Raw genomic sequence first — 121,896 nt, forward strand, 5'->3', positions numbered from 1 at the left:
GTATCACATGGCCACTCAATAATCCCCTTGCAATAAATTTGTGGTTCAGCAGCTGTTGGGAACCACACTATGCTGCCTCAAATAGGAAAAAAAAACATTTAAAAAACCAAATAAGAAGAAGTCAGCTTCAATTAAGGCATGAGATTTTTAGATAAATACAAGAGAGAGCATCTTGATCATCAGGTTAATATAATCCTAAAACAGACTGTCAGTAGAACTTGGGGAGGGGGGATCTCTCTCCTTGAAAAGCTTCAAGAAAATAGACAGCCTTCTGCTTGGAGGTTTTAGACATTAATCTACCTAAATACACTAAACTGGATCTGGTGAGTTGTCAGGTACCTTCCAATTTGTTTATTCTTTGAATCTATGTCAAACTATCCTAGATACTTTATTAAAGTTTTATAATTTATACTTTGTCACTCTTTCTAGCATTTTCCTGCAGTAACCAGAAAAGTGCAACATTTTTAAAGGCCTGGCACCAATAATTAATGTTAATCGTATACCTGAACTATTGTCTTAAAAAAAAAAAAAAAGAAACTCTATCTCAGTGTCAAAGTAGCTCTGGACACTGAAGTGTGTATCCTTGACGTTGAACAAAGTATTGGGATAGAAAATTTGCAATCTTTCTTTTGAGTTGGAAAGAAGAAGGAATCTTCTGACCTCTTGGTATTAGGGCTTAGCGTATTATGAGAGAAGGCAGAAGAGAATGAGATCTATCATAATAGCTAGGCACCTTGCAATGATCATGGTCCAGTTGTACATCACAGGCAAAGTAATACAAAACAGCCAGTTGTAATATGTGTTTCCCGCTGGATCAATAACCATAATTTCCTTCTTCTCACTAAATGATAATGAAAAATAAAGGGAATGTTAGTGAGAAACAAATATAAATTTATTTTACAAATGAAAAACAATTATGTCCATTGTTCATAATTAATTAAAATGAATAGTCAAGATTTAAGTAGTTCAGCTGAGAATTTTTGCGACAGGTAAGTTAATTGTGTAATGGCAATAGCCACAAGTGTCACTCTTAATGTAGACATTCAAAATGCAACAGATATCCCCCTCACTTGGGGTATGTCAGCAGCAACTAACTCTGAGTGGGTTTGCTTTTTCCTAACCTCACTCTGGCAGGTCTGGATTCCATTCACTACAAAGCAAACTCCCCAGCGATCCTAGAGGTAAACATGTTGAGGGAACATTCTGCTGTCACCCATGAGCCTCTAACAATGTGCTTTTTTTTACACAAACCAGATTCAATACAATACATTCAGATGTATAACCAAACACAATAATTAAATTTAAACCTTAAATACTTTATGTAGAAGTAAGATAAGAGAAATGTAATAGATACATGTTAAAGCAAATATATCAATAACACCATACAACACAATCCACATGTAAACCTAGGTCACAATCTCCCACTGATGTATTTGGTCTCTGTGGGAGCAAGTGAGCACTCACTGAAACCTACCAGGGAAACACGAAGGAAGAAAACCCATATGTTTTTGTCAAGTAACTCACAATTCTTTGATTCCATTGGTCCATTTAGGAACATCTGCCCCACCGGAAACTAGCTTTCTGTTTACTGCTCTTCTCTTGGTTCTACCACTTTTTGGCTGGGCAAATTCTCTTTTCTTCTATGCTCAAACATAACTTTTCTTTTAACTTTATAATCACCCTTAGGAAGACATTTAGAAAATGTTACTTCTTAATATGAACAGAATTTCCCTTTCAAGTCAGAGAACTTCAAAACTTGTCAGACTGGTTATCTCTGTCTATACAAACCAACTCCACCAGTCATTCACTGACCCAGGTGCTTCCTTGTCCAGTCAGAATAGAGCTCACGGAAACAGCACAAGATGATTCTTTAAATAAGGCAAACAAAAAACGCTAAAAAGCCAACCATTCCTGCTGCTTGTCTTTCTCAACTATAGGTGGCAGCAGAGAACAAAGGGCACTTTATGAAATGCTTTACTTCTGCCCAGGGCTAGATGGTGCTGCCAGGTAATAATTTATTGGAACTCTTGGCTAATACAATCAGTTCTCTCCCATCAATCAGAAATCACTTAGCTGAAGGATTCCGGCCATGGAATCTGATAGAGCAACTTTTTAGCCCCTTGAAGTATTTCAATTTTTTCCCTTAGATTTTTACATCAGGTTCCTCCCTTAGGTTTGTCTCCTTTCAGTGACTTAAATGAGAATCTCTTAACAGTGATTTACTTTTCATTTAAAAGGTAACAACACCCCAAATTTCCCCTGTGAGATTAATAGTCTTTTAAAAATCATACTTGTCTCCCAAGAGTTATATATGGTCTCTCTCTCCCTCCCCATTCCCCCTACCCCCAGATTTTCCCTCTAGTCGTCAGTTATGAGCAAATGAGCCAAAGTACCATAATCCCCTGCAGGTATAACTCCTCGATATAATCCAACATCTCATGTTGTAGCCTCTTAAATAAACTATTCACATATAAGCAATGCATCATTCTACATCATTCATTTCAGTCTTTATATTTATACTATACTTCATTTTTTTTGTCCTAAACTGCTCAAATTTCCGAAAACTGTGCTTTTATTAAAACATTCTTTTCCTACTCCTTTTTGGAATCAAAATGGTCCTCTGTAATACCAAGAATATCTTAATAGTTGGTATAACCCTTTTCTTGCCCATGGAATACTTTTTTCTGCATTTTAATCATTAAACTGTTCCTTCTGAATGGAGCAGTATTTTATAGGGACAATGTACCTTTACACTTAGGCAGCTGGGTAGTTTAGTGGGTAGAGTGCTGGGCTGGCAGTCAGGAAGAGATGAGTTCAAATCCAGCCTCAGACACTTACTAGCTCGGTAACTCTGGGTAAGTCACTTGACCTCTGCCTTACTCCACTAGAGAAGGAAACAGCAAACTACTCCAGCATCTTTGCCAAGAAAACCTCATGGAGAGTATTAGCATGCTATGATCCATGGGATCACGAAGACTTGGACATAACTGAATATCAACAACACCATCTTATACTTACCTAAAGGAAAAGAAGATAAACAGATGGAAGGAAGGAAAGGGAAAGGGAAAGGAAGAAAGAGAAAGGGAAAGGAAGAAAAAAAGAAAGAAATAGAAAGGGTAAAGGAGAAAGAAATAAAGAGAAAGGGAAAGGAAGGAAGAAAGAAAGAGAAAGGGAAAGAAAGAAAGGGAAAGGAAGAAAGAAAGAGAAAGGGAAAGGGAAAGAAAGAAAGAGAAAGGGGAAAAAGGGAAAGGAAGGAAGAAAGAAAGAGAAAGGGAAAGAAAGAAAGAGTAAGGGAAAGGAAGAAAGAAAGAGAAAGGGAAAGAAAGAGAAAGGGGAAGGGAGAAAGGGAAAGAGAAAGAGAAAGGGAAAAGGAAAAGAAGAAAGAAAGGGAAAGGAAGAAAGAAAGAGAAAGGGAAAAGGAAAGGAGGAAGGAAGGAAGAAAAAAGAAGGGGAAAGAAGGAGAGGAAGAAGGAAAAGAAGGAGGGAGGGAAAAAGAAAAGAAAAGGTGCTTTTGGAAAGGAAAACTTAGTATTGTGTGATTTAGTCCAAATTACAGCTTTCAAGTACACAGAAGAAGAAGGAAGGAAATAAGCATTTATATAATGCCTACTATATGCTAGGTGTTTTTAATAATTATTATCTCATTTAATACTCATAACAACCCTGTAAGGTAGGTACTATTTTCTCCCCATTTTACAGCTGAGGAAACTGAAGCAGAGGTAAATTCTTGGCCCAATGCTCTAACCACTGTACCATACCAGCTGCCTCTTTGGAAATGGGTACTTCTGGAGGTTGTATGATGTCACTTGTTCTGATATCCAACATTAGGAAAACTATATTCAACTAGCTGTTTTTATTTCAAATATTTTCCATAAAGTACCTAGAACCTTATGGACTCTCAAGAAAAATTAATGAAATAAATGAATAATTGTGTCATATAAAAGAAACTATAGTAGGAGGCTATAATTTGACTCTTCTCAGGACCAAGATCTCTTCTAGTAAGAAAATGGGTTGGAACATTATCTCCACTCAAAAACTGTTAACGCTTAGAGAAAATAAATCTGTAAAACAACTGAGGCTGCTTGTTTCAAAGACAGAAAAACAAGAGTAAAAATATTTAAAATATTGTAGCTGAGCTTAACTTCAATTAACATTTATTTAACCTTTTTACTAAGGTAGGATTCTTTAATCTATTGCATTGGCCTATTTGTATCTGAAAAGAATATTTCATATTTACATAGCCTTTAATCGTTTACAGAAGGGTTTCTCCCAACAACCCTGTAATGTAGATAGTCTAACCAACCGATAATATTTAACATAATTTTTGGACTTTTAATAAGGGTCAAAGCCTGAACTGATCAATCATACTGTTTTGTTTTGCTCTAAAAATGCCCTTTTCTGTGTCAGCAGTTTCAAATTTGCTGTTTATGACAGGATACCTGCAACCAGAGTGGCAGATACCCTGGGATCATGAATTCCAACTGACACTACTTTGTTAAATTGTCTTGTCTCACTGTATTTACAACTTATTCAACTAAGAAAATTCCTTTCTCACAATAAAGTATATTTAAACTTGGTCATTCTTGTACCAGTCAGTCAGAAATTTGCCTCTGGCTCCATGATCATGTAACCACTAGCTTTAAGGGAATAAACAATATTCCCTTAAATATTGTTTGCCTCTTTTAACCAAACTGCCAGTTTGACACAATCAATCCACTAACAAGCAGTTTTTAAGCGCTTACTATGTGCCAAGAATTGGTTAGACCCCAGGGATACAAAAACTATGATAAAATTGTCTTTGTTCAATGCTATTATCCTTATGTTACAGATAAGGAAACTGATGCTCAGGAAATTAGGTGACTAACTAGATCAAAGTCAATAAGTAAGTAAATCCAAATCTAACTTCAAGTCCAGTGTTCTTTGAATTATACCACACTGTCACTTCTAATAGGCATCCATCACATTCTCATGAGAACAGAGTGTCATTGATCTCCATATTAACAACGCATACTCACTTTTCTTTCTTATCTTTATTTTGATCATCTTTCTTTTTCTTCTCATTCTCTTTTTCTTTTTCTTTCTCTTTTTCCTTATTCTTTTTCTTCTCCTTTTTATCACTAGATTTGCTAGAAAATGGATCACATGTAATAGCATTAAAATATAAGAAGCTCTGTCTGCTGGAAAATCTCATATCAAATATTTTGGTCAATGAGAAACTTACTTTTTCTTTTCTTTTTTCTTTTTCTTTTCCTCTTTCACCCCTCTAAGAAAGAAACAATATATGTCACATGTTCAAATCACATTCAGTCCTAAACCATTTTAACTTTCTTCCTTATCAACCCATTCCCATTTCCATAGACTTTGGAAAGGTGTTCTCCCAAAGAAGAATTCAACCAGAAATCAACAAGGGGAGAAAAATAAAAACTATAGTTATAGATGTATGATTAGGAAAAATAAATTAAAAAGGCATAAAAATGTGGGAAAAGTCAAGACAGAATAGTTCCAAACACAGTAAATTTTGTAAATCTAAGTAAAAAAGGACATACTGATTTAAAATATAAACTCAATATAAACTAAACCAATCATTGAAGAAAAAAATAATTACTAGCAAGGCTATCTTTATTATTCAAAGATAGGGAAACCCTACAGATGTTTTCCTCCAATGCTTCATTATAGAGTGGAGATGACCCTGAGTTTTCAAAGGCCATATTAGGTGAGCATAAGGTTTAGCAGGTTGAGGAAAGGCCTATTGCATGAGTAACAGGGTTTACATTCAGTTTTTGATCATAAAGAGAGAGATGAGGATTATACTGCTAATGTATTTTTAATGGAATTAATATATTTTTAATGGAATGGGAACATCTTTCTCACCCATTAATAGTTCCATGTGACCTGCTTAAATCACATGACACAGAGGGAACTTTGCATGAAAACCTACATATTTGTCCTGGACTTCTAGCCTATCTTCATGGCCTTTGTTGGAAAAAGTACACCAAATCAGTCATTCCACTCCACTCCTTCCATAGTACTAGGAGTAGAAAGGCTAGATATCCTGGTTTATACAGTGAAAATTGGAGAAACTGTGAGTCCTGGTGGGGCAAGATGATTCTGTGGCTGCACACCTGCTCCCTTGGCACTGACACTGTAACCAGAGTAGGGCAGAGGGAAGGAAGGACTGACTGATCCTAGAGAAGTGTGGTGGTTTCAGCAGGGATTCAAAGGTGGAAACCAGCAGCAACAGGGGAAATGGAGCTATGACTAGACCAGAGGAAACATGGAATTTCCAAAGAGCAGTGAATTCAGCAGGAGGCAATATGAAATGCTGCCATCTCCTATTTTCATGAAGTGTTTGCTAAGTCAGTCTCAGAGTTTCAAACCTGAAAACCCACTCCTACTACTTTTCACCATGACCCAGGACAAGCATATGGATTAGTCTTAGTTTTATTGTCTGTAAAATGAAGGGTTGAGGTGGGCTTGAAGGCCTCTAAGATCCCTTCCAACTATAAATTTATGGTCCTATGATTCCTGAGGAGGTCTCCACATTCCTACAGGGTTAAAGGAATAATACAAGAAGAGGAAGGTTTCTGAACTTGGGATGCTTCCCAGCAGTGGGGCAACATGAGGGCTCTGGTTACCTAAGATGGGAATGGAAAGGGTCTGAAGGGAGAATTAGGACAGTGTAAAAGATCTGAACAGAATGAAGATAATTTTAACTTACTATAGTTTTTCTTAGTTCTATGTTTCATGCTAAGCAAAGGACCCAAACAAACCCTTCAGGAGATCAAACACAAGCTACCACAGAATGCTCAAGATTCTTAATGGAATCAAGGATATTTTCTACAATCTATTATACACCTAGATAGCTTCATAAGGGCCCCCATTTGCACAGAATCCTCTCCTACTGAGAGAGGGACTTTAAGAGACTTTGTTAAATACAGCAAAACAAATAAACAAACAAGTAAATAATATTTTAAATGACTACAGGTGAACATAAACATAAACAACCACAGGTGAAATCCAACAGCTTAGGTAGTACCTCAGAAGATAAAACAACCCCAGCTTGTTCCCCTCTTCCCACAGCCAGATTACGCTAATCTAAGGACAATCAGCCTCATCCAGACATGTTGATCTGAATCACTTTTAGGGATATTGCCCTCCCAAGCAAAGGACAATTTTATAGCAAATGTAAAAATCATTTGGGTTTTTCCATGGTAGAGCTAAACAAATGACTTTTCTCATGGTTTTTCCCTTTTATTCTGACTCTTCTTTCACAACATGACTAATTGTGGAAATATGTTTAATATGATTGTACATAGATAAACTACATCAGACTGCTTGCCAGCTTGGGGAAAGGAGGAGAAAAAAAATTGGAACTCAAAATCTTAAAAAAGTGAATGTTGAAAACTATCTTTACATATAATTGGAAAAAATAAAATACTATTAAGTGGAAAAATTAAAATAAAAAAAAACAAACAACAAATGATTTACTTATACTGTTCACCAGATCCCACTGTGCACTATAGGAGATAGAAAATAAATCTGCTCCCCTTTATATTCAAAAGATCATGCTTGCTTAAAGGGATCCCCATACATAACTGGTTCAGATGTGTCTTTAACTGATCAATGCATGTCTTCAAGGAACAGCTGTTATTTTCATTCAGTGAAAACAAAGTACTTACTGGTCTTTATTGCTGCTGTTGTTAATGTTGAAGAGTGCAATGGCACCAGAGAGGTACTGACTCCTAGAAACAGGAAAGTATAATGAATATACCATAGTAACCATCTACGTAATTATAAAGACCAATACAGTAGTTTCAGAGAAAAGACCCTGACTTTTATAAATCCTCACTACCAGAATTGTAATTCGTGCAAACTGCACCTGGAACAAGTTCTGTGCAGAAGGGTTGGTGCAGTGTGGGAGACAGCCAGTCATTCAGAGAGTCCCTCACCTTTGCCCCTTGAAAGGTCTGGAGGGAAGGTGGCTCTCTCAGGTGGCCCAGTGAGGGGAGCCAGAACAGTCACTACTGAAAGGAAGTAGCAACTCCTCCCAACCTCTGATGTCCCTCCTGGGCAAAGCCCCTTCCTACTTAAGACTCTGCTTGTTATGTCCATTGAATAAAAATCCTTTTCCCCACACTTATGTGCTGGTGAAACTATGAATTGGTCCATACATTCTGGAAAGAACAACTTGGAACAACTGCATTCCTTTTGGTCCAGTGATTCCCTAAAAGAAATCAATATACCCCAACGAGATAGAAGACCAATGCGTATAAAAATAGTAATAGAAGCAAAGAATGGGAAGCAAAGTGGGTGTCCATCAACTGGGAACTGATGGACTAAATTATGGGCTCTGACACGAATCAAATACTATTATTGTGTAGTAAGAAATGACAAAAGGGACAGATTCAGAGATTCTTGGGAAGACTTGGGTGATCTGATGCGGAGTGAAGCGAGCAGAATGAGGAAAGCAATTTACAGATATTGCAAAGGAAAGCAACTTAGGGAGACTTAACAATTCTGGTTGATACAATGACTCATCCCTGCTCTAGAAGACTGATGATGAAGCATGTTTCCCACCTCTTGGCATCAGAGTAATGAATGTAGAATGAGATTTACATCTTCAGACATCACCAGGGTGTGAACTGGTACTCCTTGACTCATTTGTTACAAGAGACAGTTTTCACTGGTGTGTGTGAGGGTGGAATAGTAGTACATATTGGGGGAGAATCATAAGGTAAGGATGATGTTTTAAAAAAGAAAAGGAAGGAGCACCAGTGGAATATTTAAAAATATACAGAGGAAAACAGAAGGAAGTACAAAATGAGACTCAGTAACATGAGTACTCTCATGCTAAGTATACTATAAACATATATAAAAGTAAGGTTTATATAAGTCATGATTTCATGCAAAATACTCTTTTCTGCTATTTGCATATAGAAATGTTTGAATTTGTTATTATTTATAAAATTCATACTAACTTTTTTAAATTCTGAGCCTCAGATGAGACAGGAGCTGGTAAGAAAAGGGGGGAGCCTGTACAAAAGAAGTAATTAAATATGCCTTGACTGATTAACACATTAGTGCTCAACACCTTTAGAGGTGGATTACATCTAGTTCTGGATAGGTTGACCCCAATGCCACCAGCAAGGAAAAGTCATCTATGAATATCACTGGGTCCTACTGTTAGGCTTGAATAGGCAGGAGAGAGAAAAAAAAAAAGGAAATAAATGGAGAACAAAGGAAGAGAAAAGAGAGAAAGAGAAAAATATATATAAAAATACTTTATATAAATATGTAATATTTATATAATATATAATAATTTATATTATATTTATATTTATATACTTTATATAACATATATAGTATAATAATAAATATAATAAAATAATATTTATAAAATATAATAAATATAAAATATATGAACATAAATATAAAAATACTTATAAAAACCTTTACATATATTATTTAATTTATCCTTACAACAGAAACTCTGGGCATTTTTTAATCCCATTTTACAGATGAGGGAACTGAGGTTCATAGAAGTCCCGAGCGGGCCTAGGTTCAGATCTCAACTTTGTCACTTACTATCTCCATGACTATGGGAAAATCGCAACCTTTCTAGGCCTCAGTTTCCTCATTTATAAAATAGGAAGTTTCTGCCAGATAACTGATTGAGTCCATAGTCACACAACTAATAGTCAGAAGCAGGTTTATCAGTCAATCAATATACATTTTATTAAGTACCTTCTACTCAGCAGACATTGTGCTAAGTGCTGATGATACAAAAAGAGGCAAAAGACATTATCTGCCCTCAAGGAACTTACCATCTCATGGGGGAGACAACACGCAAATAAATACATACAAAGCAAGCTATATACAGGACACATAGGTATTAATTAACAGAGGGAAGGCTTCCTGTAGAAAGGGGGACTTTAATTGGGACTTACAAGAATTCAGAGATATTAGAAGTTGGAGCAGAGGAGGGAGAGAGTTTCAGGCAAGGGGGACAGCGAGGAAGAATGCCTAGAGTGAAAAAATCTCTTTGTTCCTGGAATAACTAGGAGGCCAATGTCACTGGATCAAAGAGTATATCTGGGAGAGTAAGGTAAAGAAACAGAAAAGGTAGGAGGGGACCAGGCTATGAAAGTTTTAAACTTAGGTCTCTCTAGGACTTTATCCCCTATACCACACTATCCTCGTCTTCCTAGTCACATATTTGTATTCTCACAATGTAACAAATTCAATGAAGAGTGCTTTAGTGACCACTCTACCATAGGTAACCTACCCATGGGTCATGCCATCCATCATTCTACATAACCTATTTGCCTCCAGTTCTGTATATTTTCCCTTTACTCACATACAGCTTCCACTACACAACTCCCTTGGACAGTTAGGTGGCCCAGTGGATAGAACACTGGACCCTGGAGTCAGGAAGATTGCAGTTCAAATATGATCTCAGACACTTGGTAGCTGTGTGATTCTGGGCAAGTCATTTAACTTTTACTTGCCTTAGTTTGCTCAGCTATAAAATGGGGATAATAATAGCATCTACCTCACAGGATTGTTGTGAGGATCAAATGAACTAAATTTGTGAAACATTTAGCACAATGCCTGGCACATAGTAGGTACTTAATAAATACTGATTTCCTTCATTCCTTGAAGTATCCCTGGTCATCCTCTACTGCAACACAAATAATTGTAGCTTCCAGCTATCATTACTAACCGGTGCTATTTCCTAGGCAATAAGGTATGTTGGAAAATAGCTAGGATTTAAGGGAAAATAATATTTCCCCTCTCATGCCACAATTCCTTTACGATTTTGAAAGTCAAAAACAAGAAATCTTCAAGGTACAATTCAAGTTCTTGGACTATGTCCAGATTGTACTAAGAAACAATGAGACATTAGCAATTTTCTAGGACCCTCATGGTAGGGAACAGCAAGCAAACAGTCTACCATGGAGACTCTGCACAGTGGCCCATTGTGAGAATTGGTCCAGGCTATGCTGTGTAGGTGGTGAGATTTTGACTTATCCTTTAAGAGATACGTGTAAATTACCTCACTCACCTCTGTGAGGATATTCCTTCCTTTGCATGGGAGTTATTTCGGAAAGCATCCCCACCGTGGAGGTTTCCATGCTCCATGATAGAGGCACTGTCATCATCATTGTCAGAGAGCGAACTACATTCCAACAGCATACAGAGAAGTATTAGTCTAACGCATTAAAAAATTACATATATGGGGTAACTTGACCCTTTGTGGGCTCTCTGATTCTCCCATTCCTATCCTACCAGTTCGTACACACTAACATAACCCAACAATTTCCACTGATATTTAGTGAGACATATATTATACTTGTGTATTATGTACATGTATGTGTATATGTGTGTATAAATATACATATACACATTATGTGTGTGTGTGTGTGTGTGTGTGTGTATATATATATATATATATATATATATATATATATATATATATATATATATATATATATATATATAGGTGAAGAGTTTTTGCTCTATTACATGCCAGTAAAAAAACAAAAGAAGAAGCTATAAGATTAGATCTTCAATAGGTCAGTGTTTTGGATATAATAGTAATGTTTATGATGCAAAATGCCATCCACATCCAGAGAAAGAACTATGGAATCAGAATGCAGAATGCAGCCAACTATTTTCTCTTGTGCTATGTTTTATTTTGGTTTGGTTTTTCTCATGGTTTCTCCCACTGGTTTCAATTCTTCTATACAACATGACTAATGTGAAAATGTGTTTAATAAGAATGTATGTGTAGAATCCATATAGGATTGTATGTCATCTTGGGGAGGGAGGAGGAGAAAACTTAAAACTTATGGAAGTGATTGTTAAAAACTGAAAACAAATAAATTAATTTTAAAAATAACAGATTTGGGGAGGGGGGGGAATAGTAATGTTTACCCATCAAAAAATGTGATATCTGGGCTATTGTGTCTTGACTCATGCTGTTGAGTAGCACAGTCTAACTGGATATAAAACGGAGAGTACCTTCTATCCACTCACTGCTTAATCTAAAAGGGATTTTATACCACATTAAAAAAAATAGATGCCCTATTACTTCACATAATGCTTCTCATTAATGGGGCCCCTTCCATTCAATAATACAGATTACAACCCATCAGACCTCAGCCATCTTAGCTATGTCTTCCCTTAAATCTTCCATGGGGGAATCCATCCAACATACTGGAGGATTTCTTCTACATCTTTTGACATTGCAAAGATGACAACAGAACATATAGGCTGTCCACTGGGTGTCCGGTGTTTTCACACATGCTTAGCTCTCCTTTTTATTTTGAGTCATGTACCTCTCAGATGACATTCTTTCTTCAACCATTTATTGGAGGTATTGCATTTTCAGTGCCCTTGACTGTGTCCTTTCAGAAATATACATACTGTCTGTCTAGGTCACAAATAATCTAGAGGCAATAGACCTTGCCTATTGACTGGAAACCGGCTGACACTGATAGGCTCTTATAAAGTGTAAAAAAGATCTTCCATTTGGAACAGTGATAAAGTACCAAGATTAAATTGAACAAATTTAAGGCAAAGAGCACTGTTAAACATGATTAGCTTGTAGTTACCTGCAACCTCCATTTTCTATCCTTCTTATTTCCTTTTCGGTGTCTTGAGCAATCACCTTGGGGATGTTCACATATGAGTGCTGAGTGCTGACCACATTCCTCTTCATGGTTAACATTTTAGTATCTGATGAAAGAAGTATCATTAGGGACTAGATTATATTTTTATAGCTCTTCATATGGCTGAAGAATAAATAACTAGTTAACTCATACATTTTTGGACATGACCAATATAGAAAATTATTTTGCTTGACTATGCAAATATGTTACATGAGTTTTCTTTTTTCTTTTTTTTTTTAAGTAGATGGGGAGGAGGGAGATGGAGAAAATAAATGCTTGTTAATTTAAAATATATTTTAAAAAGAGGCATCAGTAACAAAGAAGGATATCTATTTTTCATGGACATTATTAATAATCTACCTGTTACTATATCACATCTGAATATTTAATACTCTTAGTTTCTGAATTGTAAATAGTGATTTTTCTGAAAAAAGTATTCCAAAGATGCTAAAATTAACCTTAATTATGGACTTACCCTCACCATAAAAACTTTCATTCTACTATTATAATAAATAAAAGTAGTTACAGTGAACCTTTTCAAACAAATCACTAGCATAGCTTTGCCCAAAGTCCCAAGAACCTTCTTTTATAGATACCAGTGTGGTTGGCCATTCCCAAATGGTTCTCCTAGGAAGATGCTGAAGATAACCTGGTTCTGGGTTTACCCAATAATAATAAGACAGAATAATTCTGTTGTTGCATTTCTAAGATTCCATTTAGCTTTTCATCTCCATCCAAAAAACTTCATAATGATAAGGCACTTATAATTTACAAATAATTTCTAGGTAGCTAATCTTGTTTGATCCTGCTAACATCCCTCTGACATACACAGGGCAAAAATCACTATTCCTATTTAGATTCCTCTAAAGAGAAGTTCAGAAAAGTTTAATGAATTGAAGGATACATAGATTTTCTAAATCTAAATTTAGTTGGCTTTTTTTTTTCACAATTCCACACTGCCTGTCTATGTGATGCTGTATGAAGTAAGCTAATTGGGAAAAGATTCCACTTTCAAAGTCCTTTTGATCGAAAACAGACAATATTCATGCAGCTAACTAAATAATAATATTTCCTGAAGTATTCCTGACAGATGGTCAACCAGCTCCTGCTTGAATATTATTAGTAATGGAGAACTTACTATTTCAAGAAATAATTTCTTTTGTTGGGCAGCTTTAATTGATAGAAATTTCTCCCTCATGTTGAGTTAAAATCTATTTTTTCTGAATTTTCTACCTGTTAAATCTAGTTCTCTAAAGTCCAATTGAATAAATCTTCATTTTCTATAGGCACTGTTTCTTCCAAGTAAGATTGCTCTGTGTGTAGAATGTCCCTCAGATCTCCACTTCCCTCCAAACTGGTTCCAACTTTCTCTTCTAAGAAAATCAGTCACTTAGTCAACAAGCATTTATTCACCACTTACTGTCCCAGACACTGCTGTAAATGCTGGAAGGACAAAAAAAATCACAGAAACATTCCCTACCCTCAGGGAGCTCATGCTCTAATGGGAAGAAAAAGCTACTAGCTACATACAAAGGACATTCAGGATAGATGGAAGATAATTTCAGAAAGGAAGTCACTATCAACGGAGTACAGACAGCCAATGCAAAGACTTCATGAAGACAGGAGATGGAGTATCATGTTTTTGAAGGGAACAGAGCTCTTAATGTAGAGTGTGGATTTAAAATCCAGTGTGAATTTTAACGTGTGTAAAGAACTTGACAGTAGGAAAGGGCCAGGTTATGAAGAGCATTTATTCTTAATCCTTGAGGTAATAGGGAGTTACTGGAGATCACTGAGCAGGGGCAGAACTAAACTTGAGAAAAATAACTTTGGAAGGTAAGTGGATAGTGGATTGTAGTGGGGAGAGATCTGAGGCAAGGTTGGGTTTTCTGCCCCTGCCAAATAACTACTTTGTAGTCACCAAGTACAGGTTGTTTTCTCTCCTGGAGAAAAATGGGAGGGGAGTGGGAGGGGAAGAAGAATGTACCCTTCAGCTTATCAGGGAAGATTTTTTTTTTAATAGAATGGGAGTTTTTCAAAGCAAAAACAAAGAAGAAAAAAATGGAAGTAGAAAGGGGGATTCTAAAGAGTGTTAGGAAGTTCTAGGGTCAAAGAATGTGAAACGAAGGTGAGAAGGTAAAAAGGACCACCATGGACTTGCCCACCCAAACTGAAGGCAGAGGTTGTTTCTAGAAGTTAAGGATGATGTTGCTGTTTGTTCTTCATTCCAGAAGAGGACTGTGACATCAAGAATTCTCTGACTTGCAAGTGAATTGGATTTAAGTGAGGCAGGGCTGCACAAGGACACCAGCCTCACGTTTTCCTACGGAGTCATCTGGGTCCAGTGGCAAGATACAGATAAAGACAACTGGAGATGGCCCCGGATCATAGCAGAGATAACAGATCACAGAGCACCACCCTCAAAGGGATACATGAGATTTTCAATGAGACGATAAGAATAAAATTTCAAAGTGACATACGTTCATACATATAAGCTATTATTACTGCCTGACCCCCCAATAAAAACCTACACAAACAACCCTTCATCATTATGTTTAGAATCGGCTTTACCCAGCCTAAAATCTTCAAGTAGGTATGGATTAAAAACAAGCTACAGTCTGAGACCTGTGGTTGCAAATGTAGATTATTCAGGATATGATTTAATTATGAAGGGTTTTACTTACAAGGGGATTCCTAATGGACATATCACTAAAACAAAGAAGAAATGTGGATTAGCATTTTTTCCTGAACTGATAACTGATTAGTGATCCAAGGGAACAAAGAATATAGACCAGAATGGACTGCCAAAATGATAACTCTGCTTTACATTTTTTCTGAAATCTCAAGGTGTGGGGAGGGAATAGAACAGAAGGCACATTCCTTCAATTCATTCGTGTTTTTTCATTCATTCTTTATTTATTAAAAGTCTACTACTTGTAAGCCACGAGAGAACAAGTCTTTGAAGGAACTGGTGAATGAACAGTCATCCTTCAGATAATCTGAGGAGAGATTTTGAGAGGACTAAGTTTAGATCTTACCTTGTGGAGAAGACATTTTGAAAATTCCTGAAGCAAATCAGCAGTCTTTAATTTATACCCTTAAAAAATTGAATTAACTATGGTTCCAGTATTTTGGAGGAGTCAGAAGTCACTTTTGCACACTGGCTATGATCTTCCTCAGACAATATATTCAGTTTATGTGTCAGTGTCACTGTATTGTCTGTTATATGATCAGTAAAATGAATGTTTGGTTTAAACCTATTATTTTAAGGTCTTGGACTGAAAAAGGAGAGAAACTTTTTTTAAAAAAAAAGTGGTTGCTCTCTAGTTTATAATAGGGAAGGAGAAGCTTGGAGCTAATTAGTTAATGAAAAAGATTTTGCATTTTAAACACATTCTGAAGTAATTCCCATTCATACTAAAAACTGCCTTTTTACCCAGTGAGACAATAAGATAGTGACTCAACCAGCAGGACTGACGTACAGGGTGGGGCTTTGGTCTATTTGTCACTGCCACCACCCAGAGAGGTACTTTCCACACCCTACACCACGTACCTCCACTCTCATCTAGAGGATTGCTACATAGAGATTAGCATAAAGCTATTCTATGAATCAGAGTTTCCATTTGGGATTTTTCATTTCATTTTGTTCATGTTCCTTTTTTTTTTTTATTCCTGAGTTTTTTCTCTCCCATTTCCCCTTTCCTCATTTCTTTTGCTCTATAAGTCTATAAACACAAAGTGTGTGACAGCATTGCTGCAGGGGCAGTAAGATGATGGTCGTGGTAATGGTTGCTGTCTTCATATGACTCTGTGCATGATATTACTTTGAACATCAGTCTTATGTTTTGACATGTTAATTGCATTCAAATATGTTTATTCATTGTTTATTCAGGTGTAAATTAGATGTTTAGTTCATAGATTAGCACATTGGTATGCTGAAAACATTGTCATGTGGAGGAGGCGGTGTGATGTGGTAGACAGCAAACCAGCCTTGAAGTCAAGGTCCTGCCTCTCTCACATCCTGTCTGTAGCAATCTGGGCAAGGCCCTCAATCTCTCAGGGTCCTAGGCAACTCCCTAGGACTGTAAGATGCAAAAATGGTGGAAGAAGTTCTATAGGAGCAGGAAGGAACCTTAGAGGTTATCTCATCCCACTGGCTCATTTACAGAAGTAGAAAGTAAGGCTCAGAGAGATTTAGTGATTTACCTAGGATCACACAACTAACAAGTATCAGCAGCTGGATTTAAACCTTTATCTTCCATGTTTCAAGTCTAGCATTCTATTTACGTGTATGCACATGTGTGCGCGTGTATTTTTTCCTCCTCAGAGAGTTCCTTATATCAATGAAATCACAAGCCCAGCTTCTATTTCTATCCCTAATAGGCAGGTAGGCAGAGAAGTGCTGGACCCAGAGTTAGGAAGAGCTCAATTCAAATTTGGCCTCAGACACTTCCTGTCTGTGTGACCCTGAGTATGTCATTTAACCTCTGTTTGCCTCAGTTTCCTTAACTGTAAAATGAGGATAACAATAATACCTACCTCCCAGGGTTGTTGTGAGGATCAAAGAGATAATATTTCTACAATGCTTAGCACAGTGTTTGGCACATAATAGGGACTATATAAATGCTTATTCTTTCATCATAGCTTAATTTTCATGTTATGATTTAGTCAGTCATTGTTTTCAATCATGTCCCATTCTTCATGACCCCATTTGGGATTTTCTTAGCAAAGATCCTGGAGTGATTTGCCATATCGTTCTCCAGATCATTTTGCAGATGAGGAAACTGAGGCTAACAGGGCTAAGTGTCTCGTCCAGGGTCACACAGCTAGTAAGTATTTGATGCCAGATTTGAACTCAAGAAGATGAGTTTTCCTGACCCTAGCACTCTATCCACTGCACCACCTTACTGCCCTCATGTTATGATTACTGGGTAATTAAGCTAAAAGACCTCCAAAATTGATATGAGCCTTCAGTTGAAGATACAGGGATTTGATCACAAAGAGGAAATGCAAGATATTTTTACCTCTGCCCCTTTTGTCAACATAAAACACATTTTCACATCTCCCAGTCCCATCTTCTTGTATTTAACAACATAGGTGCATCAAAATTGCAGTTATAAATTAAGTAACTTGTCATTGTCATTAGATATCAATTCACCTGACAATGGACATTTATCAAGTAAAGTAAGAATAACTCCAGTTTCTAAAATCTTAAAGTTTATGGAGTCTCCTTTACTCCTCCAGCAGCAACATTCATCCCTCTCTTTTCTGTCTTGCCCCACCCCTTCCACTAATGCTGTTTGTGGCCCTTTCTGACCTCTGGGCTCTCCTGATTCTATTTCAGCTCTCTCTTGCAGTTTTAAATACTAAGCATTATTTTAATCCCACCTAGTTCTGCCCTCCTGCCACCTTAATTTCTGTGAGTGGCACAGGGAAGAACAAAATGGGAAGGCATTTCAATTCCTGAAATTCAGAAAAAGTAGTAGCAGAGCTGGCATGCAAAGTTCTCCTTCCCCTGTACCACACTGTCTCTCAGATATAAATTAGTACTTTGCATATGACACTGTCCCTCTCCTAAAAAATGGCACACATTTATACAGTAGGAAAAAGCACTTCCCTCAAGACAACTTTATGAAATAGCTAAGCTTTTTGTTTATTTTGCCAGACTGGTGATGTCATTGACATGGGGAGATCCTCATAGAAGAAACTTCTTCTTCCACCACAGATTGGCAACTGCCCTGCAGTTTATAATCTTAGAAAGAGTGGCCTAGATTACCTAGAGTCTAAATGACTTGGCCAGGATCACAAAGGCAATATGTGTCAGACTTGTTGTACGTAGGTCTTTCTGACTCAGAGGCTGACTCCCTATCCATTATGCCCACTACTTCTCTTAGTGAAGCTATTATTCCCCCATCTTAGAGATAGGGAAACTGAGACTCAGGGCAATTCAATGATTTACTTTAAAAGTTAGAGTGACACTTGCAATAAAAGTTAAGAGCTGGTACTCAGACCCAGATCTTCTGATTCAGATCATAGCCCTTTCCACTACAAACATTGCTTCTTATAAACCATATAGTTGTAAATACGTCATTTAGTTGGGTCAGATGAAATATACACACGTGAAAGAGGGTAATCAATAGAAGATGGGCTAGTAAATGATATGGCAAATAAATGTTGCAGGAGTTCAGAAAAGAGAGACGGAGTCAGAGATTGGGAGCCAATGACACAGAGAAAGACTGAGAAAGAGACAGAGTACTTCCAGCTATGGTAATCCGAAAAAGCCTCACAATGAGAAGAGATTAGAGCTATGCCTTAAAAGATAAATAGATTACAACAGATGAATAGGAGAAATAAAGGCTTTTTGAGGAGAACAAGTGAACAAAGACACAGAGGTAGGAAAGTTCAAGGTTTTTTCCCCCTGAAGGAAGCAAATAGAATGATGAGGGTGAGAGGGGAGGCTTCATGTAGGGTTGGTTTACCTGGATACACTACATATCTGGGAAGTTTCACTGGGGATATATTGTAGAGAGCTTTCAGTGCCAGAAAGGAGTTAGAACTTTGTCCCATAAAGAACAGAGAACAAATGATGTTTTTTGTAAAGAAGGGGAATAATGAACCTATCTCTCTATTATTTTAGGGAAACTCATTGCCAAAGCCAAATGCTGAAAGCTTAAATATTTAATTGATAAATGAACAAATTAAAATTATGTTTTTCCCTATAGAATGACCAACATAACCCTTTTGCTTCCTTTCATGCATGTCACTTATAGTCTCAGAAAGTTACTTGAGCCATTGAGAGGTTAAGTGGCTTACGCATGGTCCTCCAGCCACTGTGTCAGGAGGCAAAATCTGAACCCAGATCTTCCTGAAACCAGGACGAGCTCTTTAGCCAGGCTAAATTCACATTACTTCATAATTAATTCATTATCCATTAATTCATATTAATTCTTCTCACAAGAATTCTGTGCAGTAGCAGAACATTCATTCTCTTTGACAGGGAAGTAATAAGAGGTCTGTGCCACATTGCCATGTGCATAGCAATCATGAATTGAAGCTTTTATATTCTGTGCAAAACACAAGCAGGAGCTTGTCTGTTTATGTCTAAAATCCTGTCGGTTCCCACATGCTCTGATGACATATTTTTCATTCTCTTCTGCACCCTCCCATCACCCTCCTCCATGTGCTAATTTCCTTTTGAAATTTAGCTCCCTGCACGTGAAAGAGATTGAGCCAGAAAAAGAATTGATATCTATTTGCCCTGAATGAAAGCTTAATGAATATAACATCTGTCTAAGTTAGGAACCATTTCTCATCAGGATCACATCAACCCACTGTCCTGCTTACTGCTACAGTTCCCTGGAACTGGAGCCACTTCAAGTCTCTGAGGTTTGGGGTCAGTCTTTGAATAGGATCTGATTTTACTCTACTCTGTGTCTGATAATATTTCTTTAACAAAAAAACCAGACACATGTTGTTGGCCCTTTGTTTCCATTAGTACGTCCTCTGACTCATTTCTTTGCTGGATTTGGCATGCCTGCCAGCCAGAGTTCATCACAATACTGAAACATTCAGGATTTGCAGATGTTGATTTTAGGTAATCCAAGTAGCTCTTCAAGACACCACATCAAAGGGTCCCAGGTGTGATTTGTAGATTTCCTTCCCTTTCAGGGGATTGTCTCTCCTATTTGCTGAGTAGCTGCATCAGTTTTAAACCCTGGTTCAACATTCCAACTTCTTGCTCAGCTCATGGTTGGTCTGTGGTATGTTACCTCTTCTGAGTTTGACAGAAATATCCTGGAATTTTGGAAGTGCTTCTGACTCATAGGTATGTCTGTTTTTTTTCCACAGTCCAGAGAAGTTATGTTATTAGTGAGGGTGATGGTGGGAGCAGTAGAGCAGAAGGACCCCATGACTGTACTTTCTTTTACCCTGAGAGGAGATTAACAATATGATGGCAGTCATCGGTCTGGGAAAATTCTCCTGGAAATGAAATAGATGAGGGAAATCTACTGGGAAAGTTTCTTGGGTGTTAGAAGTAGATTCTGATCCTGATACTCTTTGTTGGTGTGAGGGTGTATGGAGTTTATGGGTCAATGTGGATAAGAAGTTCTCCAACACTATCTGCATTCTATCCTACTTTTGACATGTGCAGACATTTGGCTCAAGACTTTAGGGAATCTACCAGCTCCTGGTTGGTTATAAGTCCAAATTCTTTGATCTGGCATTCAAAATATTTTGGCTCCATTTAACCTTTTTTTCCACTATCCCCTCACTGAGAAATCCATCTCTCTAGTCAAGATTAATTCCTCACTGATCTGCCAAACACTTCAGGATTACTGCAGACTTCATGACTTTTTGCCATACCACTCTCCCATGCAGAATACCTTTCTTCTTTCTCTTTCCCCATCCAAAAATTAACTGTCCTTCAAGATCAGCTCGGTTTCTACCTCTTCATGAGATTTTCATGGGACTTATTTCAGCCCCTGTGGATGCTGCCATGTCCGAACCCCTGCAGCACATACCATTTAGAGATGTCAGGTCTTCCTGACTCAAAGGCTAGATCTTTATCCACTATGCCTGGCTACTTCTCCTAGTATAGCTATTATTGCTACCATCTTAGAGACAGGGAAACTGAGACTCAGAGCAATTAAATGATTTGCTTTCAAACTTAGAGTGACACTTTCAATAAAGATGAAGAGCTGGCACTCAGACTCATATACCACCTTGTCACTGAATTCTTTTACATGTGTTTGACTTATCTGTCAAATACAAACAGATGATACCTTCCAGACAAGACACTTTGTGTGAATGACACAAGAGACCACTTCCAGTGTTTTGAAGCTTTTGGATTATTGTGTGTTTTGCTTTATTGTATCCTCATGACTGTTTATACCCCATAGGGGTAATTTTATTTGATTCCCTTGGTTTGCATGGTTAAACATTCACATTCACTTACAGTGTAATGTTCCATCTCTATTATATTCTTGTATTTACTTTGCCTAACAATGGAATTACTAAAATAATAAAGCAGTACTTTCTTGCTGATATGTTCTTTGACTGAGCCATACCTAGGGAAGAGCAAATAGAGCTTTTTCCTGTAGCATAAACCCTTTCTTCTCCCCCAAATAATATCAATTAAAAGGATGAGGTTTTTACTCTGGTTTGGACATAACCATTCTTTGAAATCATTATTACTTCCGTGATGGGAGTATGAATGAGTACCCTTATCTGGCTCACTCACTGAATTGTGCGGGTTTGTCCTTCATTCTCCAAGAGGACCAGGACATCAGGAAGGTGATGCCATGACTTGTAAGTGAAATGGTTTTAAGTGAGAGAGGGCTGTGCAAAGTGATCAGCCTTACTTTCTCCTCTGTAGCCAACTGGGTCCAGTGGTCGGATATAGATCAGGACAACTAGAGAGAGCTCAGCACTGAAGGATATACAACACTGAGAATGATTGATTAAATCGCAGCTAATGTAGATATGAGCCACAACCTTGGACTTAACCTGTAAAAAGATGCCTAGCAAGGAGACCAAAATCCAGGGACAGCAATACTGAGAATAATGAGAGAAGAACTAGATACAAAAAGTAGATTCAGGTCCTTTCAAAGCAGAACATCAGCAAAACCCCAAAGGGAACCTCTCAGCTCCAGAGATGGCAGCTGGGGAGAGGCACTGGAAGAGGAGCAAAAGAGGGTTGTCCTCAGAATCCTACTCCAACTATAGAGCTACAAAATTGTAGACAAAGAACTACCAAGCAAAGGAGTTCCTAGACTCAGCCCTCTGCAGAGAAGAGGAAATCCAATCAAATGCCTGAATCAAGTCTTTTAGATAGAATGAAATCCACCACATGGTCCAAGAGTTAGGAGAGCAACAAGAAGGAGAGCCATGATGAGGAGGTTCACTCTCCAGGAGCACCAAAGACATCACACTGTAAGTATGGAATATAGTAGAGATCCATGGGAAAATGGAGTTTACTAGGAAGGAAGGAGAATTGGCTTGATTCTTTATAGGCTCACAAGTTGTTTTTTATTTTCTGTGCATTTAAAAAAACTGCATTTAAATAGATCTGTATTGTATAAACATTTTAAACCTGAATGACTGCATGGGGGGCAGGCCACAGAGAACTCTTTTTATCTTTTCTGTCTAGGTCTAAACAAGAATCAAAAGCTGAGGTTTCTAGTAGAAACCCTGAGTGAGACTACAAGCCAAACTGATTTGGAAAAAAAAAAAAACCCACCAGGATTGACCCTGATTTGTGGAAACCAAGAGTTTGGTTTCTGGACAATGGATTATAATTCTAAAATTGTAATGACACTTATATCACATCTGAAGGTTGACAAAGTGCTTTACAAACCATCTTATCCTCACAACACAACTGTGGTATACAGATGCTACAGGTTTATATTGCCTCCACTTTTAAAATGAAGAAACTATAGGTGTTGAGCTGCTGTCAATGAATTTAATTATTGTGATTTATTCTTGATAACCTCATATTTTGACATATTGTTATACTATTGTTTATGCTACATCTACATTATATCGTGTGTTTTTTATGTGATTTAAGGACTTGAATACCAATAAAGTCCATGGTTTTTTATTTGTCCTTTCTCTTGAGAGAATAAAAATATTGTTAATGGCAGTGTTTGTCACACTCTCTAATCACCCTTATTTGTGATTAACGACAGTGTTAGTCAATATGTTGTCTGAAATTTGAACAGGGTAAAGAAATTCTTAAACAGGGGTTTGTGGATGGGGTTGTGGATAAAATTTCATGAACTTGAAAGGAAAAATATATATTTTCACTAACATTTGGTTTCTTTGGTAATCCTATATATTTTATTTTATGTTTTTGAATATATTATTTTGGAAAAAGGACAATGGGCTTCACCTTTTGGATTAGTGTTCATGACAAAAGAAAAAATTAAGAGCCCCTGAGGTAGAGAAATAGTAGTTTCAGTTGGGTGACACTTTGCAGAAGTGTCATAAGATTGGGCCTAGTGGTCCTGAGATCACCATGACAGTCTCCCCTTAAGGGAAAACTGAATCTTATAGAATCTTTGCATAGAAACCATTATTACAAGATTAGGCCTGATGGTTTCCTTTCCCTTATGGGAGGCTATAAACTTATAGAACATACTCATGGAAATATTTAAAACAATATTTTTGAAGGTTAGTATAGCTATGTCCCCAAAATAATGCTTTTTTGTCTACCTCCAGCTTATTTTTCTCCCTGATATGCAAACCCCCAAAATGATATTTTGTCTACCTCCAAATTATTTTCCCCCCATAACAAACCCCCAAAATAACATTTTCCCCTGACCCTTAATATGGAAATCAGCCAGCTCCAGAGGGGCCACCCAAAATCAAAGTATAGGAACCCCCTTCTCAGAAGGGTCCTTTAAGCAGGAACATAATTTCCCACTGGAGCACCCTTTCCTACTGAATGAATTCCTTTCTCTGTCCTTCCCAATGCAGTCAGCCCTTATGTGAGTTATACTCCATGTTGGTGTGGATGCTTGAGTTGGTTGTCAAGTCCCCCTTTTCTCTCTCATTTTCTCCCTCTTCCCCATTGTTTGCATTAAGGCTTTGCACTGAAGTGATTCCCATTGTTTGCCATGTTATTTTCAACATCTGAAATCATTAAGGTGTAATTACTCCTGACCTCTCTGGATGGCCCACAGACCTTTCCTTAGATATAAACTGGGTACCTAGACAAGGGTTTAACCTCTTGACAGCAACAACTGCATTGGGGCAGTATGGCACTGTGAGCACAGCAACAGAAAGCAAAGATCCATAGGGGAACCCTACCTCATCCCAAGAGGAACTCCCTTGTACCAGAAGGCTGTCACAAAACAAGGAGGTAGCAACTAAAGTAGATCATAACAAATCAGTGGGACGCCAACAAGCAGAGATAAAGGAGGGAAGGAGAGGAAATCTTTTCTGAAGCCATAGAAATGGGAAAGAATACAATGAGAAAGAGGGACAGAGTAAAATCCAACTTGGCTAGAATATTTGAAGGTATAAGACTAGAAAGAGTAGACTGGAATCTGATTGTGGATGTCCTTGAATTCTAGAAGTTTATATTGTATTTAATAGGAAATAGGAAGGATATTGACAGTTTTTGAATAGGAGAATGATATGATCAAAATAGTACATTAGGAATATTATCTTTTACAAAGAATAAATTAGTCAGGGAACTAGTTGGAGGCAAGAAAACTAATAAGAAAGTTATTATAATGCTCATAGAAGGAAGAGCCTAACTTAAGATGGTTATGATAGGAAGTGAAGTAAGAGGATGTATTAGAGAGATATTGCAGAGATAGGATTGACAGAACTTAGAAACTGATTGAATGTAGGAGGGGTGAGGGAGAAGGAACAGTCAAATATGACTCCAAGATTATGAAGGTGGATAAATGGAAAGTTGGTGGCATCATCAATAGGAAAAAAGAAGATAGGGGTAGGAGCAGCTTTAAGAAGAAGATGGGATTTCGTTTTCTGTTCATTATGTTTAAGGTCCTGGCAGAATGTCCCAATGGAGATATCCAGCCAACAGTTAGATAGATAGGACTGAAGTTCTGAGGATAATGGAAGTAAGAGTGGAAGATTTTGGAGTCATTTGCAATCATTGTGGTAGAATGGAAAGAGATTAGAATTTGAAGTCACAGAACCTGGGTTCAAGTACTATCCTTGACACTCAATACCTGCTTCCTTGGGTAAAACATTTAACCTTTCTGGGCCTCAGTTTCCTCATCTGAAAAATGAGGAGACTGGATTAGATGACCTTCCAGCTCTAAATCTGTGAAATTTGGCAATTAAAGCCAACAGAGTATATGAAATCACCCAAAGAAAGCACATCTACAAAAGGGAAAATGAACCAGGATAGAATCTTAGTTTTTACTCACATTTAAGGGTTGCTAAGAAGATGAGAAGCCAACAAAAGAGACAGAGAAGGAGCAGTCAGAGTAAGGAAAACTGAAGTCAAGGGAAGAAAGAGAGAAAATGTAGAGGACACGCTCAGAGTCAAATGCTAAAGGGAAATCAGTGAAGATAAAGACAGGAAAAAAGCCACTGGATTTAACAATAAGATCTTGGAAATAAAACTATTCCAATAGAGTGACGGACAAAAAAACTATACTGAAGGGGTTGAGAGGTAAGTGAGTGGTGATATTAGATGCAGAAGTAGAGAGTGTAGACCACTCTAGACATTTAGTAAGGTGATAATAGTTATATCAAAATAACTTGACTTGTTCTGTATGTAATAAAATTTTGGTTTCTTATACAATCCCTTTCTTGTCCTTCTTTGCATGTTGAAATGTTCTTGTGTGCTGATTATTATTAAGTTCAAAATAAAGAAGACTTTTTAAAAGAGAAAAAATAACAACTTTTATCATCACTATCATCAAGTAATATTGCCTGCTTGTCCAATGGAGCCATGAAATTGCACGAGAAGATGAACAAAACATCTACATAAATAATCTGAGTCAATATCATAGGAATGGTAAAGAAAGTGATTGGAATTATATATCAATAACGATTCTACAGTGGTGAACATTAATCTGTGAATATCTGTCTATGAATCCATACATTAAAGACAGGTTCTTCTCCTGTTAGGTGAGCCATTAACCTCCTTGAGTCTCGGTTTCCTCATCTGTAAAAGGGGGATAATAAAAATCTGTAGTACCTACTAGGACTATATTCCTCCACTGCGGAGGAGGTCCAGGGTAGAATTCTGGTCAAGAAGGGATTTCTTTTGCAGTTGGCAGGACACAGATGAGAGTCAAACAAACTTAGAGATCATCCAGTTTAGCCTCCTATTCAGTATAGGAATCTCTTCTATGATCCAATTCAACAAACATTATAATTTATAGGATACTGTAGGTCAATTTGATAAAGTTCCATCCATTGGTCCTAGTTATGCTAAAAGATAATGAATCTGTTTCCTCTTGTAGATGACACTCTCCTTTAAATGACCATGTTATTTAATTTAAATTTTAAATTTAAATTTAAAATAACAATATATGGAGAAATGTGTAAAATATATTCTTTTTCATACTACAACACTCAAACCTCAGAGTCAAATGGTAGTACATTTGACTCGCTATTTAAAGCATCAGATATTCAACTCAAGACAAAACTGTAATTCTTTCACTTCATTTGAAAAAAAAAGACTCTTCTCCTACATTATTCAATCAACTACTTCAAAGCAACCATCAGCATAATTAAAAAAAAAAAACTAAAGTAGCCATGAGTAATTATTAAGTAGTAAATATTTAGGTAATTTTTACATTTATAAGTGACAATATGTATTACTAATTTCAGTATAATTTAGAAATATGTACTAAGAAAAGCAATCTGCAGAAATTTACTGAAAAAATCTTCAACTAAATCTATTTCAGGGTTATAGAATACAAAGTATAACCCAGTATATCTATTTGCATGTGGAATTCTCATTAACATAAATAGATGTCCCCAGTAAGAGTGACTTCATTTCCTAAGAATAGTGAAGGAAGAATAAACTGAGATTCATAGGTAAAAAGCCTAATACAATATTTAGAAAAAATAACATAATCAAATGACTAAAATTTGGGTAGATATTTTTTATTTTAATAGAAGGTCATAGCCCATTAGAGAAAAAAAATCAATTGAGGACCACATGTAATTAAAAAAGTAATTTAATATAGATTTCTCCCTCCTTTGTGAATTATAAAACACTCAACTATTGTTGGTACTACCATATTAACTCTGATATACTTTTTTTTTTTAAAAAAAGCTATACTAGAAATTTATGGCTTCATAAACAATCCTTTTTTTAATCTTTGTATATAAAAATGATTATGGTTGTTAATGTTCATCAAATTAATGTTCAAAAATATTTTTAAAGAATATGAGACAAAGAATAGTCAATATTTCAAAAATGATATCTAATAGTAAACCACATATTTCAAGTCACAGTGCTGACTGAAGAATGCAGAGAATATAAGATACTACTACATTTATTGTTTATTGACAATAGGAATTTGAGAGTACAAAATTGAGTCTTAAGTACTTTTTCCCAATGATTCCCATATAAGCCTGAAAATCATACAAGATCCTTTAATAGATGCAAAAACAGAAACAACTTTGTTTGAAAAGCTACAATGCTATCAAACGACAGAAAATGAGAAGATGCCCCATGTAAATAATAGGGAACTTCTCCACAGAATTGTCACTGTCATGAAATGTAACAGTGATTTCCTATAGATGGTAAGTAACCCTATGTGCTCTTTGTTGCAGGTGACGTTGTGCTGATTGGATCATATTTCTCAATATTATAGAGGTTCCTAAATGTAGTTTCACTGCCACTCAAAAGAATTCAGCCTAAATGTTTACAAAGTAAAAAAAAACATTAAAACAATTTAAATGCCTATTATGTCATAGGACATTCTCACCACTGGAACCATTCAGAGGAATATCTTACAGGCCCAATTTACACACCCATATACTGCGTGCTTTCCTGAATGGGGCTAAGATCATCCATTCTCTTTCTAGGATGGCAGCATCTACCCACCACTGCCAGTTGATCAACGATGATGAGTCTCTATCTCTAGGCTATACCCAGGATGAAAGCAGTAGTCAAATACCCCAAAACAAACCTGCAGAACTTCTATTATCAAAGGGCAAAGCAAAGAGATCAGATCTAAACATGCTCAAAGTAAAAGCACCATGAGGAGATGAAAACAAGGCATTATCAGTACTAGAGGACTGGACCAGCGATGCTTGGCAAATAAGGCCCAGAAGGCAGGACCCTAGCTTCCCACGTCCTTTTCCAAGTTTTTGCATGTCTTTGTGGGGAAAAAAAAAGAGTGACACATTTCTCTGGTGACTTTCAAAACGTTCATCTCAACTCCTTATTTTGAATATCCTAACAGTTTCGAGTCTTTTTTACCCCCTTTTCCCCCCTAATTCAAACACACAGTCTATATAAGAACATAAGAAAAGATGATTCTGAAGTTGATTAGAATCTTTGTTTTATGTAGTTTGGAACAACTTTTTAAAGAACATGGACAGAAAACTCCAAATAGAAAAGTCTGCTGATACTGATTCAAACTGCTAACCTGCCACACCTCTGGTTTGTCCTTTGAGTACTTTCCAGAGTCTTCATTTTTAGGAAGGGCCCAGGCTAGCCATGTTCATTCCTTCATTCCTCTCTGGGCTCCACTCTTAACTCATTAGATTTCTTTCTCCACCATTTGCCAACCGTCTTCTCTGCCTCCAAGGCCCCATTCTCTGACTGGTCAGTTCCTCCGGGGCTCTCTATTTTAGGATAGGGCCCATGCCAATCATGTTTACTGCATCATTCTCCTCCGTCCTCCACTCCTGACTCTTAGGTCCTTTTTCTCAACCACAGCCCAGCAGGAGTACCCTTTCTGCCCTCTACTATCCCTACTATGCTTTTCAGTTTCCTTTATTATGTTCTCTTTTCCCATTAAAATGTAAGTTCTTTGAGAGCAGGGGCTATCTTTTCATTTGTATTGGGATTTCAGGGCTTAACATAGCACCTGACACATGGAAGAGGTTAGGAAATGTTTGCTAACTTGTTGACTGTAAATCAATTAGTTAATACACATTTATTTAGTGCCTGCTTATTTGGCATTTTCATCCCCATAGCCTGGGGATACAAAGAAAAACAAAAAGTTCATGCTCTCAAGGAGTTCACAATCTAATGGGAAAAGACAACACAATAAAACAAAATTAAAAAAATAAATTTTTACAAAGCTAAAAAGCAAAGGGATGGGGAAAAAGAGGAGATAGCTGGTGAAGGGGCATGAAGTCCTGCAATTGGATGGAAAGCTATGAGATGTCTTTCCTGGGCCCCCTCCTTAAGCAGAAGATCTTGGAGGAGTTCTCCTATGTCCACACTCTACAACACGGGGGAGAAGGAGGGATGCAAGAGTGAAGGGGCACCGAGGAGGCGTGAGTTGATGGCAACTTGCAGGAAGATGAGTTTTTAGATACCGAATTTGTTGTTCTTTTTCAGAAGTTCCAACAACTCTAAAAATTTTCTTTCGTGAGATACTGTATGCTTTTTATAGTAATTTTGTTATGTTATTGGTCACATGATGTAAACCTAGCTTTAAAAAAAACATTTTCTGTGTGTAAGCGTTTATATGACTGTTTAAGCTTTGAAGACAATTTAAAATGTATGAATTAAAAATACCAAGGACCTATCAGCCTACTCAAAATTTAACAAGAACCCAGATAAATTACTGGATGGTAATTTCTGGAGGTACAAAAAATGGTAAATCTCAGCTTTTGAGCTTTCCACAGAATGATTTTTTTTAAATGGATAAATGACTAAAACTATTGTATGTATTTATTACTTGATGTAAGAAAGAATTTTCATTAAGTTAGTAACAATAAATGGATAAATAAAATACCTATTTTCTAGACTATGATAAAACATATTTTTGGGCAGATAAAGCAAATAGACAATGAGCTTTATCCAAAAGTGGACAAAAGGAAGAAAACAAGCTACCTTTTGTTTGGGAAATTACACAACATCCCAAGTTTACTCCAGAAATAAAAATAAATCTTTTTTCCATCTCAATTTATTTATTTAAATTCATTTTTTTCAACCAGCAAAAATCTGTCTTCTCTCTCCCCACTTTCCCCTCTCCCTAATAGGAAAAAAAAAGACAAGAAAACTCTTTTTTATAGCACGTATAGTCAAGCAAAATAAATTCTCACATTGGCCATATCCAAAAAAAAATGTCTTTGAGTCCTCTCTCTCTTTATCAGGAGCTGGGTAGCATGTTTCAGCATGTTCTGGTATCATGGCTAGATAATACTGACTGATCAGAGCTCTTAAGTCTTTCAGAGTTGTTTTGCTTTACCAAGCTGTTGTCATTGAATAAACTGTTCCCTTGGTTCTTCTCACTTCAGTTTTTACCAGCATATACATGTCTTTCCAGATTCCTCTGAAATCATCCCCTTCATCACTTCTTACAGCACAATAGTATCTCATAACATTCATATACTATAACTTGTTCAGCCATTCTCTAATTAATGGGCACACACTTAATTTCCAATTCTTTACCTCTGCAAAAAGAACTGCTATAAATGTTTCTATGAATGTTTCTTTTGCATTGATTTTGCTTAGAACTACTTTCTTTTACTTTCTCCCTACTTCTCTCTTCTCCCCTTTCACTCTTGTTACTTTGCTAAGTGATATGTATTTCACCACCCAACTATATATGTGCTCTGCTCTGACCAGCTGAGAAAGATGAGAGTGAAGTTAAAATGTCATTTGCTCCCCCTCACTTCCTCCTTGCTTGTATAAGTTTCTATTTGTGCACACTGTGTGAAATAATTTCCCCTATCCTTCCTCTCTCTCCCATTCCTCCTCCTCTGTTGAGTAAAGTCCTCTTCTCTTTGCTTTCCATTCTTTTGAGATCAAGACAAAACAGAACCATTCCCATGTCCTCTAATTTAACTCTCCTACGACAGTGCTCTGAGGGGACATATGTATCATCTCCATATATTAGAATATAAACAGTTTATCTTTATTAGTCCCTTATTATTCACTCATGTTAACTTTTTAATGTTTATTTAACATATAAAGGAGTATAAATACTCCTTTGTATTTCAAAGTTTCTACACAGTTCTCATCTTTTAATCAGGAATGCTTGGAAATCCTACATTTCTTTAAAGATTCAATTTTTTTTTTCCTCTGTAAGATTTTACTCAGTTTTCTGGTTAGTATCAGTCTTGACTATAAGCCCATATTCTTTGCCTTCTCTGGAATATTGTATTCCAAGCTTTCTGATCATTTGGAGATACTCTACCCTAAATTATGTATAATCTTGACTGTGGCTTGTAGGTACTTGAATTCTTTCTTCCTGACTGATTGCAGTATTTTTTTCTTTGACCTGGAGCTCTATGTTTTGGCTATTATATTTCTTGGAGTTTTCATCTTAGAGTTTCTTTCAAGAGATGACCAATGGATTCTTTCAAGTTCTACTTTTCCCTCTGATTCTAGGAGATCTGGGAAGTTTTCTTTTATTATTTCTTGAAATGGTATGTCTAGGCTCTTTTTTTTTAGGCAGGTTGTCCATTTGGACTTTCAGGTAGTCCAATGATTCTTAAATTATCTCCTCCCTTGATGTTTTCAAGTCAACTCTTTTTGCTATGTGATATCTTGCATTTTTTTCAGTCTTTTGCCTTTGTTTTAATGTTTTATCATCTCATCAGTCATTAACTTCTATATGGGCCAGTTCTAAGTTTTAGAACATTTGTTGCTTGGGCAAAGTTTTATGCCTCTTGTGACAAGCTGCTAATTCCCTTTCCAATTCTTTCTTCTATCACTCTCATTCATTTTCCATTTTTTTCCTCTGGTGCAGTCACTTCATCTATTAAAACTTATTTTTTTACCTCTTTTAAAACTTGCTTCATCCATTTTGAGAATTCTAGTTGAACTGATACCCAACCTGTTCTCTCTTTGAGGCTTTACCTGTAGCTATTTTGGAGCTGTTCTCTTTTGGGTTTGTTTTTTGACCATCCTTTTCACCACAATGGCTTTTTATGGTGGAATTCTTTTTCATTTGCTCATTTTTCTAGGCTTTTTCCTTATGTCAGATTTTTATATCAAGTACAGGTTCTGCATGCCTCTGGAAGGGACGCTAATCTAGTCCTGCTGTTGCTTTCTTGAGTTCCGTATGAAGTGTGATATTATTCTAGCATCTCAGGAAAAACTCAGGCTTGAAGCCTACAAGCTTTTGATGTTCCCAAAATGAATTGACCCCAGGGAAATGTCTAATTTCTATTATCATGGTCTGAGCCTTGCAAATTCCTGAACTGGTTTGTCTCCAAGCAACATCCCTATGGACTTGCCCCAGTTGGAGTTACAATAGACTACTATAGGACTCAGCCCCTATTAACCAACTGAAAAGCCCTGCTGGTTCAGTGTTTCAGAGTATAGATATCCGTTTGAACTGAGTTTTCTATTTTGGTTCAGGCTTCAGACTTGGCTAAGAGCTGGAACAGAGATCCTGCTGAGCTGAGCCATGCAGCTGTTTGCTTCTGAACTTGTTCCTCTCTCAGTACACAGTCAAAGGCTTCTAACCATTCTTCCTCTTGGAATGCCACCCCTAGGTACAGGTCTCTTCTTCAGTCTACCCTGCAACTGTGACTCAGAACTCAGTAGCGAGTAATAGAACTGTTCTTTGCATCTATTCCACCATCCTGCACAGTTTAGACCCTTCTATACTGGATCTGGGACCTCTTTCTTGCCCTAGTACACAGCCTCTTCTTGGCTTAAAATGAATTGCATGAGTATTTCTGGCTAAACTCTTTGTCCTTAAGATCTGCAGTCAGTAAATCAGTCAGTTAATTAACTAGCATTTATTATGTGCCTACTATCTGTCAGACACTGTGCTAAGCATTGGAAATATAAAGAAAAAGAAAAGACAGTCCTGTTCTTAAGAAGCTTACAATCCAAAATATGAAAATATGTTTCACATGATTGCACATGTATAACCTATAGTAAATTGCTTACTATCTGAAGGAGGGGAAGAATGAAGGGAGAGAATTTGGAAGTCAAAAATTTTTTAGCCGAATGTTAAAAATTGTTTTTACATGTAATTGGGAAAAAATAAAATATTATTTTTTTTAAAAGAAGTTTACAATCCACAGACCTCTCCATCTATTGCCCTATACCAACCTGGGCTGGTTGGAAAAAATAACTCATTTTTTTTCTAGGATTTTCCAATCAGGATTCAGTCTGATGCATTTTCTAGATCCCTTTGAAGGAACTGGGGGTAGAGGGGCTCAATACGTTTCTTTCTACAACTCAGCCATTTTGGCTCCATCCTCAAATCTCCTTTTTTTTTTTTAAACATCCATATACTTTTAGTTTTTCTGTATGTCTCTAAGTCATAGCACATTACAGACTAAAAAAGTGAAATCATGAGTTGCTCAAAAGTCAACAGAGAAACGTGTGCTGGACATAGATAAGCTGCAATGTATCGTAAAGCTCGCAGTTTAAGAGAGGACTGTACACTTTCATAAATGTAAAATAATGGCTAAGAGAATTCTAAGCAAAGGTCCACAAGGGAAAGATCATCACAGACTGAAGACATCAAGAAAAGACTGATGGAGAAGATAGTATGTGAGTTGAACTTTATAAGAATACATATGATCAACACCACAGGGCAGGGATTCTTAATCAAGTCCATGAACCCCCATGGAGTCTATAGGTACGTTTCAGAGTGTTCATGAATTTGGATAAAAAAAATATTACATCTTTATTGCAATATAACTGATTTATTTTGTAATCTTATATATTTTATTTTATGTATTGAAAAATATTATGTTGAAAGGGGCTGCATAGGGATTGCTAGACTGCCAAAGGGTTCTATGGCACAAAAAAAAAAACCACTGAAACCTGTCCCATAGGAATTAAAATTGTGAGCAACTTTGAAGGTGACATAATAGTGTGAGAAAGTACCTATGCAATAATTAGTTAGCATTTAAGGAGTAGAAAGGGCAAACGATAAGCTTGCCAGAAGGTAACCTTGTTCCCTGTATTAGTAGTAGATCAGATCCATGTAAATAAATTCCAGGACTTACAAAAAGTGTGGCTACATTGCTAGTGTCCCAGGAGTTTTTTTCACTTGCACTTGACCACGTCTTTCTTGCCATAATGACCTATGAGAAGGCAGCCAAGAGAGCAGGAAGTTGTATCTGTATTTCCTACCCACCTAGGTTTCTTGTGTACAAAGGTGAAGCTAGATATCTTTCCCAGTGGTATGCTAGTTTCTGGTTAAGGGTTCAGTGTATAATGATAAGGCAATTCAGATATCATCTAGAATGCATTTCTAACATTCTGACTGGTCAGACTACCTTCCTCCTTCCATCCCAGCACCCCGCCCCCCTCAGCTATTAACCCTAAGGGCATGTAGGAAAGCATTTGTGATAATCACAAGAAAAGTTAACTCCAGGCATGCTGCATACAGCTGCACAATTAATTGTCCAGTTTATTTAGAAATAATTCATGCCAATATACTCGTTTAAATACAATTATTTTCTAGCATTGAATAATCTTAGCATGTACTCACTGAACTAAAATTCTTTCTTTCATTGAGGAAAGTTGTAGAAACTCCTTTATAAATCTGTTTGTTATCCTGGACTATAGAACATTTTCTATATGGCAGAAAAGCAACTGGAATATAGAGCATTGTATCAGAAGAGTGTGTGAATCAGAAGACCTGAATTCTTGTTCTGTTGCTGCCGTTTCCTAAGTGAGAAACCAAGAATAAATCACTTACTGTCTCTGAACCTTTATATCATCTCTAAAATGGATATAATCATTTCTCCCTGCTTCGGTGGGTTGTTCTGAGAAGTAAATGATTTCGCATAGGTGAAAGTGCTCTGAAAACTGTAAAGTGCTTTATAAATGCAAAGTACTATTAGTTTCCCAAGCTTTTAGGTTTTCTGAAGCATGTATTTCATTTTAAGACTCCATTTATTTCCTAATAAAGGGTTAGTTAATGAGAGTGAAAACCTATAAAAGTTACAGGATTTAGAGGCAGAAGAAAAATTTAGAGATCACTTAATCTTCTCATTTTACACATTTTATAAATGGAAGCATGGAGAAGGAAAAAAAAAGAAATTGTCCAAGGTGACACAGACAGTAAGGAGAAGAATTAGGATCCAAACCTTAGACCTTTGACTCCACATCCAATACACTTTTCATTCAACCATGAAGTTAATCAAGTTTGTTTTTCCTCCTTTTTGCGTGTCCCATTCCAAAACTATAACCACTCACTAAGCTATTATTTTCAGTAAAATGTGACAGGGCAAAATTTCTCCTGATACTTCCAGAGGCAAATTGCAACTCTAACGACAGATGAGAAAGGGGACATTGCAACACTATGAAAATATGTCATATGCACACCAGGAACCTGATTTGTCAGGAATCTGACTTGCTGGGTGACTTGTCACCTTATGGAGAAGGGCTGACACCTTTCTCAGATATGTCCTTATCAAAGGACAGGAAGAGAGTTTTTACACGTAAACAAAATAAAACAAAAATATAAAACAGCTAACTTCATTTATAGAAAATGAAAAAGTTTTACATACACAAAATCAATGCAACTAAAACAAGAAAAGAAGCTGTAAATTGGGGGAAATCTATGCATCAAACACTTCTAAGAACGGCATGATATCCTAGATACATAGTGATATCCTAGATATATATAATTATGTGACCAAGAGTCAGTCCCCAATGGGTGTGATCAAATGATATCAACAAACAGTTCACAAAAGCATAGCAAATTATAAACTACCATATGAAAGACCGCTCCAAACCATTAAACATTACAAAAATGCAAATCAAAGAACTCTGAAGTTTCACCTCATGCTCAGCAAACTGATAATGATAAGAAAGGATAGGCATTATCAATGTTAGAAGATGTCATAGAAAAATAAACATTTATACACATTTGGTTGAGCTGTGAATCAGTCTAATCATTCTGGAAAGTAATTAGGAACTGTGCTAAAACAAAACAAAAAAAACTGACTCAAATATCTATACTCTTTGATGCAGAGATCCCACTTCTGGACATAAACCCCAAGGATGGCAAAGATAGAAAGGTCCCCTATACAGCAAAATATTTATAGCAACACTTTAGTAGCAACAAAGAACTGGAAACCAGGAAGATGCACATCAACTAAGGAACAACTAAACAAATTGTGGTACATGAATGTAAATTATTACTACCCTGTGATAAATCAGGAATACGAAGAATACAGAATGCATGGGAAGACATACGAACTGATACAAAGTAAAGTAAGGAGAGCCAGCAAAATGAAACACAATGACAATAAAGACATAATTGCCAAGAACAAAAAACAAGAACCCTGAATACTGTATAATTATAATGATCAATCTTGGTCCTTTCCCTCTTTACAGAATTGTCCAGGTGCACGGTATTTCCTTGTGTCTGGCCTTTGTCCTCAAGGTCTATAGTCTGTCAGCCAGTCAGTCATTTAGCATTTATCAAGTGCCTACTAGATGCCAGGCATCGCACTAAGTACTGGGGATACAAAGAATGACAAAAGACAGTTCCTACTTTCAAGAAGTTTACAATCTAACAAGGAGCTCATAATAGTTATGGATGTAAAAAATTGCATACACCAGGGATGGGGAACTTATGGTCTCAAGGCTACATATGGCCTTCTAGGTCCTAGTGTACGGTCTTTTGACTGAGTCCAAGTTTTATAGACCAAATCGTTTTACTTAGGGGACCTTAGTATGAAGTTTGGATTCAGTCAAAGGGCAGACTTGAGGACCTAGTGGACCACAAACGGCTGACATACACTGTCAGATTTGGTTGATGTGTTGTTTAGTTTTGCTCAACTGTCATTTTCACTCTTTTTTTTTCTTTGTTATGAGGGACAGCTCTCTGACGAAGGGAAACAAAGTATTTAAAAATAACTGTGATACAGAAGCAAAAGATAATAATAAAAACTTTTTTAAATAAAAAAGAAGCCACATTTGAAAGCCACATTTATGAGAACCTAGGTTCAAATCTTAGTTTTCTCATGTGCTACCTATGTGACCTAGGCTCACCACTTAACTACTCTGGGGTCTCAGTTTCCCCATTTGCAAAATGAGGTTTTTGGACTAGATGATCTCTTAGGATATTTCCCTCTCTAAATTGATGCTCCTGTGATTCTCTGTCAGTCTGTCATCATGCTACAAAATACTGCGTGATAACTTCTTCTCTCAAGTACCCGGCAAACCCTAGAAATGAAACTCTCATACCACTGGAGAGAAAACTCCTCACAATGACAATCAATGCTCTAAAGCTGTCACTGGCAGGATATTTCCTTGCTATATATGGCAAATAGAATGGCTACACTCAGTAAGCAGAATAAATATTTGGTGAAGTCAGTAAAAATGGAGCATGGATAGTCTGTTATGCTCAGAAAATGTGATGTGTGGAGGAAAAAACAGAATTGAAATGGGCAAAAGAATGTTTAAACACAACTGAGCATATCAGAACACCCAAGTGTACGCATATTTATTTCTGTGTTCCACAGCTACGCCTCTTACCTTTGGTTGTTCCTTCTATAACTGTGTTCCTCCTGCTACTTCTCAGAATCCTTTAAGTCAGCAGCATATCCATATCAAACAAACAGACACATTCTGGAAATCCAGACATTTCCGACAGTTTCAGGCACCTAGTTCTTTAAGAGTAAATTCACATTTCCCACTTCCCCTCCCCCTCCACCAAAGAAACACAAAGAATTAGTTCCCAGTAGAATTCCGAGGATAAGGGCTGGTTCTGTGTACTAGCACCGGAAAGATTTTCATGAGCCAGCACTTGAGGATTTAGGTATGGATGAAAATAACTGCAACCAAATCACCATTATCCTTGCTTCACCTGAGCTGGTACTTAGGAACACAAGGCCTCTGTAGGAGAGTCAACGAGAGGACAGGACCTTTATTTAGAAAGACACATCTTTTAAAATATTAGAATTTAAAATACCCATAGCAATCTAATCTCATTCATTTCCTTAAACTGATGCTTCAAGAACATTTGCAATGCATGTGATCCTGAATGTCCTAAGTCTTCTGCTAATGAGAGCCAACTGCATTCAATTCTGAAAGGACATTATATTTTCTTATAAATCTATGATATAAGTCAAATGTATATGAACATTCATCCATAATTTTTTTAATGCTATGTGTCATGTCCCTGTGGGACAATGTAAATTTGTACATGATAAAAACAGAGTAGATAATGGGCCTGAGGATACCAGAAAATCCATTCATCTCTGGATATGCAGTAAACATTACACCCCTCCTGTCTGTATGCTGCGCTAATGCTATCCTAAATGACTTGAAATACGGGTCAGATTTTCAATCTACAAGAAGCAAATTGTGATGGCAATTCTTACAAATGTCCTACGTATCAACAATTCCTCACATATGGCTCCAAACTAAAATCATATGCAATGCTCAGTAAATCAAATTGACAAGACAATACTTTTACTTTGGTCTATCTGCACCAAAAAGAGAGATGTACTTCTTCAGTTAAGCCCAGATGGCACATACGCAGCACCACTTCTGCTTCTTTTTTCATTATAGAAAGTTTCAGATAACTGTTTTTGTCCAAATAATATGGATATGACTCCTTTCAATGCATGACTCCAATGTCCCTCCAAGCAGAGGCTTTTCCTGGTCCCCCTTGTCGTTACAGCTCATTTCTCATATCAAAATTACTTCTAACATATTTTTGTTTTTGCTGATGTAACAACTTACATGTTGTTTTCCCTGCAGTATTATGTAAATTCTTTCAGCGTGAGGACTTTTTTGAGTTTTGTCTTTGTTTCCATTATTTCTAGCCATTCCAGTAACAGCTGAAATGCAGTTTCAAAAAATTGTCCCCTAACTAGTATTTTTAAATTTTGAGAATCCTTCTTTAAGAAGCCTTGAATCAAGAAATAAATTATAAGGTGCATTATAACATCTTGTCAGATATGTTCCGTGGGATTTGCTATTTGAGAAGCAATTGACATAGTTCTTTTTCATCTAAGAATGGCCTGAACTGTCAACAGATCTCATGAATGATTCTCCTTTTGGTTATGAGATGTGAACTTTGCACTATTGTCATAGTAATATATATAAATATGAAGAGTCACATGTACTACCTATAAAAGATAATACAGGTGAAATGGTCAGAAAAAGATAAAAAATCTGGCAATATCCCCAGAAACATTAACAGTATATTATAATATATAAAGAGAGTTCTGTGGACTAATTTTCTAGGCTGGTTGTACTTACAAACAAAGAATATTAGAGTTCTTGAGGAATTTTCAAGGGCAAGAATCATATAAAAGAGATTGTTTGGGTTTTATTTTAAACATGAGGTTATATTTGTAGAAAGGCAGTTAGGTGGCTCAGTGGAAAGAGCACTGCACCTGGAATCACAAAGATCTGAATTCAAATCCAGCTTCGGACACTCACTAGCTTTGTGACTCGGGCAAGTTTGCCTTCATCCACTGGAAAAGGAAAGAGCAAACCACTCCAGTGTCTTTGCCAAGAAAACACCCTATGGGGCCATGAAGAGTTGGAAAAGACTGAACAACTGAAAAATGAGAGTCAATTCAGGTCAATGTTTGTAGAAATTAATTGAGTTTAAGAAACAGAGTCATAAGATACAGCAAGCAGACACTGGCAGTCTTTGTGGAGTTCCTGGAACATAACAGGGACTTAATAGCTGTTTACAAATTGAATTACTAAGACATATCTTATATACCTGAGAGGCAGCATGTGGATAGAGGGCCACCCTTAGAGTAAGGGAGACCTGGTTTTACTTACTGCCCCTGATACAGACTAGTGCTCCACCAAGGGCAAGATGCCCAACCTCTTGGTGCCCTAGGCAACTCTACTATGATAAGAAACAGAAAAATTACCCTTCTACACTGATGAAGGGAAATTCTACATGAATCTAATTGAATAAGCATTTATTGAGTACTTAACTATGTGCCAGGCATGGTGCTAAATCCTGGAACTACAAAAACAACACCTTTCCCATCCAAAAAAAAAAATGTCCCTATGGAACTCTTTCCCGAGACAAAGGCATATAATAAGGAAAAGGTTTTGAATATCATTTTAGAGAAAAAAAATATGTAGCTTAATGATTCACTTTTTAACTGTTATGATTTTTCATCTAATTAAAAAGTAGTTCCCCCCAAAACTGTTCCCTAACTAGTATTTTTAAATTGTGATAATCCTTCTTCAAGGAGCCTTAAATCAAGAAATAAATTATAGAGTGCATCCTATCATCTTGTCAAATACATTCCATGGGATTTGCTATTTGAGAAGCAATTGACGTAGTTCCTTTTCATCTATGAATGGACTGAACTGTCAACAGACCTCATGGATGCTTACTCTTTCAAATGAGAAAAACCATAAATGCCAGGGCTGTCAACACAATGCCTTGCTTCATACTCTTTCCTCCTTTTTTCTGTTTTGGGGGTTTTGTTTGATGCATTTGCTCTTCAAGCCACTAGACACCAATGGCTATGGTATGCCGTTCCATTTAGGGAAGCTTTTCATTATGGATTCATGAGACAGATGCTACAGGCCTTTAAGTTTTACCTTGAGGGAATTATTACATCATTTGACATGGTGTCATAGCAGAATTTGAAGACAGATCTTTTGACTTCCTCAGCCACTTAACTGGTAACATGATCTTCAGAAAATGAATAAATCTCTTTAAACCTCAGTTAGCTTACTTATAAAATGAGGATCTGTTCTTACTCACAGGGTTGTTTGGGGATCAAGTAGGATAAGTGGGAAAGATTTTATAAATGGTAAGATGCTATGTAAATGTGAAGTCACACCATTTAGCACTTAGCTGCATTCTAAAGGTTTCAAGAGAATTAAATGTGTCTTCCTTTCTTAATTTTTTTGATCTTAAGAAGTAACATTGATATTTATAAAGTACACCGTTGTGAGAGGGACATAGTAGATGTTCAATAAAGATCATTTATACAGGGGTTTAAGGTTTATAAAGTGGTCTATGTGTATTGTATAATTTTATCCTCATAACGACCTTGGGAGGCAGAGGCAACCGAGACAGGCAAAGGTTAGGTGACTTGGTCACATAACTTGCTGAACAACCAGCAAGTATCTTAGTCTAGATTTGAACTCAAGTCTTTCTGACTCCAGGCCCAGAATTTTATCTACGATATCATCTAGCTGCTTGCTAAGCGGTTGATTGATTTTTCCATATGAAATCTGACCATACTTCTAATAAATCTGATTTTTCTAATTATAATAATCATAGTAACTTATATTTCTATAGAACTTTAAACTTTACAAAGTGATTTCTCCACAACAATTTGATGTTACCCAGTCCCTTTATAAGTGGAAAGAGGTTATACAGGATCAAAGACAAAAAACATGAGAAACTTTTAAGTTCTATTAGGGGTTCTTAATGTGGGGTCTGTGAATTTTTTAAATTTTTTAACCATTTCAAAGAATTATCTTCCTTTGTAATGATATACACTTTCTTTTCTGCATTGAAAAACTTTTTTTTTCCTGAGAGAGGGTTCTGTAACATAAAAAAGGTTAAGAACCCTTAATATAGACCAATCCTCTAATTTTACAGATGAGGAAAATAAGGCCTAGAGTGACTTGCCTATGGACACATAATTAGTAAATGGCAGACCAGGAATTCAAACCCAGGTTCTCTGAGGACAAATTCAGTGCTTTCCATCACTGCAACAGCCCTAAGTCCCTTGCTCTGAGCAAAATGGCAGTTGTGTTTAAGGAGTGCTTAAAAGATTGACTTTGTAAACTTATAACCGTATATATTTGAAAAAGAATGAAATTATTTGGACATTAAAGGGGCATCCATAAAGCTAAATGAGTAGTGAAGAGATACACAAATGCTTTTCAAAGAGACATTTAAGGATGATGTAAGAAATGTCAACCCAACTCAGACCAACATTCTGTTTTTGACTGAAGCACTAAAGGATGTTTTTGTGGTGAGACTTAGCTACACTTCATAATGTCAGTCTCAAAAGATTAGGGTTATATTCCCCTGAAATGTGTAATTTCCCTTTATAATCCTTTAATTTACCCAAACCCTCTTTGAATTTGCTTTTAATTTCTAGCCTGTACCCTACGCCTGAGACATTGTATTCCAGCAATTTGCTACTCTATTGTGTGAAGTAAAACTTCCTTTTATTTGTTCTAATAATGACTCAAGTTCAAGGGATACCCCTAAAATTCTAGTATTCTTGGATTCAATGACCTGATCTCTCTTCAACAAACTCCCCTACATCTCTGAATTTCTTAGCCAACATTTCCCCCTCACAGAAACCTGACTGTCACCACAGCCCTTACAATTGTCCTCTCTGCAAGACACATCTTCTCCCACTTCTCCTGAGTCATCTCCAAGTGAGGGGAAGGGTAGGGAGCAGGCACATTCCTTACTCCTTATTGTTATTTCCAGAATATTACTCTACCACCATCCCTCAAAGAACTTTCCTCTTTTAAGGTCCATGCAATCCATTGATACTACCATCCCCCCATCCTCTCTGATGTCTTCAAATGATTTCCAAGTCATTCTCCAAACTTTATTAGGTTATTTAGTGTCAGATTCAAAGAATTTCCCTTGCCATCATTCTAAGGGAACTTAAAAATTGTTAATCCTCTAGCAAAGTGACCACATAATTTCTCACTCTTCTCAATTACAATTACCTTCTTCTTTAATCAACTTTAGCTCCACCTCAGCAAGTCACACTATAGACCTATTTTACAGAATTTCTACCTCCTCCAAAATAGAGAACTTTTAAATTATTTTTCATGTAACTTACTATCCTTCCACCTCTTTTTATGCCCTCACACTTCATCATCATCAAGACCTTGTTTCTTGACTTCATATATTTTCCAATTGCACCTCTCCCATTTTGATTTCAGTTATCTATAAACCCAACATAGTCATGATTTTTCACTTAGCTACCACCCCAGAACTGCTTGATGCCCATAACCTCCCACTGTTCCTGATGTGACAATCATTGGCCTTGAGTAACTCCCACCAAATGAATCTTCCTTACTGCTACAGGGTCATCATGCTGATTTTAGCCTTTATACAAATATATATACATATATATAAACTTATAATACACAATCTCAGTCAATCAAGAAGCATCTATTAATAGCCTGGTAGGTGGCAGTCACTGTGATAGGAAATGCAGATTCTAAGAGAAAAGTGAAACCAACTCCCACCATCAAGGAATTTACATTCTGTTGGGGAAAACAATATACGTGTGCATGTATATACGTATATGTATATTCACAAAATAAACAGAAAGTAACTTTTGAACGTAGAGATATTGTCTGGTATAGAACATATTTGGCAAATACCTGACTGACTATTCCTTCCAGCTAGGACCTTGCAGTCACTTGACGATCTAATCCAATCCAATACATCTATCCATTTATATCCAATCCATTTATCACTTAACATCATATTCACCATAGCAACTGTTCCAAAGAACTTCACACACACACACACACACACACACACACACACACACATCTACAGAAGATGAACCAGCCTCCCAATTCACTGAGATTGAAGGCATTTGACACTAATACTTTTCAGCTCCCTTTATGCACATAATTTCTCAGCATCATCACTAACTGTTCATTTTCTTTCTGGTTACATAAAGCAAAATACAGCCAGGTCCAGATTAGTGTAAATAATGAGTTCCCTAAAATGGCTGCATTATCCAAATTCAGATTTCATATTTCCATTAGGTGGAACTAATTACTGTGAAGTCATAATTATAACTTTGAACAGTGAGAATTCAAATAAATGCATGTGACCACTCCATTCAGGGCCAACCTATATCCCTACCCTTCACCAAGACTGATCTCTCTACCTCACCCTTGACACTGTTCCCTTCATCTTCTTACAGGGCCTCACTCCCATTGTCATCTCATAATACATCATTCACTTCTTCTCCACTGGATCTTTTCTATTTTCTATAAACATGTTTAGATCTCCTCAATCCTTTAAAAATACAGAGGGTCATAAAATAAATCTATTTTACTCAATACTTTCAATGATCATTTCCAAGTCTACATGCTATTTATCTAATGATTGGTAAATTGAATCAAACTGTGATTATACAGTCATTTTTCTTATAATGAGTCACATACACCCCAACTTTTCTCTACAGTCAGACTGGCATTTGGCTGATTCATATACTCCTCCATTATACAGCTTTTATCCTTGTTTCGCTGAATTTTGCCCCTGTATGAAACTATAAAAATAATGATTGATGTTTAAGATGTAAATCCTGATGTCCTTGCTTCTTAATTCATGGTCATAATCTTGACTGATGCTTTTTTTTTTTTTTCCAGTTTAAGGTTTCATCTTTAGTTTAGCATTTTTTTCATAGATCAGGTATCTGCTAAGCAATTTGGACTGGTTTATATATTTGGATGGATCTGTGATAGTCTTGATTCTGAATTCTCTCCAATAATGCCAACCTGCCCATCCTGTGGGAGTGTCATCCATGTCCTTCTAAAAGCTCACCCTAGGTGAGACCCACCCAACATGCTGAAGATTCTTCTGGGTTTTTTCCTGGCAATTCCAGGATGACACTGGTCATCCATCTGCCATTCCTCCCTCACTCTTACCACATGACCAGTCCATCTTCTTTTTGTCACACATGTCCTTGATGGCATCTTTTACTCCTATACTTCTTTAGATGTTTTCTTCAGTTATGTGCCTGCTCATTCTCATCAGACTATTCTTTATGTGTGTGATACTCATCTTTAACAATTTAGAGGTAATGGTGTTTCAGGGCTTACTGTCAAAAAGTAACAATGGTAAAATGTTCATATTTAAAAAGTGGACTATTTATGGGAAGCTGGGGGCCAATATAAGTGCTTTGCAATTTCCCAAAAGTAACCCAGCCAGCATTCAGCCTTTTTTTAAACTCTGGGTCTACTTCACACTGGATCCATCTGTACTGTCTGTTCTCAGATATTTATACTATTAGACCAGCTCTATCAGGTGTCCATTCAGATGCATAGAGAAATTTGAGCAATAGACTTTATTCATCCATTTGGTCTTTCCTATGTGGATGGACAGGCCAAACTCCTTTTAGTAATTACAGGTCTTTTCTAAGAGTCTAGGCAATGACTTTAAGCTTAATATCTCCTACAAACAGGAACCGCTGGAAGACCTCACCATTCACTGAGAAGCCTTTCTCTACCTGAACTCTGTGCTGGATTTCCCTCATCACAGTGGTGAATATTGTTGGCAAGCATTCATCTCCCTGTTTTATGTCTTACTGGATCTTTATTATCAGAGGGTGGAGAGGGTTATTTCTGCTGTTACATCTTCCTAGGAATCCTGAATGATCTTGATATATAATTGGGGAGACATTTTATTGTCAACAACAACAAAAAAGCCTGAAAGCAATATTTTATTCTCCTGAGTTAAATGCATTTTTAATAATCAACAAACAATAAGTACAATGGGAAACTCAAGGTTTTCTGCACTTTTAAAAAACCTTCCCCTCCTTTACATATCTTGTATATCTGTCCCTTTAATGCCCTGACAACTGAACTGCTTCCAATACCAATGTCTTCTCTATCTACTTGATCCAGTCCAGCTGCTTTTCCCATCTCTGTTCTCTTTAGAGCTATTTCTCCCTCTTCTGTTAAGCCCCTCAGGGATTGTGATATTAAGTTCCACAAGTGGTGGCTCCAGGATCCTTAAGGGAAAAAGTTTGTTGAAATGGCTTTTGCAAATCTTTTCCATTTTTCTTCTGTTTTGCAGACCTCTTTCCATTTTCATCCTCAAAAACTGTTGGTATAACATCGCCCAGTTGAATATCTTTCCAACCTTTATTTAAACTGGTTTTACCCTAAACAATTCCATTTTATGTGATGATGTGTCTTAAAACCACCCATCATCCTTCTTCTTAAGATTTTACGGGTAAGTTTATACTATAACCTAGTGTTGCCTTTGGCAGTCACCTCTCTCCATTTGGGCAAGTCAAATGTTTGCTAATATTGAAGGCACTGTCTGGGATCTCTTATTCTCTTGTCAAGGAAATTTATATTGATTTAAGTTCTGGATGAAATTAAAACTGGTGTCAGTCATTTCTTTTGTCCATTCCTCATTTTTAATTTCACACCAGGTCTTTTTCTCTTTACTATTATCTCTTCATTTACTATAAATTCTGAACTTGCCTCTGACAAGTCAATGATCGGACTACACACAGGGCTATCTTCTACATCAATAAATCTTCGACCATCTGCAGCCAATTTGATTCTTTATGATGTTATTTAGTGCTCACCATGTCTGGAACCCACCAATTCATTTTTTAAGGAAGTGTTCATGATATACAAGTGTGACCCTTCTGTATAATCTAAAGTCTTTGCCTTATTCATTTCTTTCTCTGCACCATATTTCCTCCCCAACCTTCTCTTCATTTTGCACTGAAGTCACCAATTATCAGTGTATTTTGATTTGATTTAAAATGGTCAAGTTGAAACAACTTGATAAAAGTTCATAGAATTTCTCTACTACTTTATCCTCAGCACTTGATATTGATGAACAAGCTGTCATTATTTTCACTGTAGTCTTTTTTGTAAATACATTTAATGTTGTAATACATAATGAACACATGTCCAGTGAAATAATATTTCCCATAGCTTGGGTATAATGATAAAAGCCCACCTTGCCAATTCCTTTAATTGGCTCTCTAAGGCATATATGTGAGCTTCCTATCCATTTCCTGCAACTTCCTTCCTCCTTCTGGATTCCTTTGTAGAAAGAATGTCAAGATTCAGCTCCTCCAGTCATTACAGATACTCAGTAGTCAGTGGTCAATGGTACATCAAATTAAAATTTATTGATGATCTAAAAGCTGCATGATTCTTAGCATTCTTTGCCATCTTTTGGATCACTCTACCACCATCCCTTCAGAAGCAGAAAGTTGCCAATTTGAAAGACTTTCTTTGCTGAATGTCATCATCGACATATTATTATTATGTAACACACATAGTCAAGATTCTTAATTCATGTCATGACAGTTGAGGGCACGTGGTCAAGCAAAAGTATTCTTTTGTGTTCTCAGGATGTAAATCTGAAAAAGTTACATGTTGGCATAATACTTGATAACTATTAAATGATAAATTGTCACTTTGGTATAGAATGCTAACTCAAAATATTGGCAGATAAATTGTTAAATTTTATTCTTTTCAAGAAAACTGCAGTCTGTGCTTTCATAGAAAATGCACACACTAGGATATTTTCCTTGGAAGGAACTTTAGATTTTGATATTTTCCCTAGAAATTTCATTTGACCTGATAATATCTGGTTTTCTTTCTCCTGTGGTATCCAGGATGCTGATAAGTAACCTTGACTGACAAAAAATATAGTAGTACTGGATTACCTCTTTAGTAGGCCAGTTTTAATCCGTGTCTATGTCTTGCTTTGTCAGCACCCTGTAATCCTTTCACAATCCTATTAAAACTAATTATAAATTCTTATTAGCATGACATTGACTATACCATACCTGCAATTTAATGACTATATTTAATTGAGGGAGTAGGGTTTCTCTGAGTCTGAAATCATTAAATGTTTGAAATTCTTTTTTCTAAATCTCTGAGACCTTTGGCTAAACCAGTCAACGTCAACCTCTTCCTTTTCTTTTTCTTTCATGTGTGCTGTTGTAGCCTTTTTTTTTTAATTGCAGGATTCAGCCCATGGGAAGCAGAGGTTACAAGGCCATTAAGATGCTTGTAATAATCAGAAGTATACTCAGACAACAGGTAATGGGATGTTTCTTCCAAGATTCTCCTAATGTAAATCCATAATAGACGCCATAAAAAAAAACCTCATCTTTTACTTATTTAGAGAATTAAATGAATTTCGGGGCGGGGGGGGCAACCTAAGTACAGGATCTGAAAACACTGTCCTTATTTAATGTTATTACTTATATTTTGAAAGCATGAATTCATCTTTGGTTTGTGATTTTATTCTCAAGCTAAGCAGTTAAAAAAAAGCTATAATCCATTCATTTCTATTGGTAAACTAGCATCAGACTGTAGAAATTCTTTTTTTAAATAATATTTTATTTCTCCCCCTTACATATAAAGACAATTTTTAACATTCATTTGAAAATTTTTTTGAGTTACAAAATTTTCTCCCTCCCTCTCTTGCTTCCCTCCTCTCTGAGACAGTAAGCAATTTGATATAGGCTATACATGTTCAATCATGAAAAACATATTACCATATTAAATTATAGAAATTCTAAACATGATTGGAAAAACAAGACATCCTCTCTGGTACCTAAATCAGTTCACAATAGTAAGGCAATGAATTAACTCTTAGACCTCCAGAGAAATGACTGAACCACAACAGAAATTGGTTTTATTCTACATCCAAGGGCAATAAGAATGATCATTTGGAAAGAAATTTGGCCATTTTGTTCCATGGTGTTGATGATAAACATAAGTAAAAATCTGTCTTGCATTGAAGATACTGTTAGTCTTTGCATGGGAGTTAAGGGTCTTCTTATATGAGCTAAATTTTGATAAACCCAGGGAAGACCTTGTGACATGAATCAGAGGTTGACTGTGGAGGGTTGTTTGTGTGTGTGTGTGTGTGTTCTTGTGTATATATACATATATATATATATATATACGTGTGCATATATATGCACACACATATGTATGGTTTAGGTTTTTTACATTTTAAAAATTAAAATTTTTTTTAACATCTATCCCTCACAATGCATGCTGAAAAATTAAGCAAAATTTCTAGGCAAAGCAACCATATATGATAACATAAATCACACGTGCCAAACACAATGCCTTGGGGTCCTAAGTGTCCAACAACACTCCTAAGTGCCAAGTGCTGCAGGAATCAGGTAAAGATGCAACTAGGAAACATCTCCAAAATAAAATTACAATAAAACAATGATAATGCTAACATATTATAAATATTTAATTTAAGTCAATATGTAGCCCAAAAGGATCTTTATATACATGAGTTTGGTGAGTCCCTCCTTTCCATCTGAGTTTAACACCACTAATTTAACCAATATTCAGCAGCCTCATTACTCAAGAAATAGGAGGAATAATTCATCGTTTGTCCTCTTCAAATATGATTTTTCATTGAAATTAGTATGAGCTAAGTTGCATTTTAATGTTTTAATTTATATTATTAGAGCCATGGTGCATTTTTTTTTCTCTTGGCCATGCTTCCTTTGTTCTACATAATTCTACATGTTACTCAAAAATCTTCAAATTTGTCATTTCTTACAGTCCAACAGTATTCTACCATGTGACATTCATGTATTACAATTTGTTCAGCCAGCCAACACACATTTTGCTTCTTTTTTTCTACCGCAGACAGTGAGCTATGACTATTTTAGCACAAACAGGACTTTTCTTTCAGTCACTAATTTCCTTGGCAAATTTTTCCAGGGGTGGGATCACTGAGTCAAAGAGTTCTTCAGTAATTCATTAATTTACCTCTTTTCCTACAAAGAAGGGTCTGTTTTTTGGATGAGAAGTTAGTGATAAAATCACACTTCTCTGTTCCCAAATATTCACTGTTTGGTTTCAGACTCCAAAATAGCAACAAATAACACCATAAAATAAGCAGCTCAACTTTTAACTGTTGGCAGAAAACATTTTTCAGACTACTGCCCAGTTTACCTTCTGCATTTTTTTTTCACCTTACCTCCCTCCTGTACTTGTGACAGATCAGCCACAAACCTGTATATATGACAGATATGTGCTTTAGAGATTTACTTTGACTAAGTGCTCTTAACTCTTCCACCTGAGAACAAGAAAAGCAAGATTTATTAGACTATCACCTAATAAACTTAATAGCGCTGTCTATGCAAAGTAAAAAAAAAATTTGCAAAATGAGTTCATTTTACTCAATTTTTAAGGGTCAAGCACAGAGCCTAAATGACCATTCCAGGTCCCTTATTTTAAAAAACAATTAATGAAAAAGGCCCTACCTAGCAAAGTTACCAACTACCCACTTCACATGTACCCTGGTCTGCTATGAATTTAGGATATTCTCAACTTCAGAGGGTGGTGAGAAATGGTTTTCAGTGGTGAATTTTTGAAGAATTTTAAGTCTCCATCAGCTGGGGGAATTGTGGAAAAAGCACTCCACTTGAAATCAGTGGGATGTGGGCCAAGTCACCTACCCTTTGGGGCTTCATTTGCTAAAAAGAAATTTAAAAAAAAGGAAGTCAGGCACTAGGGAATTCTAGGATGAAAACATTTTTACCCTTTTAAAAATTATGTATGCTGAGCAAAACCAAGAGGGTTGCAAAGTAAGTGAATTTAACGTGTTGACACAGATAAAATTGTTAGCCCAGTCCTGCACTTGGGACTGAGGACAAGCCAAGGACAAAAGAACCAGAAGTTGCCCAATGTCCTGAGAAGGGGAGGGGAGCCTCCAAGCCCAAAGCAGCAATAAGTAACAGCCAGAAGGAGACGTTTAAAAAAAACCCACACATGAGCCACCGTCCCACAGTCGAGCCTTCTGGTCTACCCAAGGAGGCACAGCCGTGCCCTAGGGCTTTCCCAGAGGGTCGCCCCTCTCGTCACACTCGAGGCCACGGTCCTCCCAGACGTGGCTCGGGCGCCTGGAGCCATCGACCCGAGGACACGGCCCCCCAACGAGCCGGGCCAGCGGCTCCACCGGCCGGGCCCCGAGCTCTCCCCCAGCCCCTAGCGTGGGAGGGGGTGTGGCCAGGGCCGAGACCTCGCCCAGCGCCTCCCCATTGGCTGACGGGACCCGCAGGTGTGGGCCGGCGGAGGGGCAAGCCCGGGACTGGGTGTGGGGGCAGCCGGCTTCCGAGGCGTCGGGCCATGGGGCGGGGGACGGGGGCCGAGCGCTGAGGGAGCCTTATCCCGGGAACCATGGGGGAGCGGGTGCTGGTGCCGCCGCCTCCCGGGCAGCCTTGTCTCCGAGGTAAGGGACGGGGAAGGGCACGCGGCGTGGGTGGGGGCCAGGGGCGTTAGGGCAGCGCCCGGGACCGGGAGACGCGGCCCCCCTCACCCCCCGGCGGGGGCCCGGAGCGCGGCCTCCTGGGGCCTCGGAGCGGGGACGGGGCCAGCCTGCCCGGCCTGACTCCAGCCCGGGATTTCCACCCGGGACCGAGTCCTCGCGAGCCTCCGGGCCCGCTTGGGGAAGTGGGCTCTTAGCGTTTGAAAACTGCGCCCGGGCTGGGCTGGGGGTGGGGTGGGGTGGGTGCACATCCGGCGGCCAAAGTCCCTCGTGGAACTCGCGCGCGTGACCAAGTGCGGTGGAAGCGCCTCTCCCCAGAACGTTCAAAGGGACCGCGCTAAGAGTGAAGGCTTTGTTTCTGCTGCGCAGCCTAGCGCCTGGCGGGAAGTGGGCGCTTTGTGAAAGATGACGGATCACCTACCCGGAATGAACGTGCGTGTGTGTGTGAGTGTGTGTGCGTGTGTATATGGGCGCACATGTGTGCGCGTGTGTACATGTGTGTATGTGCATGTGTGTGCGTGTGTACATGGGCGCACGTGTGTGCGTGCGTACATGTGTGTATGTGCATGGGTGCACGTGCGCGCGTGTGTACATGTGTGTATGTGCATTTGTGTGCGTGTGTACATGTGTGTATGTGCACGTATGTGCGTGTGTATATGGGTGCACATGTGTGTGCGTGTGTACATGTGTGTACATGTATGTGCGTGTGTACATGTGTGTATGTGCGTGTGTATATGGGTGCACGTGTGTGCGTGTGTACATGTGTGTGCATGTATGTGCGTGTGTACATGTGTGTATGTGCACGTATGTGCGTGTGTATATGGGCGCACATGTGTGTGCGTGTGTACGTGTGTATGTGCATGTATGTGCGTGCGGACATGGGCGCGCATGTGTGTGGTTGTGTACATGTGTGTATGTGCGTGTGTATATGGGTGCACATGTGTGTGCGTGTGTATATGTGCATGTATGTGCGTGTGTGCATGGGTGCACATGTGTGCGCACGTGTACATGTGTGTATGTGCACGCACGTGCGCGTGTACATGGGTGTGCGTGTGTACATGTGTGTATGTGTGTGCGTGTGTACATGGGCGCACATGCGTGCGTGCATGTGTGTATGTGCGTGTGTATATGGGCGCACGTGTGTGCATGCATGTGCGTGTGCGCATGGGCGCACATGTGTGTTGCGCGTACATGTGTGTGTACATGTGTGTGTACATGTATGTATGTGCGTGGGTGCATGTGTGCGCGTGTGTACATGGGTGCACGTGTGTGCGTCTGTACATGTGTGTGCGTGTGTACATGGGTGCGCATGTGTGTGTGTATATGGGTGCACATCTGTGTGCGTGTGTATATCTGTGTGCGTGTGTATATGTGTGTGCTTGTGTACATGGGTGCGCATGTGTATATGTGTATGTATATGTGTGTGCATGTGTGCACCTGGGTATGCATGTTTGTGTATATATGTTTGTGTGTATACATGTGTGTATATTATGTTTGTATATGTGCGTGTGTGCATGAATGTGTATTGTGTATGTGTGCACATGTGTATATGCATGCGTGTATGTGTGTGCCCATGTGTGCATGTGCGTGCACGCGTGTGCATGTGTGTTTGTGTGTGCATGTTTATATATGTATGCGTGTTTGTATGTGTGTGTACATTGTGCACTTGTATAGTATATGTATGTGTGTGCATACATGTGTGTGCATATACATACACATGCATTTTGTGTGTGTATGATGTGTTTGTGTATTTGTATACATGTATATAATGTGTGTATGTATATATGTATACATATATGCGTATATAATGATTATGATGTTATACATTGAAAGAAGAAAAACATTTGAATTGTGTGTAATTATAATGACCTTCCCAGAAAAGATGGTGGACAACAGGTGTGGAACACAGAGTATATGATTAGATTTGGTTGATATATTGAACTGGGGTCCCCCCACCCCTCTTTTTGACTTTTATTTGTTGTCACAAAGGTTGGATAGATCTTCAGGTAGAGGAAAGGTATGTTTTTAAATAAACATGATGTAAAAACAAAGATTATTAATAAAAATTTTTAAAAGATTGCATTTATTTTTTAAAAAGTGACGTTAAAAAGTATGGCTGTCATCTGTACTCCACTTCTCACTCAGTACTGACAGGAGGAGCCCGTCGTGCTCTGACAGCCTGACTCTTGTTTTCATGAATTAAGTCTTTGCCTGGGAGAAGGCCTAAGACCTGTTGAAATCCTGTACTTCCCCATTTCTGGATTCGTGTTTGATGTGTCGTCTTGACACGGTTTCCTTAAGACCTTGGACTTTGCTTAACCCCCTGACCAAGGCACTCTGAGTTGGAAACTGCCTTTTCTAAATTGTTTTCGGTACTGACAGGCTTTCTTATAACTTGATTTGGGATACAGCCAACCAGAAAGTCTGAAATGCAATCCAGAAATGCTTCCAGAAAATTAAAAAAGGCAGGGTTCATGGGTTTTTGCTATATTTTTAAGATGGAAGCATCCACAGTCATAATAATTAATTGGCATTTGCACGGTGATTTAAGGTTGGGGAGTACTTTACAAGGGTCATCTCATTTTATCCTCACAACAACCCTGTGAAGGGAGGTGATAGTGTTCCCATTTTATAAGAGGAAACCAAAAGGAGTTTAAGTGACTCACCCAGGACAACAAAAATAGTAAGAATAATTCAGATCAATAGATGGACATTTTAAAACTTTCATTTCTAACAAATAGCAGGCTATTTGATCTCTTCTCCCTTTTTTTAAGAATTCAGTGAAGTGTCTAGCTGGAAGGCGGATGGAGGGAAAGCGTATACCTCAGTAGTACATGTAAACTAGGTAAATAAGTGTGGGATCAATTGTGCTATGGAGTACAAGCTAGAATTATTTCCTGATACTGTGTATAATTTCTGACTTTTTCAGTGAGTTGGTTTCGAACTGATTTTTTTTTCCTTTTGAAAAATTCTTTGTTTAGGGAGTGAGGAAATGGTGATGTACAATGGGAAATGTAAATGTTGTGAAATAAAAGATATCAACTTTTAAACTAGAATTATTTCCCGGGTGAGTCAGAAATTTATTTCCTTCCTTTCCTTAATAATAAAGTAAAAGGCAAAGTCTTGTTCCAAGACAGCCACCCCTGTTTGTTTGCCTAAGGATCTGCATGGACAGGGTGTGTGAATTATAAATCTCATTGAACAAGGTATTTACAAAGATGAATTCATGAATGTAGTTTAAAAATGAACAAAGTCCTGTTTCTCAGGTTCTGCTTCTGCTAGAGCAGCAGCCAGCCAAGAGAAAAGAAGACAGACAGGATTTGGATTGAGATCTTTGGTGGTATAGTAGAAAGGATACTGTTTTTGAAGTCAGAGCACCTGGATTGAAATTTCTTTATAATCGTACTGCTTTGTATATGTAAAAATGGTCAAGTTTCTTAATCACCATGGGCCTCAGTTTTCTAATCCATAAAATGAGGGACTTGGCTTACACTCTATGGCTTTTGAAGTCCCTTTCAACTTTAAATCTGTGATCCTATTGCCCTAGCTGCCCTTGCACCAAATTTTGAGATAATCAGAGGAATTGTGCAATGTAAAACGGTTAAGACCTAGACTGAATTCAGTCAAAAGGATCTAGAAGGTCATGTGTGGCCTCAAGGCCGAAGGTTCCCCACCCCTGACCTAGACAGTCTATTTATTACTATTTAGAATGACTACCGTCCTATATAAATCCATATAATACTTCTACTTTTTCCTTTTTCTGGAGGCAGTCGAGGTTAAGTGACTTGCCCAGGGTCACCCAGCTAATAAGTGCTAAGTGTCTGTGGTGAGACTCCAGGGCCAATGCCATTGTGTCACCTCGCTGCTACTTTTTCAAAGCACTTCTACATCTGCTGAATTATTCTCTGTCTTCTTCATAATACTTCTAAAACCACTGCTGTCAGAGCACTGATCTTGGGGGTCATGTACTGGGCAGGTTTCTTAACCTGCAGGTCACTTTTCTCATCTATAAAATGGTGACAATAATGCTTCCACTCCTCACCTAAAAGGATTGTTATTAGGAAAGCACTTTTTAAAGCCTTAACCTTTATTAATGTGAGTTGTGATTTTTATTTTACAAATGAGGAAACTGAGCCAAAAAGTTTCAATTACTAAGGTCACGCTGCCAATCAACAGCACTGCCCAAATTTTGTGACTAGTTTGGACGTTTACTTTTCTCCGTGACTCCCATTCTTGAGCTCATTCCACTGTATGCACGGAAACATCTGGGTCTGCATACCTGAAGATCCCATACAGCTCTGTGATAAAAATGTCCCACTTTTGTTGAGCAAATAAATCCTTCATGCACTTAGCCAAAGAGATGACTGTGTACTACATTGGAAAAACTGTCTACCAAATTAATCTGTTTAATAGCTTCAAGGCATGAGCTCTTTTTCCTGATTATAGTAGGAATGTGTAGTGACTGGACCTAGCATGTCTTAATAAATGCTTTTTGGTTGTTTAATTAATTGGTATAGGAGACTCCATGGAACTGGGCAACTTAAGAGTCTTAGAAATTTGCCTAGAGGCCCTCAGATACTTACTACTTACTAGCTGTGTGACCCTGGGCAAGTCACCTAACCCTGATTACCTCTGAAAAAAAAGAAAAGGAAAAACAAAGAAAGTTGCCTTGGCCCAGCATCACACAGACCATCTCTGAAAGAGGCAGATCCTGGAACCCGGGTCTTCATGACTTCTAAGCCAGGTCGTTACACCAAAGTAAATAATCTCTCCACTGCTGTCCCTTTTTGCTTCCTCATGTCACCAGCATCTCCTCTTATGCATCAGCTAATCAAGTTATACTACAACATGAAAATGTTCCATTCCGGAGCCCATAATCAGATTGGAACAACTAGGCTGCCTTTTAGTATTGTCTTCTAGCACAGAGTTCACACCTCCCACCCTGCCTCTAGTAACGTTCCCCAGATGGCGAAGGAAGTCTTTAAATGGTCAGAGGTAATACAGATTTCCCATTACTAGGATTGCTCACTTAGCATTTAACTGTTTGTTTGATATTTCAAAACAGGTACTTCAGCTTTAATTTTGTTTGTGTCGGTTGTTCTTAAAGGCTTATCTTCTCCACCTCTACCTTTTCCCATACTTAGACGTAGGCTGGCCTCTGATCAGGGGAGTGTGTGACCACTGACAAACCAATCAGCTTCTCTAGACCTGTTTCCTCATCTATAAAATATCTGACAGGGCTACTTATAAAGAAAGATCAAATGTGTCTAGATATCAACTATTATCACTAATTTCCCAAAGTTATTTTATAACCTTTCCTATTCTTATTTCCTATCATTGAAAAACCTTTAATTAATATCATTTGTTTTTTACATCACCTTCCTTTAAAAATATACTCCTCTCCCATTCTCTCTCCAGGGTATATAACAAAGGATAAAAAATAGGACAAAAATCTGTCAGCAGCACTTTCTAGGTATCCACTGTACCCACAGGAGAATAGATTTAGGCTGGATGGAAACCCCTTCATTTTATTAATGAGGAAATTGAAGCCTGGAGAGAGTAGGTGACTTTTCCAAGGTCACACAAGTAACATGGGTCAGAGCAGGGATTCAGACTTAAGTCGTCCCCTGATTCTGAATCCACCATACTGCCCACATCAAGGAAATGGAAGAGGGGCCCAGGCAATGCTAATGAGAATAATTTGTGATTTATCAAAGAAATTAAATTGGCTTCATGGTAACACTAGAAATGTAATTCTCTTAGAAGAACTAGCACTTCTCTAAAGGTAATTCATATATTTAGGGTGACTTCACTCTTATTAAGGAAAGGATAAAGCGTTGCTTTGCAGAAGAGTAAGGAAATAAAATGGCTATGTCAGTTATTGCTTTAAAAAAAAAGGCTCTTATTGAATTAAGTTGAACAAGCATTTATTAAAGGCCTACTTATGTGCCAGGCACAATTCTAGATACTGAGCCTACAAAGACAAAAATAAACACTTCTGACCTCAAGGATCTTAGAATACTATGGAGTATGAAAGGGATGGTACAATATCTACATAATTAAATACATAAAATGTGGGTCTGATATGACAGTGGGGGTATAATAGGAATTGTAAGTGACAGTTGATGGGAGGAATGATTAAACAAATTGTAGTACATGAATCTAATGGAATATAATGTTCCACCAGAAATAAAAAGTATGAAGAATTCAGAGAGCCATGGGAAAACGTATATGAACTGAGATAGATCAAATTAAGCAGAGCAAAGAAAACAGCTTCTGGAAAGGTACCACAATGGAATGAGTAACCACCCACAATATACTGCACACAGAGCATGTAGACAACTTCCCCTTCACTCTGTGGGAGGGCTTGATCACTCCACAGTCTAGGTTCCCAGAGGACTGCCACCACAATCAGACTGTCTCAGGATACTGGGAATGATATTGTTACAGGGGAACACACTCGCATTAGTCACCACTGTAGCTTTCAAACTCTCGCCATTGCATTTCCATTTATGGAAACCAGCCATTCGTATGACACGCTTCTATCTTTAAAATAATCATTTTAGTCATAAATAATATTTAATTTTAATAATAGTTAATAGTCATCTTGTAATAAGGCAAAAAGAAATGATGACATTTAAGGTCCTCCTATATTAAAACAAATGAATGAACAATGAAATACATTACATCTACACATAACATGCTTCCCCAGTGCACTCACTTAGAGAAGCCTGTCAGGGAGGCATCTGAACAAGGAAAACTCGCAATGCTGATGCTCAGGGTGCTCGTGGTGACCCACAGCTTCACTTGTAAACTTCATCGTGAATACATGATGAGTGTAGCTTATGTGAGGAGCAGATGCTTCCATTGCTAAGCTAAGTCGATCCAAGTTATATTTGACTTACACCTCAGAGCAAGTTGTCTCAGCCAAACTAATTGATCCAGTAGGCGACTTCTCTGATTCTTGGCTTCCATGCTGTTCTGTTTATCTAAGCTTATTTCTCAACAGCAACTATTGTATACATTACTCCCAACTTTAGATTTACTAGAGGCAGTTCTGAAATCTGTCCCATCACACATGTCCCTCCCTCCCTCCCTCTCTCTCTCTCTCTCTCTCTCTCTCTCTCTCTCTCTCCAATTTTTCTTTTTTTTACAGTAGGGCCAATAATACTAATAATAGTTCGTGTTTATATAACCCTTTAAAGTCTTCAGATCATTTAACTCACAACTCTAGGGTAAGTTCTACAAATATTATATGTAATCCCCATTCATTGAACAGTCTCAGAGAGGTTAAGTGATTTACACTTAACACACATTCATACAGCTAACAAGCATTGTGTGTGTTCATCCTTCGTTGCTGAAGAAGACCATGCCATCAGAGAAATAATGACATGACTTGCACTTGACTTTGTTTTGAGTGAGGGAGGGCTGTGCAGGTCGCCAGCCTCACTTCTCCTCCAGAGCCATCTGAATCCAGTGACCAGATATTCATCAGGATGGCTGGAGATGACTCAGGATGAGGCAATTGGAATTAAGTGACTTGCCCAAGGTCATACAGCTAGTGAGTGTTAAGTGTCTGACATGAGATTTGAACTGAGGTCCTCCTGACTCCTGCTCTGGTGCTCTGTCTGGTGCACTGCACCACCTAGCTGCCCTTAACAAGCATTAAAAGTGATGTTTGAACTCTAGCCTTTCTGAATCCAAGTTAAGTGGTCTATCCACTATGCTATATCTCATTAAGTGAGACCAGTGAGAATGGAATGCCTGTTTGCTCCGTTTTGTCATGTTAGGTCCTAATCACTTGTAGGTAATGACTGATTCTAATTTCCCACTGAATAACACTGAAATAAACAATTCTTCCATTGGTCTGTCCTTTTTTATTTTCTTGTGCCACAGCATCTCTCCTTATGCACCAGTTACATGTTACCACAACATATTGGAGCAACTAGGCTGCCTTGTACTGTTTTCCTTCCACAGACACCACAGCATACTCTTCTATAGTATACAATGGGTACTTGCACATTACAAAGATCATTTTATTTCCTACCTCACCCTTCAACCCCTTTTCCTCCCCTATAAATGTAGGAGACATTCTGCCATGACTACTTAGAAAGAACATTGTTTCCCTGGTATGGAATCCTCCTACACTGATTCCAGGGATGGAGTTTTTGAAATAATTATGTTAACCACATATCAAGTGACATGAATACTACTGGGGGTGGAATTCACTTTGGCCAGTCAAGCCAGATGTCTTGAGTTGTTTGTTTCTATTTTTTCAGCCAGGAATGTAACTGATACTGATATGGCTGCTGGGAATTGTTGCTACCAAAAATACCTATACTCACTTTCAGGTTTTTGGGGAGGGGGAACAGAGAGATGGGGCTGGGCAGTAGACACATTGCCTAGTGTCAGCCTTCATGAAAGCCCGAAGGAGTCCTTGCTAGGAAGAGACTGCTGAAAATCACAGAACAGCATCATTTGGTTCTTTGGCTCTGAAATGTTCTCAGTCCTCTAAATTGTGTAAAGTATCTCAGTTCTCATTATTTTAGATATATGTTTAAGCAATGAGATGAGAACACTGTCTGTCCTGTCTTGTGATCCTGGGAAGACAAAAGGGTTAAGAGAAATGAAACCACTAAGTTCTTTGATTTCACCATTATTTTAGAATGAAATGTTTCTTCCATTTCTAAATTCTTGATGTAGCAAAACTCAGATGATCATATAACATTCCGTCAGAGCCAGAACTATTTTGGTGCCTGAAAAGGGAAAGGGAGACCTGAGGAAAGAGGAAGAGAAAACAGCAGAGCCAAGCAGGAACTGACTCTGGGGTCCAAGAAAGCCTGAGGATCTCAAATAGGTAGCGTGCACTAGCTTCTAGGGTCATTGCTCTCCAGGTGAATTTCTCAAATTGGGGAGCACTAATCCATCCCGAGAGAGTTCCAGTTATGCCCCTGTGGTATGGCTGACAGTCTTTTGGACAATCTCCCCTTCCCCAATCCCTGGTGGAATGAAGGAAAGGGAAGGAGGCAGAAGGAGGATAACGGGACGCTTGGTAGGAGTCCCATGCCTTGGTTCTGGAAGCAGACAAGAAATTGCCCACAGCATGATAGGTCAGGGGACTAAGAGCTCAACAAGGGAGCTTGACTCGAATTCATGGGTCCATGACATGGGGTTAGCAGAAGAAAGCATGCCTCACCCTATGCCGGGTACCCGAGGGACAAAGCCCTGACTCTTCTGTCCAGGACAACCTGTGTCCCTTGGACAAATACTGTTCATCAGACATTAAAGAATTTTTCTTTGTATAACAATACTTTGAGAGGCATGTTTACATGTGTTTTTTTAAATAGCCACATATTCACCTCTGAGCATATTCATTCACTAAGTCAAGTGATGAATACTCTCAAACACGAACATAAGGTCCTTTACTGTCCATGGGAATTCTTCATAATTAAGGAGAAGCAAATGTGTCTTTATGTTAAAATTGAATTGCTACTCTGCTTTTTTTGTTATTTTTTTCCCCATGTCCGTTCAACTGAATGCAACAAAAACTTGGTAATTTGCTGTGGGAGATACAAAGTTTAGAGAAGACACATCGATAGCATTAATAACCAGTTTGCCATTTAGCATTGTTCATTGAAGATTTTTTTTCAATACTTGAAAATCTCATTTACCTTATATTTAATGTTTAATGGAATTAATTCAGTTGAATCATTCATTCATTTAGCCTTCAGTACATTAAAAATAAAAAATCACAGGCACACCACTCATTTTATATTAGGTTTAATGTCATTTAGAAGGAAAGTTAGAAAACCTAAATCGTTCTTATCATTTAACACTGGTATGAAAAAATAGCCACAGTTGGCTGGCTTAGAAGAATGTTTTCTTCTTAAATCACCAAGTAGATGATTTAGGTTCCTTGTGGAATAATTATTGTTTGTTAAATGAGGTGTGCCAACTGCTTGACAGAATTCTAGAGGAGCCTGTGGTTTGGAGGAAAGAGCCTTAGAGTCAGAAGGCCAGGTTTCAAGTCCCAGCTCCAACACTTACTTATATGACCATAGGCACATCCCTTAAACTTTATTAGCTTCAGTTACCTTAAATATAAAATGGAGATAATACTGTTTACACTTTGAAAGTGATCCAAAGAGTTATGGAAAGGTACTGGGTGGACCAGGTATGGTTATACATTCCTGTCACCCCTGCTACTGTGGAGTCTGAGGCCGGTAAATCACCTGTGCCTGGGACTTCTAAGCTTCACTAGTACTGAAGCCATATGGATATCCACACTGAATCCAGAACCTTTATAGAGACAGAAATTTCTCTATAAATACTGCTTTTTGACTGCATAAATATTAAAAGGAAAAAAAGGAAAGTCTTGTGTATGTTGAGTATATCATCTGTGGCAGATGGAAAGGCATGGACATGAACTGCACTGAATGACAAGGCACAGAGAGGTTCCTGTCTTTCCTGTAGCAGAGGGTACATATGCTGAGGAGATCATACATCCATGGAAATATAAGACTTAGACTACCTAGCTCAGGGGAGTGTTGTTGTAAACCTTGAGAATGTGGTATGAATGGGAGCAATTACTATTCCCCTGGCTGATGAAGGTGGGCTTGGGGGACTCAAAAAGCACTTTTTTCATTTGTGGAATGTCTCTCCTGTTTGTCTTCTTCCAGGCTCTGTGCTCTCTTTGGTGTGTTCCAACTCCTACCAGGCATGGTGCCAGATCACCAATGTGTCGCAGCTAAAGGCTTATGTCACCCATGAAAACCAGAATTCCAATGGAACAAACCTGAGCATTTCTACCTCTGCAGAGAACCAATACAGCCTTTTTCTAGGCTTAGTCCTGGCCATAAGTTCCAGTGTTTTCATAGGCTCCAGCTTCATACTGAAAAAGAAGGGACTCCTACAACTGGCTAAAAAGGGAATAACCAGAGCTGGTAAGAAGCTGATGCCCCAAACAAAGTGTGCTTCTTCCCTTCCTTCCTTCCCTCCTTCTTCCTTTCCTTTCTTCCTTTTTTCTTTCTTTTTCTCCCTTTTTCTTCTTTTTTTCTTCCTGTTTTTCTTTTTCTTCCTGTCCTTTCCTTCTCTTTCTTCCATTCTCTTTCCTTCTCTTTTGTTTCCTTGTTTCTTCCTTCCTTTTTTCCTTCTTCCTTCCTTCCTTTCTTCCTTCCTTCCTTCCCTCCTATCTTTCTTTCCTTCTTTCTCCAGTAGAATCAGAGAGATAAGAATGGGGACCATACTTGTGATGTCACTGACTTAGAGAACTGCCAAGTAAGGAAAATGCCTTCTATCAACGCAGGTGGGCACCTTCCCAGACATTTCTAGTCTTGGATTGCTGTCTGCAGCTGTGAAACCTTAAGCACAAGGGGCTTGCCATTATGGTCGGAGTTAGAACTGGAAGCCAGGTCTTCCTGGTCCTGAGGTCAGCCCTCTCTCTCCACTATACCACATGGACTCTGTTGAACCCCTGCACTACAAGTATAATATTCACCACCATCCTTTCCCGACACAATGGAAAGAATGCTATCTCTGCATTTAGAAAATGTAGTTTCAGATCCTGCCTTAGACATTTACTACCTCTGTGACCTTGACCAAGTCAGTTAATGTCTCTAAACTTCAGTTTCCTCATCTGTGAAATGAGGAGGTTGGATCAAATGAATTCTGAGGTCCCTTCCAGCCTTAGGTCTATGATCTTACAAGACCCCACCCTCAGATTCTTATCTTCCTCCTCTAACAGTCTCCCACTCTTGTCTACGGAGACTGAGGCTGGGTTACCTGATCTTAGGGAGTTCAAGAACCTGATGAACCCAACTCAGTGAACCTGGCCAGTTACTTTAAGGTTAAATCTAGAATTAAACTAATTCTTGTTTTATAACTTGTGTGAAATTTGTTTTTACTTCATAGCTTTGCTTTTGCAATTTTAGTGCTTTGGAATTATTTTCCTCAAATACTGTAAAGGCAGTTTGAAGCTTTTGTCATCAAGTGACAAGAGTTTTCCACAGCTATGTGCTTTGAGTAGTAAAGTTAAGACCTTAAACCTGTTTAGCCTGAAGTCTTATATGGTGAGTCTTTTTAAATCTCCATCCTCCTCACCTTCAACCAAGAGCATTATATTCCTTTATTAAATTAAAAAAATATATAAAATAAATTAAAATTAACCTTTATTTTTAAAGATGACGCTGCCATATTTTTTTTTAAAAAAGCAATAACTCCTGAGGGAATTTAATTCATGAGATTTCATAAGATTTTAGTTTTTAGGATTAAGGGAGTCAGTCTTTTTTTGTATCATGAATCTCTTTGGCAGTCCAGTGAAGCCTACGGATCCCTTCTCAGAACATTTTTAGGTAGGTAAAATAAAATAGACATGATTATAAAGGAAGCCAATTATATTGAGGTGAAGATGATTTTTTTCCCATTCAGATTCACAAGACCCCCCCTGAAACCTATCCACATAGACCCCAGGTTTTAGAACAAAACCCACTGATCTAGTAGAATTCCCCTTCCTTACTTTACAGAGGAGGATACTGACACCCCAAGTGATAAAATACTTTGTTCAAAATTGTAGCTCAAGTTAGTGGTAGAGCTGGTACTTGAACTCTGTTCTGCTGGCTCCTCATTCATTACTTTCTACTATAGCCTGTCTGCCACTAGTGCCTTTAAAAAAACCCAAAATGAATCTTATATACTATTAATTTATACTGAAACTTGACTTAGATCATTCAGAAAGCATTTTCCAGTAGGAATGACATTGTGGTGCAGCATCCCTGGACTTGTTCATCTCTAACTGGGAGACTACTGTCTGTGCTATAAACAATCTCTTCTTATAGATGGAGCCAATCACAGGAAAGACCAAGTGTGCCTTTTCTCCTGGCTTTTTTTTTCTCTTTCTATACCCAGAAGCAGAAAAGAAAAATTTCAGAAGTTCTTGGGAAATTACTGGTAAAACTTCTGCAAAGACGCTTTGTCCCCCTGCCCCACTTTTTTCTCCATTTTAGATCATTCATCCCAGTAAAGCTCCCCTGAGTTTTGGGTTTCATCACTTTCCATGTTAGACTTTGCTTATTTTTCTAGGTCAAGGTGGACATTCTTACCTGAAGGAATGGCTCTGGTGGGCAGGATTACTCTCAAGTAAGTGTCTTATACCTACAGAACAATGTCTGTGAAATGGCAAAGATTGAGGGCATGATACTTTTCAGAATTTGTTAAGAGTAGATTATCAGCATGGGAGAGATTAAATCCATTTACCAAGCTTCTGTATAGAAGTAGCCAACGTATAGAAGGACAGGGACTTAACCTGATTTTACTGTTTTCTCAGGTGAAGAAACTCTCTCTACCAATAAAAGTATGCCTGCTCAATTTATAGTCATATAGAGTTGCTTAGAAGAGCAAGGTTAAGTGATTTGCCAGGGTCACACAACTGGTATCATAAACAGAGCTCTGTATGTCTTTGTATATTTACGTGAGTGGACATACCATTTAATTGTATGGCTTAAACAACCTTTTATTTTCTTTGTACTGTCTCTGTGGTCCTGGAGTAATGGAGGTAAAGGAGATAAGTTAAATGTGATAGTCAATCGTATATTTCCCCTTTAAATTCTTTCCTCACACACATTTTGAGAAGAAAATCAAGAATAGGGCTTTCTTCGTATACTTTACCTAGTTTTTTTTTTTCCTGCTCTGAAATTTTAACTGTGCTATCAATACATCTCTTAAGTGCATGTTCTTGTTAGAGCAGGACCATAGTTAAAATAAGTCACTGCTTGCCCCTTGAGATGAGGAAAGAAAAACAAGTCACATTCATGCCTCAGCCTGTTTCCAGCTGTCTCTGATCCTATGATTCCTTCCTTCTGTCTGCCTCCTATTTCTCCTGGCCTAGAGTTGCAGAAGTGTCTGGTTCTGGAGAGAACCTCCAAAAACCTCAGTGAGATGCCAGCAGGACTTAGCAGGTGTCTTTTCCTTCTCACCTTAGAATAAAAACTGTTTAAGCCCCAAAATGACTTGTGGCTAAAAGGAAATCTTAAATTAAATTTTAATATCTTTTGACCACTTGCAAGTCACCTACATTTTGTAGCCAGAAGTTTGGCGCTTCCTTGTGATTTACATTCGAGAGCTGAGTTTTTACAAGAATTTTGAGGATTTACTCATAGAAGGGAGACATTTTAGATGAAAATCAACTTTGCTACTTACTTTGTCATTGTGAGATATAATGGGTAAGAATCTCAAATATGAATTAGTAACAATATACCTCTTGTTTAGACAGCACTTTACAGTTTTCAAAGGGCTTTTTCATTATTCTAATTTGACTTTAATTAAGGTTGTTGAGGATTGTATTGGGCCAAGAACCAAGAAATTAAATAATTTGCATAGACCCTTTCTTAGAAATAAGATATAAGGAGAAAATTGTGTACCTACAGGGACAGCTACAGGCTTATGGAGCTAGAAGAGGTCTTAGAAATCACTTCTTGGCAACCCCATTGTTTTATAGAGGAAGGAACAGTAGCCTGACAAGAAGTGGTAGGCCAAGATGCACAATTAGTCTCTGGCAGAGGTGAAAGTAGTACCCAGGTTCTCTTTGCTCAAATATAGGAGAAGAAAAATAAATATTTGTATTGAAGTTTGGGGCAGTAAAAGATAACTATCTGAAGTGAAATACAATCATACCTCATTTTAGGTAATTGCTGTGGTCCAGAGATATTTCACATCTGGCCTCAGAAACTTACTGGCTGTGTGATTCTGAGCAAGTTACATAATGCTGTTTGCCTCAGTTTCCTCATCTGTAAAAAGAGCTGGAGAAGGTAAATCACTCCAGCATCTTTGCCAAGAAAGCCCCAAATGACATCACAAAGAGTTGGACACAATTGAAAAATGACTCTGTAACAACGAAAATCAGCATGTCCTCTCTGTTCCTAGGGGGAAGGGCCTAGTGCAGCCAGAGGGTAGAAGTAATCAATCTAGTCTACAATTTCAGATTTCTGTATATCCTATTTTCCTAGAGCAACTTTATAGAGACACAAAAGGAAAATGTGTTATATGGAAGGAAGTGTTTTTTGTACTGTTGACATTTTGTTTATTTCTCTGTGTTAATCCCTGTTGTAAGGTTGTATGGAGTTTGGAATGGGGGTGGAGTTTACCAGCTGGGCATCCTAAAGTCTGAGAGCAAATCTCCAGATGGTGACAGGTCAGCACTTTGGCCCAGAATCATCCCTATTGATAGCAAGCTTCTAAGGTTTACCCTTGCATTAGAAGTTCATTGTATTTGAGGTATAAGGAGGATTAAATTTGGAGATGATCTTGTGAGCTCTTAAATGCTGCACATTTGTAGACCTTGGCCAAACATCTGATTAGACTGTTCTGTGATGGGTTCCAGGCTTTTTCCTCCTTAACTCTCCTCATGTCTTCTGTGATCTGGTGGCCCTGGCTTCCTTGACTACTCACACAAGATTCTCTTATCTCCCACCTCTGTTCATTTTCATTGGCTGGCCCCGGAGCCTGTAATGTTCTCCTCCTTTGTCTCTACCTCTTGGCTTCCCTCAAGTCCAGATAAAATTCTACAAGAAATCTTTCCTGATCTTCCTTAATTCTAATACTTTTCTCTTGTAGATTTTTTCCAATTTATCGTTTTTCTATCTTGTTTATATGCAGTTGTTTTTCTGTTGTCTTCCCCTAGTGGACTGTGAGTTCTTTGTATCCCTGGCACTCAGCAGAGTGCTTACTGACAGATGGTGGACTCCACAGCACTGTGGGTCACATCTGTAAATCCCTCTAATTTTGCCAACTCCATTCTTTGTCTTGTGAAACAATGACATTTCTTGGCGAAAAGAGAAATGGTCCTTAGCCTTCTCCGTGCCTTCCTTTACTGGTTTTCATTTGGCCGCCCAGGTGCAATTGGAACTGTGTTGTGGAAGTCTTTTTAAAATGCATATTAATCTGTCTTTTCTTTGGGCGTGACTATTACCCATTTTGTATTAGATCAGTTGTATTCCCCGGTTTGTTACAGGACAGCGTGCTTTGAAGCACTGATAGATTTTCTGGATTAATTTCAAACCTCAACACTTCATGTATAATTTATTCATTTTTGCTTAAACCAGTCCTTGGTACAAGTTCACTGCTAACTGTGTTATTTATTTTTTATCTTATAATAAATTTAATTAACATTCATGTCAACAATCCTGTTTGCTTTATAGTGGGAATAGGAGAGGCTGCAAATTTTGCTGCATATGCTTTTGCACCTGCAACATTGGTTACCCCTTTGGGGGCACTGAGTGTTCTCATAAGGTATGTGAGACTAAGGAGGAACTGCATGTAAGAGTATTCATGTCATAATGATCTTAAGCCATAGAATATATATGCATGTAATATGTATATGTATACATACATACATACACATACGTACATAAGTATGTCAGAGGTGCAGATAGAAATGCTCTTCTCTTGGGATATTCCGCACAGTCATCGTTACCTGCTTGGCTTCCCACTTGGCTTAAACTGAGAATATCTTTTAACATTTCATTTTCCAAAGAATGCTGCCAAGCTCTTTCTTTCTTAAAGCATTGCTCATGGTAAAGATCAGGAATAAGCCTGAAAAAACCAAACTCTTCATTTGGCATCACTTTTTGAGCTTTTGCTAAAATTTTTACTTGTCTGCATTCCGCTTTTGTTTAGAATTCTTCTGATTTCATACCAAAAATGCTCATTTTCCTGGCTAAATCAAATTGAAGTATAATAAGATCATATAATTTGAGTTGGAAGGACCCAAACCTAGTGCCACCCCTCCCATTTTACAGATGAAGAAACTGGAGTCCGCAAGTTCAAGAGACTTGCTTAAGCTCACATAACTGGTAAGGTAGCAGATACAGAATTTGAACCCACGTCCATTCACCACAAATCCGGAACTCTTTCTTCCAAATCAGGGGTTTGAACTGAATATTTAGTTCTTAGAAGAACCTGGCTCCATTTTTTCTCAGTTTGTCTGTAGTTACTCCCAAATAGATGCATTTTAGCAGGTCATGACCCATTCCAACTCCTGACCCATGCTGTTTTTTACAAAAGCTCCTTTTCTTTTCCCTTCTTTGTCAACAATCACAGTTAACCCCCACTACAAACTATATAGCCTCAGCTTTCACATTTTCCTGGATCTAATGTACACAGATCTTCAATATGTATGTCATCTTGCCTGAGGCTTTCCTATATTTTGCCATCCTAACATGAATATTCTATCAAACGGATAAGATATTAAAATAGAAATTGGGAGAATGGGGTTTTGAATTTCTGCCACTTTTGCAATGAAAAGTAGGAATGTTAAAAAAAAAATTGTGCAAGATTTTGCAGGAGTACACAGAATGATTAAAGCAACGATCTTCAACTTTAAAGCCTTCCTAAAAGGACTGAGGTTGAGGGGATTGAACATGGTTTCAATCAGAGGTGTTAAACACATGACCCAAAAGGCCATATACAGCCCCCAAGACTCCGAGTGCAACCCAAACCAGATTAAAGTGCAATTGGAAAATATTTGACAAAATAAAATGTTAATATGTGATTTAAAAAGTAAATTTGCAGTCTGCGGAGACCCTTATTTATAGTTTAATGGCCCCTGTTTCCATTTAAGAAAATTGGGGAAGCTTTGAAAACATTTCAGTATTAATCAAGATCAGTTGGTTAGGGTACAGAATAGTATGTGCTATATTGTAACTTTAATTACCATGGAATCAAAAATTATTTGAATCAGAATAATTGCTGCTTCTTGTTTTTTCTTTTCGCCCCTAATAGTGCAGTGTTGTCAGCCCATTTTTTAGATGAGAGATTGAACATTCATGGGAAAATCGGCTGCATGTTAAGTATCTTGGGGTCCACCGTGATGGTTATCCATGCCCCCAAAGAAGAGGAAGTCACATCTCTACACGATATGGAAATAAAGCTAAGAGATCCAGGTTGGTAATTAAAGCTCTATGAACACCTTCCTCACACTCTACTTTAATTTCTTTCCTTGTCTATAGTATTTGGAATTATTTGTTTCACTTTTTCTGGAAGGAGGTAAAGTCCAGACCTTTGAATCTATCAATTCCAGTGTGGAAAACACTCTTTACAAGTGCAGATTGCATCTTATGTAAGCATCTCCTAGTCCCAGAGAAAGGTACCGGGAGGTTAAGGGACTTTCCTGTGGTCAAATAAATGATGTGTCAGAGGCAGGATTCCACTTCACATCTTCCTGACTCTGTCCACTAGAGATGACAGCTCTCAGATTTGTAACTGCTTTGTTCTTTATTGGCCTTATTAAGGGGATTACGAGTTTTCCTTCATCTGTCAATTGACTGGAAAGAAAAATAGTGATACTTATTGTCAGCATTGCAAGTGTGTGTGCATGTGCACATGTGCACCTGCATGCATGCACACACACACACACACACACACACACACACACGAGGATGCTTTTATTTTTTATTCCTGGTTCAAACGAGTGGAAACCATGGCCTCCTAACACAATACAAGCAAAGTGCTTCGGAAGAATACCTTGAAAGCATCATCTGACAGCGTTCTTTCCTCTCTCTCTTTCCTAACAGCATTCATTTCCTTTGCTGTCATTGTCATTGTCATCTGTTTGGTGCTGATTGTGGCTGTTGCTCCGAAGAAAGGTCAGACCAATATATTAATCTACATTTCAATTTGCTCGGTAATTGGAGTATTTTCAGTTTCTTCCGTCAAGGGCTTAGGAATCGCCATCAAGGAGCTACTGGAACGGAAGCCAGTTTACAAGGATCCCTTTGTTTTCATTCTTTTGGTGACAATAATAGTTTCAGTCAGCACTCAGATTAACTATCTCAACAAAGCACTGGATACATTCAATGCATCTCTAGTGACTCCTATTTATTATGTATTTTTCACATCTATGGTAGTGACGTGTTCTGCCATCTTATTCAAAGAGTGGAATAGTATGAGTGCTGCGGATGTCATTGGGACACTCAGTGGATTCTTCACCATTGTTAATGGCATCTTCCTTCTGCATGCTTTTAAAAACACCGATATTACCTGGAGTCAGTTGACAACTACTTCCAAAAAAGCCCAGTTATCTCCATGTGCCAACGAAGATAGGTATGCTTTGTTAGAGAACATAGAACGTGAAGATGATCTCACTTTATTTAATCGGATGGACAGTCAGGGTCACTGATGCCCCTGGATGAGTCGATGTTGAAGAGGGTAAAAGGAATACATGCTTCTTTTAAGAACTGTTGAAATGTTCTGCTGTGTACTTTCACATCCACATATGTGAAACCTATGTATTTGGTTTTGGAAGAAGATACAATGGCCATCTTCAGTCTTCCTACCGAAGGTATTCAACGGAATAGTGACATTTCAGTCTCACATTCCAGACAAGTAATTAAAGATTGTTTTGTTTTGTTTTTACAAATCATTCTCTGATGGAGTTTTTTTAGCATATTCATAACAGTTTTATGAACTACAGATTGCTTTCCTATTACAGAACCAGTACATATAAAGGGGAGATTAGCATAACAAGTATGTCATAATCCTCTAAAAATATTTTTGTGACAACAGTGGAATATGTCAATGAGGCCTTTTTAAGATATTAAGAGTTCAGAGTATATTTAGTTTTGAATTTTATTTTTCAAATTGAAAAATTCTAAAGAAAATCTATAATCTTCCTATGGGATATATCTTTTTCCCTGTAAGTCTCAAAAAACTACAGTTGTGTTTTATTTGTGTAATACTGTGTTTTGTTTTCAAAACTTCCCCACAGAAGACTTCTGACTTCTCCAGAGATATGAATGCCCAATATTTCCTCTTTACAATTTAAGTTCCTTATTACTTTTTTCTTCTTTGGGAACTTTGTGAGTTCAACGGGTTTGTCGCTTTATTGCTTTGGAACAATTCACCTCTAGTACATGTATATATGTGTACATGGCACAAATCATGTCTTCATGGGAGAACGCTATCAATACTTGGTTTTTATACTCAGTAGTATGCAGAAGAGTATAATTAGTGACTGAAGATAAATATTAGTTCCTGCATATCACAAAATAAAACTTTTACACTAAAGAAATGTTAAGCAACTTCTGGAAATAGAACAAGTGAAAGAGAACCATCCTAATAAAGAATTCTATACATCTGGTAGCATTTTGGGATCCCTGACCTGACTAGGATAGAAATATAGACTTACGTGATAGTCTTTTAAAATATATCACCAAGTTAGATTGCTTTTGTGCCTCAGCCTACCCTCTAAAAATAGACTGGATTTGACACTTTTCCATATTTTTCATTGGGGGAATGGGATTCAAAAATATCTACTAAAATTAAGAAGAATTCTTGTAGAAACATTGTTTTTTTAAATACTAATGATTTGGTGTAAGATTTTTTAAAAGTAATTTTTATATGTTAAATTACCACATTTCAAATGATTTTTAATTCTCCCTCTCTAAACTTGATGGAAAGGAGAAGATGGAAGGAGGATCGGTATACTTTGCACTTAAGTTAAACTTTTGTTCATTGTGTACAGATGTTCTCATTTGTTATTCTATAAGGTTTTTCTTAATATGTAGTAAGTAAATTATTTACATCAAATCCCTTCTCCTCTAAGGAGTTTTCAATAAGCTATTTTGAAACACCAGCTTCATGGTGTGTGTTTTTCAGATATGACAGTGACCTGCATATTCAGCACGGGTCATTTTGAGTAATACATTAGCTGCTATTTTTTACGAATTCTGTGTGACAAAGGATAGGTTGTAAATCTTGTCCTTTTTAAAATGTATAGATACATTGACAATGTTTTTAGCAAGAAGAGTTTTGTTTTCAGAGGAGTTTTTGTTGTTTTGTTTAGTTTTGGGTGGCTTCGAAGATATAAGGCCTGATAGTTTCCAGTAAAGATTAATCGATTAACCCAGATACCCAAAGTAACTTTTAGCATCTCTGGCTTCCATGGACTTTTAGCACCTTATTGCAGATGTACAAAGCAGCAATACATGTCCATAGGTGGCTTTATCTTGGCATTATTTGTACACGAAAGGATTTCAGGTCATCCCTTTCAGTACCCACCCATTCTTAGATATCCTTAACCCAGTGGGGTTTTTTTTACCCTTTTGAATTGATGGGATTTTCTCTACATTAATATGAAAAAGAATTCCTTTATGCATTGAAAATTATTTCTTTGGGAATGGCTGAATAAGTTGTGATATATAATTGTGACGGAATCCTACTGTGCTGTAAGAAATGATGAGGAGGTTGATTTTAGAAAAACATGAAAAGACAAGCATGAAATAATGCTGAGTGAAATAAGCAGAACCAATTTAAAATTATATACAATAACAGCAATACTGTTCAAAGAGTAACCGTAGATGATGAAATTATTCTGAGTAATATGACCATTCCAATCAATTAGGAAGGACTTATGAAGGGAAATGTTATCCACCTCCAGAGAAACAACTGAAATATGAAAATATGTGTTGTATGGTCCACATAAAAATCTGTATCAAATGCTGGCTTTCTGTAATGTGGGGTTGGGAGGGAGGAAGACAATTTGGAACTCAAAATGTAACAAAAAAATAAATAAGTGTATAAAAAAAGAAAAGCATTATTTTGAGAAGAGGTCCACAGGCTTCACCAGACTGCTAAAGAGATCGATGGCACAAAAATATTCAGGACTCCCAATCTAGTCCAACAACCTCATTTCTTATAGTTAAGGAAACTCATTTTCAATCTCTTTTTCCTCTGCCTACAGAAATGTTCCAGTCTTCCCTATCCTAAAACAAACAAAAAACTCCCATAAAAACTCCCTTCATTATTTCACCACCCTTTCAAATATCATCCTGTTAATGTTCCTGAAGAGGAGCCTTGGTGTTGTGTGCACGTGTGCTCGCACGCACACACACAAAATTTAGTGCAACTCCTTGACTGGACCTTCTTGAAATCTATTCATTGACCCCTTGGGTATCTGAAGACCCCGAGTTAAGAACTATGATTCCTAAGGTCTAGTCTATGAATTGTTGAATAAGAAAGGGAATAATGGAAAAATCACAGAAATTGTCTAGGAAAAGAGTTACCCTATTCTTGGAGACTAGAAAGATGAAGAAAGAGATGCGTGATGGTATGGAGATTGAAAGGAACACAGACTCTGGATCATTGGGAATTGTATGAACAGAAAGGTATCTAAAAGGGAGATACTTGTTCAGAGCCTAACAAATAATTTAGTTTGGTTGATACAAGGAGTTGTGTAAAATAAAGTTAGGAAGGAAAGTGGGACTGGGTCATGGGAGGCCTGAAATGTCACGATAGGGATTTGGATTTATGCAATAGGTAATGGAGAATCACCGAAAGGTTTTTATTAGAAAAGTGATGTAGTAAGATCTGTGCATTGGGAAAATTATTCTGGTAGAGAGAGATGTGTATGATCAATTAGAGGATAGAGAATCTACATAGGAGGAATCAGTTAAAAAGTCTACTATGATCGTCTAAGCAAGAGAGAGAGGCTTGAATGGTGGCACCTGGAATGGAAAATGGGAAGTAGATGAAAGGATCTGGTAGCAGTAATTCCAGTACCACTTCTAGTGATGAAAATTCTATCCAGACAAGCCAAAAGGCCCAGTACATGGTGCTGAGAAAGTCCAGAACTAACATCTTTTGATTCAGTGGTTCTGCACCTGATAAAATGAAGATAAAATGGGCTATACTAGGGGTGGGGAACCTGCAGCCTCAAGGCCACATGTGACCTTTTAGGTCCTCAAGTGTGACCTTTTGACTGAATCCAAACTTTATAGAACAAATTCCCTTAATAAAAGGATTTGTTCTGTAAAACTTGGATTCGGTCAAAAGACTGCACGGAAGAACCTAGAAGGCCATATGTGGCCTCAAGGCTGCAGGTTCTCCACCCCTGGGTTATACTGTTCCCCAAATGTAGCTTCTGTCTTCCATCTCCATCTATTAATGGCAGAGAGTTCCCCATGCCTAAAATGTACTCCCTCATTTCTAACTCTTGCAGAGATGACAGCAATTAGAGATGATTAACTGACATACATCTGTAAAAGAAGTCCTTCCTGGAATCCTAGCTAATGATCTGTTTACATCATGTTAATTATGACCTTTAGTTCATATTGGAGAACTTCTGGAATCAAGACTCAGGGAAACTAATTCCCACAGTCATAGATAAAATAAATGCCCTGCCTTGGAAAATCAGGAGGAAATTATTGAATGTCTCTTCCACCATTGATTTGTAATCATTACCGCACTGCATTACGCAGAAACTTTAAGATTAAGTAATTCTTGGAAGGAAAGGAAGAAATTTCTGTGGGCAAAAATAGGTTTATAGTTCTTTTACTTGCCAGGATTACATCTCTCTGACTATGAATCCTAAATGTTCTTAGATGGGGGAAAGAACACTATAAATACAAATTTCACCAAGTTTGGAAAATATGCTTCCTATGTAATCTGATTTCTAAATATAAACAAATCACTCATTCAATCCTGTCTTCATATCATAAAGCAGAGGCAGTACAGAGAGGCAGCAGAGATCCTGTGGCTGAATTTCTGGGAGGGAGGATGACATGCCAGAAAGGCCTATTCATGAGTGTCTGGCTGAAGTGGCTCCCCTATGGAGGTGTGTGAGGTTGGGCAAGTCACTTGACTTGAGTTTCCTCCTATGTAACGTGAGAAGTTTAAGCCTCGGTGATTCCCGAGATCCTGTCCAACTCCACCAGTCTTTGTGTTGTCAGAAAAGCCACAAACGGAAAAGAGAACAAATACCTGGGAGCTCAAAGCCAAGCAGTAGACCTCCCTCAAAACAAAGGAGCTCATCTTGTTGGGTTCTGATTCATATAGGAAGGTGCCTGATGGCTGAAGATTAACCTGAGGCAGAAGGAAGGGAAAAAAAAGCGCCCTTCCTGAGGAACCGGTTAAACGAGATCAAAAGTTCTACTTATTTTGCTGCAGAGAATGGGAGTAGACTCTTTTATTATGGAGAGGGAATAATTTCATGAATTTCATTTATGTCTGTAACTTCTAATACTTCAACCAGCACAGAACACCTTTTCTGGGATGACACATTTCCTCCCAAGTTCATTGGAGGCTCTGTCCAGCACCATTCATTCATTCAAGCTATTATTAGGTGTCTGTGATGCATCAAGTATTATGCTAGATGCTAGAGACTTAAAAAGGAGAAGGGGGAAGGAAGGAAGTTCCCCAAAGAGCTTGGAGAGGAGTAAATATGTATATGAATTGAATGAAAAGGGCCAGGTGGCATAGTTAGCCTGAGCATTAAGATGTCTCACTTCTGACACACAGCGGTTCTGTGATTCCTGGGCGATTCATTTACCCTCTCTTTGCCTCCTGGCAGATCTCTAGTCATAAGCTACAGAGCAGTTACCAGTCTCCATAGGCAGAGGAAGTTTCTTTAGGACCTCCTTAGGCCAATTAAATCAGAGGTCCAGAACAACAAAACTCAACTAAACAGCAGGATGGAAACTTTTTAAAGTTTCCAGAGAATAAAGGGCAAGACTAATTTAGTAGAAGTATGGAATTTTGAGTTAAGAATCTGGGTTTGAATCTCATCTCTAATGGGTATTAATTGCGTGATCACAGGTAAATCAGCTTCTCTATGCCTCACTCTTCTACACTTGTAAATCAAGAATAATGATGCTTGTACTACCTACTATACAGAATTATTGTGAGGAAACTACTTTGTAAAGCTTAAAAGTGCTATGTAACTGAATTACTGATATGCAGTCAAAAAGCATTGTCAAAACACATTATTTCTGAAATGCTTAAATCTTTCTGAAGTTCCTCTGAATTAAAACCACAGAAGTGCGGTGATCTCCCACTGGAAAACCACTAGGAGAGTCACTGGCAAAAGAGAATTGTAAGGCTTTGTAGTGTAATCAGAAGGACACAGCAAGAGTCCTGAGTCTGTCACTTATTAGCAATGTGAGCAAAAAACAAAATTCCCCAAATCCTAAACATTTGTATTGGGAAGGATATAAAAATCCACAAGGAAGAGGTCATCGGACCTCAGTGGTAGTGATGCAGTTCAGGGGTGCAGGAACCCCAAAATACTGAGGTACAGAGCAGAGTTGTCTGGAAAGAATTCATGGACTCAACCAGTCATCTAGTCAAGTGACTTTGTGAAGTTTATTATAAAGCAGGCAGAGATCCTTAGGGAACTTGGGACCTAATGGGGGTCCTGCTAGAATTTATATAGGAAAAGTTCAGTGAATTTTGTGCCTACTATGCAAATTAGGTAGTTGGGGCAAGATAAGGAGTGGTTTGGGACTGTTCAGTTTTTAAAGAAACATGCAATTTTGCTTTTTTTTTTTAAAAGGGAAAGACCTGTTATTATGCCATACCCCATTATGAATTTGTTAAAAACTTCTTTTTTAAAACCTTCCCAATAGCAATTTGACAAAATTGTGCTTTTTCATAAAACTTGATAAAGGGTGACATTTCCAGTTACAGAGTGACCAAAACCACAAAATTATCTAAAATTCATCCAATTATCTTGGCATCTCCAGCATACTTGGCTTTCTGCTCTTGGCCTTTTCATTTTCTTCAGGGCCATTTCCATCCTTACCAATATCTACGCCCCTTTTTCCCCTTTGGGAAATGTCCCCTTCTCTGCAGGTGTTTGGATTCTGACTTCAGAGGACAGGTTTAGCTTCTCCTCAAGCCCTCATTTTAAAAGTGGGGATAATATTTACAGAACATTTTTCCTAGTGATTGTTGTAAAGTTCAAATGAGAAATATATCAAAGTGTTTTTGTTTTCACAAGATGCTAGTCAAATGTGAGCTATAGCTATAATAACAAGGCAAAAGAGTATAGATGTGACAAGCACACTTGGGGCAGCTCAGTGGTTCGCTGGCTAGAATGTTGGGCCAGAAATCAGGAAGGTTTGAGTTCAGATTCAACCTCAGACATTTACTGACTGTGGGACCCTTGGCAAATCACTTAACCTCTGTCTGCCTCTGGTTCCCCAAATGAAAAGTGGCGATAGGAATAATACCTATTTACCAAAGTCACTGTAAGGATAAATACAATTACTTAACACAATGCCTGGCATATAGTAGGTGATTAATTATGTTTTCCTCCACCCTCATTCACACACACTCCCTTTCTTTCTTCCTTGTACAGAATTTCTAAAACATTCAACATGACTAGAAATTGTTTACCATTCATATATAAAAGCCACATGTGAGGAAATAAGTACAATAATATTGACTTCCTGGAATACACAATACTTGGCTTAACACAGGCAAAGGAATTTAAAAAGAAAAAAAAAAAGACAACTTTGCGGTAGAATTTTGATGATGTATTTTCACTCCCATTGGAAAGTGAGCAGCAACCATCCTCCTAAAAGAATGAGGAGGTATTTTTCTGAAGGAAGGCAATTTTAAAGAAGTCTGGCCTTATTTCTTTTTTCAATGCACTGCAGTAGGATAAGATTATAGTTTAGGTTACCTCTGATAATGGCTACAGATGGAACCTGAACATTACAAGAGGCTTAAGAAATAGCATAATGGAGTACTATTGTGCCATAAGAAATGATGAACAAGAAGACTTCAGAGAGGCCTGGAAGGACTTATATGACCTGATGCTGAGTGAAAGGAGCAGAACCAGGAGAACTTTGTGCACAGCAACGACCACAGTGTGCGAGAGTTTTTTCTGGTAGACTTGGAATTATGTAATAACGCAAAAACTTCTTATAAAAAAAAAAAATCCCAAAGGTGGTTCTCAAGGCAAAATGCCTTCCACACTCAGAGAAAGAAATATGGAAGTCATTCACAAAATGTAGCAGATCATGTTTGTGTATGTGTATGTGTTTGTGTATCATGTTTTGATTTGTTATATGATTTCTTTCATTTATTTTAGTCTGACTACATAGCATGACTATAGTGAAAATATACTCAATAGGAAAGTATATGTAGAACCTATACAGAATTGTATGCAGTCATGGGGAGGGAGGGGGGTAGTGGGGGGTAGGTGTGGGGGGGATAAAATCTCAATTGTAGGGCAGTGATTGTTAAACATTAAAAAATAATAATTTTAAAAAAAAAGAAATAGCATAATGTAATGGTTAGAGCCCTGGATATGGTCTTGGTGGAATCCTAATAAAGCCACCCCCAGCCCCAATATTCTAACTTCCTTATGGCCTTCACTGAACAATAGGCATGCTCTGATTTGACCACACAATCGCTTTAACCACATCACAGGCCACAGACTCAATACAGCTACAGCCTCTAGCTAGTCTCTGCCCTCAGATCCAATCCTCATGCTTAAACAAGTGTGTCCTTACACTCAACCACAACCACTTCATCTATCTAGCCCAAGACAGGACCATAATACCTACCTATCCATCTTGACCAGACAGGACCACAATAGTTAGCCAATATGAAAGCAGTACCACCAGGAGTAGACCAATGTTTGATTACTGAACCATAGAAGGGGTTTTTCCTAAAATAGTGTCTGTGCAGTAATAGTAAAGAACTGACCTAGAGTGAACTTATGATGTAGAGAGGCTTATTATAATATCATTATTATACATAAATGCCCCCCCTTGGGTTTTTGTATGCATTGTGGGTAATCGCATGTGCAGTTCCACTGAGACTGGGACCTCTTCCCCATTACCTAATCCCTTGACAAATCCCTCCTGCCTTTGTAATATTCATAATTTCTTTTGTATAATCAGCATCATTACACTATAAAATGCCTTGTCTCATTATGTTGCTGGTTTCTCTTGGAACTCAGTCCATTAGAGGCGTTACTCCCAATAAATGCCTTCACTTGGAGTGGAGGTGGTCTAACTCTGAATTCTCTGAGACAACCCCACATCAAACCATAAAACCACAACATTTCAGTAGGCCCTGAGTACAAATCCTGACTCATATTTATTAGTTGTGCAACCTTAGGGTAGTTCAATTAAATCTCTCTCAAAGACCCTGTTAACGAACTTTGATAACATTTGAAACAGACATTAGAGAAACCCATTTTGAAACTTGTGGTGTATCTGGAAAGAAGGCTGGATTTGGAATCATGGGGCCTGAAGATTCTAGCTTCACTAATTCCTTACTACCTGTGTCACCTTAAACTAGGTACTTTCAGGTTTTAGCTTCCTCATTTGTAAAATAAGGGGGTTAAACTCAGTGACTTTTAACAATCTAGGAGACTCTGACTCCCTGTCTCTAACCTCCATCTCCAGGCCTTACTTCACTAGACTTTTTTTTTTCTCACGTTTCTCTGCATTTATGGGTTTAGGCAGTGCTGTGCTGGTTCTAGCTCCTATGTCTCATGAGAACTGATAGTCAAATTTTCAGTGATCATTTACAGCTTGGAAATTGGCAAATGCTATATGTTAGGCTTGATTTATTGTTTTGTTAATTGTCTAGAGTTAAGAAAATGATGTAGAAAATGTTAACAATACAGATAAAACTTAAAAATATGTCTTGAGAACATTTTTTTCCCTATAAAGTCAGTTGTTAAATACTTACCAGCATACTGATTGATGGTCTAGGGATGATAATATACTTATTCTTTCCTGGAGGGAAATGCCATCCTCCTTCTCCTCAATTCACACTGATAAAGAATAGTCTCCAATCTCTTTTTTAAAAGGACAAAATCTCTTTTCTCCCTGTTCTCACTCTCCTCTATCATTAACCACACAAGTCAGGATTGGCAGCAGCCATTTTTTTTTTCATTTATATCAAGAGCACAAACTGATGAGAACTGAAAGTGAAGTAACATGCAGATAATAGTTTATTTGGATTGTCAGCAGCATGGGAGCTACAGCCAGTAAGGATGGTTTGAACAGTTGGTGGAGAATAGGGCAAGGAAAGCTGCGATCCTGCCTCAGTTGAGAAAGGAACAAATAAAGATATTAAGGAACTTGGGGTGACATGCCACCCTCCCCACTTAGCTCTCAACAATCTTTCTGGCTTGACCCTTCGGCTTCAAATCTGCAAAAGTTCACGTGTATGAGGGGTTCTGGAAAGAGAACATAAGGTGCCCCATGTCAGGGTATTTACCCCTCTAATACATGAACTCTATCCTATGCTTCCCTACAGCTTGGCAAGATGAATTCTTTGGTATCATCTTCTGCCTCTGGTGGCTTCCATGTTCTCTTTCCAACAAATCTCTTCAAGAATCAAAAATCTTGGCAGATGGAAATACTTGGCAATCTGTGTAAATTCACACATCCAGCAGATCAGGCCTCTCCTCCAAATCATTTTCCTCTCTGTGGCTGTGACCAAAAAGTTTTCATAATATAAAACTCAGGGAAGGGTTGAGGCTCCCCCAGCTTCCCACAAAAAAAAAAATTGGGTCTTATTTGCTGATTATCATGCACGTAAGATGACAATGTAACAGTCACAGAAGGAACTGTGGAGCGAAGATATAAAATAGGTGAAAGCTTCATACATCTTCCCAATGTACATAAGTCATCCATCATCAGCAACTTTCTAAAGAAGGTCATCATCAATGACCAAAAAAGGAATTTCTTTTCCTGACAATCCAGCAAGGAACACAGGCTTCAGGGTCTTTGATGTTCCATCTTGGGTCACCCAGTCTCTGCTATATCTGTGAGTGCCTGAGTCAATTCAGCAAAAGTTGGGCGGCCTACAGGTTTCTGCAAGAGGTCAGATAAGAGGACAGAATCATTAGAAGACTCACTTTGGCACAGGTTATGGGCCTTCCTGGCAGGCAGCCCTAACCTCAAACAGAAGAACTTGGTCATCAGAGCAAGTCATTTCAGCACGGGCATTAGTGTAGGAGTTAATCACAAATAATATACTCTTAGCACAAAATGAAGGGCTGTGTGTGTGTGTGCGTGCGAGAGAGAGAGAGAGAGAGAGAGAGAGAGAGAGAGAAACTTCTGGCAACTGTGAAATGAGTGTAATACTACTATCTGTTTCACAGGGTTGTTATGAGGATCTAATACAAAATACTACAAGCCTTAAAGCACCATATAAATGCCAGCTATATTAGTATTGTTATTTCCTTTTGCTTTTTTTTCAGTCATCCCCTCACACACTAATGTGCATGATCTCCAAAGATGAAAGATTCAGTATACTAGGCCAAAAAGTCATGGTTGGGGCACAGGATGGGATCACAGGCATGGGATGGTTTAAAGATAGGCAGACAATAAACATTTATTAGGAATCCACTGTGTGCCAGGAGATATACTAAGAGCTGGGAATACAAATGCAAAAACAAGACGTTCCTGCCCTCAAGGAGCTTACCACGGGGAAGACAAAGGCTGAGAAGCAGGTACCAAAAGGAGGCATGTTGGCAAAGTAATGACTATAGCTGGGATGGAATGAGGTATGGCTGGCCTGGGCCAGCCCCCCAAAAAGTTTAAAGACAATATCATTATTCTGGCCTGTTTACTCTCCAGTTTACCCAGTGGTTTTCTAAGTCTAAATTATTTCTGAACCCTTAGGTCATACAGAGAAAAAAGATTGTGAGATATGGAACAGGAAGATCCCTTCATAATGTGTTCAATATCATGTTGTGTTCTAGGGTTTCCAGAGCACTTTACATCCATTATATCATTTGATCCTCACAATCTGCCCATGGGGTGGGTGCTATGATTATCCTTATTTTATAAATGAGGAAACTAAGGTTCAGAGAGATCATTTCTCTTCTTCCCGGTCATATCAGACAAACAATAGAAGCTAAGCCATATATAAGAAGCTTTCATTCCATGCGAAACTTACATGAGAACAGTTAAGAGGGAAACAGTGAGATACTGACGATAAATAGCTAATTACTTCAGAAGCAAGGGAGATCAGTGTGTGCTGGCAGGTACTGAGCAAGGCCTTGAAAAAATGAAGAGAATCTTCACAGATGAAAAGGAGTGTGGTGGGCATTACGTATAAACATCACTTAACTATAGATGACCTCTAAGAGCCTTTCTGACTCTAAATCTAGGATGCCATGAGCCTATTTCCAATTTATAGGATATATAATTTGTTTGTGGATAGCTGTTTGTATGTTGTCTCACCTATTAGACTGAAAGGTCTTTGAGAGCAGGGAGTGTGTTTTCCTTTCTTTTTATTCCCAGTGCTTAAAGCAGCACCTGGCACATAGTAGGAATTTAACAGATGTTTATTGACGGAATGACTGACTATAAAAGTTGAAATTCAGGTAGGAGAGTTAGGGTTGATGAAGGGATTGTGAAGAGTCATGAAAAGTAGGTAGAAGTGTTGGATTTTGTGAGGAATAAATCAGGAGTCATTGTAGGTTCTTGAACCAAGCAAGTAAGACAGTAAAAGTGAAAAGTCAGAAAAATTAGTTTAAGAAAAGCAGAGTAGTATGTATAGAAAAAGTTGGTTTTGTGTCAGAAAGACCTGGGTTCAGATCCAGTCTCTAACACATACTGCCTTTGTGACCCTGGGCAAGTCACTCTCAGTACTGCCACCCCCTCCACCCCCAGCAAAGGAGGTGATAATCTGGATTGGTAGAGGAATTTCCTCCTGGGGCATTCCCTATACCAGTGCTTTTACCTGTATGGTTTTTTAAAAAAAGAAAGGGAGCAAGAATGGGAAATAACAGAACTTAATAGCTCATTATTTGATGAAGTGGAAAACATCAATTACCTAGGAAAAAACTCCTTGAAGAAAATCACTTCGTAAACTGGAAAGCAGTCTGGCAGAAATTAGAATTATTAGACTAGAAAAAGATTAGAAGAGAAACCGATTGTATACCTCTCCTAGCTATGGGCAGGAAATGCATTCTTAACCAAACAAGAGATAGAGGCAATTACAAAAGATAAAATGGATAACTTTGATTACATGAAACTAAAAAGCTTCTTCACAGACAAAATTAATGCACCTAGAATGAGGAATGGTCAAATGGGGTAAGAAAAATCTTTATATCAAATTTCTCTGATAAGGGTTTGCTATCCAACCTATATAAACAATCCGTAAATGCACATATAAGATTAATAGTCATTCTTTAACAGATAAGTGGTTTAAGGTTATAAGTGGTTCTCAAAAAAAGAATTGTAAAGTATTCACAGCCACATGAAGGAATGCTCTAATCACAAATAATCAGAGACATGAAAATCGAAACAACCCTGAAGTTTCACCTCACACCCTGCAAATTTGCAAAGCCTGCCCCCAAAATGGCAATAGTTAATGTTGGAGGGATTATGGAATGATAGGCACGCTAATTCACAGCTGGTAGAACTGTGGAATGGTACAGCCATTTTGGAAATCAATTTGGAATTATGCAAATAAAGTAACTAAAGTGTCCATACCCTTTGAACCAGAGACTCCATTACTGGGTTTATACCCCAAGGAAGCCATTAATAGAAGAAAGTTACCAATGCATCAAAATATTTATAGCAGTACTTTATGTGATAGTAAAGAATTGGAAACTGTTGATACCTATTGATTGTAGAATGGCTATGTGGTGCGTGTTCTGTAAAAATTGATGTATATAATGAATACAGAGAAGCATGGAAAGATTTATATGAACTGAGAAAGAGTTAAGTACACAGAACCAAGAAAACAATACAGTTATCCCTTCCATATCATGACTTTCCCCATCACATTTCTGATATATAGCAGGTCAGCTTAGGAAATTAAATGGGAATTTGGGGGGAGTTTTGTGGAAGCTGCAGATGACACACAAAGGCCAGCAGATGACACAGAGCCGATAACCCAATGTTTAACCCAAATTTTAGCAAGAGGTACATGTAAATGCCCCATTAAAAAAAAAGAAAAAGTTTAGACTTCTTTAGTACAAAGGAATAGCCAAAACATTTTACAAGGATTTTCCACGTTACAGGGGTGCTGCACCCCTAACCCCCATGATGTGGAAGGGATAATTATATACACAATAACTGTAAAAATGTGAATTGAAAGAAAAACCACAGGCAAAAAAATCAAAACTAAATGTAACAAAATTATAAAAATCAAGCATGACTCAAATTCAAAGATATGAAAGAATAATTCTACCCCACTTCTTCATGGAAGTGTTACACAGTGTATGTGTGTTTGAACTTTTTAAAACTACTGATCAGACTGCTGGGATTTTTCCTTTTTTTTGTCTTTAAAAGGTATTGTTTGTTATACAGGATCGCTCATGGCAGGGAACGGGGTAGGAGAAGAGAGAAGGATACTCGGGATAACTATTATACTATAAAAACAGAAGTTATCAATAAAAACTTATTTAAAAAACAAAGAAAGGAATGAAGTTAGGGAGCCAGGTGTTAGAGATTTAGGCAACTGGAATTAGGGAGATCATCAAGGAAGCTGTTACAGTAACTATAGGATTAGGAGAATCATAGAATTTCAGAGTTGTAACCAATCTAATCTCTTAATTTTACAAGTGGGGAAAAGAAGGTCATGAGAGTTTAAGTGACTTATCCAAACTCACAAAAGTATGAAGTAGCAAAACAGGGATTTGAACTAGGTCCTTTGACCTAGGGCAGCTAGGTGGTAGAGTAGATAGAGTTCTGGGCCTGGGAGTCAGGAAGATTCATCTTCTTGAGTTCTAAACTGGTGCGACCCTGGATAAGTCACTTAATCATGTTTGCCTTAGTTCCTCATCTGTCAAATGAGCTGGAGAAGGAAATGGAAAACCACTCTAGTAGCTTTGCAAAGAAAACCCCAAATGGGGTCACACAGTCAGACACAACAGAAAAATGACTCAACAACAACAAATCTCTGATTCTAAAATTTCCCTTCTTTCTACTACATTACCTGCTTATAGCCATAAGACGATTAAGAGCCTGTTGTTTTCAGCAGGAATAAAGAGAAATGGATAAATCCAAAACATATTTTGAAGGAAGAAACAATTTGGAGACAGTTTCAATATAGAGAAAAAGGAAGAAGCAAAGATGAGTCTCAGATGAGAAGCCTTGGACAAATAGCAGCATCACAAAAACTGAGACCCTAGAAAGGGGAACCAAGAGATGAGATCAGTTTGGGAAATGTTGAGCAGGAGATGATGCTCATGCATCTAAATGGAGATGTTCCATTTGGAACATGTCTTCCAGTTGGAATATTGACTGAAGGTCAAAGTCAGAAGGTAAAGCTAGAATGGAAGTAATAAGTACATCTTGTTAAAGGAGTGAGTATAGACAAGTAAAAGGAGAGGACCAAAGAATGAGCCTTCAGTGACATGCAGTTATAAGGAAGAAGATCCCAAAAAAGATCTCTGAGAATACACATGAACAAGAATGTGCCTCACTGGAAATAGAGAAGATCGTTTCAAGGAGTAGCTAATACCTTAAAGGGAATGAACATCGAGAGAATTCACACAGTAGAACAGGATTGGAAAGGACCTCAAAGACCATTTGGTCCTACCAATACCTTAAAAAAAAATCCCCTCATCAGAGTTGGTATCTATAAGTACAAAACAAATATGTGTATAAATTGATTCCTTCTATTTTGAGTTTGTTTTTTGACCTTTCCACACCTTAGCCCCAGTAGAAAGTAAACCCTTTGAGGTCAGGGATATCTCCCTTTTGTATTTGGCCTGGCATAGTACCTGACATGCCATAGGTGCTTAATAAATGCTTTTTGCTTGATTCTTTTGTCTCTCCCTTCAATTCAGGCTTATTTCTACTCACTCTATAAATCAGACCTATTGATTGGAAACATTTTTGTTAGAATGATTTTACATATATATATACACGCGCACACACACACACGTATTTGTGTCTCATGATAACCATCTCTGGGGGAGACAGGAGGGAAAAAAGGAAAAAAAATAAATTTACATGATGTTTATTATATATTAAAAAGGAATAGCAAAGATTTGCAGTTTCATGTACAAAAATTATATTATACTATACTATACTATATATTATGAAAATTATACTATATTATGGAAATGCTTGTTTTATTCCATAAATTAACAATAAAATAAATTTTTTAAAAATCCCCTTTACAACATGCCTAACAAATACCATCAGGTGATCCTCGTATGTCACGATCTTGAGGCCTACTATATCAGTTTTACTCTTCTGGACTCTCCAGTTAATCAGCATTCTACCTCTTTAGGTAGAATGGTCCCAATCAGGGCAGAATACAGTTGGGACTGTATTCAGGATTTCTTTGTCCTGAACACTCTATGTCTTTTAATATAGCCTAAGATCATATTAGTTTTCTTGGCACATGGTTGACTCATATGGAGATTGCTGTCCACGAAAAACCCCAGATCCTGTCCAGATGAACTGCTAACTAACCACATATTATTTCATTTGATTCTACCAAAAAGGAAATAATCCTTTTGTAATGTCAATAGCCACCATCCAGATCACAAATTAGCTGCTGTCCATCTGTCTATTTTCCCATCTGCATTTGAAAGGTTTCTTTTGCTCCTCCCTCATTCCTTCCTTCCTTCCTTTCTTCCTTTCTTCCTTACTTCCCTCCTTTCTTACTTCCCTCTCTCCTTCCCTTCCCCCGCTCCATCTTTCCCTCCCTCTTCTCTCTGTCTATTTCTCAATCTCTATGGTTCCCCCACACTTTTTTAAAAAACACTCAGGGAGAGAAAGAAGCTGCCAAAACTACAAAAGAGTGTGCTGACAAGGTGGGGTGGGGGGGTGGAAGGTGCTAGGTCAGTGCCCAGAAAGGAAAGATACTGGGAGCAGTAAACCTATGGCCTTTGTGTTTATGTTTGGCCTTTCTACAATAGAAAGTACTTTGGAAAAGGGAATTTTCCCCACTGCTCCTGGAACGTGTTCCGCTCTCATTTTGCTTCTCCCTGCCATATTTTTAGCAGTGAGGAGTTTGCCACAAGAATACTTTTTTCGCTTATGAAAAAGAACACAGATGGCAACTGATGGAAATGAAAACACTGGCTCTCCCTTTTCGAGGTGGAAATTTCAAGACTCTTATGACCAGCTGGGTTCTACTCTGTTTCTGCCAATTGACCCTGTTATCTTGGACAATCATCTAACCTTTGTGCCTTCAGTGAATCACAGGACCATAGACTCGAGTGAAAAAAGGCCTTTGAGGTGATACAGTCCAACCTCTTTCATTTTGTAATAGGGTGAGCTGAGACATACAGAGATTAAATGGTTTACTCACCCAAGGTCACCCAGCCAAGCAAATGGCAGAGTTTAGACCTAAACTCAAATCCTCCAACCCTTTACAGTTGCCTTGTACAGCTACAGGTCACATTTACCCAACAGAATGGATTTTTAAAAGAAAAGAAGTGCCCTGATCATTGCAGAAGGAGAGTCAATGCAAAATGGCCAATGACAAAGTAACATTGTAGCAACACAGGTAGGATCATCAGGCGAAGTCATTAATATGAAATAGATACTTTCTTTCCCTTTTACCCATGGGTTTTTGAGTCCACATGTGAAACAGGTCAGCCTAGTGCCAGGAAATAGAACCTATAGCCTAAGTTAGAAAGAAAGGAAGACAAACCTCGTGCCAGCAGCTATACATGACTTCATATACAGTCATCGGAGCCAGGTATGGACGATACAGCCTGAAGCCTTTGGAAACAGCCTCCATAACTTGTAAATTGGATTCCTTTGCGAAAGGCATCTTGCCCTCAGTAAAAACCTCCCACATCAGAACTCCTAAAATGTAAAATACACAAAGGCAAATTGGAGAGAAGGAGAATCGTTACTTTTTTAAAAATTGTGGACTGTCTGGAATAGGGGCATAGAAGAGGAATAAAATAGGGGTAGCTATCTACCTCCAGAGAAAGAAATGATGAACTTGAAATGCAAATTGAAGTGTAATTTTTCTCACTTCATTTTTCTTGCTTTTTTGAAATATGGTAAATATGGAAATATGTTTTGCATGATTTCACATGTATAACTGATATATTGCTTGCCTTCTCAGTGGGTGGAGGGAGTGAGAGGGTGGAGAGAATTTGGAACTCAAAATTTAAAAAGAATCTTTAAAATAAATAAATAATGAATTTTATTTTTAAAAGCATCGTTAACCAATGATGAAGCACACTACCCAACTCCCACCAGAGAAGTGATGGACTCAGGCTGCATAATGAGACATATAATTTTTTTGGTCATGGTCAATGTGGGAAATCATCATACTTAACTATGCATGTTTGTTTTTGTTTTTTCTTTTCAGGAGTGGGATGAAAGAGAAAATAGATCTTCATTAATTGAAAAAAATGAATTTAAAGAGTTTTTTTTAGTATGTAAGACAGTGTCATACACATGGTAGGTATTTAATAAATAATAAATTAATTACAGAGACTACTTAAAGACACTTCCAACAGGAATTCTTTAGTATTCATCTGAAAGCTAACTTGGGTCAGTTGCACACATGGGGGCAACCTCTCAGCTAAATTGTTGTCCATAGGCTTGTTTCCTGAAGGGTTTGGGCTAGACCATCTCCAAAGTCCTTTCCAGTTCTGATGTTCTATGGTTCTATCATTCTAAAGTGCTACTTGCTATTATCACTGTGTGTATAAGTAGTGAAGAGCTAAAGAGACTGAGGTTGCCCATTAGATACTGTGGAGGGCTTCACATTTTCCTTGTTCTGTTCCTGGTCACAAACTCCATTCCTAACTATGGCCAGCCACTGCACAAATGAGGAAGACTGGCCTGGAGAGTGGAAATGATTGAGCTCAAATTTATCACTAATCTTGAGGGGAAAAAAAGTAAATGCTTTATTGAGAATGGATCTATATGTAGCACATATAAGTACATCAAGTTTTATACTGTACTAAATTAAGGTTTTACAGTATCTTAAGCTACATAAATCCTACAAAATCTCAAAACAATGAATTAAATATGGTGAACCTCTTCTATGAACAATAAGCAATAAGTTCATGTTTCTAGGTGAACAATAGCTTTTTCTAAGTTTAAATGTTAACTCTATTTACAAATTGATTAACTGAGGATGAAGCTCATTACACAAAAGCTACAGATAACCTGAGATAAATTTTCTTTTCAAGACAATGATGGGGAAAAGCTATCAAGGGGAAAGGGAAAGAGTGGTTGTCTTTTTCAATAGGCAGACTCTTTAATTTAAAATTTAAATTAAAATTTTTTTCAAGTTAAAATTAACTCCTTACTTGGAAAGGAAAACGAGCAGTCTCAGAAGTGTGTACATCCTAGAAGCCACCAAAGGCTTTTTGGAAGTTTCAGGCTGCACAAAGCAAGACCATAGATCTGAGAAGAGGCCATGAGAATCTTATCTTGTACTAAGAAACAAGGTGAACTGAGGATCCTAGTCTACTTAGACATCCAATGTCAAATCAGCTTCATCAAATGAACTCACCAAATGACCAGACATCAGATTTGCTGCTGTATTTGTTAAAGTGAAAGACTTCAGGGGCTGACCACTTGACTGGGAACTTGGAACCCGAAGAGCTGATGTATTCATCATCCAAAACATACCTGCAACCAATAGATACACTACATTAATTAGGACATTGGATGAATTTCCATTCAGATCCTCAGGGAACTTTGGCGTTGGCTACATAGCAAAATCCTCCTAAAAAAGAAGCAAGGCATAATCTTTGAATACAAAGAGGTTTTGTGTCTCTCCTTGTTAACACTGTAGACACTGTTCTGCTTCAAACTTTACCAGTTAACTTCAGTATTTATGATGTTATTTGGTTCTCATAAACCTGTAGCAATTCCTCGTATCAAACACGAACTTTTAAATGACAAGTCATCAGCCTGGATGTGTTAATCATCACAATGACTTGCATATTAAAGGTATACACACCAGCCCCTTAGAATATACTCATTCTTCTCAGGAAGGAGCAGGGGGACTATGGGTATTGTTATGTCAGTTTTGCTTAATTGTTTTTCTTTGTTACAAGGGAGGCCTGAATGACAAAGACACATGTTGGGAAATGATTGTTATTAAAAACAAAAAGTATCAATAACGCTTAAAAAAAAGCAGCATACTGAAGTAGTTCAGCAACCAATTTGGGGAAGGGAAAAAAATACATAAGAAGTAACCCCAAGCATCAAATTGCATGGATACATTTTAGCAAAGAATGAATTTAAAATTTAAATTTAAAAATTTTACATTTAAAAAAGAATGTATTTGGAGGTTGTTTCAATGCCTTCTTTCCTTACTCAACTGTTAACACTCAACATTTGTTGCTTTTTAAGCAAAAATCCCTCATATATTATAATGACCTTGTAGAGAGTAGACAGAGAGGGATGTGTCACCTTCTTTGACAGAACTTTGAACTAGTTCCAGGAAGTGAGCGAGTCCCTGGAAGACAGGGGCTTTCAGTCTCTAAAGCTTTGGATAATGATATTGTGAAGATATGCCCCCTTTCAAAAGAACTACGCACCAGAAACCCCTCTGGCCTATACAATACTTTTTGTCTGTCTCTATATTTTTTTCTCTTTCTCTTTCTGTGTGTCTCTGTGTCTTTCTATTTCTGTGTCTTTTACAAAGAAAAACCAAATGCCTCACTATAAAGGTGAAAGATTGACCAGAATTATGGACAGAAAATTACGTAGAGGAGGAAACCTCAACCTAACGTCTGGACTGAATTGTGCACAGTTGGTTTCAGTTCCCCTAAACTGGGTGAACAGGAAATAATAGCCCCAAAAACAGTTAGCCCAGAAACTAACTCTCCCTTAGAGTGCAGAGTTGGTTGATAAAATTCTCTTCCCCAACCCAAGTAGACTTTGAGAGTCCACTCTTCTTTCAGGATGGGATTCCAGTACCACATCCTATAGGAAGCCTTTCTGAATCCTGGAGTCTTTCCTTTGTCCAACCTCCCTGCTGTACTCTGTATCCATTCAATATTCTCAATACTCTTAGTTTTTGCATCACAATGAGTCCATGTGTAATCCACGCAGATGGCACAAAGTCTTTGTTTTCTTTGTGCTCTGTCCACAGGAGGCAAAGCAAAAAAGAAGAAACAAAATATGGGCTCCAGGGTTCTTCTATGTTCTATTACCTTGTCATTCCAAAGTCTGAAATTTTTATTATGCATGTAGAACTGACCAAACAATTTCTGGCAGCCTGTGGAAAAAGGAAAAAGATGCATGGGCAAAATTCCATTCTGGCAAGACTTTTTCTATTATTGCTTCCCCCTCCCAGTTCATTTGTACCCCTTCCTCCATCTTTCAGCCTCTGCCCCCATGATCCTTTGGAGTTGATGATAATAACCCCAGTGATTACTGTTGTTATTCAGTTGTATCCAACTCTTCATGACACCATTTGGGGTTTTCTTGGCAAAGATACTGGAGTAGTTTGCCATTTTCTTCTCCAGCTCATTTGACAGATGAGGAAACTGAGGCAAACAGGGTTAAGTGACTTGCCAAGGGTCACACAGCTAGTACATTTCTGAGGCTGGATGTGAACTCACAAAGATGAGTCTTCCTGACTCTTGATAGAGTCTAGCACTATCCACTGCACCACCTAGTTACCTTCATACAATAGATTTTAAAACGATGGCACTCTTCAATAAGAGTCCTTGCTTTCTTAAAGAGCTGTCTGGGTCTCAAAGAATTTACTGGCTCATGGTTTTGTAACTAGTAAGCATCAAATGCAAGATCTGAACCCAAGTTACTCCAAGCCATTGCTCTAGCCTCTACAATAAGTTGCACTTATTTTTTAATGTTAGGATAGAATGTTGGACTCCAAGTGAGTAAGGATTGAATTTAAATTGTTTCAGACACACACAAGTTGTGTTCCCCTGGGCAAGTTACTTTAACTTCTCTCAGTCTCAGTTTCCTCATCTGTAAAATGGGTATCAATAATAGCACTTACCTCATAGGGTTATAAGGATCAAATGAGATGACATATGCAAAGCACTTTGTAAACCTTAAAGTACTATACAAATTGTAGCTATTATTACTTGTTAATAATAGCAAACACACATACACACAAAACCCAAAGAAATTCCAAAGAAATTGCATGTTCTTTATTTTTATTTCATTCTTCCTCAAACATCATGTTAGATATACCAAACCCAAGAAAGATTCACTCTAAGGTAAAACTCTTAACTATATATCTTAGCATTATTTCCTGAGCTATATGATAAACATAGCTTACATTGACATAAGTATAGACCAATTAGTAAATGTTCTGTGTAGAACAACTGGTCTCTGACTTGATAGTTAAGGTCTAGGGAGTTGCCTGAGTCATAAAATTCAAAGAACTTGTTATTAACTTTTATGAATGCAAAGTACACACAAAGTGAGTATCTGTATAGATCAACTGCCCTTTGACTTGGTAGATAAGAGCGTTGTCTTAAGAACTCAGGGACTGACCCTCAGAGGACCTATTTAAACCTGTTTTTCTAATCCCATTCCCAGGTCTTCCATTACACTATAATCCTAAAAATCCCCCTAGTTCTTCAATCTTTATACTTTGGTATTTCAAAGCACTCTTGATTTCATCTGCATAGGTAACCCTTCCACTTATGTTGTACCTTCATTATAATCATGGGCTATCCTACTTTTTAAAAAATTACCACCTAGCAGTCAGCTTTCTGGTGGGGAAACTCTCCACATTTAGCTAGGCTAGTTCTCAGATAGGCTATGAGTCTATCACCAGGTTTCTATTCAAATCCCTGATAAGAGTCACCAAACCATATGCTACATTAGGATCTAAGGTTTCAAGAACGCAGAGTCACTTCTACCCTACCAAAAAGCAATTTTCATCCTGAAATAGTACTTTAGGCAAGGTTTATATTTAAAGGATTTATAATTTCCAATTAAAATTAAGGTGATTTAGTAGAATGTAAGCTATCTTGCTTTTTTTATATCTCTGTCTTAAGCTCCTGACATTTTACCTGGCAGGCATTTAATAAATTAGTCCTTAATCAATCCATCAGTCAACAAGCCTTTCACAAGAACTTAGGTGGAGCTAGGCACTGTGGCAGGTGATATAGTTCCTGTCCGCAACATCTTATTATCGGAGGAAAAGGGGTGGGGTGGGGTAGAATACAATAAATAAATATAGACTAGATACACAAGTACATCCTGGAAGCCTTCTCAGGTTGGTAGGACCTTCCAGAGCTTGCCCCACACTGGCACAGTCTTCTAGAACCCAAGATTCCATCCATATCTAATAAGGCATTGGGTAAAATACAAATGAAGCAAAACTCTACCATCTTGAATAAAGAGTTAACAACTCATACTTACTAAATCCCTGTGAATGAAGCTATTGCTCTCCAGGTACTCCATACCTTCACACACATCCTGGCACATGCTCAGTAGCATTCCTTTATTAAGTCTTCCTTGTCTCTCTCTGAGATAATGAAGCAGAGACCCATTTTCCATAAACTCTGTTACTATGTAGAGTGGCTGCTGTTGGGTGCATACTCCATAAAGTTGGACTAGTCTTGAATGAGATAATTTCCTGTTCAAGAAATACATTTTAATAATTGAAAGTTTATATTTCACTTACATAGAATTGGGTTATGGTTTGTTTTGTTTTGGTTTTTTTTGAGAGGAGAGATTTTTTAAGTGCTTTAGAATAATAGAAGTACTTAGCATTTTCATCTTCTGAAGACTATATTAGCAAAACCTTACAACGTGACTATAAAGATGGCATTTTACTTTTCCTCTCCTTAACTAACTTAAGTTGGGATTAAACAGTATGTCCAAAGAGATAGAACTGGCTTATTTCAGAGTGTGAGATGAAATACAGCTATCTCCACTAATCAGTTCCCAGTGTTTCCCCATTCACCTGGAAGGTAATGACATGGATAGTCCAAATCAACAGATAATAAAAAACATTTCAATTATAATCAGGAAAATTGAGGACCAGATGAGGAAGAGAGGCTGAGTGATGATTGGAAGACCTACTTGAATTTAATATATCTCATGATCAGTCATAACTAGGATATGGTAATTACGACTAACCTGAGGCACTGAAATTGAGAGGATGAGGACAGTATTTATAGTCCTTTAGCAGGCAGAGACAACTGAGTTTAGTACTTCACTGGCTAAATAGAAGGCTACAAAATGGCAAGCATCCTCCTCACTCTCCCCAGAAATTCCTTGTCCCCTCCCTTACAATAGCATTCCCAGTAGTGGCCTTGAGTCATTCTCAAATTGCTGCCAATGTCTCTCCCCAAATGAGTTTGTTTTGTAAAAGTTGACTTGATAACACATTTTATACTGGTTGCTTTGAGTAGCAAAATGTATAGTTATAACCATAAGTAATCTAAAATGTAGGGGAGCTATATGTGAATAATCAAGAGTTGTTATATCATACTGAAACTGCTTAGAAAAAAACACAAATATTAAACTATGAAAAAATAAAAAGGAAAAAACTACAAATATTTCAGCAGGTTTAAGCTAATTTTGATCAACAAGGCAAACAGCTTAACAGATAATGAAACAAAAATGTATTTTCCATGAAAAATGAAATATGTCATATTGCAACCATACTTGAAAGAATGGATTTGAGATTAAGTGTTTTGTCTGTAGCTGTTCAGGTGCTAAGATTTCATCAGTGTAGGGAAATGATGCAGATCTCGTAACTCAAGGGCTTAGAGAGTTACCTACGGGCACACTGAGAGGATCATCAAAGAGGTAGTTGGTTGACATTTAGAAAAGGAAGTGGTGATTACCAAGAGCCAGTGTGGCTTCATCAGGAACAAGTCATGCCAGACTAACTTGATTTCCTTTTGCTTTTTAAAATAGGATTGTTAAAAGTATAGATTAAGGGGAATTTTGTGGACATAGTTTACCTTGAGGTAAAAATGGCTAATAGTATTCTTGTGAAGAAAAATGGAGAGTTATAGATTAGACAATAATATAATCAGATGGTTTAGAAACTGGTTGGATGACCAGACTCAAAGGATGTCATGTCCAATAGAGCATACTAAGGATCTGTGCTTGGCCTTATACAGTTTAACATTTTAAACAATGACTTAGATAAATTCTTAGATGATATGCTCATCAAAGTTGCAAATGACACAAAGCTTGTTAGCTAACAGAGTCAGGATCTAAAAGCATCTTGACAAGTGAGAGCACTGGGCTAAATCTAACAAGATAACATTAAGGAGGGATAAATATAAAGTCTTGCACTTGGGTACAAAAAGTCAACTTCAGAAGTATAACAAGGGAGGAACATAGTTAGACAGTAGTTGGTATAAAAAAGATCTAGAGATCTTATCAGCAAGCTCAACCTGAGTCACCAACATGCTGTGGCAGCCAAAAAGGCTATTTCTAAAAGCTATGCTCTCCTTTAATGTAGCTGAAGAATCTTCACTTGACATTGACCTAAAACCTGATTTCTTTCTGCTTGTCTAAGAACCCCAACTACTGACTCCTTTCACTGTCACTTAACCTCTCCCTTTTTTTTTTTTCACATATATTTTCTTATACCTGTTGAACTCTCCACATGAACTGTAAACTAAAGATTGACTTATGTAATGGTTAGAATTGAGTTTGGGAAGATAGAGGTAGAGAGTAGCCACCCAGGAGCCCTAGAGAAGCAACAGCCAAGAGATGCCCTTCTCGTAACCCTAGGAAATATATACATACACACAGAGATATAGATATATATGTGCATATATACATACACACATATATAAAAATATATAAACATATATGTATATACACATTAAAATGTCAAAACTTAATTTGGAGAGAGAGAAAGAGAGAGAGAGAGAGAGGAGAGAGATATTGTTGCTCTCTTAAGGTTTCCCTGTGATGTTTCCTCATGAGGCAGAAGTAACACTAGGTTCTTGAAGCCAAAGAACTTCTCCATGTCCTAATAAACCAGAAGGGCTTCTAGTATGGCCCAGGCTGCCACCTATCATCAGTCTGACTGAGGACCAAGACTTGGCCATAGCTACTCATAAAGATATTCTCTTCATGAAGACACAGCTTAGAAAGACACTTTATCAATGGAAGGGATACCCCTACTGATTTTTGCAATGACCTTTCAAAGTAGTCATGATTTCAGGGACAAGTTAACCCTTTTAGATCTCTATGATGCTGTCACCTCTCAAAGATGAGCTATGTCTTCTCCGTTACCACAGACCGCACATTCTTTCTTTGATTATACCTTTCAACATTTCTTTGGGTGTTATATACACTTACATCATCACTTGAGCCTCCTCAATGAAGTCATCTTCTGACATGGTTCCTTCATTGATGGTCTTAATAGCAACTAGGATATGTGATCTCCATTTACCTAAATGGACGACACCAAACTGGCCTTTTCCAACTTCCTTTATAAAAGTCAATTCGGACTGACCAATCTCCCATTTCTCTGAAAAACAAAACCTATATGTTACTTATGAAAAAGGCAGCGAATCAAAAATTATCAAAACTGGAAGGGCCTTAGAGACTATCCAGTCTCACCCTTCCATTTTACAGATGGGGAAACTGAAGAGTTAAAATGACCCGATTGGTGAACAATATCCACAAAGTCCCAATTTTTGTTAAGGTGGAATATTTTCACTCAAAAGAGTACTTTTATGCTATCCAGGAAAATGTTATTTTTCAGGCATTTTGAACTGCCATTTTAGTATTCAAAAGGACAGAACACTTTCCTAGTGTTCCCTCCAATTAAACCATTAAATGTTCTTATTTGTTTGTAAGTGCAAAAACATTAAGTCCTTTTGGTTTGTTAAGAGACATTTCTTTGAGCTATTTCCCCCGCAGGGGGCCACATTTCCCATTTTTTTGTAATTCAGATCTATTAAATACCAATATTGGATTAAAGGTTCCCAAACTTATTTGACCTACTGCCACCTTTAAAAAAAATTACTCAGAAATCTACTACCTAGAAATCTACTTTCTTTAACCCTTAAATTTTTTTTAGTCATGTTATTTCAAAAAGATATAATCTTTTAAAATAACATTAAAAATTAATAATTTATTTTAAATTTGTGATTTCTTTCCTGCAGTGAAATTTTGATGATGCAGTATTGCATCATGTAACTGTATAGTATCATATTGCAAACAAAGTCATTACACACACATATTCCTGCTGATGCATTCTGAAATTCTCAACTGTGTGTAACACACTCACCTGCCAACACTTGCTTATTAAGACCTGTTGGCAGACTTGACCCCTTATCAGTTATAACTTGCATTTTGTATATTTATTTGGAAAATAATGTAATCACTATGACTTTAAGAATGTTACACAACAGAGGAAACATGTATGAACAGTTATTCAAAATTTTCTTCTCTTCTTTCCTTATGCTTCCACCACCCTCTTATTATTATTCAATGCCCCCCAATTACACCCAAGGCTACTACTGCCCCCCATCATTCCAGTGCCCCCCAGGGGGTGGTACCACCCACCTTGGGAATCTATGGATTAAACAATGGATTAATTAAAATTAATTTTGAATTCTCTGGAAGATTTTAACCTTATCCCTAGCCCTAGCTGACTTTAAGAAATCTCCTTCTTCTTTTCTACCTCCCTCTGCACCAGTCTCTTTCCTATCCCTATATCAATTTCTGTGTCTTTTTTCTCCCATTTATTTCATCTCCTCACCCCACTTCAAGGCATCAGTTTCCTGGCTAATCTGGACTCTCCTAGCAAAGAGAAAATCCATCAATCAACAAGAATTTATTAAGTGCCTTTTTGATAGAAGGATACTAAATACTCATATTAAGATGACAGGATTTTAGAATTAAAAGGAATTTTGGAGATCTTAGGGATTTAACCTAAATATCTGATTTTTCACTAATTTAGTACCCTGTTGTATTTTTACACTCAGTGGAAAAAAATGTGGAGAGGGAATGAAAGTTTTAAAGAATTATATTTCTCTTACATATTTCTCTTACATAGCATACCTGTGCTTTTGCAGGTAAATGAGATAACTCACTGGTATTCTGGGATTTGTAGTTCAGAGGAATAATTAGTCCCTCTCAGTCCTAAGAGGGATTTAGAACTCTGTCAATCTTTGAGCCAGAAAGCAGACTTTAGTCACAACCTACTCTACAGAAATGGTCAAGATATCATTTATTATTGATCCTATTTTCAGTAAATTGGTTTGCGTATTATAACGGCCTAAGTCAAGGTTCATTGTCTCTGACCTTAGTTCAGAATTCAACTGGCATGTAATGGTTTTAGAAATTCAGTTAATCACTGTTCTATTCTAGCCTCAAGGAATTCAGCTAACCTTGGGGGAGTGTGGCTTGCCATAAGGGAGTCTGGTCTAATATTGTTACATCACCAAACTATCCTTCAAGGATGTCTGATTTTCTGGACCTTACAGTCGGACTCAAACAATGAACACTTATTAGTAAGGGGGGAAGGGAGAAGGAGATGGCTGTTGCTAGCCCCACGTTACCAAACTTCCAACCAGTCATGTTGTTCCCCCTTGCCTCAGCTATGTAACCAATCATGGGGTCCTCACCCCCATGACGTCACCTACACTGTACTGTTCTTTCTTTTATGCTTATAAAAGTGAGTTGCATTTTTCAACTTATAGATCAAAAAAATCTAGTGCTTTGTGTACATATATTTAGCTTTGTCTATAGAATTCTCATATAATATTTTGTGCTTTGATCCTTGTATCAATTTCTTTTCTAGACATGGGCAGAAAATCCCTCAAAATGTCATCTGTTTCTATGCAAATGGCCACTTTTATGGGAGGAAAAAATGACTCTAGTATGCTGGAAAGGCAAAGTCTTAAATGAAGTACGAATGCTATCTTTTAAAATTTTCTGCTTGCTTACAAACATAAGTGTTGCCAGAATGTGGTTTTGTAAGAGGTTTGGGTCTAACCTATAGTTTGGAAGGTGTTTTGGGGGGGTGGGGGAAGAGGGAGACTCACTAATTCACTTTTCAAAGGAAATAAAACTTTTCTTCCCAAAGAGTAGTTTTTGGGATTTGTAAATGTCACATTTCCTGTATTATGAATTATGTATTATGTATAAATGTATTATGAATAAGTCTCACCTAAAGACAGTCAGGAAGAAGGATGATCTAGAAACTCCCATGCTTAGAAGATATCTGCAGCTGACATCTCTTGGGTAATGACCTTTTCCCAGAAATCCTATTTAAATAGCAACTATTTAAATAATAGCTAGGTGGAGCAGCGGATAAAGTCTTGGACCTTGGATAAAGTCAGGAAGGCAGGAGCTTAAGTGTGGCCTCAGATACTTACTAGCTGTGTGAACTCAGATAAGTCACTTAGCCTCCGTTTGCTTCATTTGTTTCTTCATTTGTAAAATGGGGAAAATGGTAGCACTTACCCCTGAGGGTTGTTGTGAAGATCAAATGAGAAAAGAATTGCAAAGACCTGAGCAGAGTGCCTGGCACAGAGCAAATACCATATAAATGTTATCTGTTATTATTAGTACTCTTTAACTGTACAGCATTTTGCATTAAAGCAAGATGAGCACTTGGAATGGAATTTCTTTACTAGGTCTATTTTATTACAACAGAATTTCAAACTCTACCATAGCTAAAACCAGCCGTTGCTGGCAAGCAGTTTCCCATGGAGCCAACTGGATACCGGAGACGGGTTATGAGCCCTAAGAAGGAAAAGAAGCTAGAATTACATTCCTAAATTACACACCTACTTATTAAATTAGAGGAGAAAATTAAACACCAATCCTGTCCTCAAGTATAACTGAATTTCAGTCCTTTTCCTAACACATCTTCCCAGTCAACACAGCTCTTCATGAGAACAACGTTTGAAAATTACAAGCTGTCCCAAATCTTTGTCTTTCCACGAGTCCCTAACTACAACTCTGTCCTCTTCATTCTCTACGGAATACTTTGCCTCCCATTTTATTGAGAAGAATGGGGATATCCCTTCTTCCCTCCTTTTCTTTGATCTCCACCAAAATCCTGACCCCAACCTCCCTTTCTTCCCTACACCCTCTTTGTGGTCTCATTCCTTTCCCAACACATTATCTATCACCTTTATTCAGATAAGTCTTAAGTCTCTTTATCTCTACCCCTGATCTCTCTCTCTTCTGGCTGCTAATTTCAAACTTCTACCTGGATATTCTGCTGACTTCAACATGTCCAAAACTGAACTAACGTCTTTCCTATCTTCTCAACAATCTTCTTATTTCTGTTTATGACACCTGTAGTGCTTCCAAAATGTGACACTCCCATTTCTTCCCATCAGTGCCTACAACACTTTATTTATTAAGGCACTTGTTAAGTTCTGCCTTACACTGTAGTTATTTATGTATATCTTATCTACCTATTGGATTAAAATCTCCTTGAGGATAGGAACTATTTCTTATTCCTAATTGTTGTCTCTACAGAGTTGGTAAGCCTCAGCCTTGTCAACCTTAAAAACTCAGGAATTTAGGCAGGAGTGTGGTTATGAAAACTCTGAAGAAAAAATTTAAGAACAATTAGTAAATACTAAGAACTAAGAAAAATCAACCACTACATGCATTACATTTTCATTGAAAACTAGGGTTATCTAAATTCTAGAAGTTTTTAAGGCACTGTTTAACTTTCCTATTGTGTTTGTTATTTTAATTCCCAATTTAAATTGGGATGTTTCCTTGTAATGGCACAAATAAAAATCCCACAAATCCCTAAAAGGGGACTGTGTGCTTAATTCAGAGAAAGTGGAACAGAGAAGGTAGAAATGTGAGGCCCTTTGCACAGGAGATCTAGATTAAAGGACACAAGATGGAAGGCAGAATAGTGGAATTGTTGCCAAGAGGAAAAAAAAAAGTGGGATCAGAAAATGTCTCTTTGGAATGTTAATACAAGGAAGCCCTCTCCCCCATCCCCACCTTTATTCCATCCTTACTGCAAGACCATAGCTCTAAATCTTCTATTCTGATGGAAGATAAGAAAATAGGTGAAGGATAAAGTTTTTATTGTTGTTGTTTCAATTTAATGAAGGTCCAGAAATTTTTTTTACTCCTGGCTAGGGTTTAGAAACACCAACTGGACAAATCTGTTCATAAAAAAAGTTAGCATCAAACTAATTTCATTCCTTTAACAAATGAGTTTAATCTAATGATGAGGAAACTGTTTGACTGTCTTATATCTACTCAATCGATGTTTCTGAGTTGTGGGTTTTTGGTTTTTTTACCTGCTGCATTGTGCTGATGATACCGAATCAGTTCTGGTATTGATGGAAAAAGGTGTCTTTCACTCACATAGCACTGCCCTGAGTCATGGCTTTTAATCTGATAATGCTTGATGGGCATCTCATCATTCCTATGACCAAGGAAGAAATAGCCATATAAATAAAATCATTATGGCACCAAACCCTCACAATACTATTCCACCTTAAAAACTCACATATCAGCATTGCCCTCTAAGCAGTCAACTAAAATAAACACATTCTTTAGGCTTAGTAGAGGGAGTGTGACCATTGTGGACAGTAAAACTGGTCTGAGCCAGGAAAGGAAAATGGGTTCAAGTTTTGCTTTTCATATGTACTGACTGTATGACCACAGGTAAATCACTTAAACTTTAGTGCTTCAGGCAACTTTCTAAGACTAGAGAAGGTTATGATCATGGGAGTGTTCCCTATACCACTGGTTCCCATTTAGTGGTTTGGGAACCACTTTGGTGGTTCTAAAAACTCTCTAATGGCACCTTAATCAATTGCCCAATTATGTTACCAATATATTCTCCCTCTGTGACAACAAGCATGTCCATGTTTGAAGCATTGTAAGTTTGTATCTGCAGCAATTTAAAATCATTACAATCATATGCAAAATGTTTTTTGTGGTTGGGTAGCTTGATATCACATTAAATTCTGACTGGTTCTAATGAAATATAACATGTTCTTATAGTTTCTCAACCGTCATCAAATTGTTTTCAAACTGCTCTAAGGATTCAATAATTGATCACAAACTGAGACACACATGCATAAGTTCATTTGTATTCTACATACTGTATCAGAGGAGCTTCCTCATTCTTCTCTGTTAGCCTGTAATCATATCTCATAAAATGTGTAAACACTGATCAATATGTTACAAACATTTATTTTATCATCTTATATTTAATGTTTTCATGATTATAATTATAATAACATTTTATACTTTGTGATCAAAATTATGTAATATAAAATTTAATTTGGAGCTTTTGGGGGCAAAAGTTATCACTATAGTTTTGTAAACTATCTTAAGTTATTAATCTAAAAGAATATTATAAGGACTATATTTAATTACCCCCAGAGATTTATAACACATTTTTGTTGTGGTGGTGGTGGTTGTTATTGCTGTTCTTGAAGGGGTTAAAGAAACAAAAACTTCAGAAACAACTGCCCTATAGCAATGAATTCCCAGGTCCAGATTACAAATGCTGTGCCATTCCAAAACAAGTCTCCTGGTCATTTCATTTGAAGTCCCTGTTTCATGAGTGATCATGGAAAAAGCAATCTCTGTCCCTAGCAAGTAGTAGGTGCTCAATAAATATTCTCAAATTAATGCCACAATATCACTCCATCTGTATGAAATGCTAATCCTTTAGTTAGCTTTCATGTAAATTTTATTTTTATTCTTACAAAGTCTTCTTATAGAAGTGTCTACAAAAATAGGATACTAAGGTTGGAAAGGACCTCAGAGATTATTTAGTCCATGGGTTCTAAATCTGGAGTCTGTGAACTTTTTCCTTCAAAAAATATTTTTAAAACTATATTTTTGTACAGTTTTCTGATATTTTTTGATACTTGTATTTTTGATGAGCATACAAGTGGTTTCCTTCATAATGCTATGTATTTTATTGCACTCATTTAGAAACATTCTAAGAAGGGGTCCATAAATTTCACCAAGTTGCCAAATGGGTCCCGTGACAAAGAAGGTCAAGAACCCCTGCTCTAGTGCAAATTCCTTAGGTGAATTGATACACAGATTTTCTCACTTCTCCCAATCCAGCATTCTACCCCCTTCACTATGCTATCCTAAGTGCTTTCTAAGTTTTTTTCTTTTTTGTAATTTTTTTATTTTAAACTTAAATACAAAATAAGAAAAGAAAAAAAAACAAATTTAAAAAACTAACATTTAAATACAAAATAAAAGAAAAAAATTGTCATGTGCACAACAGAACATAAAAAAGGATTTAAAATATAAAACAATAAATTTCCATTTATTGCCTATATTTAAAACCTATTTTAAAACATGGTGTTCAAAACTGTCTATCTTTACTCCCATGTGGGTTTTATTTTGTTCTCTGCTGTGCACTTTTTACTTTGCTCCTTCCCCCCACCCCCATTCCCCAAGAATGCAACAATTAAGCAAGGAGATAAATACACATGGACACACATATAGACATATATACATACACTTATATACATATACATAGATGTCCATAATCATACACACATATATGTACATATACATTCATATGCATCTGTGTAAGACTGTACTATACTTGTTGGTGCTGCTTCTCTGCAGGTGAATAATATCTTCCTTCATCAGTCCAAGTCTTTACATATTTTTCTAAATCTACCAACTCATCATTTCCTGCACCAGCAGCAATATTAGTTTAAATAGTCTAAAAATAGTCTAAATTGTCTATTGTTATAGTCTATATTGTCTATAAATGGTCTAAAACAATATTGATCAATATAACTGACAAATAGTGTGTTTCCTATTTTTTCTTTTGATTAAATCTATTTTAGCTTTAACTTTGAGATCATGATTACTACCCCTGCATTTTTTCCTAATAAATTCTATTCCTGATCTTTATTTTATGTTTGTGTGCTTTGTTAAGTTTTAACCCCACCACTGGCACATAGCAATAACAGTTCTTCCCAAAGCATCTAAGGCTTATAGCTACTGACCTTCTCCTTCTTGAGTACACAGAGATGGTGTAAGCTCCCAGACGTCTGGAATCTCTGACAATAAATGCACCTTCTTTGGACTGAAAAACAATTCATTCAACATATTTGGTTTTTTATTGACATAAAGACAAATTGACAAAACAGACAAGAGAATTGTATCAAAGGGAGACTGTTTACCCACAGAGTAAAGTCTTATTACTTTGGAGAGTTTTCTGGTTTCTGTTCCAGAACCATTTATTTAAAAAATTTTTTTTTAAATTTTAGACAAATACTAAACCTTAAATACGCAAGAAGAAAAAGAAACATTATAAACTTAGATATAAATTTGAATATAAAATAAGAAAAGAAAAAAATGTCATGTGCTCAGCAAAACATAGGAGAGAATTCAAAGTATAGAGCAATAACTTCAAGAAAGCCTATGTATTTAATACTGTGCATTAAATTGAAAGCTGTCCATCTTTGCTTCCTTGTAGGTTTTCTTTTGTTTTCTGCTGTACGCTTTTTACTTTGTTCTTTTTTCCTTCTTCCACCCTGCTACCTGCCACCCCAAGGCTACAATGGAGCATGGATATATACATATATACACATACATAAACATATACTTTCCTTAAGAGATTTTACTCCTAATCTTGTTTTTATATTTGTGCATATTTCTTTTTTCCTATCTCTCCTACCTCCTCTACTTTACTTCTACATGCTACCTTACCTTCCTATTACTTAACCTATCCCTACTCCAGCAATCCCTCTCTTATAGTCCCATTGCCCTAAATCCTTTTGTACACTCCTTTGTATACTTTGTACACTAAACATCCTTTTGTACACTCCTTTGACCCATTCTGTCCTCCTTTTCGCCATAGCTCCCTTCCTTACCCTCCCATTCCTTTAAATCCAAACATCCCTCTATACCCCACTTTTAACCTATTCCCTTATCTTTCCCTCTAAAGATCCCTCCTTTATCTTCTCTCCCCATCCCTTTAGAGTTTTCTCTTTCTTAAATTTAGAAGACTTTTATACTCTTATAGATGTATGAATTTCCCCTCCATAAACCCATTCCCAATGAAAGTAGCTTTCCAGAAGTAACAACCCTCCTTCTCCATCTAATTCCTCTGTATTGGTTCTTCCTCTTGCAACTTATTTGTATAAGACAAATACTCTTTTATGTATTCTTGAATGTTTTTACTTTTTAAAGCCATATCATACTCATTCTATCCCAAACTTTCTTATAGGGTACCTAATTACTTAGTAACAATCTTAGACATAGATCTTACATTATCCATACATAAAAACAGAATTCCAAATATTCTATCCTTATTTAGTCCCTTTTACTTGGCCATTGGTATGTACCTTATCTTTCTCTTGGCTCTTGTATGTCAAATCTTCTATTGAGTTCAGGGTTTGTTTTTCTTTTTTCTTTTGAAAGGTTTAAAAAAATCAACAGAAGGTTTTATACTTGATCATGGAGGTTATAGGGAGCCACTGGAGTTAATTAAATGGTGTGGGAGATGGAGGGCTGTGATACAGTTATACTTGTGCTTTATGATCTCAATTTGATATCTGAATGGAGGATGGATTTGTCTCTAATTCTATCACTCATGATTGTTTTTTTCTTAACAGAGTCCTGAAAGTCTGACAGTTGATCAAATGTCCATTTTTTTTCCATTCAGGAGTATGCTTGGCTTTGCTGGGTATGATATATTTGGTCAGAAGGCCAGTTCTTTTGGTCTTTGACATACAGTGTTCCAAGACCAGCAATCTTTTAGTGTCACCAATGCTAGGTTGTATGTGATTCTAATTGTGATACTATCATATGTAAATTTTTTTCTTGTTGCTTGTAATATTTTGTCCTTGATCTGGGGGTTTCAGAATTTAACTATAATATTCTTGTGACTTTTCCTTGTAGGATCTCTTTCAGGTGGTAATCAGTGGAATTTTTCTATTTTTACTTTCCTGTCTTTCCCATTCTAATGCTTCAAGACAATTTTCTTTAATTATTTAAAACACAAAAACAAGTGTGAAATGAAGTAGCAAAGTTGAGCCTGTGAGCTGAGACAACACAGTTCAAACCAGTACAATGGTTCTCAAGGGTTTGTCACTGTTCTTAAGCTCCAGGCACCACGTCTTTTGCTGTAAAGCATCATGGCACACAGTAAGCAATGAAGTTTGCCACAAGGTAGGATCCCTGACTTTCAGACCACCTTTCTAAGTCTTAGGATTGCTTCACCTTTCTTCCCCTTCCACCATTTTATCCCTTCATCTTTCTTCACTTTCCCAGAGGCCACAGTAGAGAAGGTGGCTTTGTCCTGCCCATATTGGTGCTACTGTGGTCTTCCCCAAGGCAAACAGAGAAGAAAGAGCAGGCAGAAAAACTGGAGTTGAGGGAAGAGCTGCGGGGAACGTGGCAATCTGAAGTATGAGGAGGAAGAACACAGTGGGGCAGATGAGATGGCACTCAAACAGATAAAAGTTTGCAACCACTTTGGAATGCAATCATCTTGCAAGAAGGATTATTTCATATGTTATCTTTGTATACTCATCTCTTAGCAGTATACCTTACATGTAGTAGCTATTTAATAAATGCTTGTTGATTGATTGAATGCATTTCAGGAGGGTGTTTGGGTTTTGAGGGGACAGAATTGCAAGCAGGTGAATTTAATGTGGAAGTCAGTGTATAGCTTCTAATTTGTCATTTTAAATGGATATGTGGAGGGCTACATTTATGGGCACATCCAGTGAAAAGTGCTACCCAGCAGCATGCCCTTTGGAATCCACTGGCCTAGACACTGAGCTAGTATAGCTAAAATAGTGAGTTTCAGAAATACTGAATTCTCCTTACACCACCATCCCTAAAACATTGATAAGCCAACTCTAACAGCCTGTCTCATCTTCTAAGGGTGATCAAATAGTGATATGAGGTGGCTTGAGAGGTGGCCAATGGAGGCTAAAACAGTTTCCTCCACTCCTTTCTCTCCCAAATACCTTCTCACTTATACTCTACATTTTAGTCTTTCTCCCCCTTTTCTTTCTGCTTGAAAAAGCACAATACAAAATGTCCCACATGTATGTTTGCTCTATTTATCTCATCTGATTTAAAGAAGGTATTTCTTTATTGTTTTTCCACATGTACAGTGCCCAGTCTCCACTCACTTCCTTGATCAATGCCTCATGGTAATCACCTATGGAGGTTACTTTTGGATCTCAAAGGCTATACCAGTGGAGCACAAGCCCTCCCAAACTGGAAAGCTTGCAAGTATGACTATGGTGATGGACTGTATGTATATTTATGAAGACCAGCCTTGCTAAGTCAAGTTGGCTGCAGAGTGAAGATGTTTTTTGCCACACCAAATGCAGAAGATAGTCACCTGGTCCATGGAGAGCTACAATTTCATAAGTGCAGGGACTGTCCACACCAGTACAGGGTCCTTGAAATATTTAAGTGCAACGTCTACTACATCAGAAAAGTCCAACAAATAAATAATTAAAAGTCAAGTATAATAACTACCTGGAGATCACTGTTACATTCACTTACATGTATACATATATATATGTCATAGGCAATGTTATTGCCAACTTTTTAATGAGGTAGTCTTGTGAAGGCTTCTTAAATTGCAGGTTATCTTCTCCCAGGGAACTCTGCAAGTTCAGGGTCTAGAATGTCACAGAATGTAGGGTGGGATGATCTCTTACAAATGAGTGTTCTTATTGTGAATCTAAGGAATTGTCATTGAACACTCACAAGCATTTTGGAGATATAGAAGTACTAGAGGATTATGGGATGATGATAAAGAGGAGGAGAAGGAGGGAGATAACACCTTAATCTGTACTCCCCTCTCCCCACTTTTGCAAGTTCTCTCATATCTCAATGTAAACTGGGTAATCAGAAGGTGAAGGACTTCTCTTCCATTGCGCTGATCCTCCCTTTGCTTCTCTTTCTTTCTAGGAGGACTATTGCAGACTCAGAGAACTGAGGAAGGCACTGTGTCCCAGCTGGTGTATTGGAACCTGACACTTTGATATAGTGCAAAGACTAGTACATTTTGATCATGCAGATTTTCTAATTCATTTTTGTCACATTATAACTGAGAGGATAGTGTGTAGAGTATGTGGTAATGATGGTAAAGAGAAGAGAAAAGGTAGTGTGTATTTATACACATGCGCAGGTGTGTGCATATATGCATGCATGCATACAGTATTTATAATGCCCCAACAGGTGGTGAAACAAGGATAGAAAATGTAAATAGTAGGGAAAGGGTGATGCTCCCTATCGCATCTTGGTCTACCCCCGCAAGTTCAAAGTCTTAAAAAAAAAAAAAAAAAAGACCAGGAAACACTGGATTGGAGGAATGGACTGAACTAAGAAATGAATTGAAGGATGGTAGTCAACTGTAAGGATCCCATCAAGTTGTTGGCATGTGATGCCTAATGGAGAGTTGAGAGAAGTTATTTTTAGCTTTTATTTCCTAAATATCTTCATCTCAGCCCTATAGGAATTATTTTGAGAGTTCCTCATTTTTAATGTCCTTTGTCTATTGCCCATCCTTCTGTTCTTGCTGCTCTTAGCAATCACTGTAGCCTTAAAATGTTTGCTTTTCTTATAATCACAATAAGGCCGAATCTGTATGGACTCCCTGTTTAAGGTTAAGACTTTTAAATAGTTTCCTTTCACTGTAGCGCTGGGAGGTGGGGGTGGAGAGTTGTCTTCGAGTCTTACAGGGTGATGGTTTGAAACTCTTTAGCTGAGTAGATAAAAAAGAGGGAAGAATCAGAAGATGTTTTTAACTATAATTTCACAGAATTAGAAGTAGAGGGACCTTGGGAATCCATTGCATGATAATTCTTGGCTCTATTTTCTTTAATGCAAATTTCAGTAATAGAATTTTCTATTTGCATAACTTTCTTGGATGATAATAAAGCAAAGAGTTATGCAAAGAACTTATGTTTCACCCACAGGCTATTTGCTTTGTTACAAGGTAGTTCAGTATTTCTGTCTACCTGTTTTTCCCTTGGCACCTACAAAGGTCAACCTTGCTTTGGCCATCTTTGTTGAACATGGTATCATTTTTGTACACTTACGCAATGATCATTGGGTCCAACTTAAAGGCTATCTCAAGCATCCCGTGAGACTGCTATTTCTGCTTCTCTGCTGACTGAGAAAATCAAATATTGATTTTGTATATTTGATTCCACTCTGTAACTGATTCTGTTTTGTAGTTGCTTGAGCCACGTTCTTTGTCTCTGAGCTAAGTTCAGAAGCTTATGAGTCTAGAAGTTGTTTTCCATTTCTGAGTTAAAGTTCAGTTGTCCTACAAATCACCTTAACTAAAAGAAATACATTATCTCTATAAAGCCTTGCATACCCATTTACAATTAAGGGAGAGCTGTTATCTTACTAACAAGTCTTAGGGAACGTAGGTGGGCACCAAGAAGTTGTTATCTCTGCTCAACTAACAAGCATATGGATTCTATCGATCAACTTTCCCTGAAAACAGGACAGAAGGAGGGGTTGTTGCTAACCTGAATGTCCAGCTAATCAAATTGGTTTTTTCCACCTATGACACTTCAGACTTTGTAATCAGTCATATTCTTTTCCATCTGCAATGCCGTATGTTCTTTGCTCTTTTGTATTTCCCAAAACTATATGACGGCTAATAAGTCCTACTTTGTGGTCTTTTTGGGTAACAGAGGAATTGAGAGACCCCTTTTATTGTAACTTAGCAATAAATTGAACATGTTTGGAACTTTGTGCCTCAGTTTATCTTAATTTTCAAATGTAAAGGTTATTTAATTTAAACAAGATTTTTATATAATTAGGAGTCAGGGCTTTTCATTAAGATTTCAGTTAGCATCTATGGCTGCTGTATTTTAAATTATAGTTAATAAACAACATGAAACTCCTATCATTGTCCTGTTAAGAATAATACCACTGGCACTCTGAAGTGAGCATTTGATAAATGAATGAACTGTTGTCACTAACTCTCCAAATGGTTCTTCAAGACCAAAGCAAATTATTAGATACTAATCCCATAAAATTAGTAAATACTTCCCAACACACAAGAAATAACAATGGTCTCAATTTTAATACATGTGTTTTTAATGAGTCAGAGCAAAGGTCATGAGGTCATGTGGTCAAAGATCCATTCAGCCAAGTTTTGTATGTGGAAGAATTAAGTCTATAGAACTGATGTGTTTTAAAACTCAGAATGCTCTTTGACATGAGGGTTTAATTGAATTCTTTTCTATTATTTTCAAGAATATATTTAGTACTTGATCTGTTCAAGGCACTATGATAGGTGCTGGAAATACAAAGATTAATATGTTCTGAAGGAGTTTGCAATCTAATGAAGGAAGGAAAGAAGAAACAGAGAGAAAAAGAGAAAATGAAGGAAGGAAAGAAGGAAGAGAGAGAAAAAAAAGAAGCAGGAAGGGAGGAAAAAGGAGGAAAGAAAGAAAGAAAAAGGAAGGAAGAAAGGAAAGAAGGGAGGAAGGGAAAAAGAGAAGAAGGAGGGAGGGAGGGGAAAGAAAGGAAGGGGAAGGGAAAGGAAGGGAAGGGAAGGAAAGGAAAGGAGAAGAGAGGAGAGGAGAGGAAGTGTGTTGAAAATTATTTCTGTGGGAACACAACTGATATCAAGATGCAAGTCATTTGATGAAATCACCATTTGATATAAAAATATTTGCTCACAACTTTTCATTAATATTCATATAAAGTTAGACTGAGAGAAATGAAGAAAAGAAGTGACAAACGGGTCTTTTTGATAAGAAAAATTGCTTATGATAGATTCTTGGAAATTTCTTTGCTATCTACAGATTCACTCACAAATATATTGACTTACCTGTTGTCTCAACAGATCTTCTGCCTGATTTCTGGTGATGTTTTTATGGTACCACCTATAATTTTATGAAATTTCAGTTACCATTCTAATGTCAAGCATGCTTTATTAGGAAAAAAAAGCTTTTCCCTTTAGTTTAAAAAGCTGCCTTTCATGACTTTAGGCATTTAAAATAGTGTCCTTATTCAGAAGTTCATTCATTCATTCTGTTTTATGCTTAGATTAGCTTTATTATAAACACAGGACAGCCAAATGTAAAACAAGTATACAGCTTGCTCTTTCATACCTGCCAGCTAAACTTTCTAAGACACAGGGGATTTGTTTAAAAGTGTAAATGATATGATAGAGTACAAGAAGCTGTAATCTTCGGCAAATACTCACTTATGTTTAGTCTAAGCTAAAGTCAAAAATTCCAGTTTTTCTTTTCCCCCCAAGAGTTGCCTAATAGCACTTTTGTAAGCTCTCTGTTAAGCTCTCTGAGATACCACCCTTTCCAAACTTATCCTAAGACTCAGTACAGCAAACTCTGAAAAACGACCTTAGCCTTCAAAAGAAAGTCTAAGCAAATTGTGCTTTTTCATGACTGCATCCATAGGAAAACGTGGCAAGGCATCATAATCATCACGAGCCCAAAGAACAAACAAGTGGACAAAGAAAACAATTTTCCTTATGACTATGTCAGATAACATCATTCCCTGCTTAAAACCTTCAGTGGCTCCCCATTACCTACTCAAAATATAACACAAATTTCGTAGTCTCCCATTCAAGGGTCTTCACATTTTGGCACAATCACACTTTTCTCACTTTTTAAAAAAATACTATTCTCTTTTGACTTATTAAGTACCTCTTTGATGTAAGGTTTCAGAGCAGGTGCTGACTTTCATTGGTAGAAAATCTCTTTATCTGGGAGTTCCCTATCCCAATTAAATGGCAGATACAGTCCCTCTTCCTCTCTCTATGCGCAAGGTGCTATGTATACTCTGTAATAGGGGTGATTAAAAAATAGGTGCTGTCTCTTGAGTATGCTGAGTCCCATTTTTAACATAATGAATGAAATAATTATGATGCTTGGGGACTTAAGTTTCAACATAATTTTAGCATTTCTATAATACTAAGCTTCCATTAAAGGGCTCTTCTGAGGACTCATTGAGGCAGAGAGGTAGCCCAGGGCTCTGAAAGATGGCAGGAGAGCACAAACTCTGGCAAGTCCTCCTGAACAGGAAAGGTTCCAAGTATAGAGCTGAGAATAGCCCATTGGGCATGGTCTGAGAACCCTGTCAGCTAAGTGCCAGAGAACCCTGTCAGCTAAGTGCCAAGAGACTCATCCCCAAGAGATCAGCCACAGCAAACATCTACTACTGTAGGGTCAGGAGCTGCAATTCCCCTCAGAGGTGGGAAACATTACACTGATGAAATTTAATGGATTTTTTTCAAGAACCAAAGTATGATGCCATCTGTGCTGGGTGACTCCAATTATTAGTATCTCTGAAGAAAAGGAGAATTTTCTTTTTAAGAAATCAGAGAGATGCTTATGGAAAATGGCATGATATTTTATTGACTACTCTCTGACAATGAAATTCAAAGTTAGTGGACTAAGTTAGTTAGGATCATATAATATGCATATATTCCAACACCTATGCTAAAGTCTACTCTAAGCTCAGTTCTAGAGCAGGGAATTATAATAATTCACATATTTACATGGCACTTTGAAGTCTGCAAAAGGCTTTACAAACATTATCTCGTTTAATCATCACAACACCAATTCTATTGTTGGTGCTATTATTATCCTTATTTTACAGACAAGGAAACTAAGGCAAATAGAAGTAAAGTGATTAGCACAATGCCTGGCACATAGTAGGTGTCTAATTATTGATTGATTGATTGATTTCTCAGAGAGACACAACTAGAAAGTGTCTGAAGCCAGATTTGAATTCAGGTATTCTTAATTCTAGCAGCAAGGTGTCTCAGTGGACAGAGCTTTACACCTAGAATCAGGAAGACCTAAGTTCAAATGTGGCCTCAGACACTTAGTAACTGTGTGACCCTTAGCAAGTCACTTAACCTCTGTTTGGCTTAATCCACTGGAGAAGGAAATGGCACACCACCTCAGTATCTTTGCCAAGAAAACCTCACAGCCTAGGATTGGCACGCTATGGTCCATGGGGTCAACACCTGAACAACTGAACAACAACAATCCCTGACTCTAGAACCAGCACTCTGTCCACTGTGCCACCTGGGAACCTAATTATTTCATTTGATCCTCACAAAAACCCTGTGAGGTAGTACTATCACGATCCCTTTTACAGATGAGGAAACTGAGTCAGAAAGGTTCAGTGATTTGTCCAGTATCACACAGCTAAAAAGTGAGGCAGAATTCAAACACAGATTTTTTTTGTTTAGATGTTTTATAGATTCCCTCCCTCCCTCCCTCCCTCCCTCTCTCCCTCCCTCCCTTTCTCTCTCTCTCTCTCTCTCTCCCCTCTCTCCATCTTTCTCTCTCTCTCCATTTTTCTCGCATTCACTCTCGCACTTGCTCTTTCCAATTGGGAATTTCCACTTCCTAATGTCTCCAAAGAACTTATAACAAATAACTGCAGTTAAGTCAAACAAATCAACACATTGGCCATGTCAGAAAATCCTCATTCTAATCCTCCATTAACTTCTCAGACAAGAATCAGTAAATGTTTTTCACCATCTGTTTTCTGAAGTCATAAATGATCACTGCATTGATCAGAGTTTGGAGGTTTTTCAGTGCTATTTTCCTGAACATTACTGTTATCAATCATGTTAATTCTGAGAAATCTATCCATGATGCCAAACAGCCTCTCACACATTTATATGGCACTTAACAGTTACATTGAAGACTCCTAAGTCTCTCCCAGCTACCAAAGTTCTACATGTACATCTCATGGCAAAATAAGTTTGACTAGAATTAAGGATTCTTAATGTAGGTCTGTGAACTTGGTTTCTTAAAATGTTTTAACAACTATATTTCACTGTAATTGGTTTCCTTTGTAATCCTATATATTTTGTGCATTTAATAGCATCATTTTGGGAAGGAGTTCATAGGGCTGCCAAAGGGTTATGTAGCACAATATGATGTCAAGAATCTCTAGACTAGATCTCTAAGGTCCCTTTAAAGTCTAAAATGGTATAAGTTTATGAAAGCAGGTAAATAATGAGGACTCTGATTTATGGATTTACTTAATTCTTCTATGCTACAGAAATAAGACTTGGTTTGGCCTTACCTAAAAAAATACACTTTCCACTTGGAATTAAACTTTGTCCAATCTACCAATAATCAAAATGTTTCACACTTCATTTTTTTTAATGTACTTTGGGCTAGGGTTTTTTTTAATCCTCTTCATTATTTCAATAGTTTAAAAGAGGATGATAATAATTGGCATTCATATAGCACTTTAAAATTTGCAAAGTCTTAGGTTCTATTTTTTATAGTAAATTTTAATGATAGGGCAAATGGCAAATTAAGATGAGAATTTTTTTTTTAAACCCTATCTCATTGACAGCAAAAGTACTCACCTCTAAAAGTCCATATTAAAAAAAAAAAATCTGAAAAATTATATTTCTAATTCAACTCTGATAAGGAATTCTCTTGATTATTAAAATTGTTCAAGGTGTTACTTCCTTCCTCAAAAACAAAAGCCTGAAACAATTCTTCTACTTATACTTAAAATTGATAACTACTGAACTTTATTCAGGTTTTATATGAATGGATTACAAATTTTATTTTGAAAGAACACTTACTCATATATTTCTAAGTTGGTTGGCTTGTATTCTGTCACATAGTTGCTAGGGATTAATCCTTCTTTCCTGAGACAAAACCAATAAAAGGTAATGTTTGCATGAATATGCATTTATAATCATTAACAAAATGATTATAACTATTAACAAAAAAATCACATAATTTAGAATTAGAAGAGCCCTTAGAGATGATCTAGTCCAGTTCTTTCCCTTTACAGATAACAAAACTGAGACCCTCAGAGATAAAATATCTTGTGTCAGGTCATACAATTATTAAGTATCTGAGGTAGGATTTGAACTCAGGTCTTCCAGACTCAAAGCATCTACTGAGTCAACTAGCTGCTCTCAGTTCTTCTAGGATCTATACCAAGCTGGTACAGAAATACTGATGAATTTGGAGTTGGAAAACCTGGAATGGAATTCTTTCTCTATTACTTAATATCCACGTGACCTTGGGCAAATCACTAAACCTCCCTGAGCCTCAGTTTCACCTTCGGTAAAAGGATAGAAATCAACTAGATGATTTCCAAGTTCTCTTTCAGGTTGAAATCCTATTTAAAAACCCAACAACAATCAATTAAACATTTATTAAGGCGCTAGATACAATAATATAAGCATCCTATAATAATTTTAAGGCTGAAGACCCAAGGAAAAATTTCACTTACTTAGCAGTTTTAGATAGGTATGCAGCCCTATCCACATCTTTCTGATAGTGTCCCTGTGTAACACAAGCCTACAAGAAATTTGACAAAGCTCCGAGGGCTATTCTGTATGAGGTGTGAGAGTTTAGAAGGCCTACTCTTAATCAAAGCTACACTCATTTGCCCTTTCAGACTTGGGACACTATTCAAGATGTTCCAGGCTAGATGCCTTGAAATCTTCTTCCAAGGACATTCATAGGAAGAACATCGTGGAGCTTCTTTGGTCAAACACATCCTCATCCAGAGAGTTTCAGATGAGGGAGATGATAGGTATAAGTAGTCTACAAATTTCTCAGGTGATTGATCCAGTTTGGGGCTAAAAGATACACTGGGAAAGGCCATCTGTTTTTAGGTGCAGTGTAATGAAGACCAATTAGTCTTTGTTAAACAGGAGGCTTCCCTGACAATCAGAGGAAGAAATGCAAGAGAGACTGAACCAATAAAGAATGTTTTCTATCTATATCATTATTTTTTAGAGGACAAAAGAGGAGATAGGCTTGAAACAAGTTGCTTGTCTTACCCCGTTTGGTCTCTGGCTTTCCACCAATGAGGATTGTATTTCTCTAGTATCAGGTACTCTTCTGCTCTTTTTAATGCTAAATTACGTGATTCCCTGGGAAGGAAGTCATAGAGAGCCATAACTCGGATCTTCTCCCCATGGTCTTCCCCTTGTGGAAGAGGTGGCAGTGGTTTCCTTTTGGATGAATGAACACATCCCCTGTTGGACTGTAGAAATAAAACCAAAAGAATGATATTTATGTATATTTTATCACTGGATCTCTGATGTCGTAGGGACTCCTTCCACCACTCATACATGGAACATCCACCACACCCAATGATTTAGTAGGGAACCTGAAGATATATAGAAGTGACTTGCCAAGAATCACATTGAGAGAATGTCAACAGGTAAGATTTAACCTCAGGTCTTCCTGACTCCAAGTCCAGAATTCTAGCCCTTATACCAGGCTTCCATGCTGTAACTATAGTGATGTTTATTATTAGATATCCTTCTTTATAAGTTTGACCTCTGAGATCTATATGCCCCTCTACATCTATCATCCAGATGAATGTGAGCAGAAGCCATATAAAAGACAGGGCTAAAATTTTCAATAGAAGAAGCTTCCTTACCCAGAAAATCTCTACCAGTGCCATCACATGTCTCGTACCTCTCCTGTTCCCTGAATCCTTCCATACCACACATTATTTGTACATGGTGACTGTTGATGAAAATATCATGAATTCTCACTGGTTATCTCCAAAAACTAGGAATCATGGTCTCCCAAATCTTGCTCTGATTTATAGGGATTGTCTCTGTGTTCACATCCTGGGAAATGTAAATCATTCATCAACTTTCACCTCTCATATACTTGTATTTGGGCTCACCACATTTCTGGGGAACACTTTTTTTTTCACCATTGAAACAAAACCTAATAAAGAACAAAAAATCTTAGTTGATATGATGCTATCCCTGCTCCCTTCAAAATCCCAATTTTCAAATTCTGAATAAAAGTACAGTGGATTATTTCAAACAAGTTTCTTTTTTTCTCTTTTATTTAGAAGGGAAATTTGAAAAGCAAATCCTTTCACTGGTATTCTCCCCAAAACAAACAGTTACCTACTCACTCTATTCTTACGAGTAGATGCGTAGGACAGCGGCTTTGGGCACCAAGTGTATTCTTCACTTGAGTTTCCATCATTTTTCAGGTTCGTTTGTGTCCTCACTTGTCTGGTGCTGATGAATAATAACATGTCAAATGAATATCCAATCAAGGATATCTGGATAAATACACTAAATATATACAAGGTTAGTAGAAAAACAGAAACCACTTCCAACAAATTTTATATATAAATATTATAAAAAAGAAATGGTTTTTTAAAAAGGGAAGAGAAACAGGACTCATAGATTATCTTATATTATTTAGGTGATCAGAAAATATTAATTAATGAATGATAGTTTGTGAATCTGAAAAAGTTTGTGAGAAGCTGCGTCTTAAAGTTGATTTACCTCTTCTGAACTGAGCAGCAGCAACAGAAAATTGACTGGATGGCATTATCTGAAAGGCAGAACATTTTCAGCTGTTGAAAAAAAACAACAAACAACAACCAGATATTAGACGGATAAAACTTATTTCAATAGAGAGAGAACTCCTTAGGAGAATGAAAGTAATTATGCCTAAGAAACAAATGACAAGGCTTATATACTTTGTCATTTGTGGTAAGTAGGACAGGAAACTGCCCTAAGAAACTACAGCCAAAGCTAGGAAAATTAGGTTGTACTGCATCCTGGTCAATGTGGTTTCCCTTCTCAAGAGCCTCACCCACCCTAGTTTGGTTTATATATTTCCTTTAACTTGCTAATACTGAATCGCCAGGGCACTCTGTTTTATCTAATTAACCAGTTCCAATATTAGAATAGAAGCAACATGGCGGCATTTAGGGCCCTAGAATTGGAGTTAGGAAGACTTGGATTCAGATCTCACCTCAGTCACTTTACTAGCTTATTCAGAAAGGTGAGTCTTCCTGACTCCAGGCCCAGCAACTCTAGCCACTGCCCCAATTGCAAACTTCAACCTGAGTTCAAATCTGGCCTTAGACACTTACTAGCTGTGTGACCCATGGCAAGTCGCTTAGCCTCTGTCTGCCTCAGTTTCCTCACTGTAAAATGAAGATAATAATAGTACCTCCCAGGACTGTTTGTATGGATCAAATGAGATTATAATTGTAAGGTATTTAGCACAATTTCTGGCACACAGTAAGCATTATATAAATGTTAGCTAGCTATTATTATTGTAATACTAATTCTATGAATTAGTATAATGATTATACTAATTCTATGAATCTCTTGAGTCAAGACTTATCAGAGACTATTTAAAGGTCTCTGGTAATTTGCTAAGGTTTTAAATTCCCAAGCAAGTCCCATTCTTCATGAAATTACAGGTTCAGGTTTTAAAAAATGAATTCAAAGGACTCACGAGCAGGTCTTCAATAGCAAAGCCTCTTCAGCTGGTGTGGACATTAAAGAGGACCTGAGGCAGGGACATCAATTCCACACATATTTAGAAACTCCAACCATGTCGGGGCATTATGCTAGGACCTCAGGTATATAAAGATAAAAATGAAATAGTCCCTGCCCTTAAATGAGATTACAAATCTAGGATGGAAAAGAAAAGGAGATAAATAGCCCAGTAAGTAACAATAATAATAACCAGTTTTTAATGTAACACTTTGGGATTCGCCATGCACTTTACACATCATTGACCCTCACAATGATCCTGTAAGGCGTTGCTGTTCAATGCTTCAACTGTGTCTGACTCTTTGTGACCCCATGGGCCATACACAGCAGACCCCTCCATCCTCCACTATCTCCCAAAGTCTATCCAAGCTCATGTTTGTTTTTTCCGTGACACTTATCTATCCATCTCACCCTCCCTTTGCCTTCAATCTTTCTCAACATGAGGGTCTCTTCCAATGAGTCTTGTTTTCTAATTATGTGGTCCAAGTATTTAAGTTTCAGGTTCAGTATCTGACCTTCCAGTGAATAGTCTGAATTAATTTCTTTAAATATTAACTGGTTTGATGTTGCTGTCCAAAGGACTCTCAGAAGCCTTTTCCAGCACCACAATTCGAAAGCATCGATTCCTTGGTGCTCAGCTTCCCTTATGGTCCAGCTCTCACAGTGATACATTGCTACTGGGAAAAACAAAACTTTGACCATACAGACCTTTGTCAGCAACATGATGTCTCTGCTTTTTAGTATGCTGTCCAGATTTGCCATAGCTTTCCTTCCAAGGAGCAAGCATCTTTTAATTTCATGGCTGCAGTTACTGTCTACAGTGTTTTTTGAGCCCGAGAATATAAAATCTGACACTGCTTCCATTTCTTCTCCCTCTCTTTGCCAGGAAGTAAGGGAACCAGTTGCCAAAATCTGTTTGTTTTTTTTTTTTATGTTAAGGTTTAAGCCAGCTTTTACACTCTCCTTTTTCACCCTCCTCAAGAAGTTTCTTAATTTGTCTTTACTTTCTGCCATCAGAGTCTGCATATCTAAGATAGCTGATGTTGCTTTCTCCTGACAACTTTAATTGTGGCTTTTGATTCATTCACCTTGGCATTTCATATGGTGTACTCTGCATATAAGTTAAAGATATAAGGTATAAGATATAGGCAGCCTTTTCTGATTTTAAACCAATCAGTTAAATGTTTGGTTCTAACTGTTGCTTGTTTGCCTGCATACTGGTTCTTCATGAAACAAGTAAGATGATCTGGTTCTTCCATCTCTTTGAGGACTGGCCACATTTTGTTGTAATCCATATAATCAAAGACTGCCCAATTCACGCTATCATTATTCCTATTTTACAAATAGGAAACTGAGGCTAAAAGAAGTTGGTGACTTTTGCAGGGTCAAACAGCAAAAGCAGGATTGGAACTTCTGTCCTCTTTGCTCCAAGGAAGTAATTAAAAGTATATACATTTCAAGAGGGAGAGAATGCTAACTTGAGGAGGTGGAGAGAAGGTGATAAATTAATAAGTCATCAGAGGTGTGATATCTGGGTTAGGTGTTGAAGGAAGCCAGGAATTTCAAGAGGCAAAGAGGAGTTGGGAGTGCATTCCAGACATAAGGAATGGTAAGAGATCATATATTGTCTAAGAACATAGCTGGCAGGGTAGTTTGACTTTAACAGAGAGTACATGAAGGCATGTGATATGAAATGACTAGGAAACAGATGGGGAAACAGATTGGGAAGGAACTATTTTTAATTTTTGTTGTTCAAGGTAGGGAACTAGCCATTTCTCTACCAATCAATCAAATAGCCAATAGACAGTTATTAAGTGCTTCCTATGTGCCAGATCAGCAATTGTTCTGAAGGTTCTTGTTTTAGAGAGTTGCCTGAAGCTTTGACCAATGAAATAACTTGCCCAGAGTCACATGACCAGTATGTATAAGAGGCAGGTCTTCCTGACTCTAAGGTCACAGCTACACCAACCTGTCTCTTTGTTGTTGTTGTTTAGTCTTTTTCAGTCAGGTATGACTCTTCATGACCCCATTTGGGGTTTTCTTGACAAACACACTAGAGCAGCTTGCCATTTTCCTTCTCCAGCTCATTTTACAGATGAGGAAACTGAGGTAAGCAGGATTAAGTGACTTGCCCAGGGTCACACAGCTAGTAAGTGAACTCAGGAAGATGAGTCTTCCTGACTCCAGGTCCTATCCACTGTACCACTTAATTGGGCCCAAGCTGTCTCTTCTAATGTCTTAATACCCTGGAACATGCAGGATTAAAGAAACAGGACAGAATTTGAAAGTTGCATAGGGATTGGAGCAGAGACATGGGGAGAGATCAGAAAGATAATATGCCTAAACTTACAGGGATGGGTGTGGGACATGTACTTGGGGCTGGAGAGGCTATATTTCACTGCTGACCACAATCAGTCTTGACAAGGAATTTTTGGATGAATAAGTGATGGAGAGGAGATGTGGTTAAGAGATGGTAGTAGAGTAGGAGACAAAGACAGCTAATGAGAATAGGCTGTCTTTAAACTCTCCCAAGAAAAGAAGAGGTCAGAAGAAAGCACTAGAATGCAACATCCCTAAGAGTAGGGCCAATCTCATGTTTTATGTTCCTATCCCCAAGCCTAGCAGGCAGCAGGCCTTTAATAAAATATCTATTGACCAACTGATTCTTGATGGTAATGGAAACTTCAGAAGACATCTCTAAGAGATTGTGGAAAAGGTAAAGAAGGGGTTGGATAGAGGCAAGAAGGAAGGCGGAAGTGGTGGCTGGAGGTCAGAAGTCTTTTGTAGACCAAAGAGGAAAAGATTACCCTTGTTCTGAGCACAAAGGTCCATCCTGTGAGAAATTTCCCTCAAATGTGTGAAAAGGTGTGGGCAGTTTATCATACCAATGCTGATTTTACGCAGAAGAAGACCATAGTCCTTGCGTGAGTAACACGTACACACAAATGCACACATACCACTTGACTTGAAGATGGAAGACACAGTATAGCTAAGGCATGAAAAAATATGACAGATGTCCCACTCAGACTTTTCAGTTAGGGGAGAAGACCTGTGTGATGTTTCCTACCTATAATTAGCCAGCCCTTCGCAAGGGCTCCTGATACCTCACAGAATGTGCAGTATTTTCTTGGGATGGAAAGCTGGAATTCTAATCCTCCTCCTGGACCCATCACCCACTTTCCTCATCGCCCTAAACATGCTGCCTTTCATCCTTTGCTGTTGACATTTTTCTTCAGGCTATTAATGATATTTGGATTGGCTTGGCTTCCCAAAAACAGCGTAGCCTTCCCCTCCCCTTGATCTTAGAAAGGCATTCAAATCCCTATTTCAGTCTCAGAGATATCAACTACAGAGAACACAAGGCCATGCCTCACTTTGGAAATGATAACCTATCTCTACAAATCCTCTCCTCCTTGACAGGTGAAAGGTCATTTGAGGTGCTCCAATTTTTTTTCTAGGCAATCTGCAAATGAAAATTTCCTATCAAATGTCCAGTGCAAACCTTACTATGTAAAGTCCACAGTGTTAATACACTTCCTTCTTATTTTTGCCTCTCTGGATCCTCATCTTCCTTCTAAAGTCATCTCAAGCATTACCTCTTAATCTACTCTTATCTCCTTCTTCCTCTACTTATGAGGCCTTTGCTGATTCCCCTTACCTGTTCATGCTCATCCCCCCAAATGACCTTGTATATATTTTGTATTTACTTCAGTGTACAAATGTAGTTTACC

At 37.6% G+C, this 121,896-nt stretch overlaps 3 protein-coding genes across 5 annotated transcripts in view; 1 reads left to right on the plus strand and 2 right to left on the minus strand.

Annotated features, from left to right (window-relative positions):
• The window catches only part of CNGA1 (cyclic nucleotide gated channel subunit alpha 1), a 15,738-nt gene extending 3,003 nt beyond the window's left edge, over positions 1-12,735 (minus strand). The window contains exons 1-6 of the mRNA XM_072619274.1: positions 12,618-12,735; positions 11,066-11,179; positions 7,680-7,742; positions 5,222-5,263; positions 5,016-5,126; positions 734-841 (exon numbers count right to left, since the gene is read on the minus strand). Coding sequence (XP_072475375.1) covers positions 734-841; positions 5,016-5,126; positions 5,222-5,263; positions 7,680-7,742; positions 11,066-11,179; positions 12,618-12,733 — 554 coding nt within the window. The 5' untranslated portion in view covers positions 12,734-12,735. The remainder of the gene's footprint in view (positions 1-733; positions 842-5,015; positions 5,127-5,221; positions 5,264-7,679; positions 7,743-11,065; positions 11,180-12,617) is intronic.
• Positions 12,736-51,074: 38,339 nt separating this feature from the next.
• NIPAL1 (NIPA like domain containing 1) lies at positions 51,075-76,101 on the plus strand. 2 transcript variants are annotated; one of them, XM_072620695.1, is made up of 6 exons: positions 51,075-51,214; positions 61,930-62,193; positions 64,328-64,384; positions 67,441-67,531; positions 69,023-69,183; positions 69,814-76,101. In XM_072620695.1, the coding sequence occupies exons 1-6, from the start codon at positions 51,163-51,165 to the stop codon at positions 70,416-70,418; spliced, it is 1,230 nt and encodes a 409-aa protein (XP_072476796.1). In that variant the 5' UTR covers positions 51,075-51,162; the 3' UTR covers positions 70,419-76,101. The 2 variants fall into 2 exon arrangements, with proteins under 2 accessions (XP_072476796.1, XP_072476797.1); XM_072620696.1 differs by lacking the exon at positions 67,441-67,531 and having other exon boundaries at positions 51,091-51,214; positions 64,309-64,384.
• Positions 76,102-79,976: 3,875 nt separating this feature from the next.
• TXK (TXK tyrosine kinase) lies at positions 79,977-120,347 on the minus strand. Of its 2 annotated transcripts, XM_072620694.1 has the most exons (15): positions 118,125-120,347; positions 117,158-117,228; positions 116,776-116,884; positions 115,673-115,878; positions 114,455-114,520; positions 110,693-110,747; positions 103,866-103,945; positions 101,163-101,290; positions 99,550-99,624; positions 96,223-96,394; positions 93,307-93,523; positions 91,113-91,177; positions 89,459-89,577; positions 87,626-87,783; positions 79,977-80,862 (listed from the first exon to the last, which is right to left on the minus strand). In XM_072620694.1, the coding sequence occupies exons 2-15, from the start codon at positions 117,220-117,222 to the stop codon at positions 80,794-80,796; spliced, it is 1,584 nt and encodes a 527-aa protein (XP_072476795.1). In that variant the 5' UTR covers positions 117,223-117,228; positions 118,125-120,347; the 3' UTR covers positions 79,977-80,793. The 2 variants fall into 2 exon arrangements, with proteins under 2 accessions (XP_072476795.1, XP_072476794.1); XM_072620693.1 differs by lacking the exon at positions 118,125-120,347 and having other exon boundaries at positions 117,158-118,087.
• Positions 120,348-121,896: the final 1,549 nt, after the last annotated feature.

This window comes from Notamacropus eugenii, chromosome 6 (genome assembly GCF_028372415.1).
Source record: "Notamacropus eugenii isolate mMacEug1 chromosome 6, mMacEug1.pri_v2, whole genome shotgun sequence".
Taxonomy (NCBI): domain Eukaryota; kingdom Metazoa; phylum Chordata; class Mammalia; order Diprotodontia; family Macropodidae; genus Notamacropus; species Notamacropus eugenii.

Bases quoted from the DNA above. Each gene is read 5' to 3' on its own strand.
- NIPAL1 (XM_072620695.1), top strand. From the start codon at position 51,163: ATGGGGGAGCGGGTGCTGGTGCCGCCGCCTCCCGGGCAGCCTTGTCTC. The intron at 62,194-64,327 runs GTAAGAAGCTGA...TTATTTTTCTAG, and splicing joins AAAGGGAATAACCAGAGCTG to GTCAAGGTGGACATTCTTAC. The intron at 64,385-67,440 runs GTAAGTGTCTTA...TTTGCTTTATAG, and splicing joins GTGGGCAGGATTACTCTCAA to TGGGAATAGGAGAGGCTGCA.
- TXK (XM_072620694.1), bottom strand. From the start codon at position 117,222: ATGTTCTGCCTTTCAGATAATGCCATCCAGTCAATTTTCTGTTGCTGC. The intron at 103,946-110,692 runs GTAAGTCAATAT...ATTGTTTTTCAG, and splicing joins AAGATCTGTTGAGACAACAG to TCCAAAGAAGGTGCATTTAT. The intron at 80,863-87,625 runs GTTTGTCTTCCT...GACCTCTTGCAG, and splicing joins TGTATAGCTGCTGGCACGAG to AAACCTGTAGGCCGCCCAAC.